The sequence below is a fragment of the Oryctolagus cuniculus genome, chromosome 1 (genome assembly GCF_964237555.1).
Source record: "Oryctolagus cuniculus chromosome 1, mOryCun1.1, whole genome shotgun sequence".
NCBI lineage: Eukaryota > Metazoa > Chordata > Mammalia > Lagomorpha > Leporidae > Oryctolagus > Oryctolagus cuniculus.
The window spans coordinates 13,391,741-13,513,636 of NC_091432.1; the positions used below are offsets into that span (position 1 = coordinate 13,391,741).

The 121,896-nt window shown below is 41.4% G+C and overlaps 1 protein-coding gene and 2 long non-coding RNA genes across 8 annotated transcripts; all 3 read right to left on the reverse strand.

Moving 5' to 3' along the window:
* Positions 1-10,320: 10,320 nt before the first annotated feature.
* LOC100344800 (olfactory receptor 5B3-like) lies at positions 10,321-15,934 on the reverse strand. Its single transcript, XM_008273288.3, has 2 exons — positions 15,032-15,934; positions 10,321-10,422 (listed from the first exon to the last, which is right to left on the reverse strand). Exons 1-2 carry the CDS (start codon positions 15,932-15,934, stop codon positions 10,321-10,323), a joined length of 1,005 nt encoding a protein of 334 aa, XP_008271510.2.
* Positions 15,935-65,366: 49,432 nt separating this feature from the next.
* Positions 65,367-69,770, reverse strand: LOC127492961 (uncharacterized). 2 transcript variants are annotated; one of them, XR_011387023.1, is made up of 3 exons: positions 69,084-69,770; positions 67,836-67,957; positions 65,367-67,107 (listed from the first exon to the last, which is right to left on the reverse strand). It is a non-coding gene; the product is annotated as an uncharacterized lncRNA (long non-coding RNA). The 2 variants fall into 2 exon arrangements; XR_011387021.1 differs by having other exon boundaries at positions 68,989-69,770.
* Positions 69,771-73,941: 4,171 nt separating this feature from the next.
* Positions 73,942-119,197, reverse strand: LOC108177902 (uncharacterized). 5 transcript variants are annotated; one of them, XR_011387025.1, is made up of 7 exons: positions 118,732-119,197; positions 103,496-103,681; positions 94,594-94,768; positions 92,794-93,859; positions 87,095-87,227; positions 79,070-79,271; positions 73,942-74,553 (listed from the first exon to the last, which is right to left on the reverse strand). It is a non-coding gene; the product is annotated as an uncharacterized lncRNA (long non-coding RNA). The 5 variants fall into 5 exon arrangements; XR_011387024.1 differs by having other exon boundaries at positions 103,373-103,681; XR_011387028.1 differs by lacking the exon at positions 94,594-94,768.
* Positions 119,198-121,896: the final 2,699 nt, after the last annotated feature.

Below are 121,896 nucleotides of genomic sequence, written 5' to 3' on the forward strand. Positions count from 1 at the left end.
TACTCTATTCAAAAGGAGGATGCCTGATTTTTCACTGTTTTTATGTGTATTTTCTTTCTCCTAGCTAATATTATTATATATGTGTATTAGTATGTTTATTATTAATATATGTATTTTAATGATTATTATTTTTATTATTATTAATATATGTATTATTAATATATGTATTAACATTATATGTGTATATTAATATATTATTTGGTATACCATCATATAAATCTAATGTTGCTTTTTTCCCTACTTGAATAAATTTTCTAAGAGTTCAAATTTGTGAAGACAATATGATAATATTTTAATTGGCATATTTGAGGAATTTTTCACTAAACAATCTTAAATTACTTACTGTTTTATGTCGCCCCCCCTCTTCGTGGAGGAACGACACAGGACCCTGCGCTGTTCTTTGGTCTGCTCGGCCCTCCCCGGGTTTGCTACTGGTTCTTCCCGGGTTGGCTACCGACCCTTCCACCTCCGTGGAAGGGCGGTTCCCCCTGCCACTTTCCCCACTTCCGTGGGGGAGCGGCACACCGCCGGCCGGCTCTCTCGGGGGCTGCACAGGTGTTCCTTCAGATAGATGTTCCTCTTAGATGTTTCTGGTGCATGTTGTCTCTCTCCCCCTTTATAGTCCTCTTCCAGGTGACTGGTATGGACACGGGTTTCTCTCTCTCCGCTCACCTCTCAAGGGCGAGCAAGACAAAGAGCAGGCGCCATCTTGGACATACGTCATAAGCAGAGCGCCCTCAGGTCTGCACCGGCCCTGAGCCTAGCAGAAAAACCTGACTCTGGGCGGGGCAAATTAACAGGAGATTAGGACCTAGTAAATGTGTGGTGATACTGAACTGAGACTGTGAAAAAAGAGACGGTGGGGGAGAGAACTCACGGAATTCACGTGAGCACTCTTCAGAGACGCTACAATTCCATAACTTTGGCAACCCAGTGGGAGACTGAAGGAGAATTTGAGCCCACTCTGAGGGCAGAACAGACTCCCTGTGTGGTCCTTGGGAAAGAGCTTCTGATCTCTGCCTCCTGTGGGTATATCATTTGCCTGCTAACTACCTCCAACTTCGTTCAGCTGTGCGGAATTACTTCCCTTATGAATCAAAGAGAGAGAGAGAGAGAGAGAGAGAGATCTACCATGCCTAACCTGGGAGTGTTACCTTTGGCACACCAAACAGAACTCTCAGGCCACACCCATCTCAAGCCCTAAGGCTCCATCAAAAACAGACAGTCCACTTAATCTAGAGTCATAGTATAACAAGAAAAAGCACCACAGTGAAGAAACCAAATATCTCCAATATGCCAAATAACAAACGCAAAAACCGAGGTAATAAAAACAAGGAAGTCACCATGACGCCCCCAAATGAAATAGACACCCCAATTCAAGATTATGAAGATGATGAGATAGAAGAAATGCAAGAAGCAGATCTCAAAAAATTGATAAGAACATTAAGAAGTTCTCAAAAACAAATTCTTGAACTACAGGAATCCTTAATGGACAAGATAGAAAATCTCTCTCGTGAAAATGAAATATTAAGGAGGAATCAAAATGAAACGAAACAACTAGTAGAACATGAAACTGTGATAGTGACGAGAAATCATAATGAAGTGAAGAATTCAATAGGTCAAATGAAAAACACAATAGAGAGCCTTACAAACAGAATGGGTGAAGCAGAAGAGAGAATATCGGACTTAGAAGACAGAGAACAGGAAAGGATACAGTCAGACCAAAGAAAAGAAGAGGAAATTAGAAATCTAAAACATATTGTCAGGAATCTGCAGGATACTATTAAAAAACCCAACATTCAGGTTCTAGGAGTTCCTGAAGGCATGGAGAGGGAGAAAGGATTAGAAGGCCTTTTTAGTGAGATATTAGCAGAAAATTTCCCAGGTTTACAGAAGGACAGAGAAATCCTAGTACAGGAAGCTCACAGAACCCCTAATAAACACTACCAAAAGAGATCCTCACCACAACACGTTGTAATCAAACTCTCCACAGTGAAACATAAAGAAAAGATCCTAAAATGTGCAAGAGAGAAACGTCAGATTACTCTCAGAGGATCTCCAATTAGACCAACAGCTGATTCTCATCAGAAACCCTACAAGCTAGGAGGGAATGGCGAGATATAGCCCAGATACTAAGAGAGAAAAACCGCCAGCCCAGAATATTATATCCTGCAAAGCTCTCATTTGTGAATGAAGGTGAAATAAAGACCTTTCATAGCAAACAGAAATTGAAAGAATTTGTCACCACTTGTCCAGCCCTGCAAAAGATGCTTAAAGATGTGTTACACACAGAAACACAGAAACACGGTCATCAGTATGAAAGAAGGTAAAGGAAGGAAACCTCACAGCAAAAGATCACAGATTTTTCAAAGCATATATTAGAACTTATCTTTGGCAAATGGCAGGGCAAAGTTACCACTTATCATTAGTCACATTGAACGTGAATGGCCTGAACTGTCCAGTTAAAAGACACAGGTTGGCTGATTGGGTTAAGGAACAAAACCCATCTATTTGCTGCTTACAAGAAACACATCTTTCCAACAAAGATCCATACAGACTGAAAGTGAAAGGCTGGAAAAAGATATACCATACCAACAGAAATGAAAAAAGAGCGGGTGTAGCCATCTTAATATCGGACAACATAAACTTTACCACAAAAACTGTTAAGAGAGACAAAGAGGGACACTATATAATGATTAAGGGATCAATACAACAAGAAGATATAACAATTATCAATGTATATGCACCTAACTACAGGGCACCGGTTTATCTAAAAGATTTGTTAAGGGATTTAAAGGGAGACTTAGAACCCAATACAATAGTACTGGGGGACTTCAATACTCCAATCTCAGAAATAGACAGATCAACAGGACAGAAATCAACAAGGATACAGTAGATTTAAACGACACTATAGCCCAAATGGATCTAACAGATATATACAGAACTCTCAATCCTACAGCTAAAGACTTTACATTCTTCTCAGCAGTACATGGAAGCTTCTCTAGGATTGACCACATACTAGGCCATAAAGCAAGTCTCAGCAAATTCAAAAGAATTAGAGTCATACCATGCAGCTTCTCAGACCATAAAGGAATGAAGTTGGAAATTAGCAACTCAGGAATCCCTAGAGCATACACAAACACATGGAGATTGAACAACATGCTCCAAAATGAACAATGGGGCATAGAAGAAATTAAAAGGGAAATCAAAAACTTTCTGGAAGTAAATGAGGATAACAGCACAACATACCAAAACTTATGGGACGCAGCAAAAGCAGTGTTAAGAGGAAAATTTATATCAATAGGTGCCTACAGCAACAAATTGGAAAGGCACCAAATAGATGAGCTTTCAATTCACCTCAAGGATCTAGAAAACCTACAGCAAACCAGACCCAAATCTAGTAGGAGAAGAGAGATAATTAAAATCAGAGAAGAAATCAACAGGATGGAATAAAAAAAATTTACAAAAAATCAGTCAAATGAGGGGCTGGTTTTTTGAAAAAATAAACAAAATTGACACCCCATTGGCCCAACTAACTAAAAAAAAGAAGAGAAAAGACCCAAATCAATAAAATCAGAGATGAAAAAGGAAACGTAACAACAGACACCACAGAAATAAAAAGAATCATCAGAAATTACTACAGGACTTTTATGCCAGCAAACAGGGAAACCCATCAGAAATGGATAGATTCCTGGACACATGCAACCTACCTAAATTGAACCAGGAAGACATCGAAAACCTAAACAGACCCATAACTGAGACAGAAATTGAAACAGTCATAAAGGCCCTCCCAACAAAGAAAAGCCCAGGACCAGATGGATTCACTGCTGAAATCTACCAGACATTTAAAGAAGAACTAACTCCAATTCTTCTCAAACTATTCAGAGCAATCGAAAAAGAGGGAATCCTCCCAAATTCTTTCTATGAAGCCAGCATCACCTTAATTCCTAAGCCAGAAAAAGATGCAGCACTGAAAGAGAATTACAGACCAATATCCCTGATGAACATAGATGCAAAAATCCTCAATAAAATTCTCGCCAATAGAATGCAACAACACATCAGAAAGATCATCCACTCAGACCAAGTGGGATTTATCCCTAGTATGCAGGGATGGTTTAATGTGCGCAAAACAATCAATGTGATACACCACATTAACAGACTGCAGAAGAAAAACCATATGATTATCTCAATAGATGCCGAGAAAGCATTTGATAAAATACAACACCCGTTCATGATGAAAACTCTAAGCAAACTGGGTTTAGAAGGAACATTCCTCAATACAATCAAAGCAATCTATGAAAAACCCACAGCCAACATCCTATTGAATGGGGAAAAGTTGGAAGCATTTCCACTGAGATCTGGTACCAGACAGGGATGCCCACTCTCACCACTGCTATTCAATATAGTTCTGGAAGTTCTAGCCAGAGCTATTAGGCAAGAGAAAGAAATTAAAGGGATGCAAATTGGGAAGGAAGAACTCAAACTATCCCTCTTTGCAGATGATATGTCTCTTTATTTAGGGGACCCAAAGAACTCTACTAAGAGACTATTGGAACTCATAGAAGATTTTGGCAAAGTAGCAGGATATAAAATCAATGCACAAAAATCAACAGCCTTTGTATACACAGGCAATGCCGCGGTGGAGGAAGAACTTCTAAGATCAATCCCATTCATGATAGCCAAAACAATCAAATACCTTGGAATAAACTTAACCAAGGACATCAAAGTACTCTACAATGAAAATTACAAAATCTTAAAGAAAGAAATAGAAGAGGACACCAAAAAATGGAAAAATCTTCCATGCTCATGTACTGGAAGAATCAATATCATCAAAATGTCCATTCTCCCGATAGCAATTTATACATTCAACGCAATACCAATCAAGATACCGAAGACCTTCTTCTCAGATCTGAAAAAAATGATGCTGAAGTTCATATGGAGACACAGGAGACCTCGAATAGCTAAAGCAATCTTGTACCACAAAAACAAAGCTGGAGGCATTAATACCAGATTTCAGGACATACTACAGGGCAGTTGTAATCAATCAAAACAGCATGGTACTGGTACAGAAACAGATGGATAGACCAATGGAACAGAATTGAAACACCAGAAATCAACCCAAACATCTACAGCCAACTTATATTTGATCAAGGATCTAAAACCAATTCCTGGAGTACGGACAGTCTATTCAATAAATGGTGTTGGGAAAATTGGATTTCCACGTGCAGAATCATGAAGCAAGACTTCTACCTTTCACCTTACACAAAAATCCACTCAACATGGATTAAAGACTTAAATCTATGACCCGAAACCATCAAATTATTAGAGAGCATTTGAAAAACCCTGTAAGATATAGGTACTGGCAAAGACTTCTTGGAAAATACCCCAGAAGCACAGGCAGTCAAAGCCAAAATTAACATTTGGGATTGCATCAAATTGAGAAGTTTCTGTACTGCAAAAGAAACAGTCAGGAGAGTGAAGAGACAACCGACAGAATGGGAAAAAATATTTGCAAACTATGCAACAGATAAAGGGTTAATAACCAGAATCTACAAAGAGATCAAGAAACTCCACAAAAACAAAACCAACAACCCAATTAAGAGATGGGCCAAGGACCTCAATAGACATTTTTCAAAAGAGGAAATCCAAATGGCCAAGAGGCACATGAAAAAATGTTCAAGGTCACTAGCAATCAGGGAAATGCAAATCAAAACCACAATGAGGTTTCACCTCACCCCGGTTAGAATGGCTCACATTCAGAAATCTACCAACAACAGATGCTGGCGAGGATGTGGGGAAAAAGGGACACTAACCCACTGTTGGTTGGAATGCAAACTGGTCAAGCCACTATGGAAGTCAGTCTGGAGATTCCTAAGAAACCTGAATATAACCCTACCGTTCGACCCAGCCATCCCACTCCTTGGAATTTACCCAAAGGAATTTAAATTGGCAAACAAAAAAGCGGTCTGCAGCCTAATGTTTATTGCAGCACAATTCACAATAGCCAAGACCTGGAACCAACCTACATGCCCATCAACAGTAGACTGGATAAAGAAATTATAGGATATGTACTCTCTAGAATACTATACCGCAGTAAGAAACAACGAAATCCAGTCATTTGCAACAAAATGAGGGATCTGGAACACATCATGCTGAGTGAAATAAGCCAGTCCCAAAGGGACAAATACCATATGTTCTCCCTGATCGGTGACAACTGACTGAACACCAAAAAGGAAACCTCCTGAAGTGAAATGGACACTATGGGAAACGGTGACTTGAACAGCTCTTGTCCTGACTGTTAATGAACAACTTAATACATTATCCCTCTTAGTAGTTTTTTTTGTCTGTTCTACTTAATATGACTGGTTTAATTCTGTAATTAATACACAGTTATTCTTAAGTGTTAAAAATTAACTGAAATGTGATCCCTGTTAAACATAAGAGTGGGAATAAGAGAGGGAAGAGATGTATAATTTGGGACATGCTCAAGCTGACTTGCCCCAAATGGTAGAGTTAAAAACATACCAGGGGATTCCAATTCAATCCCATCAAGGTGGCATGTACCAATGCCATCTCACTATTCCAAGTGATCAATTTCAGTTCACAATTGATCATAATGAAAGGACTAAGAGTCAAAGGGAGCACATAAACAAGTCTAGTACCTGCTAACGCTAACCGATGGAATAAATAAAGGGGAGAGTGATCCAACATGGGAAGTGAGATACTCAGCAGACTCATAGAATGGCAGATGTCCTAAATAGCACTCTGGCCTCAGAATCAGCCCTAAAGGCATTCGGATCTGGCTGAAAAGCCCATGAGAGTATTTCAGGCATGGAAAGCCAAGACACTCTGGCAAAAGATCTCTGCGAGTGAGATCCCAGTGGAAAGAACAGGTCTTCAAAGAAGGAGGTACCTTTCTCTGAAGGGAGGAGAGAACCTCCACTTTGACTATGACCTTGTCTAAACAAGATAAGAATCGGAGAACTCAGAGGGCTTCCATAGCCTTGGAAACTCATGACCGGAGCATAGGGAGACTACTGATGCCATAGACAGGAGTGTCAATTGGTAAAGTCAACAACAGTAGTCACTGTGCACTTACTCCTCATGTAGGATCTCTGTCCTTAATGTGCTGTGTATTGAGATTTAATGCTATAACGAGTACTCAAACAATATATTTCACTTTGTGTTTTTATGGGGGTGCAAACTGTTGAAATCTTTACTTAATGCATACTAAACTGATCCTCTGTAAAAGAAAGAAAGAAAGAAAGAAAGAAAGAAAGAAAGAAAGAAAGAAAGAAAGAAAGAAAGAAATTATCAACTCCCAACTTGACTCTCACTGGGATTAAACATGACAATAGGTCTGATCTGATTTCATCATCATTTTAAAAAAAAATCATCTATTATTTCTCACTTTATGTTTCTGTGTGAGAGTAAACTGTTGAAATCCTTACTTAATGTATACTAAGCTGATCTTCTGTATATTAAGATAATCGAAAATGAATCTTGATGTGAATGGAAGGGGAGAGGGAGTGGGAAAGGGGAGGGTAGTGGGTGGGAGGGACGGTATGTGGGGGAAGCCATTGTAATCCATAAATCGTACTTTGGAAATTTATATTCATTAAATAAAAGTTTAAAAAAAAAAGAAGGAGGTACCTTTCTCTGAAGGGAGGAGAGAACCTCCACTTTGACTATGACCTTGTCTAAACAAGATAGAGTCGGAGAACTCAGAGGGCTTCCATAGCCTTGGAAACTCATGACTGGAGCATAGGGAGACTACTGATGCCATAGACAGGAGTGTCAATTGGTAAAGTCAACAACAGTAGTCACTGTGCACTTACTCCTCATGTAGGATCTCTGTCCTTAATGTGCTGTGTATTGAGATTTAATGCTATAACGAGTACTCAAACAATATATTTCACTTTGTGTTTCTATGGGGGTGCAAACTGTTGAAATCTTTACTTAATGTATACTAAACTGATCCTCTGTAAAAAAAAAAAAAAATTATCAACTCCCAACTTGACTCTCACTGGGATTAAACATGACAATAGGTCTGATCTGATTTCATCATCATTTAAAAAAAATCATCTATTATTTCTCACTTTATGCTTCTGTGTGGGAGCAAACTGTTGAAATCCTTACTTAATGTATACTAAGCTGATCTTCTGTATATTAAGATAATCGAAAATGAATCTTGATGTGAATGGAAGGGGAGAGGGAGTGGGAAAGGGGAGGGTTGTGGGTGGGAGGGATGGTATGTGGGGGAAGCCATTGTAATCCATAAATCGTACTTTGGAAATTTATATTCATTAAATAAAAGTTAAAAAAAAACATTGGCATAAGCAAAGACTTCTCGACAAATCGACAAATGGGATTACATCAAGCTAAGAAGCATCTGCATTGCAAAGGAAACATACAACAAAGTGAGTGGACAACTTACAGAATGGGAGAAACTATTTACAAACTATGCAACTGATTAAAGATTAGCATCCAGAATCTATAAAGAGCTCAAGAAACTCAATCAGTCTTTGAGTTTAACAAACAAAAAAAACTTTCTCCATAGTTACAAACACAAAATTAGCCAATGCTTTCCATGAGCATGAGAGCTCATCTATTCTCTAACACCATCATCTCTCCAAAGACTGGTTCTACTACAGTCTCCTTTAAGACCCCTTAAAAATAGTGTATCCTTCTTAGAAAGTCTCATGAAACATAGGCAGAACACTTGCTATCAAGTTTGGCCCACCATTTTTAGTCAACATATTGTGAACCAATTCTTTTGGTAATTCCAATTTGATAGAGTCAGTCAAAAATGTAGAATTGTAACCTTAGATTACTTATCAACATATGCCATATACATCAGACTCTTAGTGATGGGAAAAGACTTCAGAAGAGATGAAGATAAGGGTTTGAGTAAGTGAATCATTTTAAAATATCATGTGGCAATAAAAAGGAAAATAACAATGATGTATTTTAGACATCAAAGTGTTCCCTATCCAAAAATGCTACTTCAATATGTCATAAAATCTTCAGCCCTATTTTGAATATATATTAAACAATTAAGTTCTTTCCATGTGATACTTTCAGTTATGTAGATACTTAATTTCCCTTATTAGGTTGTAAGTTCTTAGAAAACAGGAATTTTGCAGTTTGTGTTAAGCTCACTGGTGCTCAGTGTGTTGCTTCAGACAAATGTAGCAGGCAGGATCCAAACAGCAAATTTGTTATTGGAACTCAATCTTATGCAATTACACATACTACTTAAATGGTTACTATAGGTTTGTTTCTTCCCATCTGACTCTGCAGGTTGAGGTACACAGAGAAAGTGGTTGGGAAAGCAAAATGAATTTAATGTGGCAGAGCACAAGTTAGAGTCCATAGCAACAGACTGAAATCTTGTCTGCAGCTGCTGACTCTGGCCTTGGTAGAAACCACCAAGGTTTCCCCATTGTGGAACTGAATACACACACTGTCCTGGTGACAGAGAAGCTAAAAATAGATATGGACTTGGGAAACTGAAGCATTTTCCAGCCCAGAATCTGCTCTCCTCAAGAGGTGAGTTATGACAATGGATGCTGCTATGATTTAATTCTTCAATTCCTACAAATCTCCCAAAAAACTCTCTTGTGCCCCATAACCTGACAACCACCACCAAAAAACCACAGAGAAGGGATTCCATGGTTTTAGATTACTTAAGATTATGCCTTACTAAGCCACAATAATGAGTTTTAAATGAAGCTTTATTGAATCAATGAATGGGAGGATGGAAGGATGGAATAATGAATGAGTGAATAGACTGACACTCAGTTTTCCAGGCTAGTAACTAAAGTTAACTTAATCCACAATGAATCTGTACCAAAGTGCTTTTAAATATAAATCAGCTCAATATCCAGTTTAGTTAAGAATATTATTTAGGGCCGGCACCGTGGCTCACTTGGTTAATCCTCTGCCTGAGGCACCAGCATCCCATATGGGCGCCAGGTTCTAGTCCTGCTTGCTCCTCTTCCAGTCCAGCTCTCTGCTGTGGCCCAGGAGGGCAGTGGAGTAATGGCCCAAGTGCTTGGGCCCTGCACCCACATGGGAGACCAGGAGGAAACACCTGGCTCCTGGCTTCGGATCGGCACCGTGCTGGCCGTGGTGGCCATTTTGGAAGTGAACCAATGGAAGGAAGACCTATCTCTCTCTCTCTCTCTCTCTCTCTCTCTCTCACTGTCTAACTCTATCTGTCAAATAAATTTAAGAAATCTTTAAAAAAGGAATATTATTTAAATGGCCTTGTAGGAGAAAAGAAGGGAATATTGCAGTAGGAAGAGGTAAAATATTTTAATAAGGAGAAACCCAGACTAGAAGATGTACAAACATGAAAGTTTGGGGAGATAAGGTCTCGTGTTTCATAGAGAGAAATAAGTAAGGTCTATAGAGTATCTTTAGTCACATAAAGGAAAATCTTTCTGAATTCTGATGTTGGCTCAGGATTAAAGTGGGCCAAAGTTCAGAGTCCTGTGGGGAGGAGAAAAGTTTAACTGATGCTGGTTCAAGTTGGTTAGTAAACACTTTGTTCTGACGGGTCAGTGAAGATGAACATTTTAGTTAACCATTTATGAGGGAAGAATAAACAAGGTGAGAGAGAATTCAGTGACGGGAAGTGGGATGTCAGGGTGACAGGGACAATAATGGTAGATCAAAAAATCTTACCTGAGTTCAAACTATTTTTCGTAGTGGTTGTTGAGAAAGATCATATAGTGACTCACCCTGAGGGCAGGAGACAATATTGATCTTGGCTAACAACTATTTCTTCTGATTTATCACTGGGGACTAGTAAGCTGACTACTCATTTTTGAGACAAAAAGTGAGGACTTTAGAGGGTCCCAGTCTTTGAACTTGTCATAGATAAACACAAAGAACATCTGTGAGTCCTATCAAAATCATGTAGGGACTGACAGGTCCTTGCATTAGGCAACTTCTGGAAGAAAGAGCATGTAGAAGGATTTGTTCAGCTCATTATTTTACAGAATCACAGGTCTTGGGTGAAGTTCAACATTGCCAGTCATTCAAAGAATTGCATCGGAAAAACACTTTGGCCTTAACCTTTTGACTTGCCCTGACAATTGGCTCTTTTTGCCACACTAACTAATTTGAAGGGTATTATGGAAGAGTCTCTCTATTGTGTGAATGATTCCTATTTGAATATGACTGCATAAGAAAAATCATCTGCAGATGAGTTTGAGACAATGTGGAGTAAATGGAACTCTCGTACATTAACAATGAGAACACAGAAGAGTTTAGACACTAGAAAACAGACAGTTCCTTATAAAGTTAAAACACACTTGCCATGTGACCTGAAAATGCACTCCACTAGAAATAAAACATATGTCCACCCAAAAATTTGTTCATGAATGTTTATGTTGAGTTTTTTCATAATTCTCTGTCTAGAAATTACTCAAGTGTCCTCCAAAATATTAATTGATCAACAAACTCTGAAACATTCATGCAATGGAATGCTGTTTATCAATAAAAGGAAACACAATACTAAATATGCAATCTTTAGATTTACAGATTGAAAGAAACCAGTCTCAAAACTTTACATGTGGCTGGCGCCGCGGCTCAATAAGCTAATCCTCCACCTAGCGGTGCCAGCACACCAGGTTCTAGTCCCGGTCAGGGCGCCGGATTATGTCCCGGTTGCCCCTCTTCCAGGCCAGCTCTCTGCTGTGGCCTGGGAAGGCAGTGGAGGATAGACCAAGTGCTTAGACCCCTGCACCCCATGGGAGACCGGGATGAGCACCTGGCTCCTGCCTTTGGATCAGCGCGGTGCACCAGCCGCAGCGCGCCAGCCATGGCAGTCATTGGAGGGTGAACCAACAGCAGGAGGAAGACCTTTCTCTCTGTCTCTCTCTCTCACTATCCACTCTGCCTGTCCAAAAAAAAAAAAAAAAAAAAACTTTACATGTGAAGCAAGTCCATATATTTGACCTCCTATACAGCAAAAAAACAGATTAAGTGATTGCATCAAGTTGGGAGTCAGAAAAGAGGAACATGATCACAGAGGAACATGAATGAATCTTTTGGGAATGTGGAAAATGATCTGTATCATTATTATGGTACTAGGCACACAAACACGTAATTTATAAAAGCTCAAGGAAGATTTGTTTAAAATTGGAGAGTTTTATTAAATGTAAATTTTGCCTGCAAAAGATGAATTTTAATAATGCAATTAATCTGCGGAGCTTTCTTTTAAGAAAATCTCCAAACCCTTACACATCCTCCTAAATAACAAATTGTTGGGGCAGAGAACAAAAGAGTGTGTGTACACTCATCCAGCCCTGCAAAAGATGCTTAAAGATATGTTACACACAGAAACACAGAAACACAGTCATCATATGAAAGAAGGTACAGGAAGAAAATCTCTCAGTAAAAGATCACAGGAAGGTCAAAGTATATATTAGAAATATCTTTGGAAAATGGCAGGGCAAAGTCACTACTTATCAATAGTCACATTGAATGTTAATGGCCTCAACTCCCCAGTTAAAACACACAGACTGGCTGAATGGATTAAAAAACAAAGCCCATTATTTGCTGTTTACAAGAAACACATCTTTTAAAGATGCATGCAGACTGAAAGTGAAAGGTGGGAAAAAGATACTCCATGCCAAAAAAAAAAAAGAGCTGGCATAGCCATCTTAGTATCAGACAAAATAGACTTTAACACAAAAACTGTTACAAGAGACAAAAAGGGGAACTATACAATGATTAAAAGTACAATTCAACAAGAAGATATAACTATTATAAATGTATATGCACCTAATTACAGGGCACCAGGCTATTTAAAGATATGTTAAGGAACTTAAAGGGAGACTTAGATTCCAGTACAATAGTATTGGGAACTTCAATACTCCATTCTCAGAAATAGATCAACCGGACAGAAGATCAACAAGAAAACAGCAGATTGAATGGACACTATAGACCAAATGGATCTAACAGATATCTACAGAACTTTCATCCTACACTTGAAGAATACACATTCTTTTCAGCAGTGCATGGAACCTTCTATAGGACTGACCACATACTAGGCCATAAAGCAAGTCTCAGCAAATTCAAAAGAATCTAAATCACACCAAGCATCTTTTCAGACCACAGTGGAATGAAGGTAGAAATTAGCAACTCAGGAATCCCTAGAGCATATGCAAACACATGGAGACAAAACAACATGCCCTGAATGTCAGTGGATCCTAGAAGAAATCAAAAGAGAAATCAAAAACTTTTTGGAAGCAAATGAAGATAACAACACAACATATCAAAACTTATGAGATAAAGCAAATGCAGTGTTAAGAGGAAAGTTTATAGCAAAAGGTGCCTACATCAAGAAATTGGAAAGGCACCAAATAAATGAGCTATCAATGCATCTCAAGGATCTAGAAAATCTGCAGCAAACCAGACCCAAAACTATTAGGAAAAATTAGAGAAGAAATCAACAGAATTGAATCCAAAAAAAAATACTACAAAAGATCAGCAAAACGAAGAGCTGTTTTTTAAAAAATTAACAAAATTGAAAACATTGTCACAACTAACAAAAAAAGGAGAGATAAGACCAAAATCAATAAAATGAGAGAAGGAAAAGGAAATATAACATATAACTCATTAAATTTTTCAGCTTGCAGTTTACAAATTCATGAACATTAAAATCTGAAGAGGGGATCTCTAAGGATCTCCTCTTCAACAGTCTGGAGCCCTACAGAAAATTCATATACTAAATGTCATCTTTAGGATCATGACTTCCTTCATGGAGAATCTTGAAATATATACTTTGATGAAATGAAACAATGCACACTGTCTATAGACATGTCAATTCCACTGGAATCTGTCCTATATTCTGCTCTCTCACTTCTCATTGCTACAGGGCATCTTCTGAGTTTCAAGCAACATTGATGGGGAACAGGACAGATGTGACAGAGTTTATCCTCCTGGGGCTAACCAATGCCCCTGAACTACAAGTCAGTATAATCATACTGATTTTTATGCAGTATTTGATATGGTTCACCCCCCAAGGGGCAGCTATGGCCGGCGTGTCGCTGACAGCACGCTGCACTGATCCGAAGCCAGGAGTCAGGTGCTTCCTCCCAGTCTCCCATGTGGGTGCAAGGCCCAAGGACTTGGGCCATCCTCCACTGCACTCCCGGGCCATAGCAGAGAGCTGGACTGGAAGAGGAGCAACAGGGACAGAATCCGGCGCCCCAACCGGGACTAGAACCCAGGTGCTGGAGCCACAGGCGTAGGATTAATCTAGTGAGCTGTGGCGCCAGCCATGGGCTTATTTTCATCCCTGTTTTACATCCTTGCTAGTACTGGCATAAGAGAGAGAAAATACACATAGAAACATTGAATAAATAAAGTCTCCTCCTTTTCCATACATGTGCAACCAAAACATTTAATACATCATTTTAGCCATTCTGAACAAGGGATTACATTTCTGTCACTGTATATATTTTTTCTAAAATATAGAAAAAGTAAAGATATATTATATTATATTATATTATATTATATTTGAGAAAGTAAGGATATTACTTCTATAATTTGATGTGGGAATTAAGATCTCATTAGGTGCCTGGAGAAGTTCACAAAGGAGTGAAACTTTGTTATTCTGCATCCTACAACATTTAAGCCACAATCCGATAAACAGTTTCGACTTCACAACAACCTTCTTTTCTTAAATTTTTTTAAAGATTTTTATTTATTTATTTGACAGGTAGAGATACAGACAGTGAGAGAGAGAAAGAGAGAAAGGTCTTCCTCTCATTGGTTGACTCCCCAAATGTCCGCAACAGCCAGAACTGAGCCGATCTGAAGCCAGGAACCAGGTGCTTCTTCCAGGTCTCCCATGCAGGTGCAGGGTCATCTTCTATTGCTTTCCCAGGCCATTGCAAAGAGCTGGACTGGAAGAGGAGCAACCAGGACTAGAACCAGCAGCCACGTGGGATGCCTGCGCTGCAGGCGGAGGATTAACCTACTGCACCACAGGGCCAGACCCCACAACAACCTTCTTAAATGCACGCTTAACCTCCTTGTTCCTCAAGCTGTAGACAACAGGGTTCAGCATGGGGATGACCATGGTATAAAACACAGACACTATTTTGTCTGTGTCCATGGAATGACTGGAGCTGGGCTGCAAATACATGAATATAAGTGTCCCATAGAAAATAGAGACTGCAGTGAAGTGAGAAACACAGGTGGATAGAGCCTTCTGGTACCCCGCAGCTGAGCGCATCTTTAGGATGGTGATAAAAATGAACGTGTAAGATATCAAGATAACAAACAGAGCAGAACAGATAACGAGGCTGGCTGCATAAACAAGAACCATCTCACTAACATGTCTATCAGAGCAAGAGAGAACCATGACTGCTGGAACATCACAGAAGAAGTGGTGGACCACATTGGACTTACAGAAAGAGAGACTGAATGTGTCTCCAGTGTGGATGGAAGCATTCAGGAAACCCCCAGTGTAGCAGACTGTGGTCAGACAAGCACATACACTTCTTGTCATGATGGTGGTATAATGTAAAGGTTGACACACCGCTACATAGCGGTCATAAGCCATTAATGCCAAGAGGAAATTTTCCACAGTGGCAAAGGCTGCAAAACAAAACATCTGGGCAGCACAAGCATTGTAAGAGATGACTTTGTTTCCCATAAGGAGACCAGCTACAACCGTGGGAGTGACTGCTGAAGAGTAGCAAACATCCACCAGAGACAGGTGACCAAGGAAAAAGTACACGGGAGTGTGGAGACGAGAGTCCCAGAGGATCAACACAATCATTCCCAGATTCCCAACCATATTGGTGAAGTAAATCAGAGTGAATATTATAAAGAGGAGGACTTGTAGTTCAGGGGCATTGGTTAGCCCCAGGAGGATAAACTCTGTCACATCTGTCCTGTTCCCCATCGATGTTGCTTGAAACTCAGAAGATGCCCTGTAGCAATGAGAAGTGAGAGAGCAGAATATAGGACAGATTCCAGTGGAATTGACATGTCTATAGACAGTGTGCATTGTTTCATTTCATCAAAGTATATATTTCAAGATTCTCCATGAAGGAAGTCATGATCCTAAAGATGACATTTAGTATATGAATTTTCTGTAGGGCTCCAGACTGTTGAAGAGGAGATCCTTAGAGATCCCCTCTTCAGATTTTAATGTTCATGAATTTGTAAACTGCAAGCTGAAAAATTTAATGAGTTGCCCAACATTGCAATTCTGAAATTGAAAAATCTACCAGTTCAGCCTTTCCCACATCAGTAAATTCTCAGATGTCTCTGCTGCTAATGTGCTCAAACTGGTCCACACAATTTTACATCTATAGTCACTGATTCTGCTCAACAAATTTGTAAGGTTGAATAACTGTTCCTTTCATTTACATTGTGAGTTTGGTGACTATATTTTTATTTATACAGTTGTTCATTGACTTGTTAGACTTTGGACACAGAGTGGTTACCAAGTCCAGTGGTCTTTTACTCAATTTACAATTACTCATTGTATTTATTGATCCAGTGTCAGTTTTTGAGTTTCACAGCAAATTTGCTGAAAATTACATGCATAGTGGCTTTGGTGAACTAATGGGGTAATATATAGTCAACAAACAAAATTCTGAGAGTGAAGGCAATGCACCGTATATGGAGTGTGTACTCTGGAAAGAGGTGTAGGTCAACTGAACATTTAAAATATAGGAATCACTGGTCCTTACCTTAACTTTCTTGGCTCAGATTTCCTTCAACTTCATGATGAAGATGATAATGAGATCTACCTCAAGGTGTTTGTAAGAGTTAAATGAGAGTACACATTAGGAAAACACACTAGGTAAAATGCTGGATGTTTAGCATGGCCTGACAGATGCTATTATCATTAGGATGGTATGTTGGTCCCTGTGTAGTTTGAGAAAAGTAAATGGCAACATGCAGGGCTTCAGGTGTGCATGAGGGTCAAGTTTGAAGCCTCACTCTTCAGTATGCACTTTTTCTGCACACGAAGTCCACTAACATTTTATGTGCCCTCTAGAAATTTGGGCTTTCTCCATATGACTGACTGCTCTTTACACCCATTTCATGCCATTCATTTGCATAACACCTACCTTGAAATGTGTATTTTAGTCTGACTTGAAATTGCCTATTTTTTCTCATCCCATTGTAGTATCACAGATACCAAAGGTTGAAATTCCATAGTTTGTGAGTTCCCTTTAGCTTGCAGATCTGTTTTGCTGGAAAGCCCAGAGTTGAAAATTTATTTCAATCTTTTCTAGTGTCAGAGTAGTGTTTTAAATTATTTATATTTTAATATTTGTCACCTTTGGAAGCATGCCCATTCTGTCGACTGCTCTTCCCTATTAATCTCTTCTTATTCCTTTAACAACTTCTCTTTATCAGTCTGATTTTACTGATTTTGAACACCTTAATGTACATAATCTCTTTGATCATACGCTTCGTTCTACAACATGTGATATGAACACTATACATGTCTAGCTGTGTGACTGTTTGTGTATGAGATGGATATTATTATTTCTTGTTCATTATTAAGGCAAATTGATGATATGTAAAGTTCAGTGATAGTCTACACTTCCTCACAGCTAGTATGTAGAAGCAAAAGACTCAGTATTTAATCCCAGTTCCATTCTAAACCAAAGGATGTGCTTTTGAATACATCACTGCCTACTTGTGCATGTGTATCAATAATAAGGATAATAAGGATGAGATTTAGAAATCTGAAGGAAATGTTAAAATGTAGTTTAGATCTTTATTATTCATTTAGGTACTTTTCTAATTTAAAGAACGGTGACTTAAAATTCTGTGTGTGTGTGTGTTATTCAACTATTAAAAAGACTGAAATTCTACCATTTGCATCAAAATGGATGCAACTGGAGAATATCATGTTAAGTGAAATAAGCTGGAAAAGATTATTATTAATTATATTATTATTTATCATAATGAAATTAAAATTATTATAATTAATAATATATTAATCCTATATTATAATTATACTATATTATAATTATTTATAATATATTATATTGTATTATATTATTATATATTATATTATTATATTATCATATATTGTTTTAAAAATATATAGTTTTAAAATTTCCAGCCAGAAGTCTACAAACTGAACACCTAGTGAATTAAGGACTCACCTACACCATCTTTCTGCCAACATTTTTTAGAAGTAGCATGACGATGTTTCATAAGTATCACCAAATATTCCATTGATGAAATTCAATATTTATTATCCAACTTCAATTTAGTGTTTTATAAAAATATCTATAACTTCTATTTCCATACTCAAATTGTAGTAGGCATGCTGCCTCTCTACTTTAGCATCAATTACACTTTTAACTAAAATTGTATAGTCAATAATATGCTTACCTTGGTCTTTGAAAACAAATGACAGTCTATCCTGAAAAGTAGTTAGGAAATTCATTCAGGGAATAAAGCATAAATATTCCAGAGAAATTCTCCTGCAGGTAGTAGTTAAAGATTCTGAGGTTTCTAAGGCAGTAAATATAAAGGTAAAGACACTTTTAGACATTCAGGTCATGACTGTACTATGCATTACTTTGGTATCCTTGGGCTAGCCTCTTGCCATTTCCCTTTTTAAAAACAAAGATTGTAATATTACCTTTCTTACATAATATACAGGATTGAGTTTAAAAGTAGCAAAGAAAGGAAGGTACACAAAACAGCTTGCTAACAGGTTAGCACTTTGAGATCACTGAATACTATTTTTGCCTTGAATGTTTTCCCTGACTATGGTTGTAGACACCTAGAATATCTTTCCGAGGAAGGTCTGTGTTCAATCAGAAGTATTAACATGAATATGAAGGAAATACAACCAAAAAGGCCCAGTGTGCAATTTGCTCCATCTAAAATGAAATCACCTAGAGTCACATTGGGCTTCAGAAGGTAATGCACGTGACCCATTAGGGAATGGTGGAGACATGGAGCTCTCTGGGGGTGTCGCCCGTGAAGACATCTACTGCTCCTCATGCCACTTTCCTAGGGAAGAAGCGATTAAACTACCTGCCAGAACTACAATCAGTATATCAAGTGTGCAAGCATATTTTTGGGTTATTTATATTATTTCTTGATTCTTTCATTTCTAAAACATATGACTTACAAACAGTTATATGCATACTTTTTAGTGCATACCTCTTAAAATTTGATCAAATATATTTTCATGTTACCACTACCATGGTCAAGAGTAATTAATGTTCTTAAACTTCTTTGTTTTTTTTTTATTTTATTTTTTTTGACAGACAGAGTGGACAGTGAGAGAGAGAGACAGAGAGAAAGGTCTTCCTTTGCCGTTGGTTCACCCTCCAATGGCCGCCGCGGCTGGTGCGCTGCTGCCAGCGCACCGCGCTGATCTGATGGCAGGAGCCAGGTACTTATCCTGGTCTCCCATGGGGTGCAGGGCCCAAGCACTTGGGCCATCCTCCACTGCACTCCCTGGACACAGCAGAGAGCTGGTCTGGAAGAGGGGCAACCGGGACAGAATCCGGCGCCCCGACTGGGACTAGAACCTGGTGTGCCGGCGCCACAAGGCGGAGGATTAGCCTAGTGAGCCGCGGCGCCGGCCCAAACTTCTTTGTTATCAACCTCTTCTCCCATCCACTGATCTTGAAAACACTCAACTCTTTTTATTCACATGATTTTTTCTTTGCAAGAAAATCCTGAACCTGAATTTTAAAGCATGTCCAGCTCTGGCCCATTTCCCTTGGTATAATTCATTTGAGGTTATTCACACTGTTACCTGTTACCTTTTTATTTTGAAATTTATTCCTTTATATGGACTTTACATTCTTTTCCATTCCCCAGCTTAGGAATATTTATGTTGTTTCCATGTTTGGTGAAAACAAATAAGGCTGATTTCATTACACATTTCTCTAAAGTTCTGTGTGTGAATATAGACTTCGATTTCATTTGATTAAATACTTATGAAATGCTTCCTAACTTATTCTGTAAAGCCAAAATCATGTATACCAAAAGTTAGACAAAAACATTAAGGAGGGAAAATGATAGACCACTATCCTACTTGAATATGCCAAAAACTGCTAACCAACCAAATCAGTGAACATATTAGCATATTTGTAAACCATCAACGTGGAGAACTTATTCCCAGTATGTAAAGGCACTTCCATAAGAGAAAGTGAATGTAATAGGCAAAATTAATATGATGAAGGGAAAATAGAATCATCTTATCAACCCAGAGTAAGCAATTGCTAACATTTTACATTGTTTCTTGGCAAGAACTGCCAAGAACTCATAAATGGATCCCCATAAACAACAAAGAACACTTTTATGGCTTCACAGACAAGTTAGAGAGGATAGTGGAAAATGAGCAGGAAAAGTCTTCAAAATAGAAGGTGGATTTGCAGTCTTTGCCAGGTCACGCCTACCTGGAATAGACAGTTGTGCCTATCATGTTGTTGCACTTGCAGAGTTTCCAACACCTTATCTTCTTAAAAAAAACCAAGGCACAATTTGAAGATCTCAACTGACTTATTGGGTAGAACAGAAAAGTTTGGTTGCACCTGGAAATATATGTGGTGAAGAGGCAGCTTAAATTGCCATGATTTTCCCCCTTTTTGGAAGTTTCAGAACTGTCAGAACAACAATTATTTCTAGAGTTGCAGAAGAGAATATTCTCTTCAACAAACAGTGTGGGGAAGGCACTGTGGCTTGGTGGGTAAAGCCGCTGCCTGCAGTGCCAGCATCCCACATGGGCGCCCTTTGAGTCCCGGCTGCTCCAGTTTCAATCCAGCTCTCTGCTATGGCCTGAGAAAGCAGTGGAGGATGGTCCAAGTCTTTGGGCTCCTACACCCACGTGGGAGACCCAGAAGAAGCTCCTTACTCCTGGCTTCAGATGGGTGCAGCTCCGGCCATTGTGGACAATTGGGGAATAAACCGGCAGTTGGGGGGACCTCTCTCTCTCTCTCTGCCTCTCCTTCTCTCTCTGTGTAACTTTTCCTTTCCTTTAATAAATCAATAAAACTTAAACGCAACAAAAATATTGCCCTGACAAGTGGAAATCCATGGGCAAAACAAGTGAAGATGGATCCTTCCCTCATACCACATATGAGTGACCTAAATCTAAGAGCTAAAATCGTAAAAATAATAGAAAGACATGGAAGGGTAAAGACTTTGCAACCCTGCATTTGGTAACAGCTTCTTCAACATGATATCTAAAGAAAATAGAGATGACTCAGACTTCATCAAAATTAAAAACATTTATCCATCAATAGGTGCTGGAGTCCAAGAGCTGTAGGTAATCACATAGAAAGTAAAAATATGGTTTTGGGTACCAGCAGATGAGAAGGGCAGTGGGGAAGGAGGGAATGGGAGAAGTTAGTTAATGGGTACAAGCTTTTATTTAGTTAGGAGTAAGAAGTTCTGAGGTTCTGTTGCACAGTGGAGTAAAGATAGATCATGCTAATTTACCGTGTTTATCTATAAAAAAACCAGAAGATAAAATGTTTGGATGTTTTCACTATAAAAACTGTTAATTGGTTGAAAGGATAAATATATTTATGCTGATTGGATATTTAACAATTGATACTTATAGAAAAATCGCGTGATTCAAAAAAATATATACAACTTCCTACATCATAATTTTTAAATAAAATTTTAAAAAGAACATGCCAAAATAAAATAAATAGGAAAATAAGTCAATAACAAAAAGACATATAAACCAATTTAAAAATGGGCAAAGGATTCAAGTAGATGCTTCTCAAAGTATATTTACAAAAATTCAATAGACATATGAAAAGATACATTATATCAAGGAAAATTTAGGAAACTCGATTAAAAAACACACAAACTAATACTTAACAACTACTAGGATAACTGGGATGAAAAGAAAACCACTGACACATATTGGTGAAGATATAAAATTAGAAACTTGGTGGGAATTTAATATGGTATAGCATCTGTGGAAAATGGTTTGGCTTTTCTTCATTAAATTAAATTAACATGTGATTCAGACACATCAGTACTAACTATACACTCAAAGATTTGAAAGCAAATACTCAAATATTTGTATGTGATACTCACAGGAAGTTATTTGCAACTGATAAAGTATAAGGAATCCCAAAATGTTTATATTTTGAATGAATAAACAAAATACAGTATGTCCATCCAATGGAACATTATTCAGTTGGAAAAGACACAAAATACTGATTTTTGCTACACTATTGGTGAGACTTGGAAACATAATGATAAATAAAAGTAGCCAGGCAGAGACAAGTCACATATTATACAATAGTTTATATAGAAAACATTTAGAATAGGTGAATTGACAATACCAACAAATTAGCGATTACTGGGGAGAGGGAGCAAGGGGGTGTGGACAGTTATGTAGTAGTTGTGGATCTCCTCTGAGGGTACTAGAAATATTTCAAAACTTCATAGATGTGATAGTTGCACATCCTTGTGAACACACGAAATGTCACTTTGTTGTACACTTTGAAGCAGTGAATTCTACATTTTGTGAATTTCACATCAATAAAAGAATCCTGGCAGAAGGCCAGACTGTAGTGACACACAGACTTTTGAGAAAGCACTACAATCATAGAGGCAGAGATGGGACTTAAACAACCACAAGCTAAAGAATGCTGACAGCCCCTAAAGATGAAAGAAACCAATTATCTCCTAGAAGTCTCAGGAGAGAGCTGGCCTTTCTTTTAAAAAAAAAATATGTATTTATTTATTTGAGAGGTAGAGATAAGGGAGAGACAGAGAGAGAGAGAGAGAGAGAGAGAGAGAGAGATCTTCTATAAGCTGGTTCATTCTTCAAATGGCCACAAAGGCCAGAACTGGGTTGTCCCGAAGCCAGGAGCCAGGAGCTTCCTCTGGATCTCCCATGTGTTTGCAGGGGCCCAAGCACTTGGGCCACCTTCTGCTGCTTTCCCAGGCCATCAGCGGGGAGCTCAATTGGAAGTGGAGCAGTTGAGACTAGAATGTGAGATGCTGGTGCCACAGGTGGAGATCTAACCTACTACACCACAGCACTGAACCTGACTTTCTCATTCTGTTTTAGTCCAACAAAATTGATTTCAAACTTGTAATTCTGAGAACTTTCTCTATATTTAAAAATTGGATTAAAATGAAATTCAGAGACATTGACATAGGCTAAGAATTCTTGGGAAAGACCAAAGAAGCACAAACATCAAAGCCAAAATTGCAAAATAGGATTATACCCAGCTGAGAAGCTTCTGACCTGCAAAAAAAAAACAAAAAACAAACAAACAAAAAAAAATAAACCACACTCAGCAAAGAGGTGAGTGACTGACAGAATGGGAGAAAATATTTGAAAAATACGCAACAGATAAAGAATTAATATCCAGATTCCTTTTTTTAAGGTATAATCTTTTTTTTAAACTTTTATTTAGTAAACATAAATTTCCAAAGTACTGTTTATGATTTACAATGGTTTTTCCCCCCCATAACTTCCCTCCCACCCGCACCCCTCCCATCTCCCGCTCCCTCTCCCATTCCATTCACATCAAGATTCATTTTCAATTATCTTTACATACAGAAGATCAATTTAGTATATATTAAGTAAAGATTTCATCAGTTTGCACCCACACAGAACATAAAGTGTAAAATACTGTTTGAGTACTAGTTAGAGCATTAATTCATATTGGACAACACATTAAGAACAGAGATCCTACATGAGGAGTAAGTACACAGTGACTCCTGTTGTTGACTTAACAATTTGACACTCTTGTTTATGGCGTCAGAAATCTCCCTAGGCTCTAGTCATGAGTTTCCAAGGCTATGGAAGCCTCTTGAGTTTGCTGACTTTGATCTTATCTAAACAAGGTCATAGTCAAAGTGGAAGTTCTCTCCTCCCTTCAGAGAAAGGTACCTCCTTCTTTGATGGCCCATTCTTTCTACTGGGATCTCATTCGCAGAGATCTTTCATTTGGGTCCTCTTTTTCTTTTCTTTTCTTTTCTTTTCTTTTTTTTTTTTTTTTGGCCAGAGTGTCATGGCTTTCCATGCCTAAATTACTCTAAAGGCTCGTTAGACAATTCCAAGTGCCTTAAGGGCTGATTCTGAGGCCAGAGTGCTGTTTAGGACATCTGCCATTCTATGAGTCTGCCGTGTATCTCACTTCCCATGTTGGATCGTTCTCTCCCTTTTTTATTCTATCAGTTAGTATTTGCAGACACTAGTCTTGTTTGTGTGATCCCTTTGACTCTTAGACCTATCAGTGTGATCAGTTGTGACCTGAAATTGATCACTTGGACTAGTGAGATGGCATTGGTACCTGCAATCTTTATGGGATTGTATTGGAATCCCCTGGCACATTTCTAACTCCACCATTTGGGGCAAGTCCGATTGAGCATGTCCCAAATTGTACATCTCCTCCCTCTCTTATATCCAGATTCTATATAGAATTCAAGAAATCCAAAAAACAAAACAAGGATTAATATCCAGATTTTATGAAGAGCTCAAGAAATTCAAAAAACAAAACAAACAATCCAGTTAAGAAATGGGCAAAGGATTTTAAGAGGCATTTTTCAAGAGAGGAAATTCAAATGGCCAACAGCCTCTTGAAAAATGCTTAGGATCACTAGCCATCAGGGAAATTCAAAGCAAAACCACAATGAGGTTTCACCTCACTCCAGTTAGAATGGCTCTCATACAGAAATCAATAAACAACGAATGCTGGTGAGGATATGGTGAAAAAGGTACCCTAATCCACTGTTGGTAGGAATGTAAGCTGGTACAGCCACTGTGGAAGACACTATAGAGATACCTCAGAAATCTGAAAAGAGACCTACTATATGACCCAGCCACCCCACATTTGGGAATTTACCCAAACCAAAAGAAATCAGCATATGAAAAAGTGATCTGTACCCCTGTTTCTGGCAGCTCTGTCCACAATGGCTAAGATATGGAATCAATCCAGATGCCCATTCAACTGAAGATTGCATAAGGAAATTATATATATAATTATATTTTATATATTTATAAAATAGAACACTACACAGAGGTAAAAAAGATGATGCTATCATTCGCAACAAAATAGTTGCAATTGGAAGCCAAAATATTTAGTGAAATAAGCCAGTCCCAAAACACAAATACATATGTTCTCTCTGATATGTGGTACCTAATAGAATACCTAAAAGGTAAGCTATAGGAGTTAAATTGACATTTTGAGGTGTGATGATTTTGAAGAGCCCTTGTCTTGACTTGAGGAACAGTTATTTTTTTCCTAAATAATAATTGTTAAACTACTTTATCTGGGGTTAATCTTATGAGTATAAAGTTAACAGAAAATAGATCTTTATAAAAAATATGAATGGGAATGAGACAGAGGAGGAAAAGTGTGGGAATGTGGCAGAAAAGAGGGTAGGGTAGGAAGAATCACTAGGTTCCTAAATTTGTATATATGAAATTCATGAAGTTTCTATACCTTAAATATTATTTTTAAATAATAATGCAACTATGGACTGAGCGCCTCATCAGAGGACAGGTGAGACAGATCACACCGGCCAGTGTGATCATCTCTGCCCCTGCTGACAGTAGAGCACATCTACCATGCCCAATTCAGTGATCCTGGGCACTTGGCCTCACCCCAGGGCAATGACTGGGGCTCTATGGCCCCAACCAGCACATATTTCTGAATAACCACTGAAGGATTAGACACTGCATTAAGCCAAAAGGCATATTTCAAAGATAAAATCCACCTAAGGAAAAAAAAAACAAGTGTTGTCTAAAAATAAGCATAAAGGGGCTGATGCTGTGGCATTGATGGTAAAGTCACTGCCTGCAGTGCTGGCATCCCATATGGGCACCGGTTCGAGTCCCAGCTGCTCCACTTCCAACTTAGCTTTCTGCTATGGCCTTAGAAAACAGTAGAAGATGGCCCAAGCCCATGGACCCCTGTACCCAGGTAGGAGATCAGGGAGAACCTCCTGGCTCCTAATTTCAGATCAGCACAGCTCTGGCCATTGTGGCCATCTGAGGGGTGAACCAGCAGAGAGCAGACCTGTCTCTCTCTCTCTCTCTCTCTCTCTCTCTCTGCCTCTTTCTTTCTCTGTGTAACTGTGACTTTCAAGTAATTAAGTAAACCTTTTTTTTAAAAAAAAAAAAAGCATAGAATTATAAGAAATATGCAAAAGAAATAAAACATGACTCCTCAAAAGGAACACAACTTTAATATTAGAATATGAAGATGGGGGCCGGCACTGTGGCAAAGGGGATAAAGCTGCTGCCTGCAGTACTGGCATCCCATATGGGCACCAGTTTGCCTCCGGCTGCTTCACCTCTGATCCAGCTCTCTGCTATGGCCTGGGAAAGCAGTATAAATAAATACATAATAAATAAATAAATCTTTGAAAAAATGCTTGCAAACCAATTCAAAAGAATGATCAAAAGAATACACAAAATAATGAGCAGCAAATGCATGAGTTAAAGAAATCCATACAGGATGCAAATGAAAAATTTCACCATGAGATAGAGATATTGAAGAGAAATCAAACAGAAATATTAGAAATGAAGAATATTTTTTAAAACACAGTGTAAAGCCTTAGCAACAGACTTGGTGAAGTAGAAGAAAGAATGTCAAATTAGAAGACAAATCTTTAGAAATACCTCAGACAAAAAAATTAGAAAAATGAAAATATTGCTCAAGATTTATGGGATACTATCTAATGACCTAATATATGTGACTTAGGAGTTCCTGAATGTGTGAAAAGAGAGAATGGATTGGATTAGAAAGCCTATTCAGTCAGATAATTGCAGAAAACTTTCTTAATTTGGCAAAAGAAATGGACATCCAAGTACAGAAAGAACATATAACTCCTAATAGACATGATCAGAAAAGATCATCACCACAACACAAACTTCCAACAGTAAAACATAAAGAAAAGGTTATAAAATGTGCATAAGAGAAATGCCAGATTACTTTCAGTGGATTTCCAATTGGACTCACAGATGACTTCTCATCAGAAACCCTATAGGCTAGGAGAGAATGGAAAGATATAGTTAAAATTCTAAAAGAAAAAAAAACTGTCAATCCAGAGTACTGTACCCTGCAAAGCTCTCATTTATGAATGAGGATGAAATAAAAACCATCCATAGGAAGCAGAAATTGAAAGAATTTGCACCACTCACCCTGCTTTACAAAAGATGCTTAAGGATGTGGTACACACAGAAATATAGAAATATAGCCATCATTATGAAAGACTGTGAAGGCAGAAAATTTCCTATTAAAAGTATAAAGAAAATCCAAAGTAAACAACAGGAATATTTATGGAAAAATGACAGAGCCAAGTTGTTACTTATTGAGAGTAATATTGAATGTAAATAGCCTAAACCCTCCAGTTAAAAGATACAGACTGGCTGAATGGATTAAAAACCAAGATACCTTTATTTGCTGCCTACTAGAAACACAACTCACCAACAAACATACATGAAGACGGAAAGTGAAAGGATTGAAAAAAATTATCCATGCTAATGAAAAGCAAAAAAGAGCTGGTACAGCCATCCTAATATCAGACAAAATAGACTAACATAAAAACTTTTGAAAGAGACAGAGAAGGGCACTATGTAATGATTAAGGGATCAATTCAACAGGAAGATATGACTATAATTTTTTTTTTATTTTTGACAGGCAGAGTGGACAGTGAGAGAGAGAGAGAGAGACAGAGAGAAAGGTCTTCCTTTTGTCGTTGGTTCACCCTCCAATGGCTGCCGCGGCCAGCGCGCTGCAGCTGGCTCATCGCGCTGATCTGAAGGCAGGAGCCAGGTGCCTCCTCCGGGTCTCCCATGCGGGTGCAGGGCCCAAGGACTTGGGCCATCCTCCACTGCACTCCCGGGCCATAGCATAGAGCTGGCCTGGAAGAGGGGCAACGGGGACAGAATCCGGCACCCCAACCGGGACTAGAACCCGATGTGCTGGTACTGCAAGGCGGAGAATTAGCCTATTGAGCCATGGTGCTGGCCAGATATGACTATAATTAATGCATATGAACCAATTACATGGCACCTGGCTATTTAAAAGAAACATTAATGGTTACAAATGAAGACACAGAATAAAATAAAATGCATATGAACCAATTACATGGCACCTGGCTATTTAAAAGAAACATTAATGGTTACAAATGAAGACACAGAATAAAATAAAATAGTAAGGGGAGACTTGAATACCCCACTTTCAGCAATGGACAGATCAACTAGACAGAAAATTAGCAAAGAAAAAACAGAGTTAGTCAACACTATGGACAAAATGGACCTAACTGATATCTACAGAATTTTTCATACCACAGTTGCAGAATACATATTCTTCTCATCAGTGCATGGAACTTTCTCTAGTATAGACTATATGATAGGCAATAAAGAAAATCTCAGCAAATTCAAAAAATCAAATTCACCCATGCATCTTCTCTGAGCACAATGGAATGAAACTGGAAATCAACAACTCAAGAATCTCCAGAACATACACAAACATATGGAGTCTGAAGAACATACTCCTGAATGTACAGTGGGCCATAAAAGAAATCAAAAGAGAAATCAAAATTTTTCTGGAAATAAATGAAGATGGCAATACATCATATCAAATCCTAGGAAATAAAACAAAAACAGTGTAAGAGAGAAGTTTATAGAAACTTATGCCTACATAAAGAAATTGGAAAAGTAGCAAATGAATGAGCTATCAATGAATTTCAAGGTTATAGAAAAGCAACAAACCAAACCTAAAATTATTAGGAGGGAAGAAATAATTAAAACTAGAAATTAAATTTAAAAAATTGAAATAAAAACAACAAAAGAACAGCAAAATTAAGCTGGCTGTTTTAAAAAAATTAACAAAAGTTATATACCATTAGCCCAACTAACAAAAAGAGGCAAAAGACCAAAATGAATAAAACCAGATATGAAGAAAGAGATGTAAAAACAGATATCACATTACTAAAAGAATCATCAGGAATTACTACAAAGAACTGTATGCCAATAAGCTGGGAAGCATGGAGGAAATAGATATATTCCTGGACTCACAAAATCTATGAAAATTAAGTCATGAAGATGTAGAAATCCAAACATATCAACAACAAAGTAGGAGATTTAATCAGTAATAAAGACCCTCCAAGCTAAGAAAAGCCAAGACCAGATGGATTCACTGCTGGATTCTACCAGACATTTAATGAATTGAATCCAATTCTTACCAAGCTATTCAAAACAAGCTATTCAAAACAAGTAAAGGAATTCTCCCAAACACCTGCTATGAATCCAGAATCACCTTTAGTTCTTTTTTTTTTTTTAACAGACAGAGTGGACAGTGAGAGAGAGAGACAGAGGGAAAGGTTTTCCTTTTGCCATTGGTTCACCCTCCAATGGCCACCACAGCCGGCGCACTGCGGCTGGCGCACCACGCTGATCCGAAGGCAGACCCAGGTGCTTCTCCTGGTCTCCTATGGGGTGCAGGGCCCAAGCACTTGGGCCATCCTCCACTGCACCCCCGGGCCATAGCAGAGAGCTGGCCTGGAAGAGGGGCAACCAGGACAGAATCCGGAGCCCCAACCAGAACTAGAACCCAGTGTGCCAGCGCCACTAGGTGGAGGATTAGCCTATTGAGCTGCGGCACCAGCCCATCACCTTTAGTTCTAAACTAAAAAAAGATACAACAAGAGAACCATAGACCACTATCTCTGATGAATACAGATGCAAAAATTTTCAATAAAATACTAGCCAAATACACCAACACATCAGAGAGATCATTCACCAAGACCAAGTTGGATTTATCCCTGGTATGCAAGGATGTTTCAACATTTGCAAATTAAAAAATGTTATACTTCAAATTAACAAACTGAAGAAAAAAAACAATTGATTATCTCAATAGATGCAGAGGAAACATTTGAAAAATACAACATCCTTTCATGATGAAAACCTTAAGCAAATTGGGTATAGAAGGAACATTCCTCAAAGCAATCAAAGCAATCTATGACAAACCCACTTCCAGAATACTATTGAATGGGAAAAAGCTGGAAGCATTCCCAGTAAAATCTGGAACCAGACAAGGATGCCCATACTCACTATTACTGTTCAGTATAGTCCTGGAAAGTTTAGCCATAAGCAATAGCAAGAAAAATAAATCAACGGTTTATAAATTGGGAAGACAGAAGTCAAACTATCTCTATTTCCAGATGACATGATTCTCTAAATAAAGGACACAAAAGACTCCACTGAGAGACTATTGGAATTCATAAAAGAGTTTGGTGAAGTGGCAGGATGTAAATCAGCACTCTGGCCTCAGAATCAGCCCTTAAGGCATGCGGATCCGGCTGAAAAGCCCATGAGAGTATTTCAGGCATGGAAAGCCAAGACACTCTGGGGGGAAAAAAAACCTAAATGAAAGATCTCCGTGAGTGAGATCCCAGTGGAAAGAACGGGTCATCAAAGAAGGAGGTACCTTTCTCTGAAGGGAGGAAAGAACTTCCACTTTGACCATGGCCTTGTCTAAATATGATCAGAGTTGGTGAACTCAGGGGGCTTCCATAGCCTCGGCAACTCATGACAAGAGCCTAGGGTGATTACTGAGGCCATAAACAAGAGTGTCAATTTATTAAGTCAACAACAGGAGTTGTTACTCCTCATGTAGGATCTTTGTCCTTAGTGTGCTGTACATTGAGATTTAATGCTATAACTAGTACTCAAACAGTATTTTTCACTTTATGTTTCTGTGTGGGAGCAAATTGTTGAATCTTTACTTAATGTATGCTAAACTGATCTTCTGTATATAAAGAGAATCGAAAATGAATCATGATGTGAATGGAAGGGGAGAGGGAGTGGGAAAGGGGAGGGTTGTGGGTGGGAGGGACATTATGGGGGGGAAGCCACTGTAATCCATATTCTGTACTTTGGAAATTTATATTCATTAAATAAAAGTTAAAAAAATCAACACAAAAAATCAATAGACTTTGTATACATAGAAAATGCCATGGTTGAGAAAGAACTTTTTTAAAAGACTTATTTATTTATTTGAAAGTCAGAGTTGCACAGAGAGAGGAGAGGCAGAGAGGGGGGAGTCTTCCTCCTGCTAATTCACTCCCCAATTGGCCTCAACAGCCAGAGCTGCACTGATCCAAAGCCAGGAGCTTCTTCTGGGACTCCCATGTGGGGGCAGGGGCCCAAGGAATTGGGCCATATTCTACTGCTTTCCCAGGCCACAGCAGAGAGCTGGATCGGAAGTGGAGCACCTGGGTCTTGAACTGGCACCCACATGGGATGCAGGCACTTCAGGCCAGGGCATTATCCCACTGTGCCACAGCGCCAGCCCCAAGAAAGAACTTTTAAGATCAATCCGATTCACGATAGTTACAAAAAAATTAAATAACTTGGAATAAATTTAACCAAGGATGTCAAAGGTCTCTACATTGAAAATTATAAAACATTAAAGAAATAAATAAAAGATAATGAAAAATGGAAAAATCTTCCATTTTCATGGACTGAAAGAATCATTATCATCAAAAAGTCCATACAACTGAAAGCAATTTACAGGTTCAATATCATCCCAATGAAAATTCCAGTGAGTTTCCTCTCAGATATAGAAAAAAAGATGAAAGAATTCACATGGTAACACACCAGACCCCAAGTAGCTAAAGCAATTGTATACAACAAAAACAAAGATGAAGGCATCACAATATCAGATTCAAAGACACACTACACGGCAGTTATAATCAAAATATCTTGGTACTTGTGAAAAAAACAGATAGATCAATGAAACAGAACAGAAACTCCAGAAATCAATCCATGCATCTACAACCAATTTATCTTAGACAAAGGAGCTAAAAGCAATCCCTAGAGCAAGGACAGTCTCTTCAACAAATGATTCTAGAAAAATTGGATCTCCATGTGCAGAGAGGTATGAAACAAGACACAAAAATGCACTCAAAATGGATCAAAACGTTAATCTAGGACCCAATAACATCAAATTCCTAGAGAACATGGGGAAGTTCTGCAAGACAATGGCATAGGCAAAGACTTTTTGGAAAAGACCCCAGAACCACAGGAAATGATACTGAAATTCATGTGGAGGCACAGGAGACCTCAAAAAGCTAAAGCAATCTTGTACAACAACAACAACAAAAAAAGCCAGAGGCATCATAATACCAGATTTCAAGACATGCTACAGGGCAGATATAATCAAAACAGCATGGTACTGGTACAGAAACAGATGGATAGACCAAGAACAGAATAGAAACACCAGAAATCAATCCAAACATCTATAGCAAACTTATGTTTTATCAAGGAGCTAAAACCAATTCCTGGAGCAAGGGCAGTCTATTCAACAAATGATGTTGGGAAAACTGGATTTCCACGTGCAGAATCATGAAGCAAGACCCCTATCTTAGACCTTATTCAAAAATCCACTCAACATGGATTACAGATCTAAACCAATGACCCAACACCTACAAATTATTAGAGAACATCAGAGAAACCTTGCAATATACAGGCACAGACAAAGATTTCCTGGAAAAGACCCCATAGGCACAGGCAGTCAAATCAAAAATTAACAATTGGGATGACATCAATTGAGAAGTTTCTGTACTGCAAAAGAAACAGTCAGGAAAGTGAAGAAGCAACCGACAGAATGGGAAAAAATATGTGCAAATTATACAACAGATAAAGGATTAAAAACCAGAATCTACAAAGAAATCAAGAAACTTCACAACAACAAAACAAACAACCCACTCAAGAGATGGGCCAAGAACCTAAATGGACATTTTTCAAATGAGGAAATTCAAATGGACAACAGACACATGAAAAAATGTTCAAGATCACTAGCAATCAGGGAAATGCAAATCAAAACCACAATAAGGTTTCACCTCACTCCGGTTACAATGGCTTACATACAGAAATCAACTAACAACAGATGCTGGCAAGGATGTGGGGAAAAAGGGACACTAATCCACTGTTGGTGGGAATGCAAACTGGTAAAGCAATTATGGAAGACAGTCTGGAGATTCCTCAGAAACCTGAATATAGACCTACAAAATGACCCAGTCATCCCACTCCTTGGAATTTACCCAAAGGAAATTAAATTGGCAAACAAAAAAGCGGTCTGCTTTTTTATTTTTATCCGTTTATTGCAGCTCAGTTCACAATAGCTAAGACCTGGAATCAACCTAAATGCCCATCAACAGTAGACTGGATAAAGAAATTATGGGATATGTACTCTACAGAATACTACACAGTAGTCAAAAACAGTGAAATCCGGTCATTTGCAACAAAATGGAGGAATCTGGAACACACCATGCTGAGTAAAATAGCCAGTCCCAAAGGGACAAATAGCGTATGATCTTCCTGATCTGTGACAACTAACAAAACACCTAAAGGGAAACCTGTAGAAGTGAGACTGACACTATGAGAAACAGTGACCTGATCAGCCCTTGTCCTGACTGTTGAAAAATAGCCTACTCTTTTATTCTTTTTAGTATTTTCTTATTCTACTTAATACCATTGGTTGAACTCTTTAATTAACACACAATTATTCTTAGGCATGTAAAATTAACTGAAAAGTGATCACTGTTAAAAACAAGAGTGGGAATAAGGGAGGGTGGAGATGCACAGTTCAGCACATGCTCACTTGGACTTACCCCTAATGGTAGAGCTAGAAACGTGCCATGGGATTCCAAATCCCATTAAGGTTGCATGCACCAATGCCTTCTTACTAGTAAAAGTGATCAGTTTAAGTTCAAAATTGATCATAAAGATAGGGTTAAGTGTCAAAGGGATCACATAAACAAGACAAGTGTATGCTAATAATAACTGATAGAATTAGAAAGGAGAGAACGATCCAACATGGGAAGCAAGATACACACCAGACTCATAGAATGGCAAATGCCCTAAACAGCATTCTGGCCTCAGCATCAGCCCTTAAGTCATTCAGATCTTGCTAGAAAGCCCACGAGAGTTTCTCAGGTATGGAAATTCAAGACACTGTGGCAAAAAAAAAATGACCTAAATGAAAGATCTCTGTGAGATCCAAGAGGGAAGAATGGGCCATCAAAGGAGATACCTTTCTCTGAAGGGAGGAGAGAACTTCCACTTTGATTATGGTCTTGTCTGAATAAGGTCAGAGTTTGTGAACTCAAGAGGCTTCCATAGCCTTGGAAGCTCATGACAATATCCTCAGGTGATTAAGGACATCATACATGTGAGTGTTAATTGTTAAATCAACAACAGGAGTCACTGTGCACTTACTCCCCAAGTAGGATCTCTGTCCAATGTGTTGTACTATGTGAATTAGTGGTAAAACTATTATTCAAACAGTACTCTATACTTTGTGTATCTGTGTGGGTGCAAACTGTTGAAATAGTTACTTAATATATACTAAGTTGATCTTCTGTATATAAAGACAATTAAAAATGAATCTTAATGAAGAATGGGATGGGAGAGGGATTAGGAGATAGGATAGTTTGTGGGTGGGAGGGTGGTTATTGTGGGAAAAATCCAAAAGTTGTACTTGAGGAATTTATATTTATTAAATAAAAGTTTTTAAAAAAGAAAAATTGTGTATATGTGTGTGTTTGTATGTATATAAAATTCTCATAATAACACAAAATCAAATTTAGAAATACGATATTACATAATTTTTATGTTTCTGAGATAAGAGTTTTTACGAAAAGGTTTTCTATTCCTTTTGGTTTGCTCTGGTAGCCAATCAAAAGGTAAGTTTTAAGTAATAATGCTAGCAATAATTACAATGGCTAATGCATATTGAGCACTACTCAAGCCAAACACTCAGCTGAAAACTTTATACTCTCTGTCTCATTTACCATTTGCCAGAATTACATGAATTAGCCTCATTCAACCCACTTGTTTGTCTCAAATGCATAAGAAATTGTCGTGTAGAGAAAAAGTCAATGAATATACTTTTGAATGGTAGTGTAAGTTGGCTGTGACTCCTGCTAATGACAATAAGAAAAAGAGTAATAGCAATCATAATTATTGATGGCTTACTAATCCCAGATGTTATTGTAAGCATCTTGTATTAATTGATTTACTTTATTATCGCAGATACTCTATGGGATATGTAGTATAGTCATTGACATTAATAGATGCTGAAACCAAAGCACTGAGGAACTAAATAACTTGTCCAATGTCATACAGCTTCTAAGTGACAAAGTGAGGCTTGTCATGAATAATAATTAAATCTCTAAGGATGTTCATGCGTACTTAGAGAATAGACTTTTTTTTAAAGATTTTATTTATTTATTTGACAGGTAGAGTTACAGAGAGTGAGAGAGAGAGAGACAGAGAGAAAGGTCTTCCTTCTATTGGTTCACTCCCCAAATGGCCGCAACAGCCAGAGTTTCACTGATCCAAAGCCAGGAGTCAGGTGCTACTGCCTGGTCTCCCACGTGGGTGCAGGGACCCAAGGACTTGGGCCATATTCTACTGCTTTCCCAAGCCACAGCAGAGAGCTGGACTGGAAGAAGAGCAGCCGGGACTAGAACCAGTGCCCTTATGGGATGCCGGTGCCGCAGGCAGAGGATTAACTGAGTGCGCCATGACACCAGCCCCAGAGAGAGAATAGACATTTAACTCCAATGCATCCTTAATTATTGGAGTTCTTGGAAGTATAAAAATGAAAATGAAAAATCAGAAATAGTTTGAAATTTTAAAAATGAAATTAAAAATAACTTTGTAAAGAGAGGCTAGTGTCTTCCACCACTTTTGTTCTTTCTTGGACTTATAGAAAATATTAGTGAATAGGGCATCAATGAAATAGTAGGAATGAAGGCCAGACCACTAACTAGAACGGCCTCTTGCTTACAAATGTGTTCCAGGTCATTCTCATTTCTTGATGTTTCTTATTCCTCTTTTAGGCTAAGATACCTGCCAAAATGTTCCATTTTCAGACTTTAGCCATTGCAGATGCTAGAGAAATCTTTGAGAAAGTGCCTTCCTAAGTCCTTACAGGTAAGAGTGGAACATTCCGGGACGGGGTGGGGGACCTGTAAGAAAGGACTAGTAACTGCGTATGAAAGAGGTGGGAATCAGAATCACGGAACATCAATTCTGGGCCAGGAATTTACTTGTGTTGCATCTCATAACACCTGATACAAGGTAGTTCATATCACCTGATACAATATCACCTGATAGTTCATATCACCTGATACAAGGTAGATATTTTGCATCAAAGTATATGTAGAAGATATGGAGGCTTTTATAAGAATTGCCCAGATTCTTGCCAATAGTTAGTAGTGATGTTGTGCTTTGACCCTGGTATGTTATTTATTATGTGAAAACTCAAAAACATTCCCTTGTACCCGCTTCTTAGAATTATGTTATGTAACACTGGATGTTTTCCCAGAGTTGCAAAGTTGACTAATGCTACCACATTAATGTTTAATTTGTTCTTTCTAAGTAATCATGTGGATGATAAGGGGTCAACCACATAATTCTTTGAAGTTAATTATACATTAATCAGTATTTTGTCAAATACCATATGATTCTGTGCAATTTTAGGTGAGAACAAAATTTTATTTTAGAAATGAATTGATAATCTTGTTCCACAGAAGTTTTTTAGATAATAATATATGTTGAAATAGGACTAGAATATTACTAGGAAAAAATAGTGCCTTTATATTTGATAAAGATGTTAATTCACTAAGAATATATAAAACAGTGAAACACACATATCTCAGAACAAAACCTCAAAGCACATGGGACAAAAACTGATAGAACTTAAAGAATCTCTAATTTCTTTTACGTACTTGCAATGCCCTCAACACTGTCAACTTGCTGAAGAACAATGGAATTAAAAGATATTTTTAATGATCTCAGTATTTCTTTTTAAAGTAATTCTAATATTTTACGTTTCATAAGGATTTAATATATTTTAATAACATTTACTTATACATATTTATGGAGTATACTGTGACGTTTGAAGACATTCATTCAGTGTGTTTTGATCAAATAAGTCACTACCCTTTAGAAGTAATGTTTTTTTTTAATTTATTTAATGAGCATAAATTTCCAAAGTACAGCTTATGGACCACAATAGCCTCCTCCCCCCCACCCCCGTGTCTTCCCTCCCATTCACAACGCTCCCCTCTCCCACTCCCTCTCCCCTTCCCCTTCACATCACGATTAATTTTCAATTATCTTTATATACAGAAGATCAATTTAGCGTATGTTAAGTAAAGATTACCACATTTTGCTCCCACACAGAAACATAAAGTGTAAAATACTATTTGAGTACTAGTTATAGCATTGATTAAACGCCTAAGAGTAATTGTGTATTAATTACAGAGCTCAACCAATAGTTTTAAGTAGAATATAAAATGCATCTTTTGTATTGTTGTGGCTTCCCCCCGACCTCCCTCCCTCCTGTGGCCCTCCCCTCACCCACTTCCTCTCCCATCCTGCCCTTCATCACGTTTCATTTTCAGTTACCTTCATATACCAAAGATCAATTTAGTATATACTAAGCAGGGATTTCAACAGGTTGCACTCACACAACCGCACAAGGTATAGGGTATTGTTCGACTAGTACTGTTGTTTTTGAGTTTCATAGATAAACATATTAAGGACAGAGATCCTGCGTGGGGAGCATGAACCCAGTGATTCCCGTTGTTGATTTAACAATTGGCACTCTTATTTATGACGTCAGCAATCACCCGAGACTCTTGCTATGAGCTGTCTAGGCTATGGAAGCCCCTTGAGTTCACCAACTCTGAATTTGTTTAGTCAAGGGCATATCACAGTGGAGGTTCCTTCCTCCCTTCAGAGAAAGGCGCCTCTCTCCTTGATGGCCTAATCTAGAAGTAATGTTTTTATTTTTTATATTTCTTCACAATAATATATCTAAAATTTTAGACTATTGCCCAAGTACCTCAATTAATTTTTATTCTAAAATTATTAAAATTAGCCAAAAATTACTTTTTAAAAACTGATAAAACTCTTTTCTCAGTAATGTATAGAATAGATAGTAAACACATGGGTATACAGGAATAATTCAACAATACAAATACTACTAACCAACTTGAACTACTTGACACATACAAAGTACTTCCCTCATCAACCACAGAATACATATTCTTTTCAAGTACAAATACAATGCTTAACAAGATACTCAACATTTTCCAGAATTTTTAAGGAATTGGAACAATACTATGTTCTTAACAGAATTAAAATTTCAAAAACTAAAAGTATCTGAAAGATTCCTAATTTTCTATAAACGATACAGCACATTTTTAAAGAAACTGTAATTCAGTCATAAGGAAAATTAGGCCGGCGTCGCGGCTCACTTGGCTGATCCTCCGCCTGCAGCGCTAGCACCCTGGGTTCTAGTCCCAGTTCAGGCACCGGATTCTGTCCCGGCTGCTCCTCTTCCAGTCCAGCTCTCTGCTGCGGCCCGGGAGTGCAGTGGAGGATGGCCCAAGTCCTTGGGCCCTGCACCCACGTGGGAGACCAGGAGGAAGCACCTGGCTCCTGGCTTCGGATCGGCGCAGCGCGCCAGCAGTAGCAACCATTTGGGGGGTGAACCAACGGAAGGAAGATCTTTCTCTGTCTCTCTCTCTCTCTCTCTCTCACTGTCTAAATCTGCCTGTCAAAAAAAATTAGGCAAATTTTAATTATATGCAAATAAAATTACAACATATCAAAATTTGTTGGATACAACTAAAGCCGTGAGAAATATATAGGAATAAGTGCTTATACTCTTACTAGAAAATAAGAATACTCTTAGATCATTGCTTTAGGTTTCTACATTAAAACTAGAAAAGGGGCTGGCGCTGCGGCTCACTAGGCTAATCATCCGCCTGTAGCCCCGGCACCCTGGGTTCTAATCCCGGTTGCTCCTCTTCCAGTCCAGCTCTCTGCTGTGGCCCAGGAAGGCAGTGGAGGATGGCCCAAGTGTCTCTCTCTCTCTTTCTCTCACTGTCTAACGCTGCCTGTCAAAAAAAAAAAAGAAAGAAAAAGAAAAAAATAACTAGAAAAAGAAAAGTAAAGAACAGTAAATTGACCCAAAACAAGTAAAATGGAGAAAATATATATTTAAGAAAAAGGACAGGGGCCAGAGCTGTGGAGTAACGGGTAAAGCTGCCACCTGCAGCACCAGCATCCCATATGGGCACCAGTTCAAGACCAGGCTGCTCCACTTCCAATCCAGCTCTTTGCTGTGGCCTGGGAAAGCAGTAGAAGATGGCCCAAGTTCTTGGGCCTCTGCACCCGTGTGGGACCTGGAAGTAGCTCCTGGCTCCTGGCTTCAGATCGGCGCAGCTCCAGACATTGCGGCCAACTGGGGAGTGAACCAACGATGGAAGACCTCTCTCTCTCTCTCTCTCTCTCTCTCCCTCTGCCACTCCTCTCTGTGTAAAATAAATAAATCTTTAAAAAATAAAAATAAGAATACAATAACAATGAAAAAAGAAGTGATACACAGTCAAATGCAGAGTACTCCACTACCATAATGATGGTGTGTAAGTCACACACATCCCTAGTATGAAGGTTATAAACAAAAATGGTCAAAATAACTAAATTTTAAATATGTGGTTAAGGAATTGAAGATTTAAAGATTTAAGTTGTGACACCAAAAACAAACTGGAGGAGGGAGGGGTATGAGAGGAATAATTGTATAGAGTGTTTTATGTGACAGAAGTTATTCTGTTTAAATAGACTGTTTTATGTAAATCTCAATGGTAACCACAAAACAAAAAATTACATGAGATACACAAACAATAAAGAGAAAGGAATAAAAGATTAGCACTATATAAAATGATCAAATCACAAAGGTGGACAGAGAAAGGAACAAAGCACCTGCAAATTAACCAGAAAACCAATAACAAAGTAAAAACAGTAGGTCTTTACCTATCAATGACAACATCAAATACAAATGGATGAAAATCATACAACCCAGATTCAAGATCATTCATCAAGAGATGGGGGCCAAGATGGTGGCTGAGAGAAATGCTCCAGCAATCAATCCCCATAGAGACACCAGTTAGAACAGCTGTTCCTGCGTGAGCCACCTTTATAAGAGCTAAGGAAGCCTGGTAATAATAAGAAATAATAATAGCATGTGTTGGGGCCATCGCCGTGGCTCACTTGGTTAACCCTCTGCCTGTGGTGCTGGAATCCCATATGGGCCCCAGGTTCTAGTCCCAGTTGCTCCTCTTCCAGTCCAGCTCTCTGCTGTGGCCCAGGAAGGCAGTGGAGGATGGCCCAAGTGCTTGGGCCCCTACACCCACATGGGAGACCAGGAGGAAGCACCTGGTTCGTGGCTTCGGATCGGCATAGTTCCTGCCACAGCAGCCATTTTGGGGGGTGAACCAACGGAGGGAAGATCTTTCTCTCTGTCTCTCTCTCTCACACTGTCTAACTCCATCTGTCAAATAAATTTAAAAAATAGTATATGTTATTGGTTATAATACTATAATCAATAAGAAGAAAAGATGCGTTGAAGAAGGTAGAAGAACTGCCACATCAATCACTCCCCTACCTCTCAAGCTCCAGCACGCCTCCCACCTAGGGGAGGGAGAGAGAATTAATTTCATATTTGGACTTGAAACCCGGTACTAGGCCCACCACTTCGTGTGTGTGTGTGATTTTATTTTTTTCATTTTATTTAAGGTATACTAATTTCATGTATTTCATATACACAGATTTAGGAACTTAGTGATAGTTCCTACCCTACCCTCCCTCCCCGTCCACATACTCCCACCCCTCTACTTCCTCCCTCTCCTATTTCCACTCTTAACTTTTGCAAAGATCTATTTTCAGTTTACTTAATGAGCATTAGCTTAAACCCTACACTAAGTAAAAGATTTCAATAAATAGCATGAAGAAAAAAACACTGTTCCGCAACAGAAAAGGGCTGTAAATAGACACCCAATATCAAAACGTCCATTTCGCTCCACTATCTCGCATTTTAGGTACTCTATTAGTCACCTCCGATCAGGAGAAACACATGGTATCTTCTGAGGCCCAACACGCTAAATCCCAGAGCCAGCAGAGCTCCAGGACCCTTGCTCCCAAGTCAGCTTTTCAGATCCAGCCTGTAGAAACCTTCCTCAGCCAAGAGGCCAAAGGACAGGCGACACCGCCATTTCCCGGAGCCTCACAGAACAAGACTCCCGCCAATGGGCAGTACGGTAGGACTTGGTCTGGACCCCAAGCCAGGCCCGCTGTGGTGATTCCCCACCAGATAAAGCGCCAAAGTCTCTGTCCACTGCTGATGCCCTGCGCGTTGGTGCCTGCTTGACTGTGGGATGGGCCTGGGTTTGGGCGCCCTCTGGTGCTGGAACAGCGACAACACGCTAACTGCTGACTTGCCGCAGACCTCACGTTAGGGCGCCATCTAGTGCTGACAAGGCAGCACAGTTCACAGGCTCCGAAAATAGGCAGTCACCTTAGAATTTCTGCAAAATAGTTAACGCAAAAACAGCCAGATTATGAATACAGGGAAAAATGTCTAAGTTTTCAATGCACAGATCATATTGGCATCCAACGAACATCAAGGAATTTCAAGGAATCATGACCTTCCCTAATGAATAAAATAAGATTTCAGGAATCAAACAGGCAGTAACTGATACAAATTCTGATGCTGAATTTAAAAGAGCTGTTCTAAACAAACTCCGTGAGATTCAGAAAATATAGAGAGAAATAATTCATTACTTCTAACAGAAAATTAGCATATGGATGGAAGTAATTGTAAACCAAACAGAAATCCTTCAGTTGGGAAGTCAATTAAGCAAAACTTAAAACATGATAGGAAGCATCAATAGCAGAATAGATCAAAGAGAAGAAAGAAGTAGGGATAAGCTGATCTTCTGTATATTAAGATAATCAAAAATGAATCTTGATGTGAATGGAAGGGGAGAGGGAGTGGGAAAGGGGAGGGTTGCAGGTGGGAGGGACGTTATGGGGGGGAAGCCATTGTAATCCATAAGTCGTACTTCGGAAATTTATATTCATTAAATAAAAGTTAAAAAAATTAAAAAAAAATAAAAAAAAGAAGTAGGGAGATCAAAAACAGACTATTTTAAAATACTCAGAGGAGAAAAAAGAATCAAGAGGAAGGAAGAAATGTTGTAGGAATTTCGGAACAGCGTTAAAGGAGCAAATATGTGTTACTGGGCGCCAAGAGGGACTTGGGAAGATCACTGGGGTAGAAAGTATTTTCAAAGGGGCCAGCATCGTGGCATAATGGATAGGGCTACCCCTCGTGACACCCAGCACCTTGCATGAGTGAGGGCCACCCGTCATGACACCCAGCACCCTGCATGAGCAAGAGTTCATGTCCTAGCTATTCCAGTTCTGATCCAGCTCCCTGTTGATGGCTTGTGAAAAGCAGTAGAACATGGCCCAAGTGCCTAGGGGCCTTCTACCCATGTAGAAGATCTGGATGAAGCTCCTGGTTCCTGGCTTCAGCCTGGCTGAGTCCTGGCTGTTGCAGACACCTGGGGAGAGAGCCAGTAGAATGGAAGATTTCTCTCTCATCTCTTCCTTTCTCTCTGTAACTCTTTCAAATAAATAAATAAGTGAAAGAAGGAAGGAAGTATATTTAAAGAGATAATAGCAGAAATCTTCTCAAACCTAAAGATACAACATTCCAGGTATAGGAATATCAGGTGTCACCAGCAAGATACAACTCAACCAAGTCTACCCCAAAGCATGATATAATCAAAGTCTCTAAATTTAAAGATAAAGAGACGATTCTCAAGGATGCATGAGAAAAGAAACAAATTACACACAGTGTGTCCCAACTGGTCTGACAGCAGAAATCATTTCTCAGCAGAAATTGTATAGGCCAGGAGGAAGTAAAATGAGATTTTCACAATACTGAAAGAAAACTGCCAATCAAGAATACTGTATCCAGCAAAGCTATCCTTTAGATACAAAGGAGAGATGAAGAAATCCCTAGACAAACAAAAGCTGACAGAATTTATCACTACTAGACCCATCTTCCAAGATATATTAAAGGGGATTGTTAAAAGTGAAAGAGCAAGCTATTAACAAAAAGAAAATATCAGAAGATAGAAAATTCACTGAATAGAAAACCTAGAAGTAAACCTACTCATCTACAACCAGCGGATCTTCAACAGAGTCACTGAAGACATGGATCGGAGAAAGAAAGATCGTTTCAATAAATGGTTATGGGAAAATTGGATATCCACATGCAGATAAATGTAATTAGACCCCATCTATTACCAGAGCAATCAACTAAAATATATTAAAGATCTCAATATAAGACCTGAAACTGAAATTATTAGAAGAAAACACAAGGGAAATGATTCAGAACATTAGAATGAACAAGGATTTCATGGATAAGACCCCAAAACACAGGAAACAAAAGCAAAGCTAGACATATGGGATTTTATCAAACTGAAAAGATCCCACACAGCAAAAGAAGCTATCAATAAAGTGACAGGACAGCCTATAGAACGGCAGAAAATATTTGGAAACTTGGGGCCAGCATTATGAGAGAGCAGCAAGTTCAAGTCCTGGTTGCTCTGCTTCTGATCTGATCCCGGTCCCTATTCATGCATCCAGGAAGGCAGCAGAAGATGGTACATAGGCCCCTGGCATCCATCTGGGGGCCCAAATGGAGCTCTGAGCTCCTGACTTCATCTTTTTTGTTAATTTTTTTTATTTAATGAGCATAAATTTCCAAAGTACAGCTTATGGATTACAATAGCTTCCTCCCCCCCATAACTTCCCTCCCACCCACAACGCTCCCCTCTCCCACTCCCTCTCCCCTTCCCCTTCACATCACGATTAATTTTCAATATCTTTATATACAGAAGATCAATTTAGCGTATATTAAGTAAAGATTTCCACATTTTGCTCCCACACAGAAACACAAAGTGTAAAATACTATTTGAGTACTAGTTATAGCATTAATTAAACACCTAATTCAACCAATAGTTTTAAGTAGAATATACAATGCAACTTTTGTATTGTTGTGGCTCCCCCCCCACCTCCCTCCCTCCCGTGGCCCTCCCCTCACCCACTCCCTCTCCCATCCTGCCCTTCATCACGTTTCATTTTCAATTACCTTCATATACTGAAGATCAACTTAGTATATACTAAGCAGGGATTTCAACAGTTTGCACTCACACAACCAAACCAGGTATAGGGTATTGTTCGACTAGTACTGTTGTTTTTGAGTTTCATAGTTAAACATATTAAGGACAGAGATCCTACGTGGGGAGCATGTACCCAGTGACTCCCGTTGTTGATTTAACAATTGGCACTCTTATTTATGATGTCAGCAATCACCCGAGACTCTTGCTATGAGCTGCCTAGGCTATGGAAGCCCCTTGAGTTCACCGACTCTGAATTTGTTTAGTCAAGGGCATATCACAGTGGAGGTTCCTTCCTCCCTTCAGAGAAAGGCGCCTCTCTCCTTGATGGCCTGATCCTTCCGCCTGACTTCATCTTGATCCAGCCCCTGTTATTGATGCAACTTGGGGGGTGAGCCAGTGGGTGAAATATTGTCTCTCCACCTCCATCTCTATCATCTCTATCTCTATTTCTATCTTTATCTCATCCTCTCCCCTTTTCTGTCCCTCTCTCTTTGTTCTGCCTTTCAAACAAATAAGTAAATCTTTAAAACAAGAAATATTTCCAAACTATATATCTGATAAGGTGTTCATGACCAGAATGTATAAAGAACTCACCTCAGTAGCACAGGATCAAACAATCCATTGGTAGAGGGAGCAACTGACCTGAAGAAGTCGTTTCTTTTTTTTTTTTTTTTTTTTTTTTTTTTGACAGGCAGAGTGGGTAGTGAGAGAGAGAGACAGAGAGAAAGGTCTTCCTTTGCCGTTGGTTCACCCTCCAATGGCCGCCGCAGCTGGCGCGCTGCGGCCGGCGCACCGTGCTGATCTGAAGGCAGGAGCCAGGTGCTTCTCCTGGTCTCCCATGGGGTGCAGGGCCCAAGCACTTGGGCCATCCTCCACTGCCTTCCCGGGCCACAGTAGAGAGCTGGCCTGGAAGAGGGGCAACCGGGAAAGAATCCGGCGCCCTGACTGGGACTAGAACCCGGTGTGGAGCGCCACTAAGTGGAGGATTAGCCTATTGAGCCGCGGCGCCGGCAGAAGTCATTTCTTAAAGATATACCAATGGCTAAAAGATACATGAAAAATTCCTCAATAGCACTCATCATTAGGGAAATGCAAATCAAAATCACAGTGAGATGTAACCTCTCTCCAGTTAGAATGGCTATTATGAAAAAGACAAACGATAATAAGTGCTGATAAGGATATGGAGAAAAGGAAATACTTGTACAGTGTCAGTGGGAATATAAATTATTATAGTCGTCATAGAAAGCAGTATGGAGATTCCCAAAAAAAAACTTAAAAGAGGGGCTGGCATTGTGGTGTAGCAGGTTAAGCCTTATGGACATCAGTTCATGTCCCAGCTGCTCCACTTCCAATCCAGCTCCCTGCTAATAGCCTAGGAAAGCAACAAAAGATGGCACAAGTACTTGGGTCCCAGTCACCCACATGGGGACCCAGATGAAGCTCCCGGCTTCGGCCTGGCTCAGCCCTAGACATTGCAGCCAACTGGTAAATGGACCAGCAGATAAAAGAGATATCTCCTCTCTCTCTCTCCGCCTCTCCTCTCCCTGTGTAACTCTGACTTTGAATAAATAAATAAATCTTTAAAAAAAAAAAAAGAAGACATCTCTCTCTCTCTTTCTCTCTCTGCCTATCAGATAAATAAATCTTTTTTAAAAATTAAAAGCATAACCACCGTATATCTTAGCAATTCTACTACAGGGCATATGGCGAAACGAAATGAAATCAATCTGTTGAAGGCACCTACATTCTCATGTTTATCCCACTAAGTGGTAGCAATCTACATGTCCAACTACTGATGAATGAATAAAGAAAACGTGATATACTCAGTGTAATACTATTCTGCCCTAGAAAGGATGAAATCTTTCCATTTGAACCAACATGGAAGTCATTATATTAAGTGAAATTAGGCACACAAAGACAAGTACTACAAGATTTCTTTCACATGTTGAATCAAAAAAATTGATCTCATAGCAGTTAAGAATACAATTGTGATAACAGAGGCTGGGGGAGAGGAGGAAGGTGGAAAGGGAAAAGACTGAGTAATGAGTTCAAAGCCAGAGTTACATAGGAGATGGTTCTGGTGTTCTATTGCACAGTAAGGTGACTGTAGATGGCAATAATGTCATGTGTCTGTGTGTGTGTGTTTGAAAATTTTGAGTGTTTTTAACAAAAAGAGATGATGGAGTGGAGTGGGCATTGTGGTGCAGCAGATTAATCCATTGATGGTATGTTTGCATTCCATTTCAGAGAGCCTGGATCCAGTCCCTGCTACTCCGTGTTTCTGATCCAGCTTCCTGCTAACGTATTTGGGAGGTGGCAGATTATGGCCCACGTATTTGGTTTCCTGGATAGATGAGAATCGAATGGAATTCCTGGCTCCTAGCTTCAACCTGGCCAAACCATGGATGTATGTGTGTGTGTGTGTGTGTCCCTCTCTTGGTCAGTTTGTCTTTCAAATAAATGAATAAAATGCCAGGACAAATCTGTGTTGTTTCATGTGACCAGTATTTCATTCAGTTCATGGATGAATCCTATCCCCTTATAAGAATATAAGGATATGTGTTCTGCTCATCAGCAGGCCCAGATCACAAGGAATAACTCTACCAATACTGGATTCCATCATTATATAATCGCATCTAGGTAGATATTGAGAAAGACACCCCCATACACTCTGTGTTGTCTTCCATAGACACAGGTTGCTTTTCCTCATCCGTCACGTGGTTAGTCTCTCCATGACCTAAAAGTACGTAATTCTGGAGAAGAAATTCAGGAAAGACTTCCCTGGGGCCTTGCTGAGGACCCTGTTGGGCACTCCTGACTGCCAATACACTGCAAACTTACCCACTTACCCAGCTGGTAGGAATTGAACAACTATACCCATTAAAATCTCAAAAGGTTGGGAACTTCTCAAAGCACACAGATCATAAAAGTTGACTGCCCCAAAAGAAAAAGAAAAACAAAACAAAAAACTCTGCATAAATTAATTAGCCTCCACTAATGACCACTGAGACAAGATTCTCCAAGAAGTTTCAAATAATCTCTTTCTCTTCTGCATAATTTTGTTCTTTCTTGTTTAGACTATTTTTTCTGGTTCAAAGTTATATAGTTCTGAGTTTCCATAAAATATTCTCCTTAACTACTAATAATAACTTATTTAGATTCTAGAGACAAGTTTGTGCTAACTCCTTAATATAATTTTTCAAAGTATTACCAGTTTAGTCACTTTAAAGAATTTCTGGACATGCCAATTCCATAAAACAATAGCAAAATCCAGAACTAATGTGCAAATATTCAACTGGTGTTATTAATGTTAATTTTGAATAATGATATTCTGGTCAACAACAAACTTTTAGGAAAATTAAGTAGATAGTATTTGTAGACATTCATCAAACATTTGCTAAAACAATATCTTTTTAAAGTCTTATTAATAAGAATTTATCAACCTTTATCTAAAATGTTACTACTCAAATTAGTATGAACCTCACCAATACTTAACTATTCTAGCACTCGTCAGTGTTCAGAGAATTTCCTTTGTAGAAATACTATAAAGAAAGTCACAAAGACTCAGAAATTTGAAGTAATGAGTTATTCATAACAAAATCATAAAAAGTTCAAAAATGTTAGGCATAGAAAAATTTAAAATAGTATCAAAGTATGTCACACTATTCTTTTTTTTCTTTCCTTTTCTTTCTTTTTTTTTTTTACAGGCAGAGTGGAGAGTGAGAGAGAGAGACAGAGAGAAAGGTCTTCCTTTACCGTTGGTTCACCCTCCAATGGCCGCTGCAGCTGGCGCACTGCGGCCAGCGCATCGCGCTGATCCGAAGGCAGGAGCCAGGTGCTTCTGCTGGTCTCCTATGCGGGTGCAGGGTCTAAGCACTTGGGCCATCCTCCACTGCACTCCCAGGCCACAGCAGAGAGCCGGACTGGAAGAGGGGCAACCGGGACAGAATCTGGCGCCCCGACCGTGTATCCCGCTTTCCATGTGGGATCGTTTTCTCCCTTTTTTATTCTATCAGTTAGTATTCGCAGACACTAGTCTTATTTATGTGATCCCTTTGACTCTTAACCTATGATTATAATCAATTGTGAACTGAGATTGATCACTTGGACTAGTGAGATGGCATTGGTACATGCCACCTTAATAAGACTGAATTGGAATCCCCAGGCACGTTTCTAACTCCACCATTTGGGGCAATTCCGATTGAGCATTTCCCAAACTGTACATCTCTTCCCTCTCTTATTCCCACTCTTATATTTAACAGGGATCACTTTTCAGTTAAGTTTCAACACTTAAGAATAATTGTGTATTAATTACAGAGTTCAACAAATAGTATTAAGTAGAACAAAAAATACTAAAAGGGATAAAGTATTAAGTTGTTCATCAACAGTCAGGGCAAGGGCTGATCAAGTCACCGTTTCTCATAGTGTCCATTTCACTTCAACAGGTTTCCTTTTGGTGCTCAGTTAGTTGTCACCAATCAGGAAGATCACATGATATTTGTCCCTTTGGGTTTGGCTTATTTCACTCAGCATGATGTTTTCCAGATTCCTCCATTTTGTTGCAAATGACCAGATTTTATTGTTTTTTACTGCTGTATAGTATTCTTTTTTTTTTAACAGTACATATCCCATAATTCCTTTATCCAGTCTACCGTTGATGGGCATTTAGGTTGATTCCAGGTCTTAGCTATTGTGAATTGAGCTGCAATAAACATTGAGGTGCAGACAGCTCTTTTAATTTCGAATTTAATTTCCTTTGGGTAAATTCCAAGGAGTGGGATGGCTGGGTCATGTTGTAGGGCTATATTCAGGTTTCTGAGGAATCTCCAGACTGACTTCCATAGTGGCTTGACCAGTTTGCATTCCCACCAACAGTGGGTTAGTGTCCCTTTTTCCCCACATCCTCGCCAGCATCTGTTGTTGGTAGATTTCTGAATGTGAGCCATTCTAACCGGGCTGAGGTGAAACCTCATTGTGGTTTTGATTTGCATTTCCCTGATTGCTAATGATCCTGAACATTTTTTCATGTGTCTGTTGGCCATTTGGATTTCCTCTTTTGAAAAATGTCTATTGAGGTCCTTGGCCCATCTCTTAAGTGGGTTGTTTGTTTTGTTGTTGTGTTTCTTGATCTCTTTGTAGGTTCTGGTTATTAATCTTTTATCTGTTGCATAGTTTGCACATATTTTTTCCCTTTCTGTCGGTTGCCTCTTCACTTTCCTGACTGCTTCTTTTGCAGTAAAGAAACTTCTCAATTTGATGCGATCCCAAATGTTAATTTTGGCTTTGACTGCCTGTACCTCCAGGGTCTTTTCCAAGAAGTCTTTGCCTGTGCCAATATCTTGCAGGGTTTGTCCAATGTTCTCTAATAATTTGATGGTGTTGGGTCGTAGATTTAGGTCTTTAATCCGTGTTTAGTGGATTTTTGTGTAAGGTGTAAGGTAGGGGTCTTGCTTCATGCTTCTGCACATGGAAATCCAGTTTTCCCAGCACCATTTATTGAATAAACTGTCCTTGCTCCAGGAATTGGTTTTAGATCCTTGATCAAATATAAGTTGGCTGTAGATGTTTGGATTGATTTCTGGTGTTTCTATTCTGTTCCATTGGTTGAGATAACGTATCTTCAATACACATTGTAGTCAAAGGCTTACTGTTCCACTAGATAAAGAATTCAACAAACAAAACATAAAAGGACTATAGTTCATGTTTTCTCCTATATGTGGGAGTTAAAATTTTAAAAAATCAATAAACAAAAGTCTTCAATATTTTGAACGATATTTACATGTGTACCTCACCCATCATATGGATTATTTTTGTTTTGCTTTGTTTCATTTAGAAAACACTGATAGAAATTTTCTACTTTTCATGTACTGAGCATTTAACAAATGTTAGCCCATTACTTAAAAAACATAAAGCCTAGTAATAGCAGATGTAATATTCACCCGATTTTTGATGAGGAATCTGAGACACAGAGAGATTAAATAATGGCCAAAGGCACACAGCTTGTGAATGGCAGGGTCAGATTCAAACGTGGAAAATCAGAGAACGCTGCTAAGTCCCCTCTGCCAGCTCTGCCTGTATCACAGCCCAGCCTTGGAGCCTACAGAGTTTTTTTCTGAAATTGAGACTTCTTTTTCTAGAGAAGTAAATACTTCCTTCACGATACCCATACATATTGATGTATGAAGCCAAAGAGTGAGAGAAGTTCTACTTTTGTATGATTTTCTCATACACCATAGGAACAAGAATAATAGAGTCAAAGCATCTTAGAGCTGGAAAGAACTTTAAGGCCCTAGACATTATCTAAGACAAGAGTCTCTCTTCACAGATTGGCAACTAACCTGAGGATGTTAAGTGACTTGTTCAACATAAGAAAAAAAAAGAGTAGGGACATCTGAACCTAGACTTTATTGCAAGCCTGTGGAGTTTCCTCTGTTTCATAATTGAGTATGAGGAGTGCAAGGAGTGAGATTGAAGGAGTAGTGGTCAGATATCCATGCTCAGGGGAATCTGAGGACCCCAGCCTACTGCACAGAATCAACCCTTTGCAAGACAGAAGTTCCATCAAAGCAAGGAGACTACAGGGGAGGGACTGTGTCAATGCTCTCGGGAAATGCATAGTGCTTGATCCGTACAAAGACTAAACCACAAGAACTAAGTTTGAGAGTTAATATTTTAAAGCAGCATAGGCAAATGTTTTCTTAGGTGGTAAATATTTTAGACTTGTGAGTCAAACCATCTCCATGAGAAGTAGCCATTGATAACATGTAAATAAAGAGTGTGACTGTGTTCTCATCAACTTTTATTTACAAAACCATTCTGCATTTTGCTCACCAAGGTAGCTTGGAACTAAGAAGGAAGCCCGTAACATTGCTGTCTGCCTACTGTATGTCAGCACACATGAGCTTCCTGGGTCCTTATTCCCCTGATTAAAGTCTCTCTTCTATCCATAATGAGATGATTAATTAATATGAGGGTGGGGGAGAACTGACAAACTTAACAGCCAAGTGACAAACTTCCCTTCTTGGTTATTTTAGACAATGGAGTTGGGACTGAAAATGTGTTAGCTGCTGGAACCCCCTACGTCTTCATCTATAGGGTCATGCTTCGTGTTGAACACCCCACACACCGTTCCTCTGAGCTCTGGGCATTCATCTGCTGTCCGTCCCTTGTCACCACCTTTGTAGTGAGTCAGAATGTGAAGACTGGGGCCGGTGCTGTGGCATAGCGGGTAAAGCCACCGCCTGCAGTGCCAGCATCCCATATGGGCACCGGGTCGAGACTCGGCTGCTCCACTTCCAATCTGGCTCTCTGCTATGGCCTGGGAAAGCAGTGGAAGATGGCCCAAGTCCTTGGGCTCCTGCACCAGCATGAAAAGACTTAGAGGAAACTTCTGCTTCCTGGCTTCAGATAGGCGCAGCTCTGGCCATTGCGGCCAATTGGCGAGCGAACCAGAAAATGGAAGACCTCTCTCTCTCTCTCTCTCTCTCTCTTTCTCTCTCTCTTTCTTCCTGCCTCTCCTTCTCTCTCTGTGTAACTCTGACTTTCAAATAAATAAATAAATCTTTTAAAAAAATGTGAAGACTGCAGTAGATAGGGTTCACACAGGAAATTATGAATAATGTAAATTCTAGTAGCTAAAGATTCCTAATTTATTCTCTTTTCTCTTACTGACTCCCTCAGACAACACTGGGTTCCTTTTGCCAAAAAGAAGCTCCCACAATTAGAATAATTTAAAAAGCAGAGGCGGGGGGTGCGGAATTATGGCATCATGGTTAACGATGTCAGCATCTGATTCGTGTTCTAGCTGCTGCACTTCTTGTTCAACTCTCTGCTAATGGCCTGGGAAAACAGGGAAAGATGACTCAAGTACCTCTGCCACCCCTGTGGGAGACCTGGAAGATGCTTCTGGCTCCTAGTTTCAGCCTGGCCCAGCACTGGCCATTGTGGCCATCTGGGGAGTAGACCAGTGGATTAAAGATCTTTCCCTCTCTCTGTGACTTTGCCTTTCAAATAAATAAATAAATAAATATTTTTAAAAACTGCATGCAATTAGGGAGCAGGCCTTTGGGGAGTGAACCCACAAAGTGGGAGACCACTCTCATTTCTACATCTCTCTGCTTCTCTGTCTTCCAAATAAAGAAATATATAAATAAAAAGAAATATATAAAAATATTTTTATAAACAACACATTTAGTTTAAAGATCTTAACTGGTGATGGACATCTGACCTAACAATGAAGATACCATGTTGAACACCAGTATCCCATAACTGGAGTGCCTGAGTTCAAGCCCTCACACCACTCCTGATTCCTGCTATTGCAGACCCTAGGAGACAGTGCAGTTTGTTTAAGTAGTTGGGTCCCTGTCCCCCATGTAAAAGACCCACATTAAGTTCCAAACTTCTGGTTTCAGCCTGGCCCAGTCTGGCTGGTGCAGGCATCTGGAGAGTGAACCAGCAGATGAGAGACTTCTCAATCTCTCTTTCTCTCTTTTTCTCTCCTGATTTCTCAGAAGGTCAGATAACCAACTAAGCTGGAGTTGCTGAGCTGGAACTTCAGCATGAAGGACTCCATTTTAGGTTTTAATCTGGTCTGTTGGGGCCTGGTACAGGATATGTCTGAAACAATGACATTGATTTGTTGATTACTTCAAGATTCATTTTTTTATTTATCTGAAAGGCAGAGTTACAGGGAGAGGGAGAGGGAATGAAAGAGAGATATTGAGATTTCCATCTGCTGGTTCACTCCCCAAATGACTGCATTGGGGCTGGGCCTTCTTCCGAGTCTTCCACATGGGTGCAGGGGCCCAAGCACTTGGGCCATCTTTTGTTGCTTTCCCAGGCATATTAGCAGGGAACTGAACAGGAAGTGGAGCAGCCAGTTCACCAGTAGGCACCCATATGGAATGCTGGCATCACAGGCAAGAGGTTTAACTTGTTACACCACAGCGCTGGCCCCATGCCTTTAGTTTTTGTTTAGCATTGTCATTATTTTGTTTAGTATTTGATCATCAGAAGCTCAGGCTCTTTGAATTAGCTCTCTCCATCCACAGCACCCAATCTTTCCACATGTGCCTTCTTTATTATTTGGGAATATTCCAATGTTACTTCACCAGAGGTCTAGCTAAACCAACTCACCCAAAGTCATTTCTCAGTTATTTTCCACACATGACCCAATTCTATTGTCCTCATAGCACTTATAATCATTCAAAAATAGCTAATTTATTTAACTTACTAATTTGCCATTTGAACTCTCCCCAGAAATACTGTAAACTCTTGAAGAGCAGGGATCTTTTCCATGTATGTTCACTTATAGATCTCTCAACAGCCAAAATAGTGCTTGGAACATAGCAGGTGCTTGGTAAATATTTGTTTAATTCACTTAGCAATTGTGAGTTAATTTGCTTCATAGAACACAATGTTTCCATTAAGAATTTAAATGAATTATACATTTGCCCTCATTGATTTTTAGCCTAATATTGAATACAAGTAGAAGCTGATGGCAAGGATTTCATCTGAACATGCTTAGTGGCCCCAATCCCTTGGCCTTTTCTGTGTTAATGCACAGAAGAGCTTTATCTATGTGGTCGAGCGTATGACAGCCTGGAGAGCACCTCCACATTTACAGTGACATTGCATGCCCTTGTCCAGCACTTTCCTGATGGAGAGCATCCTATGAGGACCCTTTGTGCAGATGGTGAAGGGCATCACTGAGGCTGTGTCTGGCTCTCCCAGCTCCACATCCTGGACTTTTTTCAAGATGCCCCCCAGTCCTCCTTCATACCACTGCCACAGACTTCAGACTCCCCCTTTCCACAGCAGGGCGGTCTGTACCCCACAAGGCCGTCCTACGCTGGACTTAGCATTCTCATTTGCTCAACACAATGGCCAAGGACTCTGAGACACCAACACGGTAAGATGCCATGATTCTAAACTCTGGCATTATTGTTTGCCAGCATGTGCTTTAGGACACTTGTTTATTTTCTCTGAAAAAGTTTTCTTGTGTCCAAAATGGGGATAATCATACCTGAACTGACTACCAAGGAAGGTGGTAAGCAAAGCCAAATGCAGCAACAGTAGCTAATTTTTTGGAAGTGCTTAGTATGTGTCAGGTTCTAGGTCTCACTGCTTAACATGAATTTTTTTTTAATCCTCACAATGATTGTTTAGGGAAGGAGGAATGAACAGTCCCCATCATTAGTTGAGGAAATGGAAGAAGAGCAAGATTAAGTAATCACCCCTAGAATGCACAGGAGTGCTAACACAAACCCACAATTGGGCTGCAGAGCATGTACCCTTAGCATGCTCCTATTGTCCCAGGCCTTCTTGGGGGGAAATTAGTACTGTACTTCATGGTATGTGTGATATGAAGGAGTGTTTTCTTCTTGTTTTCGTTAGCAACCAAGAGATACTTAAGCTCTCATGTCTGGATGTTACTGATGCTGTCTTCATGAATAAATTCTGAATTTTTCAGTGACAATGTGAGGGACCAGAAGTTCATCAAGTGCTGTTACCTAGATCTTCCTCAGCTTCTCTCTACTGGGGCCTACAGGTTCCCCTGTATCCTGGACCCTTATGTACCAGACTGAAGAGCTGAGGATGGGAGGCGCCATGCCTGAATACTGGGGCCAGGCTTCTCTCCAGTATCATTGCTTTGGAAGTCCAGATTCTGGGAAAATTTGACTTCCCCATGTTGGACTATGTGGATACGGCCAACCACACTATGGAGAAGGACCCTCATCCTGTGTCACATACCAGTGCACTGTGACTGGAACCAGTGGAGCTGTGTGCCTTTGTAAAGCCAGCCCTGAACACCAGACAGAGTTGGGTGGGCTGTGCACATGACTAGAGGAGTAGACAGGTGGATAAAAAAGAAGAGAATACATTGTAATGGATTAGACTCTGAATTCTGGGAAAGAGTGTTGAACAATGAACGGGACAGCTTGGGTCCCTTCCCTCTAATAGTTCACAGACTTCACTTAGTTCTCTCAGTAGGAAAAGGGTCAGGCACTCCTGCTTCCAGACTAGCACAGTTCACACACTCCTAGGATCTTTGCGAGGCTCCTTAAGCAGTTGTATCTTAAAAAAAAAAGAGATTTATTGATTTATTTGAAAGGCAGAGTTATAGAGGAAGAAGCAGAGGCAGAAAGAGAGAGAGAGAGAGAGAGAGAGAGAGAGGTCTTCCATCTGCTGGTTCACTTTCCAAATGGCCACAATAGCCAGAACTGGGGAGATATGAAGCCAGGAACCAGGAACTTCTTCCTGGTCCCCCCATGGGTGCAGGGACCCAAGATCTTGGACCATCTTCTGCTGCTTTCCCAGGCACATTAGCAGGGAGCTGGATAGAAAGTGGAGCAGTCAGCACCCATAGGGGATGCCAGCACTGCAGGCGGCAGCTTTCACTGCTATGCCACGGTGCTGGCTCCAAGCAGCTGCACCTTTTTCACATTGTTCTTCCTGCAGCTCCTAGTTCACTGATCTTTGACCATTTGTGAGGATGTAGGGTCTATAATTTTACCCTCTGGCTTTCTGTGGCTTTTCTTCAAATGATTGGCTACTGATCTGTCTTCTGAATAGCTCTTTGCAAAATCACCCTTTCCCACCTGGCTTCTTAAGCTTTGAGTGTGGAGTCTTCAAAAATGCATGGAAAATGTGTATTATGCAAATCTTATGGATAGTTTTTTTAAAACTTTGCAGCCAAATAAACATCTTTTAATTCCATTTTTCCAAGAATTTTGGAAGTACTCTCCTTTTATAATCATGTGAATATATCATTCACACATACACATAAACACACACACATACAATAGATGGTAAAATGAGAGAATTATTAAAAGAAAAATTAACTGGTAATATATTTTATAACTGGAATTAATTTCTTTTGAAGTAAGCTATCTTGAAATTCATATCCCAGGAGAGAGACACCAGCATTATTTCAAAAGACTGAACTTCTTTAATCCTCATCTTTCAGCTCTTATAATAAAGATATTATTTGGTTGTGGAAGCTTACTCTGCATGTTCATAAGGAGAACTGAATGCGGAGAGTGGAGGAAGTGAGAACAGTCAAACAAGGGAGGTGGATATTTATAATCAGGGGCATGGACTGTGGAAAGCTTTGTATAGGTGGAAATCAAGGTGCCACCTGCTTTGCAGTTAAGTGAGAGACTGGTTGGTGGAAGAGACCACCAGAGAAGTCAGCTCAGTGTTTGCTAGGAAGACTGTCCCAACAATGCTGGAGGAATAACACCTACTTGAGAAAGGAAGGAAAGAAAGGAAATGTGTTAGTCAGTTTTTTGTTACTTTTGCTTAAATACCTGAGCAGAGAAAATTATAAGGAAAGGTTATTTTGGCTTGAAGTTTGGAGGTTCACAGTCCAAGATCAGTCAAGAGCATCAGTCTGGCATCTGGGTGGGGGCTGGCAGACACAGAGCTCTGCAGAGGAATGATTACATGGAGAGCCAGAAAAGAGAGAGACATGGGGAACACAGGCATCCTCTGCCCTGGGTGTGACCTCTCCCTATAATTGCACCATGATTCAATCATGGGGTTCCATCCTAGATACCTAATACATTCCAATCACTTCCCATAGGTCCTACCTTGAGATGCCATAGTTGGAGCAAGTCTCCACCCTAATCCATCAACCATTAGTATTAATACATCAAGTGTTAGCATAAGAATTGGAAGTTCAAATGACTGCATGAGTTTGGGGAACCAAATTCTCTGTAATCCATACTAGGGAATGTCACCAGTTGGAGGCTTAGGATCATGAACAGCCCAGTTCTGTACCACATCAAATAGTTTTGCTTTTTATACTTGAGCACCAGTTAAAATGGCAACCCCAGAAATGCTCTGAAGTCAGCAAGAAAAGGGGCTTTCTGACTCTGAAGTAAGGAGAGGGGGTCTCTTGACTCTCAGAGAAAAAGACCTCACAATGTCAGGGGGGCGGGGGAGAATTTTCAGGTTCTAGGAAGAGTGCCTCTTGGTGTGCAGCCAGTAGGAGGGATGTTGACTTTGTATTTATCAGGTAGCTGACTTCAAATAAAGTTATCTGGAAGCAATGCTAATACTCCATTTAATGGCTCCTGTGGTAGGGATGCTCCCATTAGTTCTTCCAGTCCAAACCACAGGCCTGAGGCTATTTTCCCTGTGTCTCCAAGTTGTTCTTTAAGGGTTTCTTAGGGTCTTCCCTCAGTCTGCTATGAGTGTCAGAAAATGTACATTCCTCTCTAGACTAAAGAATGACTAAAACACAGCAGCTCCCTTCTCTTTTAAATCTACTTTGAAAAATTCACTTTGATAGAATTTTCTTTTTCTATTGCCAAATCAGTGATAAGCCTGCAATCTTCAACAATTTATTTTTAGGAGACTATAAATTATGTATGGATCCGTTTATAAAGTTAGGTTATTTAAAACTTTAGAATGTTCCAAACTGTATTTATAGATGTTATTTTTGCTTTTAAAGACTTCCATTTTCTGGTAACAAGTAGAACCAACCTAAACAGCAAAAATTTCCATTAGTCTAATATTCAAAACTTACAAATAGCATAAATTCAGTGAATCTAAATTTACTGTAGTCTAGCTTCCAACTAATATGTACCCAGAGAGGCAGTAAGTGATGGCTCAAGTACATGGATCACTGCCACCCACATAGAGACCTCGATTGAGTTCCAGGCTCCAGGCGTTGGCCTGAACCAGTCCTGGGCATTTGGAGAGTGAACCAGTGGGTGGGAGATTCTCTCTCTCTCTCTCTCTCTCTCTCTCTCTCATTCTCTCTCATTCTCTCTCTCTTTCTCTCTCTCTCTCTCTCTTTCTCCCCCCCCCCAGCTCATCCTCCTTCCCTCTTAATAAATAAATATATATTTTTAAAAAGAGATTTCCCAAAATATCTGTGTGGTGGGATAGCACAGGAAAGGCAGAATAAATGCTTTATTCTTTTCCTTACTTACCGGTTTTCAGAACAATGAGCTGCTTTCCAAAGATCTTTGTATTTTGGTAGCATTATGAACCCTTGGACATTACCACACTTGAAATGCTTCAGTTGTTGCTGTGGGCCAGAGGGAGTCTCTTCAGGTTGGTTCCAGCGCACTTTGGACATAACCCTAGAAGTCTCTGACAGCTTCCTTCCTGTTAAGTTAAAAAGGATTCTCTAGGTTTATCTTGCTCATTTCCTTTCTCCAGCCTGGAATGAACTGTTTCTCAGGAGGTCAGTGTTCCTTTCACTGGGAAATTACATTTAGAGATCATAGCTTGTGCTGGTCGTTGTTTCTAGGCCTTTGCCTAGCATGGACATGAAAAATATGTGGTCTTAAAAACGTGTGTTGGCTTTGTTTTTCCTAAGAGAAAAAAATGCATCACTCATTCATATTATTTTTTAAGTTTCAGATTACATAATTTCTACTTAGTTTTTATTTTCAATTATAATTCTTCCACTTCACAGTGATACTCTTGGTTGCTAATGAGACTAGTACAATTATTTAAGTTCTTAAAATATTTATTTAATTGCTTAATCATGTGACACACAGAGTATTTCAGAATAATGATATCTATTATTACTAACAATATTATTATAAAAATATTATTTTGATTTTCCTTGTATTTATTTTCATCCTTAAGATAGACTTAAGGATATATAGTAAATTTCTGGCTTTAAATTGCAAAACATTATTTCTGTATGGTTAGGTCATAACCTTAAAACAAAATGCCTTTTTTTCATACTGCTTTTGACATTTAAGGGATTGATTTTTCAATTTTATTTTATATTTAAGAGAAGATTTACATGGTTTCAAAATCAAATATACAACAACAAGTACATTCAAAGAATTCTAGCTTCATTCCTATCTTCTTTATCCTTTCATTTCCTTCCTGTGTGATTAGTGTTTTTATTAAAATGAAGCAAAATATACACAATGTTGTGTACTTGTTTCTTTTCCTAAAATATATATCCATGAAACATGTCTTAACAATAAACAGATTCTTCAATTCTTTTTCGTTTTCTTTTCCATCATATGTATGTGCCATAATTTATTCAACCAATCACCAATTTTATTAGAGTTTTTCTTTAAAAAAAAAAAGATTTATTTATTTATTTGCAAGGCAGAGTTACAGAAAGAGACAGAGAGGAGAGACAGAGATCTTCCATCTACTGGTTCACTTCCTAAACAGCCCAACAACAGGGCCTGAGGCAGGCCAAAGCCAGTATCCTGGAGCTTCTTCCAGGTCTCCCTGATAGGTTCAGGGGCCCACATACATGGACCATCCTCTACCGCCTTCCCAGGAGAATTAGCAGGGAGCTGGATCAAAAGTGAATCAACCAGACCTCAAACAGCACCCATAAGAGATGCCAGCACTGCAGGACAAGGCATTAACCCATTGAGCCACAGCACCCACCTCGTATTAAGGTTTTTCAAAGAAACAAAAGCAACAGCAGATAGTTACAGATGATATAAATGATTGTGCATAGATTTGTTACAAGAAATTGAGTCATGAGACTACTGAGGCTGGTAAATCCCAAGATTTGCAGTCAGAAAACTGGAGACAAATCTAGGAGAGATAGTAGTGTAAGTCATGGTACAAGGTCAGGATCAGACTGGTGTTCCAGCTAAGGCAGTGAGGCAAGAGACAAGGGCTGAAAACAATAATAAATCTCAAAATGTCAACTTTGCTCATATACACTACATTTTTGTACTCTATTAGTTACCACAGATCGAAAACATATGATATTTGTATTTTTGTGACTGGCTTATTTCACTTAAGTATAATGATTTCCAGTTGGATCCATTTTGTTGTGAAAGATGACATTTCATTCTTCTTTATGGCTGAGTAGTATTCCATGGTGTATATATACCACACTTTATCCAGTCATCAGTTGATGGGCATCTGGGTTGATTCCATATCTTAGCTATTGTGATTTAAGCTACAATAAACATGGGAGTACAGATCACTCTTTCCTACGCTGATTTAATAGAGTGAATTCCCAGGAGTGGGATGGCTGGGTCACATGGTAGAACTATTTTCAGCTTTCTGAGGTATCTCCATACAGTCTTCCACAATGGATGTATTAATTTTGTAGTTCAACAGGATCTGAGATCACCAATGCCAATGGATTCATTTTACACCAGAGAAGCTGAGGCCCATGGATTTGGGCCTGTTTTCATGAAGGCAGCAGGAAGCACAGGCTGCACTAGAACACACTTCTCTATACACCTGTTCTGATGCCTTTTGCCCTTTGTTCTCTAATTCGGACTTTCCTAAAGGTATTGATATTTTGAAGTTAGACTAGATAATGGCCAATGAGGTTTCATAAGCAGTGATTCCACTATTTACCTTGAAAGTAAGATCCCCAGTGTATTTTTAATGAATGAGAAGGTGGCCTCAAGCTTTAGCCAAAAGGAAAGTTCTATGCACACAAAGTTGGCTGAAATGTTAGCTGTATATAATTTTTAAAGACAAATGTATGGAAACCCGATGTATGGGGATTGGATAATGAGACAGTACAGAAAAGAATAAGCATGTTTAGTTAAGAATCAAAAGATTGGATGAATGGATAAAGAAAATGTGGTATATATACACAACAGAATGCTATTCAACCATAAAAAAATACTATCATTTGCAGCAAAATGAATAGAACTGGAAGACATCATGTTGAATGCAATAAACCAGAAACAAAAAGACAAATACCACATATTCTTCCTCATACGTGGAAGCTAAAAAAAACTCAGTCTGAATACTAAATGATGATTACTAGAGGCTGGGAAGGATAATGCAGCAGAGAGAGAGATTAGATAATGGATACCAATCAGAGTCAGAGTGAAGGAGGAAGTTCCTAGTGTTACACAGCATAGTGGGGTGGTCTGGTATGTATTATATGAAGAAATGGAATAAAGATGCTCCAAGCTTCTTTAAATAAAGTAATGTCAAAGAAGGGGAAATGCTGATTACCCTAATTTGATCAGTACACATACATTGAAATGTTACACTTTAGCCCATACACATGTACAGTTATTGCTAATTCAAAACTTTTTTAAAGGAGCAAGAGTTTTAGAATCATGCTGACTTGAATTCATACCCAAGTTCCATCTGCTGAAACACGGACTTTGCAGGTTAATTACCAGATCTGAGCTTCCATATTTGACACTCTAGTAAATGTGAAATGTTTCAAGAATTCAATATATTTTAGACAAATATTAGCAGGACATACAGAAATTTAAAAGCATTTCCAGTGATATAAACAAAAAATAATCACTGAAGGTGACAGTCACCATGACTATTATCTTTTTTTAACTTTTATTTAATAAATATAAATTTCCAAAGTACAACTTTTGGATTATAGCAGCTTTTTCCCCCATAACCACCCTCCCACCTGCAATCATCTCCTCTCCCACTCCTTCTCCCATCTCATTCTTCGTCAAGATTCATTTTCAATTATCTTTATATACAGAAGATCAATTTAGTATATACTAAGTAGAGATTTCAACAGTTTGCACCCACACAGACACGCAAAGTATAAAGTACTGTTTGAGTACTAGTTATACCTTTAATTCACTTAGTACAACACATTAAGGACAGAGATCCTACATGGGGAGTAAGTGCACAGTGACTCCTGTTGTTCATTTAACAATTGACACTCTTATTTATGAAGTCAGTAATCACCCGAGGCTTTTGTCATGAACTGCCAAGGCTATGGAAGCCTCTTGAATTCTCCAACTCCAATCTTATTCAGACAAGGCCATAGTCAAAGTGGAAGTTCTCTCCTCCCTTCAGAGAAAGGTATCTCCTTCTTTGATGGCCCATTCTTTCCACTGGGATCTCACTCACAGAGAGCTTTCATTTAGGTCATTTTTTTTTTTTTTTTTTTTTTTGCCATAGTGTCTTGGCTTTCCATGCCTACAATACTCTCATGGGCTTTTCAGCCGGATCCACATGCCTTAAGGGCTGATTCTGAGGTCAGAGTGCTGTTTAGGACATCTGCCATTCTGTGAATCTACTGGGTATTCCACTTCCCATGTTGTATTGTTCTCTCCTTTTTAATTCTCTCAGTTAGTATTAGCAGGCACTAGTCTTGTTTATGTGATCCCTTTGACACTTAATCCTATCATTATGGTCAATTATGAACTGAAACTGATGACTTTGACTAGTGAGATGGCATTGGTACATGCCACCTTGATGGGATTGAATTGGAATCCCCTGGCACGTTTCTAACTCTACCATTAGAAGTAAATAAATAGGGCTTGAAATAAGGCCCTGGATACAGACACTCATGAGCTCGCCTCTAGCACTGCTATTTGCTGTCTTTGTGATCTGTACAAGTTCTCCTGCTCCCAAGATACGTTTTACTCACCTGAGAAAGTCCCTGGCTTTTTAAGACTAACAAAGCTTCTCTGCTTGAACAAGATTGAATCAGGCTTCTGAACCTTCTCTAGGTACATACGAGTACTTCCTTGTACAATCCAGTTTTCAAAAGAACCTTGCCAAGTCAATTTGGGAAGAACATTTCACCCTCCATATCTGATCAACTTCAATATCTAATCAAGTTCCTCAATCCCCACCACCACCCCCTACATGATGTCTGATCCCTGGCCTGTCTCCATCAAGAGTTTTGTTAGGTTGTTTTAGCAGGCATCTCCCTTGCCCCTTATGTTTTTCTCCTGATGGTTTTTCACAATACTCCCTCACATAAGTTCTCACTTGCCCATGATGCATTCAGAGTTGAATCCGATGCCTTTTCTCACTGCAAGACCCAATTGTAGTGAACCTATACCTATCATGATGATCTTAAATAAAGTCTTTTCATCATGTTTTAACGAATACCATGTAATAATCTTTTTTTTTTTTTTTGACAGGCAGAGTGGACAGTGAGAGAGAGAGACAGAGAGAAAGGTCTTCCTTTGCCGTTGGTTCACCCTCCAATGGCCGCCGCGGCCAGCGGGCTGCGGCCGGCGCACCGCGCTGATCCGATGGCAGGAGTCAGGAGCCAGATGCTTTTCCTGGTCTCCTATGCGGGTGCAGGGCCCAAGCACCTGGGCCATCCTCCACTGCACTCCCTGGCCACAGCAGAGAGCTGGCCTGGAAGAGGGGCAACCGGGACAGAATCCGGCGCCCCGACCAGGACTAGAACCCGGTGTGCCGGCGCCGCTAGCCGGAGGATTAGCCTAGTGAGCCGCGGCGCCGGCCTCCATTTAATAATCTTATCTTTAACAAGATGATATCAGAAAACATACACAGCATAGGAGCACACTGTGGGTTCAGTAAATGATTATATTCACCATGAGTAAGCAGTTGGATGGGGATTTTCTCATGTGGCAGTCAGTGGGAAAACAGCATTATCCTGAGAGTGATTTTTCATTTCCATTGCTGTTGGGACACATTTGATGTGTTAAGTGCAGGATATGTGTGTGCGTGCATGCACGTAATTGAAGAAGCTTTTCTATCATTCACATGCCATTGGGTTTGGAACAAATGACACTATCTTCTTTTCATGCAGCAGGAAAGGAAGCATTTTTTCAGTTTCCAAGGACATATAGATGATCATTCTGATTGTGAAACAAAGAGAGATTTGGAAGCTATAAAGTATTTAATCAACTCATTTAACCTAGGAAAGCAGTAAAGATGGCCAAGCGCTTGGGCCTCTGCACACATGTGGGAGAATCTGAAGAAGCTCCTGGCTCCTGGCTTCAGATTGGCCCAGCTCTGGCTGTTGTGGCCATTTGGGAAGTGAATCAGCAAATGAGAGATTCTCTGTCTCTCATCTCTCTCTCTCTCTCTCTCTCCCTCTCTCTCTGCCTCTGCACTTCTATGACACTGCCTTTCAAATAATAAATAAATAATTTAAAAAAGGAAAAGGTGCAGGTAGCTATAAATGAGTATGAAATATCATTTCCATTTATTTGAGGGAGTTGCAGGAGGTCCTACTTAGATGTACAGATGGAAAGATGTTCAGGCAATGGTATAAGAAAGGAGATGGGATTTAGAACTCTAGGCCTGGTTTAGAAGCATAGTTTTACAACTGTAGGGATCATGACTCAGGTGAGTCACTGTCCTGATTACCTCACAAAACCATTTTCAAATTAAATGAGAGGGGCCAGCGCTGTGGTGTAATGGGTAAAGCCACTGCCTGAAGCACCAGCATCCCATATGGGCACTTGTTCGAGTCCTGGTTGCTCTACTTCTGATCTAGCTCTCTGCTATGGCCTGGGAAAGCAATGGAAGATGTCCCAAGTCCTTGGGCCCTGTACCCTCATGGGAGACCCAGAGGAAACTCCTGGCTTCATATCTTCATATCTCCCGGCTCTGGCTATTGTGGCCAATTGGGGAGTGAATCAGCGAATGAAGACCTCTTTCTCTCTCTCTCTCTCTGCCTCTCCTCTCTGTATAACTCTGACTTTCAAATAAATAAATAAATCCTTAAAAAAAGCAAATGAGATACTTTATGTCGAAGTGTCATATAACTTATAAGTACTTTCGATCTTACGTCTGAAATAAATGTAGAAGAGCCCTCAATTCCCTTCTACAATCTGATGGTTTCTAGGATATCTGAGAAGCTGAACCTGACAAAACCAACTCTATGTCAAACTGAATAATTTTCTGCTGTGATTTAGGTGTGGTTTTCCCCCACATAGTCTCATCTGTTTCAAGGTGGTTCCATGTGGTAATGTTAAGGGTAGTGGTACCTTTAAGAGGTGGGCCTAATTCAGGCTGTTAAGTCATTAGGGGCACTGCCCTTGGAGAGTTTTAGGTAGTTCTTAGGGGACCCTGGTTAGTTCCTGCAAAAGGTTAATATAAAAAGCAAGCCTGAACATAGGTGTCTCATAGTTGTGACCACCACATTCTGTATCCGACTGCCTGGGTTTAAGGTCCGGTTCTGCTTTCAGTTCTGGCCTCCTGCTAATGTGCACTCTGGGAGGCAGCAGTCATTGGCTCAGGAGCCTCAGATTGAGTTGCTGGTCCCACCTGCAGGCCTCGCTCTATATCTTTTTATCACTGTATCCATCTCTATCTCTTTTTTCCCCTACTCAACCTCTCTGACTTCCTTTACCACCATGTGATCTCTCCACTTCATATGCACGTCCATCACAATGCCATCTGCTGTATGGTGATACAGCCAAGGAGGCTCACATCAGACACCAGGTAGACGAGGCCATCTGATTTTGGATTTCAGCCCCCAAAACTGTAAACTAAATAAACTTTTTTTTTTCAAGTTGTACAGCCTCAGTCACAGCAAAAATAAACAGACTAATAGACTTTTCCTCTGATTCCTTACCCTCACACCCACTCCCATACCCATCTTCTGCTGTGAATGTTCATTCTCTTTCCACTGCCTGACAGTTAAAAGAAAAATTCTTCAAGGACATCCTGCAATGCTCTATCCTGGAACCTGCCCTAATATGCTAGACATGGGAATGATTTCTGCCTCCTCTGGACACCACCCCTTTATTTTACTCACTTTTCTGAGGGTACTTAACACATTCTAATCCTCTTTGTTTCAAGTAATTTTCTGCACCCATGATAGCACAAGTAGGTGGTTGACTTCAGGGGAAGGGTTTCCTTACTCCTGGGTAACTAATATCAGTGCTGTCAAGTAAAGGGCCATGGGAACTTTGAACTTGGCTTCAGTAATTGAGATGGACTCTGATGGTGACATTTCCTTTCTTAACACCAGAGGTAAACAAGTTCATTTTTTTTTACCTGTTTTATATTATATTCTGAAAAGGGAGACTTCTAGGAAGAAATAAACCTAGAAGAGTAAAAGATGTGGTTAAAAATTCCCCTGAGACCCACGTGGTTTTCCAGGGATGACTGAAATGACCTTGGAGGGTGATATCAGTAGAAATGGCAGAGCAAAGACCTCTAAAAGTCCTCTTGTCCATGAAAGCAACAAGAACTCTAAGAAAATCATAAAATAAAAATTTATAGAAGTTTGGAGATTAGCCAAAATCTTGTAACAATCCGAGGAACATTTATTCTTGCAAAGCGGAAGAATCTTTGTAAGAGCAGTGAATTTTGTTGTGATGTAACTTTGCCTATTCCCAGTACTCTCTCCCAGCTCTGTGATGTAAATCAGCAGTCTTATTGTCCAGCAGCCTAGCAACCACTTGGGAGGACAGAATAGATTTTGAGAACCCGGAAAACAACATCCTCTGAGAGCTGTCATCATTTGACCTGTCTGCAACTCCTTTCAAGCACTTATATGATCTAAGTCAGTGCTTGCCCACTATGAAAAGCCATTTCTCCAGGGCTAAAATCAATCAGCATCAATTGTACAACATCATAACTGTGGCAATAATCTTTGGGTAAACAAGAAGCTGGATGAAACACTTAAAAGGATAAGCTTGGGTTGTTCTGAAATATTTCCAGGATTCCAAAAGGCTACATTCATGCTCCAAGATTTCACCTCTGACTTGACCTTTAGACTCTAGGCACACAGGAAGTAAAAATTAAGACAAAGTTGTAAACTTCCTGCCCAAGCATTGAAGGCGTGATCAAATGCAAACACTGAGCTTCTCAGCAAATCTGAGAGATTAATGCTTCCAGACATTTAAGGAGACCACTTAGTTCATCACCAAGCTCATCAGAGACCAGTGGCAGCACATGACAGAATTTATGAGTATACATAAACCACTAAGCTGTACACTTTTAGTCTGTGGATTTTACTGCAATAAAATGATTATTAAAAACAAATGCACAATGTTGAAAAGAAAAAAAATTTTTTAAAAATGCACAAAACATGAGCAAGCTAAAGTAATAATTGGCAAAGGTACAACAGGTAATTCATGGGGGAAGATCAGCATCAACAAACATGTAAAGTAAACATATCAGTCTTTTTATTAAGATCGATTTATTTATTTGAAAGTCAGAGTTACAGAGAGGAAGAGACAGAGACATAGCGAGAGAGTGAGTGAGCGAGCGAGAGCTTCCATCTGCTCCTTCACTCCCCAGATGACCACAATGACCAGCGCTGAGTGGCACATGGGTGGCAGAGCCCCAACACTTGGACCATCTTCTGCTGCTTTTCCAAGGCCACCAGCACAAGTCCTGCATTAAAGAAAAAATAGAAATAATGAAAGAAAGAACAAAAGAAAAAGAAAAATTTTTAATCTTGCTCCCTGGCTCTGGACTGTAGTCATTTTTAGTACTCTCTCCCTGCCTAAAGAAATCAATACCTTGTGTTTTATATGACTTTTGCCTTTAGTATTACTAAAAACACCCCTTTTCTTCTCTACAAATTCATAAATTTTTATAAAGTTATTTGGCTCTATCATGGGTAGACCAGGATAAAAACCACACAGCAACCAGCCTAGCACCAATATTTTTTCCCTGTACTTTTACCAAGAATGTGCTGGTGGCCAGCGCTGCGGCTCAATAGGATGATCCTCCACCTAGCAGAGCCAGCACCCCAGGTTCTAGTCCCGGTCGGGGCGTCGGATTCTTTCCCGGTTGCCCTTCTTCCAGGCCAGCTCTCTGCTGTGGCCTGGGAAGGCAGTGGAGGATGGCCCAAGTGCTTGGGCCCTGCACCCCATGGGAGACCAGGAGAAGCACCTGGCTCCTGCCTTTGGATCAGCGCTGTGCACTGGCCGCAGTGCGCCAGCCATGGCGGCCATTGGAGGGCGAACCAACGGCAAAAGGAAGACCTTTCTCTCTGTCTCTCTCTCTCTCTCTCTCACTATCCACTCTGCCTGTCACAAAAAAAAAAAAAAAAAAAAAAGAATGTGCTGGCACAAGGCCCATGTCTTTCACATAAATGGCTCCAAATATGCCCTCACCTTGAATCTGCAAAAGTTGCTTCTGGTTAATGATTCCTTGCAAGTCAAGGACCTCTTGTAAATCCAATGGATTCTTAGAATAGACTTGATAGGTGTGTAATGATCAAGTCATCCGTCATGTGCTGGATGGATCACAAAAAAAAAAAAAAAAAAAAAAAAAAAAAAAAAAAAAGGCAGCAAGCTTGGAACACTGAAGAATCTTCAAACAGAAAAGTTTTTCAGGGGCAGGCATTTGGCACAGCAGTAAAGAAGTAAAGACACCACTTGGGACACCAACATTTCATGGGGGAGTGTCTGGGTTCAAGTCCAGCTCCACTCCTCATTCCAGTTTCCTGATAATGCATATTTTGAGAGGCAGCAGGTGATAGCTCAAGTAGTTGGACCCCTGCCACCCATATGGAAGACCTGAGTTGAGTTCCTGGTTCCTGGATATTTGGGGAGTGAACCAGCAGATGGGGTGGGAGCAAGTATATGCCCTTGCATGCTCGTGCACTCTCTCTCTCTCTCTCTCTCTCTCTCTCTCTTGCTCTCCCTTGCTCTCTCTCTACCTTAAATAAACAAAATAAATTATTTTTAAAATAAAATTTGGTTATATCAACTCTGACACAATTATCACAGAGGAATGAACTCATGTCTAAGTAGTAGGACAATCATTCCTACTCGTTCTTGTGGCTGAACGATGACTGTATTGAAACTGGGACACCTGTCCACCAGCACTTAGAGCCTGAATGAGTTCCTCTGGCTTATATGGCAAATGGTACCATAAACATGTATTATTATAAATAACAGAGGGAGTTAACCACTTGTAAAAGGCAGAAAAAGCATTCTTCTTTAAATAAAATCATAGATTCTCAGGGTTGCCAGTGTGGGAACCCGTTAATATATGGGTCTGCTTGAAAACAGCCCAAGCAATCTGAATCTTGCTGCTTGCCAAGGTAATACAACATGCCCTTGTTTAAAAGACTTGCCATTTTTAAGTGGCATTCTGCCTTTTTCATAGTTTCTCTTTTCAGTCTCATTCGGAGGCCATGAGGGATCATTTCTATTTTTCCCTGTGGAATCTCACATGATTTAAGACCACTGTCTGCAATAATTATGATTGTTTAATAAGCACATCTTATATGCCTGCAACCATCCTAGGCACTTTACTTACTTTATCTTATTTAGTTCTTATAGACACCTGATGGGCCAAGTGTTATTATGTTCATTTTAGAGCTGACAAAACTGAGGTCTAGCTACATTAAGCACCTGGCTTACATCCATGTGGCTCGTAAGTGCTCTCCACCAAAGCCAACTGCAGACCTTGAGGCCATTCCACCATTTATCTACCATGATAAAAGTTAGAAAAATTAGTATTAGTAACATATTTAGGATTTTAATCACATAAAATAAAATAAAATAAAATGAAGTATTAAAAATGATATAATAGGGGCCACCACTGTGGCATAGTGGGTAAAGCTGCTGTCAGCATCCCATATGGGCACAAGTTCAAGTTCTGGCTGTTCTACTTCTGATCCAGCTCTTTGCCATGGCTGGGAAAGAAGTTGAACATGGTCCAGAAGAAGCTCTTGGCTCCTAACTCCTGGCTTCGGAACAGTGCAGCTCCAACCATTACAGCAGTTATCTGGGGAGTGAACCAGTGGATGGAAGACTCTCTCTCTCTCTCTCTCTCTCTCTCTCTCTCTTTGTCTCTGCCCCTGCCTTTCTGTAACTCTGCCTTTCAAATAAATAAATAAATCTTTAAAAAGATATATAAGCCGGTGCTGCGGCTCACTAGGCTAATCCTCCACCTAGCGGCGCCGGCACACCGGGTTCTAGTCCCAGTCAGGGTGCCGGATTCTGTCCCGGTTGCCCCTCTTCCAGGCCAGCTCTCTGCTGTGGCCAGGGAGTGCAGTGGAGGATGGCCCAAGTGCTTGGGCCCTGCACCCCATGGGAGACCAGGAGAAGCTCTTGGCTCCTGCCATCGGATCAGCACGGTGCGCCGGCTGCAGTGCACCGGCCGCGGCGACCATTGCATGGTGAACCAACGGCAAAGGAAGACCTTTCTCTCTGTCTCTCTCTCTCACTGTCCACTCTGTCTGTCAAAAAAAATAAAAAAAAATTTTAAAAATATAATAAAAGTAATATTGTGTTTTCATAATAAAAATAAAATTTAGGAGACATATTGCTTTGGGGGTCTAGATTAAGAATTGAAAAAAATGATAAATTTCAGTTCAAGGTTAGAGAAAATGAAGATGTGCTTTGTGTTCCTTTTTTGTTTGTGAATTTAACCATCCATGTTTATTATCCCTTTGAGTTCTGTCAACATAGACCTTTGGGTCTCGGAATTCCAGTTTCAGAGTCTCTGATCCAAAGCTTGTCTTGCATCAGAAACGTCTCTCCTTGCTAATACTGCCAAAGAATAATTAGCTTTAAAAATGAAGCATTTTTAAAAGGTTCCTTGATGAAAGATACCTCCCCTATCTCTGGTCTCCTACAATCCTTATTGCTTTCATTTGTTCACTCATTAACTCCCTCATAGGAAGAGGTCAGTGCCCACCAAACTACATTTGTCTGTTAATTTCAGTTTAGTTACCTGCTTCTCCATTGCTTCCCACCCTCCAACAGAGTGCTTTGATATCAAACACCATTTTTCCACCAGTACTCCTATAATCCTTGTGTTAGTGGTGTCTGATGAATGAAGAAGTCACCTCTACAGAATGACATCATTATTGGTTTCAGACCCGATTTTGAGAACACATCCCTGAAGAGACTATAATATCCCACTTGTCATTGTTCCCTGACAAGTGTCCTGGCCATAATGTCCCAAAATCACGGTGTATGCAGAAGTTGGGCTGTAATAAAATACATGCAACAAATTTTAGGTGGTAGGCAATAAAACATGTCTGTATAACTCAACATCTGCTGCCTTCTACTGCCTGGATGAGGTCCACACGTCTTGAGGTCTGGACTGCCTTGGAGACTATGAATCACAAGCCTAATGCTGTTACTCAGGGTAAAGTATCTACAAGGCCATTAAGGTGATGTAAGTAGAAATTATGTGACAGCCTCAAATTAATGAACAGATGAGGGGAAGCATTAACAGATTTGTAGACTCATTCAACATGTATCAAATAACATATTCATTCCTCTAATTTTTTAGAGCAAAAATCTTGGTGTCATTCTTTTTTTTTTTTTTTTTTTTTTTTTTTACAGGCAGAGTGGACAGTGAGAGAGAGAGACAGAGAGAAAGGTCTTCCTTTGCCGTTGGTTCACCCTCCAATGGCCGCCGCGGCCAGTGCACTGCGGCTGGCGCACCACGCTGATCTGAAGGCAGGAGCCACGTGCTTCTCCTGGTCTCCCATGGGGTGCAGGGCCCAAGCACTTGGGCCATCCTCCACTGCACTCCCGGGCCACAGCAGAGAGCTGGCCTGGAAGAGGGGCAACCAGGACAGAATCCGGCGCCCCGACTGGGGCTAGACCCCAGTGTGCCAGCACCACTAGGTGGAGGATTAGCCTATTGAGCCGCAGCGCTGGCTTGGTGTCATTCTTAAATCTTTCCTCTAAACCCAACATCTTCCCACTTCTTTCCATCTCTACTGATTTGATCATAGCCCAAACCAAAATCATATTTTTTGGAATATTGCATACAATAACTATAAAGGTATTTCAAAAAGTTCATGGAAAAAGTAATTTAAAAATAAACTTATCTGGTGACAAAAATTGAAATCCATACATACAAAGGGGGGTCTTTAAAAATTCATATTGTGAAAAACTATGCATGCAATCCAAATTGTTTAATTTTTTTTTTTTGTATGAACTTTTTGAAGTGTCCTCATATAACACAGCCACCATAGTGATCATGTTTGTGTCATGCCACTCTCCAAAACCTTCCAAGACCTTTCTGGGTAAGAAAGTCAGGAATCAGAAACCAGAGATTCAGGCACCAAAAATTTCAAGATTTGGGAACCTCCATAACTATTCTTTGCTACTTACTTCCACGGTCAGTTATAGACTGAGGAGTAAACACTAGAGTGGGCTATTTTAAGTGACAGTAAGAAAATGGGATTTAGGGAGACTTTGTCCTACTCCTTTTAAGGCTTGTGAAACACCCCAAGATTTAAAGGAGATATTGTCAGAGGGACAATGAGTGAATCTCTAGACCCAAAAGATGATAAAAGCGGTTACCGTGAGTATGACAAAGCGCTAGGAACTGATCTTGTATCCCAGGACCTCCTTCCTAGGGAATTCTGTAGATGTTGCTGTCATCTCCCATGCACAGAGAGAATCAGGAAAAGAAGGGAAGGAAAGCTAGTAATGAGATTTGCAGAGAATTAAGATATAACTATTGGAAAACTATGGGAACTCATTCCTTTTACAAAGAGTGAATAAAGGGTAGTTGTGCACCACAAGTTAACAAAGCAGGTACCCACCTGTCCCTGAGGTTGAGCAAGCACTGTGTGGCAATTACACCACCTGCTTGTTAACATCGCCAGCTGAACAGCATTCATGTGCTACCGATGGAAGATCAAGCCAACGCTCACAATGACCCAGTGGAAGTGAGGGTCAGCAATGGGGGAAGAAGGATTTTGCTTTTGTTTAAGTTATTTCTTATGATCTTTTTGTTCCTTAAAAATATAATCATGCATACTGGCATTATAAGTTCACCCCAGTTCTTCCCTCCTCTGCTGCCTGAGTTCCCTGTACCCCAGCTTCACTGAGGGGTGGTCCCATCTCTGCTCAGAATCTACAAGTGACTGGAAACTCAGCTCTTCTGCAGGTAGTTCATGCAGCTTGCTACCATCCCCACTGTAGGAAAAGCTGCCTTATGTGGAGCTGACACCTATCTCCTTAAGTGCCCTGGTAACTGTGCCTATGGTCCCAGCTTAATAGAAACACACAGAACAGTCCATTTATCTCCAGTTTCACAGAAAATTTGGTTTTTTAAAAGATTTATTTATTATCTGAAAGAGTTACAGACGGGTGGGGGAGAGAGAAGAGAGAAGGAGAGGGAGGGGGAGGGAGAGAGAAAAAAAGAGGAGGTGAGGGAGGGAGGGAGAGAGGGAAAGAGGGAGAGGGAAAGAGAGAGAGAGAGAGATCCTCCATCGACTGGTTCACTCCCCAAGTGGTCGTAATGGCCAGGGCTGAGCCAGGCAGAAGCCAGGAACAAGGAGCTTCATCCAGGTCTTCCACGTGGGTGCAGGGACCCAAATACCTGGGCCATTTTCTGCTGCTTTTCCCAAGCCGTTAGCAGGAAGCTGCAACGGAAGCAGAGCAGCTGGGACACAAACGGGCACCCACGTGGGATGCTAGCATTGCAGGGAGCAGCTTTACCCACCACATCACAACTCTGGCCCAGACAATTACTTTTTTTTTTGCTTTTTTATTTTTATAGCTATCTTTATTAGATGGATATGACAAGTAGTTTTTTAAAGATGAAGTTTGGGTGATAGTTCAGGGATCAACGAAGGGAAGAACAAAAATGCAGAAAGGAGAAAATAGGAACAGAGGGAAGTAAGACAGACAAGAGGAAGAAAAGGAGGAGCCAGTAGCCATGGAAGTAGCAACAGCTACCATTGCTGAGAGCTCCCTGTGTGCACACAGGTGCTCTAGACACTGCACATGCATTTTCTCATTCAGACGTCACAAGAACCATATGAAGTCAGCTATGAGTGCCATTACATGGATGAGGAAATAGAATAATAGGCTTGCTTAAGAAACAGCACCAGAATTCAGGTATCTTTAGAATCAAAACTTCTAGCATTAGAAAGAAATGAGAGTCAGAGGGAGGGCGAGAAGACAGAGAGAGAAAAAGAAAAATTTATAGACATATCCAAAATAGATTAATTGTGGGGCCAGTTAAAAGCTGAAGTCAGGTGTACATAATTTACTTAAAAGCAAAATATCCTCAGGAATGTGTCCCCAGGAGAGCAGCCCCTGGGAAAGGCGGAGAAGTAATGATGCCATTTACTTAAGTAACTGGCATAAAACCACTCTGGCTTGTTCTATCTTTGAGTTCATGTTCAATGTAGAAATTGGACAGTAAGAATTGTTATTTACTTGGGGCCGGCACTGGCATAGTGGGTAAAGCTGCCGCCTGCGGTGCCGGCATCCCATATAGACACAGGTTCAAGTCCCAGCAGCTCCACTTGCAATCTAGCTCTCTGCTATGGCCTGGGGAAGCAGTAGAAGACAGCCCAACTCTTTGGGCCCCTGCACTTGGGTGAAAGACCCAGAAGTTCCTGGCTCCTGGCTTTGGATCAGCACAGTTCCAGCTGTTGCAGCCATCTGGGGAGTGAACCAGCAGATAGAAGACTCTTTCTCTCTTCTCACTCTCTCACTGCCTCTCTGTAACTCTGCCTTTCAAACAAAACATAAATAAATGTTTTTAAAAAAGAAATATTATTTACTTTATCAGAGACATAAATTAACATTATACATATATATTATAATTTCATCAATTCCTAATTATTAGACATATAAGGATTTTTACCCAAATTTCTTATTAACATAAAGAATGCTACTATTGATGTCCAACAGTCTCACTTAAATCAACCCCTTCAAGTGATTTACTAGGAAATCCTACTTTGGAAATCTTGCTGCAGAGACACCTAAGGGATTGGAATCATATAGGATAGAAATGTCTCTGGTATTCATTCGCGTAGATTCAGAACTCGACTGCTTCCTCCGGCTGTGCAATCCTGATTGAGTTAATCTCCTTGGTCCTCAGTACTGTCCTCTGTAAAACAGGACCAATATTGTTAACTCATTCAATTGTTGGAATGGTTAAATAAACAGATCTATGTAAGCCTCTTAGGACATAGCCTGTCATATTGTATAAATTCAATGTCTGCTGTTACTATTATCACTCAAGAATATTGCATTTTAATTGGCCCAATCCAACATTCAGAGACTTGGAAAAACTCTCAGCTGAAAAGATCGTAAAACGTCACCAGCCACTTCAGTATGCTGGCCATAATTCATAGAAAAAAGGAAGTCAGATAACGAAATCCAACTTCTCCCAGATGTTATGCAACAGGCAAGGTGCAGACAGCAATAACAGACACAACCAGCTGTGACATGCTCTTGCAGAATTCTTTCCCACTGAGAGCTGCTGGCAAGGACCCAGAACACTCTGAACCAGCAGCCCCTACCTCTGGGACGTGCTATTCTCCACTCGGAGCTCTGGGGCCTCGCGGAGGCTCCCAGCTGGTTCTAAGAATAGGCTGTGATGCCCTTTGCAAGACCAACAGTGTGTCAAGTGATGGGATGTTTCATCCAAGAATTTGACAGATATATATTGTCGCAGTTCCAAGGCACAGGACTTCACCAGGGGTTTTGTAGGTCACAGGAAAGAGTCAGCCTGAACCCTGGACAGCAGCTGCGGATAGCTCAGCAGAGGCGGGGCCCCATGAGCTCATATGTAGGTTAAAAGGAAAAAGATGGTCACTGTTATAAGAGATCTTTAGGTATTTCCTAAGGTGGATCTCAGAGAAAAAAGTATTTATTGATTCTCAAAACTTCTCTAGAAGTTCCCAGAAGCCCTGTTCTGTTTGAGGTAGGTATTACAGTCTAAGGACTTCCCTTCCAGTTTTAACTTTTTTAAAGATTTATTTCTGTTTGAGATGGGTATTACAGTCTAAGGACTTCCCTTCCAGTTTTAACTTTTTTAAAGATTTATTTTTATTTTTGAAAGGTAGAGTTACACGGGGAGGGGGAGGAGATACAGAGAGAGAGAGAGAGCGAGCACCTCTATCCACTGGTTCACTCCCCAGATGGCCTCAACAGCTAGGGCTGGGCTAAGCTGAAGCCAAGAGCCAGGAGCCTCATCCTGGTCTCCCATATGGGTGCCTTGGATTGGTAGTTTTACCATTGGCTTCTCTCGTTCTCAGACCTTTGGACTTGGAGTGAATTGCAGCACCAGTTTTCCTGGTTCCCCAGTTAATAGATGGGATATCATGAGACTTTTCAACTTCCATAATCACACGCGCCAATTCCTATACAAATCTCCTCATGTCTATGTCTGCATCACCTATATCTGTATCTATTCCTAGATCTATATCTATCTTGTCTATCTATCCATCCATTGGTTCTGTTTCTTTAGTGAAACATGACCAATATAGTTGATTTCAACTTTTTTTTTATATACTTTGAGATTCTATGGAATAATGCTGCTTATTTTTTGTCCTAACACCATGTCCATTAGCTTCATGCTAATCTGACCTCTTTGGTTGTATCTTTTTCTTTAAATGATTATACAATATTGATCATAGAGGGGTTATGAATCACTTAACCTTTCATTTAGAAATGAGCATTTACATATTTGCTTTGATAGTCTTCTTTGAATGTGAGTATTTGCATAAACTTTGGATTACTTCCCTAGGATTAATTCTTCACAAGACATGAAATATTTTTAGTATTTTAAATGATTGTCAAATTCACCTTTGAATTGGTGGTACCAATTTATACTTTAAAAAGATTTGAGTCACTATCCCACTCTATCTTGGGCTGTTAAGATTTGAAAGCCTTCAAAAACTTTTTCCACAAAGTTGGGATAATCAATAGGAAATGAAAACACAGCACAAAATATCCTATTCTGTCCTATTCCCTTTTCCCTAAGAATTCAGTACTATTTCCAAAAACCACAAGGACAACTTTTTCCAAATGAAGGAAGTCATATTTCCTTAGCCAGAAACCATCATTAACTTTATTTTTAAATTATTTCTCTACTAGACTGCTCTGGTTTAGATATGATCGGAGTGTGTCCCTCAAGGGTTCATGTGTTTGAAGTGTGGTCCTCAGTGTGGTAAGACTGGGAGCTGGAGGAGCCTTTTTTTTTTTTAAGATTTATTCATGTATTTGAAAGTCAGAGTTAGAAAGAGAGAGATCTTCCACCTGCTGGTTTACTCCTGAAATGGTCACAATGGATAGAGCTGGGCTAATCTGAAGCCAGGAGCCAGGAGCTTCTTCCAGATCTCCCATGTGGGTGCAGGAGCCTAAGGACTTAGGACATCCTCCCCTGCTTTCCTAAGTGGCCATTAGCAGGGAGCTGGATTGGAAGCGGCACAGCCAGGACACAAACTGTCACCTATATGGGATGGCAGCACCTATATTTGTTGGCGGCACCACAGATGGTAGCTTTACCTACTACGTCACAGCACCAGCCCCATGGTGGAGCCTTTATAAGGTGGGCATTAATCTAGTAGTTAGGTCATTTGGGGTACCACTCTCAGAAGGCATTAATGTAGGACTCATGACATAACAGTTAGTTCCTTGGAGAATGGGTTATAAGAGTGAGCCTGAGAGACCAGTGTTGTGCATAGCAGGTAAAACCCCCGGCATCCCATATGGCACCAGTTTTAGTCCTGGCTGCTCCACTTCCAATCCAACTCTCTGCTAATTTACACCTAGGAAAGCAGAAGAAAATTACCCAAGTCCTTGGGTCACTGCCTCATATGGGAAACCTGGAAGAAGCCCCTGGCTCCTGGCTTTGGTCTGGCCCAGCCCTGGTCATTGCAGCCATTTGGGAGTGAATCAGCAGATGGAAAACCAAGCTTGCTCTCTCTCTCTCTCTCTCTCTCTCTCTCTCTTTCTCTCTCTCTCTCTCCCTCTCTGTGTGTGTAATCCTTCCTTTCAAATAAATAAAATAAATCTTTAAAAAAAATTGAGCCTGACCCCTGATTCTCTCTCTGGCTTCTTGTATTAACTGGCACTTTATCAATGCAATGAAAGACCTGACACAAGCTACTTATGAAGAAGAGGTTTGTTTAGCTCACAGTTTTGGAAGCTGAAAGTGGAGCAGCATAGTGCAGGTTCTGTGACAAGGACTATCTTCTGCCTATATTACCTCATGGCATGGATAGCAATGGTGGGAGCACCTGCAGGAGTAAACAAGTGACTCCTTCTCAAATTGGAAGCAGAGATTGGATGGAGCCAAACTCCATGTTAACCAGAATCCTCTGATATCTCAAGGGGTTGCATGAGAACCACATCTGAGAGCATGCCCCCAATGACCAAAGGACGTCCTAGTAGGCCCCACCTCCCAACAGCCCCACCCTGGGGAGTAAGCCTTAAATCACATGAACTTTCAGAGGGTCACAATTTAACCAGAGCCAAAACACAGCGCTTCCTGTCCCGCCGAGTGTTCTCTTCGTCTCCATGTAATCCCGCATGATGCCATGTGCTATGACGTGAAACACCAAGGGCGTCCTCACCAAAGGTTGAACCAACGGGACCACCCATCCTTGAAATTTGAGCCTACAGAACTACAAGCTGCACGATTCTCTTTTCTTTATAAAGTACCAGCCTCAAGTATATTTTGCTATAGCAACAGAAAACAGACCAATACCCCAACTTATTTTTTGATAGTTGCCTGTGAGACTCATGAAGTTAAAGTTTGGGGTTACTTCCCTCTGTTACACTCCCACTCCTGTAGGATGGCAATGAAGTTTGGGAGATTCAGCTAAGGGGAAGGCAAGTCAGGATATACGCCCATGGTCATTTCCTTACATTCCCCCCCACACACACACTATTCACACTGCTCACATAGCTGTTTGACGTTGCCCCCCCCCCTCTTCTGCTAGAGAGAGGCCCGAACTATCTTTCTAATCTCTGTGTAGAAAATGACTTCACATGGAGCCAACACTGGCACAGCAGGTTAAACCTCCACCTGGGGCACCAGCTTATATAGGAACCATATGGGAACTGGTTCGTGTCCCAGCTTCTCTTCTTCTGATCCAGTTCTCTGCTTATGGCCTGGGAAGGCAGTAAAGGATGGCCCAAATGTTTGGTCCCCTGCAGCTGCATGGGAGACCCAGAAGAAGCTCTTGGGTCCTGTCTTCAGATCAGCTCAGCTCCGGCCATTGCTGCCATTTAGGGAGTGATGAAAGACCTTTCTCTTTTTCTCTCCTTCTCTCTGTCTGTAACTCTACCTCTCACATAAATAATAATCTTTTAAAAAAAAGAAAGTGACTTTATAAAATGCTCATCATTTAAGGGACCACCAAAGTGTATACAACCAAAAGTTGTAGAGAAAAAAAGTGAGAGGCTTGTCAGGAAGTATATGATTTTTAAAAAATGCACGTGTTCTGGGTTTTGTAATATATGTGATATTGTCTACGCATTCAGTGATTTGTTGTAATTTATGTTTTCAACCAAATTAATATTGCTGTCTAAGTTTGTCTTCATACTTTTGTTTGAAGTAGACCTCCTCCCTCCAAATTGATTAGATTTTAGGCACTAAAAGCCTCACTTGCCTGTCTCCAGAGTCTTCAGTCCTTGGCCCCTCCTCAGCCAACACTGCAACCAATGACCTTGTGCTGGCCCCACAAAGGGATACCTGCTGCACACTCAGCGTTTTCGGATATTCTCTGTACTTCTGGACTCATCTGAAGTACCAGGCTTCCAGCCAAGGGCTTTGGATTCTCAAACTGCCATCCAAAGAGATGAGTCCACAATCTGAAAATACAGGAGCATTAATTCTGTACAGCAAAAGTTTCGATCAGTGGAAATAAGACATAAGAAAGATCCAGAAGATGTAAAGCAAAGTGTCACCATACAGCTGGTCTGTAGCGTAACAACCAATCCTGCTGACCATTTGGCTTTGTCTCCTGAAGCTCCCTGTGAAGCAGTGACAAACACTGTAAAACGTTGCCTTGAAATCATTTCCCTTCCTCTCTAACCACATGGCCTTTGTCCTTCACTGTCATTGCCCTAGGATAGCATCTTCCAAATCTTACTTCAGGCCCTGTTATCTAGAAAACCCAAACACAAAGTTGGTTCATTGATACTCAGAAAAATGCATGCAAGGACCATGTCCCAAACTGCTAACAGTGATATGCAGGCAGTGGTGTTATGAGGAACTTGCATTTTCTATGTTATTGTGTTTTAATGCTATATGATTAGAATCTACTTTCATAGTCAGAGGATTTATTTAAAGTCTCATGTAGTTTGTTAAACAGTGAATTTACAATAGAAGTAGTCTGGTGATGGAAAAAAAGGGAAGCTGCCAAGTGTTTTTATTTGAGTCTCTTTTTAAAAAGGTTTATTTATTTACTTGAGAGGCAGAGTTACAGACAGAGAGAGGGAGAGACACACAGAGAGGTCCTCCATCCACTGGTTCACTCCCCAAATACCAACGGCCAGAACTGGGCTGATCCAAAGCCAGGAGCTTCCTCTGGGTCTCCCATAAAAGTGCTGGGGTCCAAATACTTGAGCCACCCTCTACTGCTTTCCCAGGCCACCAGCAGGGAGCTGGAGCAGAAGTGGAGGAGCCGGAACATGAACCGGCACCCATATGGGATGCCAGCACCAAAGGCAGATACTTAACCTACTATGCTACAACTCTGTCCTTTACTTGAGTCTTTAAACAAAATAAATCTGCTCACACACTCACACACACACACACACACGCACACACACGCAGTTAGCTTCAAAAATATTCATGGAATGGATTAGGTATTGTGACACAGGATTAAAACTCTGCTTGGGATGACTGCATCCCATATCCGAGTATCTGATTCAAGTCCCAAATACTCTGCTTCTAATCCAGCTTCCTACTAATGCATCTGATGATGATGATGATGATGATGATGATGGCTCATGTACTCACATCTCTACTACCCACATAGGAGATCTGAATAGAGTTCCTGTCTCCTGACTTAATCCTAGCATAGCCCTGTCTGTTGTGGGCATTTGAGTGGTGAACCAGCAGATGAAAGATTTCTTTCTCTGTCTCTGCCTTCTCTGTTATTCTGTCTTTCAAACAAAGAAATATTTTTTTAAAGTTCATTGAAAATAGAGAATTTTATCTGAGCAAGAGCAGAGGAAAATACCTAGAAGAGAATTAACCAAAGGCCACTATGTTTTGAGCAGGAGAGGGAAGGCAGGTAAAGGATGGTGCCAGGGAAGGTGGCAGACATTGACTGGGCATGGAAGGTAGGTTAGATGCTATTTTGACCGTGAAAGAAAACTGCTGGAGGCGTTCTGCTGTGATTTATTTACATCTTCAAAAATGTTTTTGATGACTATTTGGAGAATTAACTGTAATGATGACAAAATTGGAAGCAGAGGAACCAGTTTGACAGTTACTGGGATCACACAGAAAGAACCTTAACTTGACTAGGATGGATGTGGTGGAGGTGACACAGAGCACTTAGACTGGGATACAATTTGAAGGTACAGCTGCCAGGACTTCATGGTTTAGACATGAAATTGGATCTGATCCAACTTGGGTCCTAAAAGATTGGGTTATAAAAAGTGTTGGAGAAGGAAAGAAGAAATCTAATGTTTGGTTATATTAATTTTAAGCACTTCTTAGATGTCCCAGGAAGTATTAAAAGGCATTGGAGGTCAGGGAAGAGATCAGGATTGAAATTAGGCTTGAGCTAGGCAACATCTGCATTGAGATGCTATTTAAAGCCATGATCTTGAATGAAATCACTTGGATAGAATAAATAAGAGAATAGATGAGTGGATGAGAGGTCTGCTCAATAAGCCATGCATCTTCCAATACTTGACATTGAGGAGAAGAGGAAAAAAACAACAAAAGAAAATGGATAACCAGTAAATTAGGGAGATAAGCAGGAAATATGAGGGAGCAAAAAGCAAAATAAAGGCATTCAAAAAGGTATGACATTCACTACGCCCAAAGCTCGTGAGAAGAGATAATGATTACATCCTGACTACTAGATATTGCAAGATAGGAATTGTAAGGGAACCTTGAAGATGACAGTGTTGTGTATGTAATTGAAGGCAACCAAGTAGAGCCCACAACCATAGAAAACTTCCAGGGGCTGTGTTGCGGCGTAGCGGGTAAAGTTGGGTAAAGCCAGCACTTGCAATGCCGACATTCATATAGGTGCTGATTAGTGTCATGGATGTTCCACTTCTGATCCAGCTCCCTACTAATGATCTTATAAAAGCAGTAGCAGATGGCCCAAGTGCTTGGGCCTCTGCCACCCATGTGGGAGACCTGGAAGGAGCTCCTGGCTCCTGCCTCAGCCTGGCCCAACTCCAGTTGTTGCAACCATCTGGAACCAGCAGATGGAAGATGGATCTCTCTCTCTCTCTGATTTTCAAATAAACGCGTCTCTTTTTAAATTTTTTAATTAATAATGCATCCTTTTTAAAAAGAAAGAAAGAAAATTGTTTCTAGCAGTTCTTCTCTAGAGGGAAGAAGGCAAATAGAGCACTCATAGAAAGGACTACCAGATACATATATTGTGCTGAGTGTGTGTAGCAGAGGTGGAGAGGACAACAGAAAGCTTATGTGTCATATGCATGGCACGACTTGCACTTGTGAGTTTGTGGAATGAGTCATTCCCACTGCATATAGAACTTGAGAACTGAATAATCATAGAGATAATCCAGCTAAACTAGCCTGAGGCACACTGGGCAGGTGGCTTGCAACATTAGGCACAGCTGGATGGTGTTCAAATCAGAAGTAGAGTTGCAGTCTCCTGACTCTCAGAGTTCCTATAAGACCACAAATAGCGGCTCACATTTGCCACGGTGGTTAGGATTCCACTTGGGATGCCCACTTCCCATACAGAGTACTTTATTTGAGTCCAGGTTCCTCCATTTCTGATCCAAATTCCTGTTGATGCATAACCTAATAGTACTTGAGTACCTGCCACCTATGTGGGAGACCCAGATTGAGCTCCAGTCTTCTGGCTTAATCCTGGCCTAACACTGGCTGTTACAGGCATTTGGGGAGTGAGCCAGCAAATGAAAGTTATCTTTCCCCAGCTCTGCCATTAAAATAAAATGAAAATAAAAGTTTTAAAATGTTAAGATCCTAAATAAAATGAGAAGAGCAGAGGAGATGAGGAAAAACTGATGGAAATTCAGTTTCTACTTGGTAGTAGGTGCAGTATGACTACTATAAATAACTTGTTATTGAAGCCTTACAGATGAGGAAACTGAGATTCAAAGTAGTTAAGTTTACACAGCAAATAGGTTGATATAAAGAGATAGATATAGATCATCTATAGAGATATAGATGATATAGACATAAATATAGATGATGTAGATATAGATATATAGACATAAATATATCTTCAAACTATGTGCTATGTGTTTGATTCTAAAACCCATATTATATTCTGTCAACCACCATGTGTTCTGTTACAAAATGATTATATAAGAAAAGCCACAAAAGAGAACATAATTTGGTGAGAAATCAATCTTTCTGATAAATGCTAGGGGATTAATTATTCCTCAATAAACTCTCTCGGTCATAATTTCACCTTGGCTTGTTTTGAATATTGCTTTCTTACTTTACATGCTACCAAACCTCTAGTCCGTGAACTCTGCCATATTTTAAAATTTAATTAATTGGGGGCTGGTTCTGTGGCGTAGCAGGTAAAGCCATCGCCTGCAGTGCTGGCATCTTATATGGGCACTGGTTCAAGAGTTCTAAATTTATTTGTACTGCTGCTCTTCCAGCCTTTACAGTCTGAGAACTTAAAAAAATTTTATTGCTATCATTTGAAAGAGGGAGACAGACAGAGAGAATTCCCAACTACGGATTCCCTCCCCAAATGCCTACAATGAGCAGGGCTGGGTAGGGCAGAAGCTAGGAGCTGGGAATTCAATCTGGGTCTCCCATGTAGGTGGCAACGACCCAATTACTTGAGCCATGACCTCTTCCCCCCGCCCCCGAGTCTACATTATGGGGAATCTTGAATCAGGAGTTAGACCTGGGAAATGAGTCCAAAGTATTCTGATATGGTATGTAAGTGTCTTAATCACTAAGTCAAACACCTGCCCTGAGAACTTCAATTTTGAGGAGCCCTATACTTTTTTCCTGAAATTTATGGCAATCCACTTCATCTAACATCCCAGTGGTTATAATGCTACTGTAGCAATCTTGCCCCAGAAGCCTAGAGACAGGGGTGGGCATTTGGCTCAGTAGCTAAGACATCACTTAGGACACCTGCATTGTCGAGTGCCTGCTCCATTAGAGTCTCTGCTCCAATTTGGATTCCAGTTTCTTCTAACGTGCACCCTTGGAGGCAGCAGGTAATGGTTCAAGTTCCCATGTCCCTGCTACCCAGGTGGGATATACCTCTTGGCTCTTGGCCTTAGCCTGGGCTAGTCCCAGATGCTGCAGGAATTTAGGGAGTGAAGTGATAGATGAAAGATCTCTCCCTCTGCATCTCTCTCTGCCTTTCAAGTAAATAAAAATTTAATAAAGAAAGTTAGAGACGTTTTACCCTCAGGAACAGGCACTATTCTTTGCTCAGATAAAATAGGTCAGATAAAAAGAACTGGATTTATGGTTATTTCTTTTCTTCTTTTTTAAAATTTTATTTAAGGTAAACAGATTTCATATATACAGATTTAGGAACACAGTGATACTTCCCTTCAGCCCCTGTTCCCACCCTTCCTCCCTCCTCATTCCTCTCTTATCCCCTCTATTAATTTTTACAATGATCTATTTTCAGTTTATGCTATACTCATGAGATTAACTGTACACTAAGAAAAGAGTTCATGGGGCTGGCGCTGTGGCGTAGCAGGTAAAGCTGCCACCTGCAGTGCCAGCATCTCATATGAGTGCCAGTTTGAGTCCTTGCTGCTCTACTTCCTACTTCTCTACTATGACCTGGGAAAGCAGTAGAAGATGGTCCAAGCCCTTGGGCCCCTGTACCCGCATGAGAGACCCAGAAGAAGCTCCTGGTTCCTGGCTTTGGATCGGCACAGCTCCAGCTGTTGTAGGCAATTGGGGAGTGAACCAGTGGATAGAAGACCTCTCTCTCTCTCACTCTCTCTTTCTCTCTCTCTCTCTCTCTTCCTCTCCTTCTCTCTCTGTGTAACTCTGACTTTCAAGTAAAATAAATGAATATTTAAAAAAATTTTTAAAAAGTCCAACAAATAGTTAGAAGGAAAAAACACTGTTCCTCAAAAGTAGAGACAAGAGCTGTAAACAATCATCAAATCTCAAAGTGTCAATTTCCCTCCTCCATTGCATTTTTGGTACTCTATAAGTTACCATAGAACAGGGAAAACATTTGGTGTTTGTCTTTTGGGGACTGACTTATTTCACTAAGTATAATGTTTTCCAGTTACATCCATCCATTTTGTTGCCAAAGACAGAATTTCACTCTTTTCTATAGCTGAGTAGTACTCACAGTATACATAATTTCTTTATCCAATCATCAATTGATAGACATCTGGGTTGATTCTATATCTTAGCTATCATGAATTGAGCTGCAATAAACATGGGTTATTTCTCAAATATTTTGTTGAATGTTGTAAATACTGTCTGGGTTTACTATTCTAATTCTCTTAAGATCCCATGCTCTGTTATTATCATCATTTCATAGTAAGAAAACTGACACACAAAGAAAGTAAATCTGTCCAAGGCTCACAGCTTGTAAAAAATAAAGCCTGAATTTCAGGAGAGGTAGTCTGGATACAGAGCCTGTGAACCTAACCACTATACATAACTGTCCCCCAAGTCATGAAACTAGGATCCATAAGCATTTGCATTTGAACTGAAACAAGGAAACACTGATAGTTGAATCTATCAAAAGTGAATTACGGCCAGCACCGTGGCTCAATAGGCTAATCCTCCACCTAGCGGCGCCGGCACACCGGGTTCTAGTCCCGGTTGGGGTGCTGGATTCTTTACCAGTTGCCCCTCTTCCAGGCCAGCTCTGTGCTGTGGCCCGGGAAGGCAGTGGAAGATGGCCCAAGTGCTTGGGTGCACCGGCCGCAGCGTGCCAGCCGTGGCGGCCATTGGAAGGTGAACCAACAGCAAAAGGAAGACCTTTCTCTCTGTCTCTCTCTCTCACTATCCACTCTGCCTGTCAAAAAAAAAAAAAAAAAGTGAATTATTTCCATGGTATGAGAACCCCTATATAATCACGCACTACATGACACTTTTTTGTCAAGGAAAGAACACATATACAATGGAGTTCCCATAAGATTATAATGGAGCTGAAAATTCGTCTGGCATTGTGGTGTTGTTGCACAATGTATGAGTCGTATGTTTGTGATGATGTTCATACAGGGCTCCCAGCCACATAAAAGTATAGCACACCCAAGTATGTACAGTACAGAATACCAGATAATGATAATAAATGGCTATGTAACTTATTTGTGTATCTCCTACATTGCTACTTATCTTTAATAATATTTTTATTTTAACTGACACGTAAAAATTGCACATACTTATGGGGTCCCATGTGAAGATCTGATATGTGTATAGATTGTGTAATATCCAATCAGAGTAAACATTTCTATTTTCTCAAGCATTTAAAATTTCTTTAAAGTGAAAATATTCAAAACTTTGTTCTAGTTTTTTAAGAGGAATGTGTAATGCATTATCATTATCTGTAGTCATCTCACTATGTTATTATTTTAGAGTGCAGTCATACATATTAAAAAAAAAAAAAAAAAACTTGGCTGGCGCCACGGCTCAATAGGCTAATCCTCCACCTTGCGGCACCGGCACACCGGGTTCTAGTCCCGGTCGGGGCGCTGGATTCTGTCCTAGTTGCCCCTCTTTCAGGCCAGCTCTCTGCTGTGGCCCGGAAAGGCAGTGGAGGATGGCCCAAGTGCTTGGGCCCTGCACCCCATGGGAGACCAGGAGAAGCACCTGACTCCTGCCTTCGGATCAGCGCGGTGCACCCGCAGTGCGCCGGCCGCGGCGGCCATTGGAGGGTGAACGAACAGCAAAGGAAGACCTTTCTCTCTGTCTCTCTCTCTCTCTCTCTCTCTCTCTCACTGTCCACACTGCCTGTCAAAAAAAAAAAAAAAAAGACTTCGAGGAAGGCTTTTGGCCTAACAGTTAAGACACAGGTTGAGACACCTGCGTCCCTTATCAAAATGGCTGCATTTGAATCTTGGCTCCATTCCAGATTCCAGTTTCTGCTGATGTACACCCTTGGAGGCAACGGGTGATGGTTCAAGTTGTTGGGTCCCTGTCACCCATGTGGGAGACCTGGATTCAGTTTTCAGCTCCCAGCTCCCAGCTCTGACTTAGCCTAGACCTAAATGTTAACAAGCATTTGGGGAATGAATCAGAAGATGGGAGTTCTCATTCTCTCTCTCTCTCTCTCTCTCTCTCTCTCTCTCTCTCGATCTGCTTCTCCCCGTTCCCCCATCCCCACCTTCTCCCTCTCTGTCTTTATGACTCTTAAATAAATAAATTCCAAAAATTAAAAAACAACTTACTATAAGGCAGCATGGTGCTATACTAGCAGCAGCCTCATGCATCTCATTTTACATTTCTCGGTTACATCAAGAAGCCACATCAAGTGATTGCCCAGTACCTGGTAGGCTCATGTAAGTATGCTCTTAAAGGTTAGCATAATGACAAGATTATCCAGGAATGCACTTCTCAGAAAGTCTCCCTGTTGTTCAGCAATACGTGGCTGTATTGGGCTCATTCCTGTGTTGGAGCACCTATTATAAAAAAAGAAAAAAAAAAGGATCAGAAATTGAGTGGTTTAAAAAAACATCAATTTGTTGTCTCACATTTTAGAGTCTGAAGTCCAAACCAAGGACATGGGCAGAGTCTGGCTTCCTCTGAAACCTGTAGGGGAGAATCCTTCCTTGCTTCTTCAGCTGCTGGCAATCAATGACATTCCTTGGCTTAAACATGCCATCATCCTAATCCTGCTTCTGCTGTCACTCAGTGTTCTCTAACTTCTCCCTGTCTGTGTCCTCAAATGTCCACCCCCCCCCCCCGTGCTTCTCTCTTCTTATGAAGACATTAACCATATTGGATCCAGGGTCCACCTTATTCCAAAATCACCTCGAATTAACTAATTATATTTGCAATTATCCTTTTCCAAATAAGGTCATATGCTGAGGTACTGTTCTAGGGTATGTCATCCCCCGCTGGGTTTACTCCAAGTTCTTAAGAGAACAAATCAAAGCAGAAACATAGATAAGGTACAAGAAAGTAAGTAAGATTTATTTAAAAGCATAGCACACTCTGAGATATGAATGTGAATTCTTTCCTCATGAGTAAAGAGTGGCCACTGCCCCTACCAATGTTCAGGTTGCTCCTTTATGGGATAAAGGTGGTGCCATAACTAAACATACAACTGGGGTGGAGTTTGGGCAGGGCTTCAGTGCAAGAGGGGATCTCTAGGAAGGTCTCCAACGTGGAGCTGCATCACACATGTGTTCATCATGGCATGTTTTGCATGGTGGGGAAGTGAGGCTCAGGTGCAAGATAGGGAAGCTGGTGTGCCAAGCCTGCAGCCATGCTGGACTGGCACAGAAAGGGCTGCAGCACGAATGCCATTAGTACTCTCTCAGTTCCTTGGCTCACTAACTCCCTGCCTAGCCCATGTCAGTACCAGGGATTAAAATGTCAACATAGCTTTGTAGAGAACATGATTCAACCTACAACAATTCCAAAGTGAAAGATACCAGAACAATCTTTGTTTGTATTAAACTTTATGCCATGTTACCTTTTATAGGCAGCATTTCCCCACATCAAGTCCCAGAGGACAGTGGGTGTTGGCCTGTGGCTCCTGGCTTAGGAAGGATCAGACCCACCAGCAGTGAATGTTCGAGCAGGGATATGCAAGAGGAGCATAAAGTGCTGCCCCCACTTTAACCAGGGCAGAACACTAACTTGAGAGCTTGAGGGAACTAACACGCTCTCTCACAAAGAGACTCCAAGCAAGATCAACCGAACTACTCAGCTGAGCCTACACAGCACACAATAGTAACACACAAGGACAGTGTCCCTTGAAGGCATTGAGTTTTGAGATTTGCTAGTTAACAAGAGCAAACCAATAGCTGCTTCGCTGACAAGGTGAGGAGATATGTCCTGAGCCAATGAGGGAAGAGAAAACTGAAGAATTTGCCTCTGGGGACAACAGACAGACAGGCAGATAAGTGGAATGAATTTGTACCTTAACTTGCAAGGTGCCTCAGAACTGAGAGGTCCTTGGAGCTGAGGGATTGAATACCCAAACCAAGAGCACAAAGGTAGGAGCTTCTTGTATCTCCTCAGAGTCCATGATGCTTCTAAGTGGTAAGTGACTCAGGACAAATTGTGTTCTGACTGCAGCCACAATCACAGTGACGCCCAGCCCAACCCCAGACCTCTCCATTCTGGTTCTTAAGTATAATTTATCTAGCATCCTCTCTCTTCCAGGGCCAGTTCAAAGCAGATCACTTTCTCAGGTTCCCCAAATTAAGAGTGATCTCTCCCTGTACAGTACTTAATCCTTTGGAGCATTTGCTGCCTTATGTAAACCAAGGTTGATAATCTGAGAGAAAAGGCCCACACCTAGAGGAAAGTCCAGTGACCCTTTGCGAGACTACTCTTGGAAGCAAGTTCCCTTTTTATTTCAGCTCTGCCTCCTGTTTCCCTGAAAAATAAACTTTCTCATTATCCTACCATATTCTCTATATCCCTTACCACTTCCTCAGAGTTCACCCTTTTTGTTTGATTGGCAAACATTAAAAATTAAGAATTGCACAAGGGCCTGTGTAATGTAATTTCTTATATTTGGCATAGTAGAGAAGACATTGAGAAACTGAACAAGAGACATCCCTGACTGTGTGTTTTTAGCGTCAGCGCCTGGACATTTCACCCAGCAGTAGTCCTCTTTCCTATGTCATCTCTCATCCTCGCTTTGACTCCTCTGGATTACCCAGGAGAGCTTCCAATTCTCCTTACTCTAATGTACAAAGAACATGGGCTTTTGTAGGTCACTAATTCAAGTTAAATCCCATCATTTTGCCTTTCTAAAAGTTGTTAAGAAGACTTGCAGAATTTTTTTTCTTAAAGGGATCAACTCTATTTAGAAAACAATTATAGCTTAAATGGAAATATAAACACTTTTAATAAAGTCTTTGTTTATGTCTTATTTTACTACTACACTGAAAGCTCTTTGAGGTCAGAAAGCTGTCCTAACTGGATAAAGAAATTATGGGATATGTACTTTATAGAATACTACACAGCAGTAAAAAAAAAAAGTAAATTGCAACAAAATGCATAAATCTGGAAAACATCATACTTAGTGAAATAAACCAGTCCTAAAGGGAAAAATACCATATGTTCTCCCTGATCTGTGATAACTACCAGAGTAACAGAGCACCTAAAAGGAAACCTGTAGAAGTGAAATTGACACTATGAGAAGCAATGACTTGAACAGCCCTTACCTTGACTGTCAATGAAAGTTTTTTATTCTATTTTTTTTATTATTTTTACATTTTTCCTACTTAATCCCACTGATTGAACTCTTTACCTAACAGAATTAATCATTTGTGCATAAAGTCAATTTAAAATACATCTCAGTAAAAAATAAGAGTGGGAATAAGAGAGGGAGGGGCTATATAGTTCTGCATACATTCCCACTGACTTACTTCTAAGGGTAAAGCTAAAAACTTTCCATGGGACTCTAAATCTGGGTGGTAAAAAATGCCATCTTTTGTGTTAAAATGACCATATTAAGTGTTTAATTGATCATACAGATAGGATTAAGTGTCAAAAGGATCATATAAATAAGATCAAGTGTCTAGTATTAACAATAAATAGAGGGGCCAGTGCTGCAGTGCAGTGGGTTAATGCCCTGGCCTGAAGTGCCAGCATCCCATATGGGCGCTGGTTCTAGTCCTGGCTGCTCCACTTCCTATCCAGTTCTCTGCTATGGCCAGGGATAGCAGTAGAAGATGGCCCAAGTCCTTGAGCCCCTGCACCCACGTGGGAGACCCAGAAGAGGCTCCTGACTCCTGGCTTCGGATCGGCACAGCTCTGACCATTGCAGCCAATTGGGGAGTGAACCATCAGATGGAAGACCTCTCTCTCTCTCTTTCTCTGTCTCTCTCTGTGCCACCTCTCTCTGTGTAACTCTTTCAAATAAATAAAAATAAATATCTGAAAAAAAAACAATAAATAGAATTAAAAAGGGGAGAATGTTCCAACATGGGAAGCAGTCTACACAGCAGACTCATAAAATGACAAATGCACTAATGCACTAAACAGCACTCTGACCTCAGAATCAGCCCTTAAGGCATTCTGTTCTGGCTGAAAAGCCCAAAAGAGCATTTCAGGCATGGAAAGTCAAGACACTGTGGAAAAAATAAATAAATAAATAAATAAATAAATCCTACGTGAAGGATCTCTGAGACCCCAGGGGAAGTAAGGGACTATCAAAGAAGGATCTACTTTTCTCTGAAGGGAGGAGAAAACTTCCACTTTGCTTTTGGCCTTGTCTAAACACTGACAGAGACTGTGGACTCAAAAGACTTAGCCTTGTCGACTCACATCAAGAGCCTCAGGTGATCACTGATGTCATACATAAGAGTGTTAATTGTTAAATTAAGAACAGGAGTCACTGTGCACTTATTCACCATGCAGTCCCTCTGTCCTTAATGAGTGGTACTATGAGACTTAACTGCAAAACTTGTTCTCAAACAGTTCATTATACTTTGTATGTCTGTGTGGGTGCAAATTGTTGAAATCTTAGTATAAGCCGGCGCCACGGCTCACTAGGCTAATCCTCTGCCTGTGGCGCTGTCACCCCAGGTTCTAGTCCCGGTCGGGGCGCCGGATCCTGTCCCGGTTGCTCCTCTTCCAGTCCAGCTATCTGTTGTGGCCCGGGAAGGCAGTGGAGGATGGCCCAAGTCCTTGGGCCCTGCACCCCATGGGAGACCAGGAGAAGCACCTGGCTCCTGCCTTCGAATCAGCCCGGTGCGCCGGCTGCAGCACACCGGCAGCGGCGGCCATTGGAGGGTGAACCAACAGCAAAGGAAGACCTTTCTCTCTGTCTCTCTCTCTCACTGTCCACTCTGCCTGTCAAAAAAAAAAAAAAAAAAAAAGAAAGAAAAAAGAAAAAGAAATCTTAGTATATAGTTAGTCTTCTGTACATAAAGTTAATTAAAAACTAATCTTAATGAAGAATGGGATGGGAGAGGGAGGAAGAGATGGGATGGGAATGAGGCTGGGAGGGTGGGTACCAGGGGAAGAATCACTGTATTCCTAGAGTTGTAGTTATAAAATTTGTATTCATTAAATAAAAGGTTTCTTAAAAAGAAAGAAAGAAAGAAAGAAAGAAAGAAAGAAAGAAAGAAAGAAAGAAAGAAAGAAAGAAAGAAAGAAAGAAAGAAAGGAAGGAAGGAAGGAAGGAAGGAAGGAAGGAAGGAAGGAAGGAAGGAAGCTGTCCTAGTCACATCACTCTTCCTTTCCTGCAACTCCACATCACCAGCGATCTAGCACACTAGGCAGAAGCATGAAAAGAGAAGGTGGCTGGCCCCGCGGCTCACTAGGCTAATCCTCCGCCTGTGGCGCTGTCACCCCAGATTCTAGTCCCGGTCGGGGCACCGGATTCTGTCCCAGTTGCCCCTCTTCCAGGCCAGCTCTCTGCTGTGGCCAGGGAGTGCAGTGGAGGATGGCCCAAGTCCTTGGGCCCTGCACCCCATGGGAGACCAGGAGAAGCACCTGGCTCCTGCCTTCGGATCAGCGCAGTCCACCAGCCGCAGCGCGCCAGCCACGGCGGCCATTGGAGGGTGAACCAATGGCAAAAGGAAGACCTTTCTCTCTGTCTCTCTCTCTCACTGTCCACTCTGCCTGTTAAAAAAAAAAAAAAGAGAGAGAGAGAGAGAGAGAGAGAGAGAAGGTACTCAGGACGTGTTCAGTGAATGAACAAATGAGGATAGAGTCCCTTTCCTAACCTTATCCTCCAAATCTCTCAAATCTGTCAAATGAAAAATGTATAATTTTTTAGAAGATAATGGGTCAACTTTTTTTAAATAGATCATTCAATACATGATTGTATTTCCAGTTTTTTTGAAAACTCAGATCTGGCCAGGCCTCATCGCTACAAGGCAACTGTCAATTAGACCTAAGAAGCTGCTGCAGCCGTGGGTGGTTCATGCACTCTTCAGTGTGTGATGAAGTGGGAGCAAGCCCATTATTCCAACCTCTCCTACTTATGTCAGCTATTTAACACCAGTAGGAATGTGAATTTTCCACCACAATTCTAGGTGAATAAAATCTTACCAGTGTCCAGCTGCAGCCTTCTAAATGTAGCCACCCTTTTGATAACATTTTTTCTGTCCTCAGCAGGATTTCTCCTGATCATGACATTTTTGCAACACAGTGTGTATCACATTTACTATTGTTCACTAGGCAAGGTCAGTTTGCCTCTTTCAGTTGATTTTCTTGTGATGAACATGACAGGTCAATGACAATGGTATTGTAGTGAGGACATTTCTTATCTGGAGCTGTTTGCCCAACTGAAACCAGCTGAGTTCCAACAGGCTGATGACGTTTGTGTTTCCATGCCCAATACACATTTTTAAGAAAGCAGGTTGCAAAAATCATTCTGATTCAGTTTCAGGTAAGACCTAGTTCACCAGATGCTTCAGGATAAATGTGCATCCATGAATTTTCTTTTATTTGAAAAGTAACTTTACTAAGACAGAAGAGCTGGACACACCTCATCCCGTTTCCCTATACCACATTGACCAGAAGAAAAGGTCGCATCTTGATGTGTTGTAACCTGGGAATTTTAAAAAATGTGGATTAGGGAAAGTGGAGACAGGACCTCTGTGGAGGCCTCGATGCCGTGAACTGTTGAATGTTCACATGTCCTCAGGAAAGCTCTCTCGGGGATTCACACTCTGAGGATTCACACTTCCACTCTTCCAATTGCACATCTAATTAATGGAAATGTGGCATGTGAATTCACCTACAGAAATGGGAAACTTCAGGAAGAAAACATTGTCACTGGCCAGCGGAATCTTCCTGACAGAACTGGAAACTCTTTCGTGGTCCCAGCAAATTTAGTGATGTTGCTGGAGGCTTGGGACATTACAGAAGATTTGCTTTCTGCGATTTTGATGTTTCTCTCGATAGACCTATGTTCCAGCCAACATGCTTGTCTTGCACGGTATGCAGATGTTTCAGACATTGGAAAATCCTTGATGAAGAATTCCCTTGAAGGTGAAAATGGGAGCTTCTATAGGGCAGAATGCAACTCAATCTCGATTGTAACAGAGTAAGGGTGCCAGCATTCAGTGAGCCAAACTTTTGCACAACCTTATTACTTGTTCTCATGATATCCCTGGAAGGAAATATCAATAGCCAGAGATTAAAGATAGGGGCTGGAGCCTGAGCAGGATGAAAATAGTGGTGCTGAGATTTGCCTAATCCCCATTTGTCTGACGCTTTTCTAGATAAGATTCCATGTCAGAGGCATTTTCTACTTATTATCTACTCAAAGCAAATAAATGCACAAAATCACATTCAACGTTAGATGTGATTATTCCCTGGACAATAGGGAGTATACATTGACATGTATTCATTCGAATAGTGTGACAAATCATAATTCCAGAGCTCTCAAATTTCTATGGACATTCAGTGACAGTCAATATTCTTAGAGAAAAGTGTGTCACTCACAGAGACATCAAAGTCATTGGTGCCCATTCACTCATTCATCTAATACCTTCTAAAGGCCATGCTTGTGCAAAGCACTAAGGATGTAAATGGGTTAAGATCTACACAGTCTGTGCCCCCCAGTGGTTCTCTTTCTGAAGGGGAGATGGGTATTAAAGCAACAACTATCAAATAACTACATGAGGGTATTTCAAAATTTTCATGGAAAATGTAATGAAAAGTATTTGAAAAGATTTACTTATTTATTTAAAATGCAGAGTTACAGACAGAAAGGGAGAGTCAGAGAGAGAGAGAGAGAGAGAGAGAGAGAGAGAGAGAGATCTTCCATTTGCTGGTTCATCCCCCAAATAGCCACAATACCCACAGCTGGACCAGACCAAAATCAAGAGACTAGAACTCCACCTGAGTCTCCTACATGAATGACGGTCAAATACTTAGACCATCTTCTGCTGCTTTCCCAGGCACAATAGTAGAGAGCTGGATCAGAAGGGGAACAGCTAGGACTTGAACCGGCACCCATATGGGATGGCAGCAACACAGTCAGCAGCTAAAACTCATTGCTCCACAATGCCAGCCCCTGAAAGATAATTTTATTTTATTTTAGAAATCCATGCATGCTCATAGAACTGTAACAAGTGCAAATAAGTATAAGTGAAGACGGCCAGGAGAGCATTGCAAATACTTTTAACCACATGAGCTGTTGACTCCGAGAGTGTGCAATAACAGGAAAGTGGAGTCAGGAGCAGAGAGGAGACTCGCACTCGGGCACTCTAATATGGGATGTGGATGTCCCAAGCAGTGTCTTAACCCCTCACCCAAACATCTGCTCCTGAATCCATTTGTTTTTACATAAATATTAACCTATTTATTTGAAAAGCAGAATGAGGGGGGAGGGAAGGAGGGAGGGAGAGAGACAGAGAGAGGGAGAGAGACAGAGAGAGGGAGAGAGAGAGAGAGAGAGAATCTTCCATTTCCATCTGCTGATTCGCTCCCCAAATGGCCACAACAGCCAGGCCTGGGTCAAATCAAGGCCAGCAGCCATCAGGGTCTCCCATGTGAGTGGCAGGGACCCATGCACTCAGGTCATCTTTTACTGCTTTCCCAGGCACATTAGCAGGGATCTGGATGGGAAGTGGAACACCTCAGACTTGGACTGGTGTTCATATGGGATGTTAGCATTGCAAGCAGTGGCTTAGCCTATTGTACCACAGTACTGGTCCCCTGAATCCATTTCTTAACTCTGCCTTTGGATTCATTGAGTGGTCAGACTCATATCTATAGCCAATCCTTCAGTTAACCTAAAGCAAAAAACACGAGGGGTCAGCGCTGTGGTGCCGCTGGTTAAAGCCCCTGCCTGCAGTGCCAGCGTTTCCCAGAGGCACCAGTTTGAGTCCTGCCTGCTCCACTTCCTAATAATGTGCTTGGTAAAGCAGCGAAGGATGCCCCAAGTGATTGGACCTCTGTACCCACATGGGAGACCTGGAAGAAGCTCCTGGCTCTTGGCCTTGGATCTGCTCAACTCCGGCTATTTGGGGAGTGAACCAGTGGATGGAAGATTTTTCTGTCTTCTACCTCTCTCTCTGTAACTCTGTCTTTCAAATAAATAAAATACATCTTTTAAAAAAAGACACATAAATTCAATCTGTTATTCACTTAAACATTCAGTGCACATTTACTGAGCACCAACTATATGCCAGGCGGCACTGTTCCAGGCACTGTGGAGTCAACAATGAAAAAAGAAGGCAAGAATTCTTACTTTCCTAGTTCTTATATGCTAGTGAAAAAAATGAGGCAATTAAAGTTAATAAGCTTTATAGTATATCTGATACTTGTTTGTGCTGTGATGAAAAGACAAGGAGGGCTAAAGGGTGTGCAGAGGAGCAGCTTGGCCATTGAAAATGAGATTATCAGAGGTCCTCATTGAACAGATGGCGTTAGAGGAAAGTCCTTAAGGAAGGATTTCCATGTCACCATTTGGAGGAAGAGTGTCCCAGGCAACAGGAGAATCTGCAAAGCCAAGGTGAAGACTATCTGTGGTATACAAAGCAGAGCAGGCAGCGTAAGAGAACTCAGAGAGATCCCCCGGGCCAGCTTTTGTGGGGTCCTGTAGGCCATGGTAGGGACTGAAGCTTCTGTTCTGAACAGGAAAGGCTTTTCGAGGTTTTGAGCCAGGGACAGACACCCATAACTAACAAGGTGCTGTAACAGAGAAGACCGTGGGAAGTCCAGGGTGGAGGCTGGAAGCCAACAGGTTGGAGCAGGGTGGTAATCATGGAGAGGCCGAGCAGTGGTAGGACACTAAAGGTGAAGCTAAAAGGATTTTCCAACCGACTAATGTGGGGGTCACGGAGATGTATTTGTAAGATCTCCTAGTAGAGGTCGTGTGACTGACCAGTGAGGTCCTGAAATCCTCTCTCTCTCCTTCTCTCTCTCTCTGCACTACAGATGACACTGCTCCCAGCCTCCCCTTGTTCCTCCCCTTTTTGGTTCGCAGCCATTCTCCCAATAATCTCTTATACTTCAGATACACTCCGGCTGTCTCTGCGGACCTGGACCAAGCATGACAAAGTAGTTCAAGGATGACAAGATGTTGATGTCTAGGAAATCGGAGAGAGGGAGATGCCATTCCTGAATGTGTGCATAAATGGCAGTCCCATATCCCCAGCTGCCTATTTGTTCTGTGTATTGCTAGATAATTCAAATCTGTATTGCCTGGATGGCTTTGTAGGATGCCCTGAGCAGTGTTTGGGACAAGTGTGCTTGCAGATACCAAGACAGTCCCTTCCTCTGGATTTTGCCAACTCTGTTCAGCCAGCAGAGGGCAGCAGAGGTAGCCATTAAGAATCCCACTATCAAGATGTCGAAATACACTGAGGACGCCCAGTTTAAGTTGAGATTCCAGATCACTTTAGCTGACTGCATAGTATCTAACAGGTACTGCCCATCTTTTACTACAACCCACGTTGTGGGAAACTGACCTCAGGACATTACGGCTAGAACACTTGCAAATGAGAGAATGAGAGATGTGGAGATTACTACTGGTACAAGGAGGAGTTCTCAAAGTGGACCTTGTAAGAAATAAAAATATCATTCCTTAAAGGTGATGTCCTTATGCTGCAAGCACCTTTACCGCACCTTTACCACAGTGTATGTTATTTACTTAGGGAGTATTACCAATATATAAAAATGCGGAAAATTGAACTGAAATGCCTGAAAATTATAGGTTGAGGTCATCAGTCCCCAATTTGCACACCAAGCTTTCTGGTGCATGGTAAATATTCAGTAAAGATAGATATTTACTGAAGAAATGACAAAATGAATCAGTCAAAATAAAGAAATATGTAAGACTCATTTAGCTTCATGTTATTTTTAAGTTTTGTATAAGATGATACGTAGCACATGTACAATGTTTAATAGCTACTCCAGGAATGTCAGAACTTTCTGTAGTACACGTAATGTATTGAAGATTTTATGTGATTTTTAAAAATTAGAAACAAAGAAATCACAGTGAAAATTATGGAAAAGCCAAATAAACTACAATGGAATCACCACTCCCTCCTCTTTTTTATAGATTGGTAAAGTTTAAAAACATTTGTTTCTGCCTGATGTTGAAAGAGAATAGAGGAATGGAGATTTTCCTACATTGTTGGCAGGAGTACACATGTATATCATCTTGGGAGAGTTCACATTTTTAGAAGCCACGCTTTGATGGGAAGAAATTTTTCTGAAGAGGTTTTTAGGTCATAGACTTTGATCTGGGTCCATGGGCTTCCCAGGGTTCATTTAAATTCAGTAATCTCTAAATTTGAAGTGAAGAAAAATCATCTTTACTTACATTAATTTTCAACCATAATTTAGAATTCCCTTCAATTAAGAGATTGACTTTGTCATGAATAGTAAATAGTGAGATGATCTCATATCTGATTACAGTGGCTGATGATAACGGAAATATTTACTGATATATTAGAAGTAGCTATATAATTTATAATCACATAATGAATGATTATATTCATTATTGGACTTTACAGTTAGATCTTATTTGAGAAATTAATCTCCATCTTAAAATATTTGAATAAATGTATTCCAGTATCATTTTCTTGCTCATAATCCTTGTGTTATTTTTTATTTATTTAATAATTCATGACTCATGATCCTGAGAAGTGGTCTCTGGCTTCATCAGTCTGCCAAGGGGCTCACTGCACGGAACAGCACTGTGCGTTACAGGAAGGGGTCCCACGGGCTACAGAGGGCCATCCTTCAGTTATACCGAGAAATTCTGGGAAAGAACAAAACTTAGCAATCATGGGAGGTGAAAAGACAAGGCCCCAAGCCCATCTCTTCCTAGATTTTTTGCCTTTTTAAAGTAATTTGGAAGTTACGGGTTCTATTTTAAATTTAATTAGCATTTGCCACTAATATTTTAAGAAGACATGTAAGTCTGTATTTCTCTAATTAGCAAAGTAAAAATAAAACAGCACCAATGACCCTCTGGCGAAATGAGAGAACCCACCACAACTTATGCCAAGTTAATGTTCATTGTTTTTGCTAAAACTGGAGTGTGAGGCTTTGGACTCGGATTATTATTACTATTACATTGTTTATCTTCTTTGTGTAGAATTGTATTTTGTCACTCGTTCTATTTTATTACCATATTTGAAACAATTGGGTTTAATTTTGTGCTTTATTGATTTCAATACTCTTCACTAAGGCTTACCAATTCTTGATTTCCTTATTTTTATTCATTTCTCATTTAACTGGAACAGGCCTTCACTCAATTTCCTCAGTGAGCCACTACCTGAATTTATGCATATTTAGAAGGTCTTCCTGGTGACCTCCAGCTTGAATATGGTTTCCTTTGCCTATAATGTTTAATTTCTTAGAAAATATACCTGAAGAGCCTGGTGGTGATTTTTTTTTTTTTCCTTTTGCAGCTCACAAGCTCTCTGGATGGGTGGGTGACACTTTAGTCCTTGAAACTCAATTTTTTCAGTAGGAAATAACTGGGCTTTGGGCAATCTGGTTAATTTGTCTTGACTATTGTATTTCTCTTCTGTCAATCTTCCTTAAGCATCAGTTATTTCTAACTCTCCACCCTCATTCCACAAAGTCTTAAATTTTATTTATTCCACATGCATTCCTACACATTCTTCAGATATCACTCTTCAGGTTTTTTTTTTTTTATTATTTATTTGATAGGTAGAGTTATAGACAGAGAGAGAGAGAGACAGAGACAGAGACAGAGAGAAAGGTCTTCCCTCCATTGGTTCACCCCCCAGATGGCTGCTACAGCCGGCACTGCACCTATCCGATGCCAGGAGCCAGGTGCCTCCTCCTGGTCTCCCAGGCTGGTGCAGGTGCCCAAGCACTTGGGCCATCCTCCACTGCCCTCCCCAGCCACAGCAGAGAGCTGGACTGGAAGAGGAGCAACCGGAACTAGAACATGGTGTCTATATGGGATGCCGGCACCACAGGTGGAGGATTAACCAAGTGAGCTGACCCCTACTCTTCAGTTTTTAAAAACATTTGGTTTCAGATTAAACAACGGGTACCAGGAGAGACTCCTCCCCTCCTCTGTCCTCCCTGTGTGATGACAAGATGTCATTCAGATGGATCTAAGTGTCCAGTGACATCAGGCCAAGGGTAGGGTGGGGACACAGGGAACAGCCTCCCCCAACAACCACCCACGTCCCCCCACCCACGTCCTCATCCGTGACTGTCGTCTGGACCTTCTCTCAGGGTGATCCACAATCAGTCTTTCTCTGGTTGCAACCTAGGCCCCAGCCTGCTGCTTAGACCATTTTACTTTAAGCTTGCACATGGGCACCCTTGCCCCCCAAAAAGACATAATCAGAGCACGAGACGAAGAGATTAGCTGGTTCTCAGCTTCCTGCCAAGCCCTGCTTACAGGGAAAGACAGCCTGTGGTCTCGGCAGGAAGTCCTTTCTGAGAAATTCCTCTGAAAACCCTTTACAGACCTCACGGCTAATAACCACTTTCAGTTTCTTTTTTTAACCATTTTTGGATGGCTTTAACCTTATTGCCTTTCACTTTTGTTTTTTTATTTCTTATCTTTTATTTTTAATCTTAAGCACACCTGTGAGCAGTAAAGGATGAACTCAGCAGGCCCAGTCGGCTCAAGCCCCGCGGAGGACCGGCTCAGCCCAGCAGCCCTTGGTAGTAACTCTGAGCACATGGACTCTGGTGCACACTGACAGTGGGATTTACGGTCATTCACCTGGAGCTTTGGGCCACACTGTATCAGTATGATCTCTAGGGTGGGGCAGGGGGCTGGTGACTGAGTAGCTAAGGTCAGGCACATGGGTGCCCCATACCTGTGACTGCCCCCCCAACACACACACACACACACAGAACTCTAGATACCACAGCTCAGGTAGCCTCCATGCTTGGCAATAGCTCCTATGTGTGTTTTCACACATCATTGGTAGAATTAAGCACTGCCCATGTGATGCCACTGGCAGGGGAAAAGTGGAAACTGATGGTTGTGTCGCTGGGGCTCTATCTTGTGTTTCTGTACCCTTTCCCTGTAATAATCCATAACCAGGAACAAAACAGTTTTTCTGAGTTCTAGGAGTCCTTTTAGCAAATCCTCAGATCTGAGAACCCCTGACACAATCTCTCTCTTAATTTGCTTTTACAATTGTTCGTTTTATTTTTTGGAAAAAAAAAAAAGAGAGAGAGAGAGAGAGAGAGACAAAGAGTGCAAGACGGAGAGCATTCCCACCCTCAGATGCCAGCAATGGCCAGAGCTGGATTCAATTCCTTGAGCCATCTCCACTACCTCCAAGGGTCTGCATTAGCAGGAAGTTGGAGTCAGGAGCCAGAGTCAGGGATTGAACCCAGGTACTCTGATGTGAGACACAAGCATCCTGTCATCCCAGCTGCAAGGCCAAATGCCCATCCCCTCTCCTACTGTTCATCTCTTTATCCAGCTTTGAGTGTGGTCTTTGAAGTCAGACTTCCAGGCTTGAATTGCATCTCTGCCATTCACTAGCTGCCCTTGAAAAGGTTACTTTATTTGTCAGGCCTCTATTGAATTATCCATTTAGTGGGAATAATCATTGCTCTTACTCCTTCGTGTTTCTTTTTATTTTAGGATTTATTTATTTATTTATTTGCTTATTTTAAAGGCAAAAATACAGAAAAGGGAGAGGAGGGTGGGAGAGAGATCTTCCATCTGCTGACCCACTCCCCAAATAGCCACAATGGCCAAGGCTAGGCCAGGCTGAAGCCAAAAGCCTGGAGCTCCATCTGGTCTCCCACGTGTGTACAGGGGCCCAAGGACTTGGGCCATCTTTTTCTGCTTTCCCAGGCACATTAGCAGGGAGCTGGATCAGAAGTGGAGCAGCCAAGACTCCAACCAGAGCTCATAAGGGATGCTGCCATTGCAGGCGGAAGCTTAGCCCCAGCCCCTCGTTCCATGTTTCACACATTGCTGTAAAGTACTTAGTGTGTCACATACAACTGCTCAGAGTCTGCCTAATTATAATTATTATCATGAATAGATATTGTTTTTACTTAACTGATTTCACATTTTTTCCAGATATTCTTACTATCAATGATTTTGTTTTAAACCTTCCTGTCATGAAAAATGTGTTTCTCCTCCTGTGTTTGGATGTGTATAACTTCAGCTTTAAAGGGCATCTATTTAGTGCGTCCATTTTACAACCATTTCTAGTTTTAAGCCTACCATTGCTGGCAAAAGTTGTGTATTCTGAGAGTTGTTTAGCCCCTTTCATTATTAATCACTATGAATGTAAGGTTGTATGAAGGGTAGAAAAGGTTCATATTACAGAAATGTTGAGAGAGAGAAAGAGGATCTTCCTTAAAACCCACTGTCTTCCGAGTGTTGGTGTCCACACCAAACGTATTTAAAATGGGTCATCCGGGGCTGGCCTCGTGAGGTAGCAGGTAAAGCCACCTCCTGTGATGCCAGCATCGCATATGGGCACCGCTTCAGTCCCAGTTGCTCCACTTCCTGGTCCAGCTCCCTGCTAATGGCCGGGGAAAAGCAGCAGGTGGCCCAAGTATTTGAGCCCCTGTACCCACGTGTGAGACCTAGGTGCCAGCTCCCATCTCCTGGCTTCAACCTGACTCAGCCCTGGCCATTGCGGCCACTTAGGGAGTGAAACAGCAGTTGAAAAACTTCTCTCCTTCTGTCTCTCACTCTCTCTGTAACTCTGCCTTTCAAAAAATAGCATAACTCTTTTTTTTTCAAAATGGATCATTGGTGCCAGTGTTGTGATGTAATGGGTAAAGCTGCTACCTGCAATGCAGGAATCCCATATGTGTGCTGGTTTATATCCCAGTTGCTCTACTTCTGGTCCAGCTCTCTACTAGTGGCCTGGGAAAAGCAGCAGAAGATGGCCCTGGTGTTTGGGCCACTGCTGCCCACATGGGAGACCTGGAGGAAGCTCCTGGCTCCTGGCTTTGAACTGGCCCAGCCCCAACCAATTGGTGCTGTCTGGGGAGTAACCCAGCAGATGGAGGATTGATCTCTCTCTCTCTCTCTCTCTCTCTCTCTCTCCCCCTGTAACTCTGACTTTCAAATAAATAAATAGGGGCCGGCGCTGTGGCTCAGTGAGTTAACACCCTGTCCTGAAGCACTGGTATCCCAAATGGGTGCCGGTTCTAGTCCTGGCTGCTCCTCTTCCGATCCAGCTCTCTGCTATGGCCTGGGAAAGTAATAGAAGATTGCCCCAGTCCTTGAGCCCCTGCACCCACATGGGAGACCAGGAAGAAGCTCCTGGCTCCTGGCTTCAGATTGGCACAGCTCCAGCTGTTGCAGCCAATTGGGGAATGAACCATCGGATGAAAGATCTCTCTCTCTCTCTCTCTCTCTCTCTCTGTACCTCTCCTCTCTCTGTGTAACTCTGACTTTCAAATAAATAAATCTTAAAAAAATAAAAATATAAGCATGAAAAAGCAACTTATTAACAATAAATAAATAAATCATAAAAAAAGAAGAGTCATCAAAGAGCCCTTATTCCAGGAAACCTATTAGACCACAGAGGATCATAAGCCCGCCCTCCCCGCCTCACTTTGATCACGTGGTCAGTAGACCATGTATTTGCTCAGTCAGGAAAAAGCCAGTTGCAATGCTTTTGCTGACAACTCTTGCTGTCCAGTGGCCGGATTCTAAGCAAAAAAAATGACAACTCACAATTTCACCGACCAGGACAGGGCACCCTAGGGTAGAGTTAGCTACATACATGAACCTCATGGGGAACGGCATGAGATTAACTTCTCCGGAGACATGCCTGGAGGGTTATTCTGGAGCATGTACCTCAGCAAGGCAGGTGGCTCTTCTCTTTATCCCAGCCTGGTTTTCTGCCCCAGCTCAGGGGAAGGGGTGGATGTTCCGGAATGTGGCTCTGTTCTCTTGCATTCTACGCAGTTGTTCTGAAGAGTGGGAAAGTGTATGTATTTGCAGTTTTTCAAGTCTTCAGATTCTGAACCAGGCCCCTGAGACCTGAGAAGAAAGACAAATAATGGCACAAAGAAATAAACTGACTCCTGTGTTAACCTATGTTATGTTTTGACTGTAAACTATGCTCCTTTCTTCACCCTAGCCCTCCAAAGGGATGCAACGGAAGCTGAAGGCCCAAGACAGTTTGCCACTTTGCCCAAGGTGAAAAGACTCCTTATGGGTATCCTATCAAACTTCTATTATTGGTATATTTGTCAAAATACTTATATGACCCACTTTTTGTTTAAACTCATACAAAGGCGCTTTTTTTTTTTTTAAGCTAACTTTCTGAGATGAAAATCTCTTTTCTTTATGTGTGTTTACACCCCTACCAAAAAACCTAACAAGATCGCATACCTGATGTCAGGAAATAAAATCCACATCTGCCCTTTACAGATCTATGCAACCACAAGAGGTAAATATTTGGGAGCAGTGTAGATACTTCACAGCCTGTGGCCATTAATGCATCTGCCTCTTTCTAGTTCTTGCAACACCAGATACTCAAAGTGTTCCTTGTTCTTTCTGGGTCTACTCTAAGTTAAAGGTTCAGTTGTGTTCCTGTCCCCAGCTTTCGGGGTCTACTAGCCATAGAGAAGGCCAGAAGTTAAAGATCTTTTTGAGGGCCAGCACAGTGACGTAGTGGGCTAAACCTCGACCTGCAGCACCAGAATCCCATATGTGCACTGGTTCATGTCCCTGCTGCTCCTCTTCTGATCCAGCTCTCTGCCACAGTCTGGGAAAGCAGTGGAAGATGGCCCAAGTTCTTGGGTCCCTGCATCTGTGTGGGAGATCTGGAAGAAGCTCCTGGCTGCTGGTTCGAATCAGCTTAGCCCCTGCTGTGGCAGTCATCTGGGGAGTGAACCAATGAATGGAAAAACGTTGTCTCCTTCTCTCTGTCTATAACTCTACCTCTCAACTAAATAAAATATTTAAGAAAAAAAAACACTTTTGAGTCTGCCTGGGTCATAATCTGAAACTTCTGTGAACTTGTGTGTTCAGAAAGGAACTACATTTTTGTATCCCTTTAGCTCAATTACTGACTTTCAGTTTTAAGAGACACCCTAAATGTCTACACAACGTGAAAAACCTTTGAGCTCATGCCCACCTTCATTAATGATCCTGAACAATAACTTTTCCCACTACTTTCCCTCTATGTATTTTTAATCAACTTGCTCAGGTGCCTTAAGTCTCTTTTTCATTGTTCATGAACTGACTGTTTCTTTGAAGCTTAAATAATTCAATGGGTATGAAAGAAGTCCTTGGCAACCTTCCAAAGGCTTCTCAAGTTTACGCTGCTGTTTTCTTTGACTGATCAAACCCACCCTCGTGTTTGTGGATAGAAGCATTAGATTCAATCTATGATGCTGCATTTGGCAATGATTTCTTGGATATGACATCAAAGGCAAAGATGACAAAAAATAGGTAAATTGGACTACAACAAAATGTATAAGTTCCAAACATCAATAGACACAATCCACAGAGTGAAAAGGCAACCTATAAAGGGGAGAAAATATTTGCAAATCATATATCTGATCATGGGCTAAAATTGAGAACACATTAATAACCCCTACTACTGAACAACAAAAATCCAAAACTTTAAAAATTGGTAAATGATTTAAAATGGGCAAAGGACTTGAATAGCATTTCTCTGAATAAGATACATAAATGACCAATAAGCACAAGCAAATAAGCTTAACATTACTAATCATTAGAAAAATGCAAGTCAAAACCACAATAGGATGCCATATCACAAACATTAGGATGGCTGCTATTAAAAAAATAACAGAAAATAATTAGTGTTGGTGAGAGTGTGGAGAAAACAAAACTCTTGTGTATTGTTCGTGGGGATGTAGTCACTATGGACAACAGTATGGAGTTGCCTCAAAAAAATAAAAACACAACTAGCATATGATCCACTCATTACATCTCGGGTATATACCCAAAGGAATGAAAATAGGGCCTCAAAGAAGCTATGTGTACATCCATATTCATTGCAGCATTATTATAGCTAAAAGGTAGACAGAGCCAGTATCCATCAACGGATGAATGGCTAAACAAAAAGTGGAATGTAGACACAATAGAATATTATTTAGCTTTCAAATAGAAAGAAATTCTGGCACATGCTCCCACATGCATGAACCTTGAGGATATTATGCTAAATTAAATAGGACAATCACAAAAAGACAAATACTGCCTGAGATGTCTAAAGTGGTCGAATTCATAAACACAGAGAGTACAGTTGTGGTTTCCAGGGGCTGGTGGGAAGAGAGGGCAAGGCAGAGGGAGTTGCTGTCTATTGAGTTCAGAGTTTCAGTTTTGCAAGATGAAAAGCATTCCAAGAGGGCCGGGTGGGGGGTGTGTGTGTCATGGTACAACATGTTAAACAAATCACTACCACACCCACATCCTATATCAGAGTACTGGTTCAAGTTCCAGTGACTCGGCTTCCAATCCAGCTTCCTGTTAATGCATCCTGGGAGACAGGGGACGAAGACTCAAGTGCCACCCATGCAGGAGACCCAGTAGAGTTCCAGGCTCCCAGCTTTGGCCTGGCCCAGTCCTGACTGTTGTGAGTGTTTGGGGGGGTAAACCAGCTGTTGGAAGATTCGTTCTCTCTCTCTCTTTCCATCCCCACCTCCTTTCCCTCTCTGCTTTTCAAGTAGATAAAAACACATAAATATTTTGGGGGGGCCAGCATTATGGTGCACAGGGTTAAACTGCCTCTCATGACACTGGCGCCCCATATTAGAATACTGGTTTGAGTCTTGGATGTTCTGCTTCCAATCCAGCTCCCTGCTAATGTACCAGGAAAAGCAGCAGAAGATGGTCCAAGTACTTTGGCTCCTGCCGCCCATGTGGGTGAACTGGAGGGAGTTTCTGGCTCCTGACTTCAGCCTGGCCCTGACGTGGCTGTTGCAGCCATTTAGGAAGTGAATCAGCAGGTGGAAGATCTCTTTCTCTCTCTGGGTCTTTCCCTCTCTCTGTCACTCTTTCAAATAAATAAATCTTAAAAAAAAAAATAAACATTCTTAAAAGCATTCTGGAGATTATTTGAACAGCAATGTGAATATACTTAAAAATACAGAACTATAAATGTAAAATTGGTTAAGATAAGTTTATATTATGTATCTTTCGTGACAATTAAAGATTTTTTAAATATCATAACATAGAAGAATAATATCTTGTCTAATAAACCTATTTATCGAAAAATTAAAAATAAAAAATAAGCAATGAACTAAGGTTCCCATTCCTATCTGACTCTGCCTCTCACTCGGAGAGGCAACAATAATAATAGCTGGGGTTTATGGTGTACTTACTATGTGCCAAGAGTCATTTTAAATGTATTTATTTATTGTTATAACGGGAAGTACTATTGTGTTCTCATTTATTGATCAGAAACCAACGCTAAAGGTAGTTAAGTTGAATAAGTGAATAGCAAAGGCAGGATTCAAACCCTGCAGTCTGACCCCAAGGAAGCATTTGTAACCATTGTGCTTCCCGTAGAATGGTTAGGAGCCCAAGTTCTGCATGGCAATGTCACCACTACCTCAATCTCACCCTCTAAATCCACTGGCCTCTCCAACCTGGACCTGAAAGATGTCAAGCTCAGCTAAAAACATAAAGCAATATATTTTAAATACCATGTCCTCTCCAACAAACAAAGCCTGAGAATAGTTCTTTCCTCTCAGCAACATTTCTCCTCCATACCTCTCTTCTCCACCTCTAGCCATTCTAGAAATGTCAAACATGACAGAGCAGAGCCAAGACAAGGTCTGAAGTGGCACAATCTTGATGGAAGCCCAACTTCATTACATACTAGCAAGATACTTGTCTCTAAGCTTCAGTTTTTGGAAACTCCAAGGTGATAAAAATAAGGTTTGTCTCAACAGGTAGTTACACAGATTAAGTTAGGTAACACAAGTTGAGTATCACTTAGCTGAATTACTTGGGACTAGAAATGTGTCAGACTTCAGAATTTCTTGGATTTAGGAATATTTGCACACACATAATAAAATATCGTGGGGATCAGACCCAAGTCTAAGCATAAAATCCGTTTATGTTTCATACCCTGAATGTAATTTCATGAAACATTTTTAGTGTGCTTGCATTTGGGTCAAAGCCTGTCCCAGGAGGTCAAGTGTGGAATTTTTTACTTGCGATATCATGTCAACACTCAAAATTTTCAGATTTTGGAGGCTTGCAGATTTCAGATTTTTGACTTGAGGATACTCTATCTGTTTCTTAGATATCTAGTGTGGTAGTTGACATAAGAGGGACATTTAATCATACAACTCATTGATAGGATTAAATGATAATAATTACTGTGATATTAATAAATTATCATTACTTAAATAGTTCAATGTTCCTCAACCACTTGAAGCTCTGTCAGGTGAAAATAAAAGAGAAATTTTTTTACCCTGGCTAAAAACTGAGATGGATGCATGAGAGCTTCAGGGAGGGTGATTTCCAGCAAGCAGAAAACAAGCCTTTCAGGGCAAGCATTTGACGTGGTGCTTAAGACCATCTGGACACCCGCATTTCATAGCAAAGTGCCTGGGTTCACATCCTGGTGCCACTTCCAACTTCCCGATTATGCACACTATAGAGGGCAGCAAGTAATGGCTGAAGTACTTGGATACCTGCCACCCACATAGGAGATCTGGACTGAGTCCCAGACTCCTGACTTTGGCCCAGCCCAGCCCCAGCTGTTGTGGGCATTTGGCAAAAGAACCAGTGGGTAGAAGATCCCTCTGTGCCTGTCTTTCTGTCTCTGTATCTCTTTCCCTGTGTCTCTCTGCATTTCAAATAAGTGAAAACAAATAAATTTTAAAAATCAAAAATTAAACCTTTTGTGCTTCTCAAAGCAGACCCAGGACATATTGGGATGTCTTCAGGTAGTGAGTTCCCTGTAACTCAAGTTATTCCATCAGACACATTTGTTGAATACACTATATAGACTTCAACACTGGCAGCCCTGAGAGTGCATGAATTTATTTTGAGACTTGTCCACAATCATGGAATTATCTGCTGCCCTCTCTTAGTGTTCTGGCCATTCTTATTCTTTGGGCTGTCACAGGTTTGTTTATGATCTTCCATGTGAATTAGAGGAACTCATTCAAGCCATAGGTGCTGGTGGACAGGTAGCCTACTTTTAACACAGTCATCATCTGCCCACAAGAACATTATGAGTGACTGTCCCTTTTGGGAATGAAGTCAATTCTTCTGTGATACTTGTGTCAAAGTAGGGATAGGCAATTTTTCTATTAGAAGAATCTTCAGTGTTTCAAAGTTCACTCTTTTCCTTTCCCAGTCCACCCAAGAGATGATAGATGACCTCGATCATGACACTAACATCAGATCTATTCCAAGATTCCAAAGGATTTACAGGCTTTCCAGTGATCACCAACTGGAAGCAAGAAGCAACACTTGAAAGTTCAAGGTGAGGGCATATTTTGGGGCCATCACCAAGGTGCAGGAGTGAATTCTTCCGGGCTGGCTTATGAATAATAAGCTTTCTACTATGGCATTCTTTTATATTTATCCTTTATCTAAATCTTATGCACATTTGAGCTTTAGGTGGAAGTTCATTTTAAGAGAGGCTTCCTGGGGATGGAACTGTGGTACAGCAAGTTAAGCCGCCACCTGCAGTGCCTTCATCCAATAAGGGTGCTGGTTCAAGTTCTGGCTGCTCCATTTCCAATCCAGCTCCCTTAATGCACCTGGAAAAGCAGTAGAAGATGGCACAAGCCCCAGGCTACTGCCACCCATGTGGGAGACCCAGAAGAAGCTCCTGGCTCCTGGCTTCAGCCTGGCCTAGTCCTGGTTGTGGGAGCCATTTGTGGAGTGAACCAGTGGATGGAAGATCTTTAACTCTCTGTAACTCTGCCTTTCGAGTAAATAAATACATCTTTTGGGGGGGGGGGGGCTTCCCCCTCTTGTCCCCTAGAAGCAGCCTGGGAAGGGCACAGACTTGGCTGAAATGCTGGGGCGGGTACCAGGTGGTCAGCAGCTAGAAGCTGTCCGCTGACTGGGCTCCTCAGAGCGCTTTCTCTCTTGCAGGGAGACATGAACAATCCACCACAATCCACGCCACTCTAAATGTTTTGAATGTGTTCTTGTGAATCATTGCTATGGAATGATTCCCAGACATGGAAACACTGAGTTAAAGGGTGGGCAGAAGCAAAGTCATGGTCCTGGAACAGAGAGCCATCATACCCTTCACAGGAACTTTGCCCGGGAATGAGCACATTGGGTTTCCTGCTCCTTCTCCATCCTCTAATCAACCCCATATATGGAACACCAGGTTGTATGGCACAGGGAGGAGATGAAGGGACATTCTGATGCCTCCACTTACAAATACAAGTACATGAAACATGCCACACAGGAGGTGCTGTGATCAAGAAAGCGGACACCTGCTCCATGTGTACATTACACTAAAGGCAAACTAAGCATTGCATCTCATAAAAATAACCTCAAAGTTGAGGTCCTTGCATTCTACTTCAAAATTCCTCAAGGAGCTTCAATTCTCACGTCTGTTCTGCCCTCTGCTGATCAGTAAAGCTGGCCATGGGAGGTGTTCCTTGCCTGCAGAATAGAATAAACAGCTCACCTTGGGGGCAGGGGCTTTTGTTGTATGGTCACTATTTGATTTTTTTTTTTTTGACAGGCAGAGTGGACAGTGAGAGAGAGAGACAGAGAGAAAGGTCTTCCTTTGCCGTTGGTTCACCCTCCAATGGCCGCAGTGGCCAGCGCGCTGTGGCCAGCGCACCGCGCTGATCCGAACCCAGGAGCCAGGTACTTATCCTGGTCTCCCATGGGGTACAGGGCCCAAGGACTTGGGCCATCCTCCACTGCACTCCCAGGCCACAGCAGAGAGCTGGCCTGGAAGAGGAGCAACTGGGGCAGAATCCGGCACCCCGTCCGGGACTAGAACCCGGTGTGCCGGCGCCGCAAGGCGGAGGATTAGCCTAGTGAGCCACGGCGCCGGCACTATTTGATTTTTTTTTTAAGTAATTAATTAACTGGAAAGGCAGAGATGTATCTTCTGTCACTGATTCATTGCCAAAATGCCATCAACAGCCATGGCTTTCATAGACAGCGTAGGGGAACTCAATCTAGGTCTCCCACATGGGTATTAGGACCACAAGCAGTTGACCTCCATCACCTGCTACTCCCCAGGGTGTGCATTAACAGGAAGCTTGAGCAGACCAGGTCTCAAACCCAAGCACTCCCATACAAGACACATGTGTTCCAAGGTGTGTCTTAAGCACAATGCCAAAGGCTCACACTTACAAAACCCGCAGAAAGTGTGGTCACATGTAAATACTTGGTCAAAGCTTGCACCATAAACCTAAAAGATTGGAAAGGTTTTCCTGACACCTTTTACCCTTAGTCTTGGTCGTGTAGTTATACAGTTTGAGTTTCCCTTATCCAGAATTCTTGGTACCAAAAATGTTTAGGATTTTTTTTTTGAGGGGGGAGGATTATTTGTAGGTATAATGAGATAACTTGGGGATAGGACCCAAGTCTATAGGTAAACTTCCTTGATGCTTCCTACACATCTTATCTACATAGCCTGAAGGTAATTTCATACAATATTTATAGTGAACCTGAGTTTTGACTGCAACTTGTCACATAGATTAGGTGTGGAATTTTCCACTTACAGTATCCTGTCAGTGCTAAAAAAGTTTCAGATTTGGAAGCATTTCAGATTTCAGATTTTTGGATGAAAAATGCCCAACCTGATTCTTAACCATATTTTCTTAATAGTTATCCAGTCTACACTAGGTTAAATCATCACATGAATAATTTTAGATATCAAAATTAGGATCCCAGAAAGGGCTTTAAATACTAAGAACAAGAAGTCACCTAAAAAGATGTCAATTTTTTCTCCCTCTGCATGGGTTGGGTTTTCCAAAGCCACAATTTGTAGAAGGTCAGCATATATAATGAAATTATATAAGTGAACTCTCTTTCTATATATATAAGGTGTTCATGGTGGTGTGGGGTCTCTCTTCCTCACATCCTTGGCTGTTTTTCACTGATGAGAACCTAGGATGGAAGGTCTCAGAAGACACTAGGGGAGGGCAGGGAAGATGCTCTTTGGGGTTTCACACCGTTGTTTATTTCCTTGGGATTTTGGACTCATTTCTATCTGAACACAAAGCCTGTTCTAGAGTCCTAGGGACACTGAGGGGTGGGGGTGGGGGACATGCTGTAATGAAACCAGTTAGTCAATGTCTTAATGTTGTTGACAATTCTGTAAAGCCCCTTTTTAAGAACATTTCTGTTTGGGCTATTTCAACTTTGTTTTGAAATCCTTCCCTTCCAAAGAGAAAATGTGACACTTGCAAAGATGTTTCTAAGACAAGACCTTCCTGGGGCCGGTGCTGTGGCTTAGCAGATACAACCACCACCTGCAGTGCTGGCATCCCATATGGGCACCGGTTCGAGTCTCAACTGCTCCACTTTCAATCCAGCTCTCTGCTAAGGCCTAGGAAAGCAGTAGAAGATGGCCCAAGTCCTTGAGCCCCTACACCTGCATGGGAGACCCGGAAGAAGCTCCTGGCTCCTGGCTTCGGATTGGCGCAGCTCCAGCTGTTGCAGCCAACTGAGAAGTGAACCAGTGGATAGAAGACCTCTCTCTCTCTCTCTCTCTGCCTCTTCTCCTTCTGTGTAACTCTGACTTTTAAATAAATAAATAAATATTAAAAAAAAAAAGAAAAGAAAAGCCTTCCCCACTTTTTTCTTTTAAGTCTCCTTTAAATGACAAATCCTCAAGGTAATTAAATTAAGGTTGTGAACTGTTGTTTTTGCTTTGTTTTTAATGAACATTTGTCTTTCAGAATAAGGAGTGTGTGATAATGTTTAATGGCAAAAACAAAATATGATTTTGTCCAATTAACAATGCTACTGCAAGAAAAATAAAACACTTCTTAGTTAAAATAAAAGTTAGGATCCTATCCATGGATAGCAGTTTCATCTTTATTTATAACATATTTTACCTATGGGGGGAGGTTAATTGTATTTCAAAGTTTCTTCTGACCTTTAATGAACAATAGCTTTTCCTAAATTGCTAGTCTCATCTAAAAAGACTCATTGCCCATAAAGTAAATTGAATTCATGGGATATCTTCAAGGGGAGGCCAGAAAAGGATGCAAGAGTCCCTTCAGGAAGGTCAGAGTTGTAGGTGTGACTTCAGTAGTGAACTATGCGATTCTCATGTCTAGCTGTGGAATGGAAAAGTAGTGGGTAGTGCAGCAATCTTCCGAGAGAAGTTTTTGGCATAGGTTAGGTCTTGAAAGTGGGTGCATAAAAATCACTACAAAACTTGGTGGTCTAAAGCAACAACTCATTATCCCTCACTATTCTGGGGTTTGATCAAACTCAGCTGGACACCACTTCCGTTCCATGGTACGTTGACCAGGAGTTTAGTTTTGCCCCAAAGCCTAAATCGGCTCATGTACATATCTAGTGCCTACGTGAAGACAGCATGAGGGCTGAAATAAGTCATAACACTGGGAGAACTGAACTCCTCTTTCCTAATAATCTGATGGTCTCTTGCTTTCCTTGTGGCCTTTCCAGGAGAGCCATTGATGGCTCAGTTTCCAAAAAGTTCAAGTGTCCAGGCCTTCCTAGGTGTGGAGATAATTTCATGTCTGCCATATTGAATTTATCAGAGTCACAGAACCAGTAAAAAAAAAAATCACTGTAGGACAGAGCTTCCCAGGGGGATGAATCCTGGTGACTGTCTTTAAAGACCAGACCAGTTACAACACATGTAAGAAAAAGAAGGATGAGCAGAATGTAATATATGAATAAAAATATAAAGATGATAAAAATTCAAGAGCATGGGCTAGTGTAGGCTTTGTGAAAGAGAGTAAAAAAAACTCTGTGAAAGAGAGTAAAAACTGGGTTTTGAAAGTAAGGCAACAGTCAAGCTCAAGGTCTAGGGACCTTGGATGTTACACTCAGCAATTTCAACCTAATTCTGTCCAAGAGTTCTCAAATCTGACCATGCCACAGAAAGTCCTCTAAATGCCATTTCTGCAAATATTGCCAGTACACACTGTTGAAACATGGAGAAGGTCACCTCAGCAATGATATAGCAGTGCCTCGAAGGTCAGTGTTAGAACTTCTTGAGAACTGTCAGTTTGGCTTAAGGCCGTTTTCTCAGTGGACAGCAGGAAGATTTTGATTTGGATTGAGAAAGACTACAACACAACAGTCTAAGGTTGGTGAAAAACACAAGGTAAGGCAAAGGATTCACATAACCCTAGGCCAAAACTGTGTGTTGATGTTTTTAATGAAGCATTGATGGATATTTTGGAAAATTTCTATGGTGAATAATCAAGTCATATGTCTGGACAAGAGTCTCCTGGAATAGTGAAATTATGCTGATGAGGACAATGGAACAGTAATGTCATGTTAGTGTAGCCTGTGAATTCTGTGGGGTGTGGGTAGTTTTGTTCTCAGAACATGGTTTCTGAAGTTCTGATTCAATGAAACATAAGGACAAGTTTGTGTGTGTGTGTGTGTGTGTGTGTGTGTTTGGAAAGACACAGCAACAGAGAACAGAAACTAAGAACCTGTTAGTTCATTTCTCAAATGTCTGCCCACAATAGACAAAGCTGGTTCAGGCCAAAGTCAACAGTCAGAACTACTCAACCCGGGTCTCCCACATGGGTAGCAGGGACCCATGCACTTGAGCCATCACCTGCTGCCTCCCATGAAGGCATAGCAGGAAGATGGATAGGACTCAGAGTACCCAGGACTTGAACCAGGCTCTCTGATTTAGGATATGTGTGTCCCAAGCAGTGACTTAACCACTTTGTCACATGCTCACCTACTTAAAACTACTTTTAATAGGCTTAATCGATGCTGTTAAGAATTGAGCCACTACAGGTTTTGGTCTAGGGAATTTCTAGGATCCCAGGTGTTCCTTCAAAAGGTGAAGACACTTGTTAGGAGGTTACAGTCATCCAGAGAAGATACAACGGTGGAAGGAATTGTGAGTTCCAAGCACACGGGTTAATTCAGCAAGGCTTTGGTCAAGGCCTTTCTCTGTGTCTCTTTCCTTCAAAGCTTTCTTCATTTTTAACTTCTCAAAGCTAAAGTACAGAGATTATGTATGTCTAACACCAAGTAGAATAGACCCATGGGATATCCTTAAGGCAAAGTATCACAAGAAAGGCAGAGACACAGGAAGCAGGGATTCCCAAGTGCATTTGGAAGGAGAAGGGAGGAACCTGGTAGCTTTTTAAGCCCACATGTTCCTGGTCAGGTGGTCTTTCCATGTGTATCAGGCTTGAGGGCACACACTGAAGGAACAAGAGTTATTTAGAGATGGAACTCAGAATCCTCCTCAGGTTGAATTGACAGCGAGAAAGGCCTCAGGACCTTCAGTGGGAATCAAGATCCCTAGGCTATCCTGGGTATTGAACCATAAGCCAACCAGATTGAAAGTCCCTCCAACCCTTGAGCCTAGCAGATCCTGAACTGTTCTAATCCTGGTCAAATTAATCTTTGTTCCTGTTTTCTTTCTCACATTCACAACTTTTTATAGGAAAAAAAAAAAAGGTCAAGGAGATTAAATCATGTGTCCAAGTTCACAGAGCCACTAAGAGTAGAGAGTATCCCAAACCACGTCCTGCTGAACCCTAGGGAATTCTCCATTCTACTTTTCTTTCCCACGTTTGCTGCTTCCCCTTTCAGTTTTGATTTTTAAAAATGTAGACAAATAATGTTGCAGTTACTACTATTGTGCATCTATTGAAAAGTTTCTTTCATCCTTTGTGTTATTATTTAAGACCACTTTGCATCCTCATTCATTCTTTTGTTCATTCGTGTATTCCTTGTCAACCACGCATTAGAAGACAGGGAAGGTATGGAAAGAGCTCCCCGTATGTGGGGCCAACACTGAGTCAGTAACCTCAGGAAGGCTATTAGCAACTTTTATTGTTTCTGATTGGCTGGGTCTTGTGGGGTGTTAAATGATTTGGCCATTTCTCCTTCTTGAGTGCTGGGATGATTTGTGCTCAATTAAAAAGTGCAGGGCCCAGGCCGGCGCCGCGGCTCACTAGGCTAATCCTCTACCTTGTGGCGCCGGCACACTGGGTTCTAGTCCCGCTCCGGGCGCCGGATTCTGTCCCGGTTGCCCCTCTTCCAGGCCAGCTCTCTGCTGTGGCCAGGGAGTACAGTGGAGGATGGCCCAAGTCCTTGGGCCCTGCACCCCATGGGAGACCAGGATAAGTACCTGGCTCCTGGCTTCGGATCAGCGCAGTGCACTGGCCGCAGTGCGCTGGCCGCGGCGGCCATTGGAGGATGAACCAACGGCAAAAGGAAGACCTTTCTCTCTGTCTCTCTCTCTCACTGTCCACTCTGCCTATCAAAAAAAAAAAAAAAAAGATTTAAAAAGTGCAAGGCCCAAGAGAGTGAGTCAGTACAGGATGCAGTGAGCCTTGACTGCAGTTAAGACATGAGGACTCAAGAAGAGCCTTGGTACCAATGGATATTTGTGTGACCTTGTACATTTCTCTCTCTCTCTCTCTTTCTCTCTCTCTCCCCCTCTTTTCTGGAAGTCAATAAATCTATGGGTAAAATGTATGTGGCCTGGCACCACTTTTGGAAAAGAAAACAGTATCTATGCATGTGCTGGGTACATGATTGCATTCCTAGAAACATGTCCCCAAGGACATATGCCCACCTGTTCACACTCATTATCTCTGGGAAGCACACTGAGTGAAGAAAGTCTTTCATTTTATAAAACCTCTTTACTCTTCTAATTTTCCATAACAAGCACTTGTTGGAATTTTTTTAAGTTAATGGCTTAAAAGTCCTATTTGTTCCTGCCTTACAGGAAGTCACATTCCTTATCTGAGGTCACTCGGGGTCTTAGTGTCTGGCTCTGAAGTCTGTCCTGCCTGGTTCCTCACCCCACCTTGAACAATGAGGGGATGCAAGTGCTGGGCACCAGTTGACCCCTGCTAATCTCCTGGCCTCAGCAAATGCTGCCCAGGGCTGGCAACAACAAAACTTCCTTCACAGTTTTCTTTGCCCTCCTCCTGCTGGCATCTGACCCACGTCAGCAAATGTTTAACCACCATTCAGCCAAAGCATGTTTATTTTCTCTTGTATCCATAGCTATGAGATGTCCACAAACTGTCCCAGGTCCCAGGAAAGAGCCATAACCAACAATGTTGAATTTCCAAGCTCCTTTATATTTATAATGTCAGGAGGTGCCTGTTCCTAGGTCACAAGGCCAGGCGCCTGAGCAGGATGTGGGGAAGCAGCATGATTACTTGTCCCTGTCATAGGGAGGAACACTGAGGGGAATAAAAGCTTTATTGTTTTCCCAGAGAACAGCCTTCTCTCCAGTAAGTAACCCATACCAGATTACCTTCTGATAAAACAATCACACTTTTAAATCAAAGAATGTAAAACTAAAGTTTGGAAGGAATCATGGGATTGGAAGAGCACTAAGGCGTACATTCAGGCAAACCTGAATTCCGGCCTTGGACAAGTCACTTAGCCCACTTCTCTGAAAGAACACCCTGTTTTGTGCCAGGCATTCTGCTGCCCACTTTACATCCAGTAGCTCCAGCCTGGGGAGGTTTGCATTGTTCTCACCCTGCCGCAGATAAGGGACGAAAGCCCTGCATGTTGGAGTGCTCAGCGGATGACATGTCGGAACCCAGGCTCCAAGTCAGATTTTGAGAAGTCCAAGGCGGCACGCACAACTCCGGATGGGCGTGGCTTCTCCCTGTACTGGGAGGAGACTTCTGCTCCAAGCTCACCTGCCACAGCCAGTCTGACCAGAGGCAACTCACACACCCCTTCTAGGAGCCTTTAACTAGGAATGCTCTAGGAGGATTAACAACAACAACAACGACAAAAACCCGGATCCTGATACTGAGTAGAAAGGAGGGAATGCAGGCACAGATCAGTGAATGACAACTATGCCTTTGGCATCCAGTGGAACTGGATTCACATGCTGGAGCCTGGACACTTTACCTGACTTCTCTGGGAGTCGGTTGCCTGAAGTATAAAGGGAGAATACTGAAACATTCAAATAGAATCATCTAGCACCTATTACAGGGGCTTGTTTAGACCACTATCAGTCCCAGGGAGGGGGTGGGGGAGCCCCTAGAGGACCGGACCAGCAAAATTCTTAGGGCCCCAGACCATTTGCAGGGTGTGTTGTGTAAAGCCCTCCTGGAGCAGCTCTGTCGTAACCACGCATCTGGGCTCTGGAGCATCATAGCCACCTCTCACCCCTTAGGAATGCCCTGAGGCTGCCCCCAGTACAGACCATCTGCTGAATGCCTACTGAGGAGTCAGCCAGAGTGTGTGTGAGCTCCTGGCCACCATGCACCGCAGGCTGGGGGTCAGGAGAGGAGAAGGCGTTAGACTGTCCAGATCTGGGAGGTAAGTACACTCTTGGCTCCCCCTGGGCCCATTCCTTGTCCATTCTGAGCCTTAAATTTGCAAATTGCGACAGCAGGACCCAGCCTGTGGCCCGGATCAAATGCTACTGAAATATTAGTGGCTCAGTAAAGGTGGGACTTTGGCTTTCTTCACAGAGCTGAGTTTGGAGAGGCCTCAGGCAGCCTGAGTTTCACCAGCCTGGTTCTCCCTCCCTGGCCCAGCCCAAAGCCTGGAATCTGTCCCAGTTTCACTCCCCCTGGGTGTTTCTGATAAGGGGTGTCCTTTCTGTCCTTTCATCTGAAGACTTCAAGGCAAGGAGCCAGAGAGGGGACTGCTCATTGAAGAGAGCCTGCAGCGGGTTGAGCACTACCTGTGCCTGGGCCTGTTTCCTACCTACCCTCGGCAACCCCCAGCCATGGAGATGCTGAGGGGCCAGAGGCCAAAGCCAGCCACAGCCCTGTGCCCTGCGCCACTGCTGGTCCTGCTCCTGGCCGCACGCCTCCGGATGGGTAATCTGGGATCACTGCAAGCAGCCCCCCAATGAACATGTCAGTGCTGGGGGCACTGCTGTGCAGGACAACTGCGCAATGTGGAGCTGGGGCTGGGGCTGCAGCGCGACTACTCACAGTGGTTCACCACAGAAGACGGCGAGCACCTCACCCCAGATCACGTGCACGTGGTGGCGCGAAGGGAGGGCATCGCAAGACCACTGGCTCAACTACACTGACACCTGGGTGATCTCGATCAAGGCAGAGCTCTCTTTCCTCCCCAGCCTCAACGGTAAGTTCCCACCGATGACCAGAACATCAAGGTGTATGACCTGGAGTAGCAGACAGTCATGGCCACGGTTCAGGTCCGCCACAGCTTCTGCTCTGCGAGGGCCTCAGAGAACCCTGCCTGAGGCCAGCCTTCTGCCAGTATCTGCTGACACTCAGCGGCACCTAGAGGACACCCAGATTCAGGAGGCTGAGTGCCTGGCAGAAGTGCTTGTGCTCAGGGTTGGCACATGTGTTCTCACCGACGAGGAGGTGTGGGGCCACCTTGGTGCACAAGGCCCAGGTGAGGAGGGAGCTGGTAGACAGGCCCTGGAGAAGCGTGACATCACAGCAGACGCTTCTGCCGTGTTCTTCCTGATAGTCAACGCTGCGGCAGCAGCTTCTTGGAAGGCCCACAGCCAGCTGTGCCAGAACACCACAATCTCCAAGACACAACCACAGCCGTGGGCCCTTCTACCCAGGCACCACCCTGCAGAAATGGCAGGAAGCCGTCGGCAACCTGCTGGTGGCCATGGGAAGGTCCTAGCTGTCCCTGCCGGAGCTGCTGCAGCCCCAGGCCCTGCCTGAGCTCTCTGTGCCCGCCATGCGACACGTGGCTGCCACTATGTACCACGCTATCATGCAGTCAACATGCACTCAGGCTGCCTGAGGCCATGCCTGCCCATCCTCAACTTCCAGGCCAACATGGATGATGGCTCCTGTGGTGACAGCAGCCACACCAACTTCAGCTTCAAGGGCATCTTCCAGGAGTGTAAGCCTGTGTTCAGGTAGGATGCCAAGCACTCTGCCAGGCCTACTACACGGCTAACCTGCTCACCAGCAAAACCTCTTGCTCAGCCACCTACAGGGCCAGCGCCGTGCACAATGCATTGAAAACCTGGAGCGAACCCTGTCCTGAGCGCCAGCCCCAGTGCCCTAAGAGCTGGCGTTTCTTCCAGTGCTGCAGGACTGTGTGGTCCACTCATGCGCAGGGCAGCGTGGTGAGCCTGGATACTTCCTGGTGCGTGCCTGCACAGCCCTCCCTGCCTACCACTCCGGGCTTCCTCTTTGGAGATCTCCGTGGCCCCAGTAACCCAAACCACTCACCAAGGCTCAGGCCTGCCCCGGCTACTTCTACCCACTGGCGCTCTTTGGCAACCTCAAGATGTGTGTCAGCAGCAACTTGGAGCTGGGTGCAGTCCACGCGGTCCCCTTTGGGGGACTCTTCAGGTGCCTGGTGGGCAATTCTGTAGCTGGCCTTCTGATGGGCCAGATCTCTAGGCTCCTGAGGGGCTGTTCTACCAAGACAGCCACACAGACCAACCCATGAAATACCCAGCTGGGTGCAGCCTCCACCAAGCTTGCCTCAGATTCTCTACTGCCTTGGGGCTGGGCTGCTCATGGACCAGCAGCTGGCAGCTGTCTGGGTGCCCCCATTTCTTCCTCCGTTACCCTTGCTCAATAGCAGCAGCTTGCCCAGGCTCTTAGTTCTGGCGGGTTCTAGTGCTCAGAGGGTCTGGTGAGGCTGCAAGGCTCTGAGCACTGGCAGCAGGGTGACATTAATAACCCCTCCCTGCTGGCCAAGCTCTTGAGCCAGGCTAGCTCAGGGCCCAGTGTGGCCATTGAGGGCATGGCCGTGGGTACCTTGGTAGCTATGAGGGCTGTTGCTCTGGTATTAAGCTATGGATTTAGATGCTGCAAGAAGAGTAACTATAGGAGACTGCACCTTGACAGGGAATCAGGAGGGCTATGGGGCCATGGAAATGGCCACTGAGCCCAGCTTGGTCTGAGAGTATAGTGACAATATCCAAACCTGAAAAATAACCAAACATGACTGTGGCAGCATTACTGTACTAATTAAAGCATTTGCCCATTCTGTCCCTTCTACCACTTAGATAAAAGTAAATAGCCAGCTAGCGCCGTGGCTCACTTGGTTAATCCCATATGGGCTCCAGGTTCCAGTCCCGGTTGCTCCTCTTCCAGGCCAGCTCTCTGCTGTGGCCCAGGAGGACAGTGAAGGATGGCCCAGGTGCTTGGGCCCCTGCACCCACATGGGAGACCAAGAAGAAGCACCTGGCTCCTGGCTTTGGATCGGTACAGCGCTGGCCGACGCGACCATTTGGGGAGTGAACCAACGGAAGGAAGACCTTTCTCTCTGTCTCTCTCTCTGTCTAGAACTCTACCTGTCGAATAAAAAAAAAAAAAGTAAATAGCCAACCAAAGAATTGGCTTCAGTTCTATTCCTCTTTCAACATGCTTCCAAATCACCTAACACAAGCTTAAGTCCTAAACAATCCCCTTGCCTAGCACCCCCTCGCTGAGAATCCCATAGAGTGTGTTCCACATTGCCCTGCCATCCTCGTTGCAAAGGAAAACACATGACAACTTTGTTCTAATAGCGGGTGCATTCCTGGTGGTCTTGATGGGGGGAGGAGGGTTAAACAAAGAAGATAGAATTTGCACTGACCCTAGGACATATGATACAGCTTTGAAGTTGGAATATTTTGTAGTTATTATATAATTCATGTTATCAATCTGCTTCCCCCAGAATTATGGCCTTACATCCAAAGACCCAAAAGTTCTCTCCTGTGTTAAGTTTGAGATATTTTTCACAGAGGCCCTAACCTATTTGTGGATCATCAAGTGAAGTGGGTTGTGACAAGCATTTTTTAAAAACAATCCAGAAAATATATTGTTTTGCATGAAGTAAACCTAAGAGTTGTAAAATTGTTTCAGTTCTGCATTGTTTGTCATATAATATTGTTCATATCCAATCACTACTGACTCACCAAAAAAATAGCAGTTTGGTATGGTTAATATATATGTATTATTCCAGGTTGCCCCTCTTCCAAGCCAGCTCTCTGCTGTGGCCAGGGAGTGCAGTGGAGGATGGCCCAAGTGCTTGGGCCCTGCACCCCATGGGAGATCAGGAGAAGCGCCTGGCTCCTGCCTTCGGATCAGTGCGGTGCGCCGGCCGCAGCGCGCCAGCCGTGGCGGCCATTGGAGGGTGAACCAACGGCAAAAGGAAGACCTTTC

Bases quoted from the DNA above. Each gene is read 5' to 3' on its own strand.
- LOC100344800 (XM_008273288.3), bottom strand. From the start codon at position 15,934: ATGGGGAACAGGACAGATGTGACAGAGTTTATCCTCCTGGGGCTAACC. The intron at 10,423-15,031 runs GTTGTTGTGGGG...ATGTGACTAAAG, and splicing joins TTAAGCGTGCATTTAAGAAG to ATACTCTATAGACCTTACTT.